At 46.1% G+C, this 144179-nt stretch overlaps 1 protein-coding gene across 1 annotated transcript; it reads right to left on the minus strand.

Moving 5' to 3' along the window:
• Positions 1–3281: 3281 nt before the first annotated feature.
• On the minus strand, positions 3282–62164 carry LOC144763924 (uncharacterized). The gene is made up of 5 exons (XM_078649964.1): positions 61893–62164; positions 48995–49055; positions 15463–15528; positions 13141–13347; positions 3282–6782 (listed from the first exon to the last, which is right to left on the minus strand). The coding sequence occupies exons 1-5, from the start codon at positions 61974–61976 to the stop codon at positions 6544–6546; spliced, it is 657 nt and encodes a 218-aa protein (XP_078506090.1). The 5' UTR covers positions 61977–62164; the 3' UTR covers positions 3282–6543.
• Positions 62165–144179: the final 82015 nt, after the last annotated feature.

The raw sequence follows: 144179 nt of genomic DNA on the forward strand, positions 1-144179 counted from the left end.
CTCCCCTCTCCAGGCACCCTTCAGAGAATTTATATGGCCCGAATGGTCTACAGTGCCCCCCCAACATAGAGATCGCACCAAAGAGCAGGTATCCTCTCAAGCGAAACAGGAAATTATCAAACACCTCCGCACTATGGACGAGTCTCAATCACCAGTTCGATCCACCACGGCCTCTGAGTAATGAACGCTCTGTACCACACTGGCCTGATCGAGCTTTACAGGGTCGCTCTGGCCTTACCCTGGACCACCTGCACAGGAGCCCTCCTGGCGCCACCCCACCTCCTCTAGAGTTAAAACTTGCTGGCATGCCTCCCTTCCTACTTTAATGGGCCTACGGCTGGCGCCTTCCGTCTCCTTGTTTGAGCCATGCTGGGTGATATGGAGACTGGCCCATTTATGTTATCTCATTCCACGTCCTCTAAGTTCAGTGAGTCCCTTAAAAGCGTGATTTCTTCAGAATGGTCCTGGTTTTACCTTCTGGGCTATTCCAGGATGATGCTAAAAACTACAGGCCCTGTTGGCCATCGTGTTTTAACCATATCGTGCCCCACCCTTCCTACCCATATCTTCAATTCTGGGAAGAGACAAGCCTAAAAATCGGGGCCTCCAGAACCCTCCTTGCTGCACACTTTACAGTAAGGGAACTTCCTGCTAACTGGGATGCATGCGGTCCTCTTGCTATGCTACAACTAGTGCTCTTTCTATGCTTCCCCCTCACCCTGCAGTGAAACCCCCTGATCGTCGCCTGACATAGCAATCGACCTCCTTGCCCACCAACATGACTACAACCCCTCCTGTTAAGTTCCTCTCCCTGAACGTTAAAGGCCTTAACTCCCCCAACAATAGGCGCCAGTTGTGGTGTTACTTGCTTATATAAGATCCTGACCTCTTTCTACAAGAAACCCACCTGTTACCTTATGACACACGACACATGGCCCACCCCAAATACCCATGCCAATTTTGGGCATTGTCCCCCTGCCCATGTTTTGGAAGGAGGTCTTGAGCCACATCAGAGATACTGTATACAATACCAAACTCCTCCACAATTGTCCTGCATGGAATCAGACCGCTCCAACTCGCAGCCATTACCCACTTCAACTGGCGTCTCATTGCACACATGCTAGAGGCAGCTAAGCAGACTCTTGCCCTCCAGTGGAAGAAATCCTCCGCTCCGCCCCACCCATCTCAGCATGGTTCCTGCATCTCTGGTATGTCATGGCAATGGAACAATTGATGGCCCAGATCCCCCATACTTATACTAAATTTACAACCACCTAGCAGCCCCTATTCAACCATTTTCCCATGCTAGAGCACTCTCTCTACACCCTCGCCCCGATTACAGGCTTGACAACTCTTTGAAGATGTAATTCTGCACTACGACAGAAAGATTCCCCAGTCTAGGTCTTCGTCTTGCAGGTCCAGTGAGGAACCCCCTCTCCCCACATTTGACTTAGCTGACACTACTCAGGGCTCGTCCCCCCCCACACACCGATCTGTTCTCCCCTTTCCTATTTTATCTTCCCAGTTGTGTTATTTCGTCACCATTGAGGGCTCACCCTCACTCACTGCTGAAAACAAGCTTCTGTAACTCTCTAGATGTTGAACTTTCTACCCATGTATGTCTTAAGATGCACTGCATTTGTTCCATGATCATGTTACTGTATGTGGCCCTACAGCCTCACAATAACGCTTCAATGTCTTATGATTTGCATGGTGACTACTGTTTTCTTTAATAAACATATTTGACATACAATCATGGCATTCAACCTGTCAACAGAACTTTCCACAGTGGTTTGGCTCAATGAACCTGTATCCAGTCCCATCTCTGGTATCGCGGAATTGCTAAGCACATCCATTTTGCAAAGTACAGTCCTCATACCTCTATGATAACCTGTATGAAACTCCTTTTGAAGAAATAGATCCTGAACACTAATGACCTCACCAACTACTGACCTCAAATTAGTTTGAACACCATCCTTAATAAAGAAATATCCATGCACTCCACAGCAGACTGTTCAGTGAAACAGAGATTCATGAGGACTGAACCCTCACTAACTTTCTGCAGCATTCAGGATGGTTTCCCACTACATACTGCTCCGAACAATGCAGGAACGAGCAGGCATGTTTGTAGGCGCCGAGGAAGATCTTAAGGAATGTCTAGCAGCAACTTTTAAATGGATGACTAACAATCATTTAAAATGTAACGCTGAAAAAACAGAAATTCTGCCATTTGGGAGTCATAATCTGTTTTCCCCAAAAATGTGCTGGCCGGTGGATGCAGAAGCCCCTCCCAATACAATTACATCTGCCCGCAATTTAGGCATCAAATTTGATGACCAACTATCTTTTAAACATCAGGCTGTGGCAGTAGCTGGGACGTGCTTCCAGATCATAAAAGCTCTGAGGAGGTTTTTTGACCTACTTCCGCTGTCGGCTAGGAAAACAGTCGCAGCGGCCTTAATAAGTTCTAGGCTGGATTATTTTAACGGTCTATATGCTGGAGCCAACAAAATCGTTCTCCACAGGTTACAAATGGTCCAAAATGCGGCGGCCCGCCTTGTACTGCGTTGGCCCCGTAGGTCTTCAGCCTCAGCAGCGCTTAATACCCTCCACTGGCTGCCAATAGGTAAAAGAATTTTGTTTAAAATTCTCATAATTACCTTTAGGGCATTTCATCAGCAAGGCCCAAAATACCTATGCAATGGTTTCAAGAGATATCACCCGACACGCTGTCTGAGGTCTGCCAGTCAGAATCTACTTACACCTCCCCGATTCAAGCTGGCCACAAAAGGTGGTAAATCCCTTTTTGTATTAGGCACCAAGGCTTGGAATAAGCTTCCGCCCCTTTTACGTTCACTATCCCAGGAAACTTCTTTCAGGAAGGCATTAAAAACCTGGATCTTCTCTTTGCCCGATGCGGCATGCAGGGCGTTGGTGTAATCTGTGGTGTAGAGTGTAAGTCATCCTTTTCCCTCCAACTCCTCCATCTAGGTTGGGTGAGCGCCAAGATACTCCTTGGAGTGAAAGTAAAGCTATAGAAATGTCTTTTACATTACATTACATAGGCACACTCCACAGGATCAAGTATTTGTTTTCACAGCACAGTCTAAATGTCAATGAAGGCACATTTCAACATAGGGTAGAAAGAGTTACATGCAACATTCCTATCTGTGTTATTATTGAAAGTGCCCATGGTTGCGTCAGGCATTTTATTCAGCCAAGTCAACTCTGTTTTCAGATTTAGGCATGACACCGACAAACATTTCTGATGCGATCCGATCTAATATTACTAAGTGTCTTTATTATTTTTTTTCTGAAGCTGAAAGACAGCTTACCGTCTTTGAAGGGAGCAAACAAGTATATCCGTGCAAATTACGAAACACCCTCTGAAGACAGCGCTGGTACTACATGTGTATTACAGAAGGGGGTCACAGAAGCATCTGTGGCCCCTTTTGTAGTGTGTGGATTTATGACATACATATTTCAGAGTCTGAAATATGTATGTCATAAATCCACAAACTACAAAAGGACAGAGAATCAGGTGGCCAGATTATGCTCACGACTGAATAAAAAGGAACATATAGCATCCGCTCAGATAAGCTGCTGCTAAACCTAAAAAGGCAAAATGTGCATTGTGCACATTGCCTTCCAACAAGAGATGATGCAAACACCAGTCAAATATCTGTGGATAAAGGGGCCCAGATCCTGGAACAAAAATCACTCCACTCAGTTTGTGGCCTACCATGCCAGAGTGGGAGCACCCTGATTACCTCCGCTGTCCTGGTAGACTGGTCAACATGCCACCAGTTTCATGCTCATCAAAAGAGGGTAACAAAAAATGATGTATAGAATCAAAACAGTAGTATAAAAAAAGAGAAATACATATTTTTCCTAACCCTCTACATATATACTATACTTTATACAGGTTTAGGAAATAAGTCGGCAACCTATGTCAATATCATAAATAGGTATTAACACAGTATGCCATCTTTTGTCTATGCATATGGAATATCCAAAGGTGTGTGACTGTCACAACTCCTTGTAAACGACTGACATGAGAAAGTGTAAACTAAGCCTGTGGCAGTTGACACGTTTTTGGTGAATGTTCCCCTAAAATGAATCTTCATTTGTCCAGGTATTCATTACTATTGGTAAACATGAGTCTGAGTAAAGTTCATATGTGAAAAGCAATGGGGAAAGATATTTCGCTTCCTCACTCATGTAAACATGTTTACTGCAATTCATGATATAAAGTGTTACAATTCAGGTTTCTCAGTCAAAGCTACTACATGTTAAAGCAAGCTAAAAACACTTCTAACAAATACACACACAGGAGGGAACAGTAAACAGTTAAAAGAATGGTCAAGAGAAAAATTTTACCAAATTTGTTGGAGAATAACTGAGTAGGGATGGGTGGAGTGGGGAGAACACAGACCCTAGGTCAACCAGCTGATGCAGAGTGTTGATCTAATATGGGAAGGAAGATCTGAAGACTGAAGAAAAGGGTGGAATTTTAGTAGCCGTGAGTCTGACTTAGGGCCAGATGTAGATCGCCCAATACCGGTCGGTAACGGCCGAAATTACCGAATTTCGGCTGTTACCGACCGGTATTGGGCTTTTTAGATGTAGGTGGCATTTTTGTAGGATTCGGTATTTTACCGAATCGGTAATTTAAGGATTCGGTAAAATACCGAATTCTTAACATACCGATTCGGTAAATTACCGAATCCAGGATGTAGGGAGCACTCAAGTTAGTGCATTCCTCAATTAAAGATTCGGTTTTTACCACCAACTAGAAGTTGATGGTAAATAATGAAAACCTTTGAAAAAGCATTTTTTTTTGCTTTTCCAACAGTGCCATGTTGCAGACATACATGCCCTTAGGGCATGTATGTCTGCAACATGTGCACCTATACACAATTGAGAGGTGCATTAGGGTGTCAAAGTGACACCCTGCCACCCTTCAATGTTTCCCCCTTTAAATACCGATTTTGAAAATACCGAATTTTACAGATTCGGTAAAATTTACCGAAAAATTACCTACATACTATTGACCTATTCTTAAATACCGAATCGGTATGAATCGGTATTTAAGAATAGGTAAATAGTATTTACCTACATCTGGCCCTAAATTCCTGTCATAAGGGGACTCATTCATGAGGAACTCAGTTTGCACTAAATTTCAGCCTTATGTACTTTCATCACAGACTTCCTGTCAGTGGAAGATCACCAGCCTTGGGCTTCACGCTCACCACTGCGCACTGCTAACTTCACTGAAGATAGCCTCCAGTCCATCACTGGTGGTGGATACTATGATGGACTCTTTAGTGTGGAATCCAGAGCATGTCAATGGTCTTACTTTAGTCTGAGACAGAATAAAATTAGCAAATGTCTATATTTTAAGCATAGTTCTTTAAAAACGTATTCTATCATTTACATTCACAGCTTATATATGTGTAACACTGTTAGACTTGATAAATAACTATATGTGCTTTATGTCTGTTATATATATGTTTGGGTCATTTTTTTCAAAATACCTCCCCAAGAGGCTGTAAGTTGTTTGATTCAGTAATGGGGTTTGTAAAATTGAAAGCTGGTTTCCAGTACTTATTTTCTAGCCTGGTAAGTTGTTCAACATAACCAAATCATTTGAATAATTCTGCTCCATATAGTTTGGGAATGTATGTGACATGATTGCTTTCCACATCAGTGGCATCACTCGTTAGGTAAAGTCAGATTTTATCAGTGTATACAATACTAAGACCAATTATATGTAGTTAATCAATTAAAAGTTCGCTGTACCTACTAACCTTCATGTTTTAAAGAGTACTCATTGAAGGCCCCTGTGTGGATCTGCAACTGTCCATGGACAACAGCATCTATACCTGTATTGCCACATGCATGACCCTAACAGCAATGTTGTTTGCAATGAACGTCCTTTTATTGGGTAACCAAAATATATTTGGTAGAAATGTATTAGTAAAAATTCCTGAGGTTCTACCTCACCGACTTGCCAACTACACCAGCAGACCTGCCTCCAACCTCACCCGAGACGAGTCTGACCATCTCAAATGCACTGAACGGTGCCATACCTCAAACAGGCAATATCGTGTAAAATAACTAAATTGGTGGATCCCACCTTCTTTACTGGATTAACCTCCATTTAGTGTGCTTCAATCCTGCTACTGGAAGAGCGCCTTTCCGTGATGCAGGTCGAGGGTGCACAGAGTCATCATCCGAGTAGCCTATGAAATGGTCAGGGGCATAGTTAGACCTTTTGCCATAGCTAGTCTTGTTGCCGCCCCACCACGGCTGTAGGTAAGTCCGGGGGTGCTGCCGATTTCTGCGTTTGCCGCCCTGCAATGGTACCAGGTAAGAGCCCCGAAAACTCGTACCACCCCCGCCCCTTGGTACGCCACTGGAAATGGTTACAGCAACATGGGAGCAGATTGATACCACAGCTGCTCTCATAAATGTGTGGCAGGAAGGTGCTAGCAGAGATGTTCCACAGACAGTTTAAAGAGTACTAAGTACTTCTTCAGCTCATGGTGTATGTCCTTCTTGGAATGGCAGTGAATGCTTATGCTTCTGTATCATGGCGGCAGCAGAGAAGGCAGCCTTGGAGTTCATCTCGGAGCTGTAGAGACCAGAGGCCTGTGAGAAGCGGCAATCCACCGAGCCCAGGACGCTGGAACTCTGGACTTGGCCCCTGGAGTCAGTGTGTAGGGGAAGGTTTTCATTTGGGATGTGATGCATCACAATCAAAATGATCCTTCTTGCAGCTAGGACACGGAAAAGCAAAACAAATGTATTAACATCAGTGAAATTCAACTACAAAACCAAATCAACTTAGACATGCATGTTGAATTAATGTACTTGCTCTCACTAAAGGATAAGAATAAAAATAAAAGAAACTCAAAGTTTATTCCTGTAAAGAGATATTTTACAATATTTATACAAAGGTATTAAGTAACCAAAGAGAAGCTCTGGTAAAGCTCTGTTACAAGCATAGCCCATGTGACAAATGTGTCAACTGCATGTAATTAAAATGTGGGTTTTAGCAGCTCTATTGTGCCTCATGGTGCAGAGTGTACACGCCGCCTACATATGCGACATGCATATGATATTAAAATATTACAAAACATTTTCAGATTGAGGGATATGGAGTCCCTTGGTATGGCCAGGTTAGGAAAGAAGCAACTACCAGTTTACAAAAACAAAACTAGAAAAACACAGAGAAAGAAACACTACCAAAGGAAAATGGTTTGATGTTTGTAGTGCATGCCACTGGCTTTGCCTATGGTTGTTAGTGTACTGGAGGGTGAGTGCAGACAAGCAAAACAGATATTATTGTCTTTGTCAATGATTTTTAGCCATGTTGTACAGCAGCACTATAATGAGTCGGGCGCCAACACAGGTGCATGTGCCTCCACATTGAGGCAAGCATTTTCTTTCTGATTACCTAGCGGAAATAGAATAGTAAAAAAAATAAGTGTGCCATTTTTTTAATGGATCTCTATTGACTTTTTAAGACCACTAGGTTTGGGTGGAAAGCGGGTGCTGGCAAGGCAATATGAAGAAACAGAGGGTGGGAGATAAGGATGTGGGTGGGGGAGGTGGACAAGCGATAGACAACAATGGAAAAGCACACAGAAAACAGAGGGTGGGTGATGTGGACGACTTGGTAAATAGAGGGTGGATGGGTGGGGTTGGGAATGGGGATGCAATTTGATAATAAAGCTCGGCAGGATTTGCAGTCTTAAGCAAGACCTAAAAAGGCTGTAAAACAGTCTCTCATAGATTCCAATAGAGGTGTAAGGACACAAGTAAAACAGCTAGCAGAAAAACGGTGATACCAACACACTCCTCTGGGCTCATAAAAGATGTGATTAGTAGTAATGTTGCAAGCCAATGGCTCATGGTTACAAAACAAAAGAAGTTGACTAAAGTAAGTCAACCCAAAGGCCATTAAAGTGAAGTATGAAACACACCTCGTTCACCGTGGTGCAAGGAATGCACAATTCAAATCTACAAAGTTAACAGTTTCTGAATGCATACTTTGTTACATGAGGAATGGAAGATATGCATTCATATGAAAATGTTTAAATGGAATACAGTCACAGATTTTCATGACTACTCCCAGCAAATATCTGTGAATAATTGTGAAATATGTATTGTGTAGTAAATGTCCTCTCCACTGTTCTTCACTAGATAGACTGTACTATGTCATCTGTGACATAGAATGTCTGGGTGACTCTCTGGCTCACAGTGTCTCTCTCTACCTGACTGTGGCAGTTGGTTAACTCAGGCTGAGCTGCTAACAGCTGGCTCCTGGTGGGGTTTAACTTCTGTACTTATTATCTTAGAAGGAACTTACAATAAAGGATCTTAACTTACACAGTGGACTGTGCATCTTCCTTTACTAAAATTTGGCGACGATTTTAACTGGATGAACATACGCGTAAATTAAGGACAAAGGCCAACTAAGGAATTAAGCAACTTTAAGAGAAGGACTTTTTGACATCAAGAACTAGTAAAACTTCAAACTGATACTTAAGGTAATGCCCAGCTGACCCCACCAGTGTCCTCTTCCACCTGGACCTCCTGCACCCTGGGCGTCTGTTTTTTACTTTGATGTCTGCTGTCAACCTGCGTGAGATTTGTTCTGCTACTTCAGCAAGTAGTCTGGATTGACGGTCTACAAATCTGATCATTTTTTATGTGCAGAAAACAGTTTGGCAGCGTTTTCCTCTGTGGAAAAAAACAACAGTGACATTGACATCTTGTCCTTCAGTTCTGCCAGTGTTTGCCAGTGAGCCCGTTGTTGTCCTGCTACTGTCTGCGAGTCTACAACGTTGGAACAAACTCAAGAGTGTCTGGAGAAGCGGCGATTTTGTTGAGCTAACGCGCTTATGTGTTCCGCATTACTCTGTGACTGGGAGTAATTTGCCAGCCGTCCCTGTGTTTTTCGAAACTTTAGACACATACAGCGCCTACGGTCTGCCGAGGCGTGTCTTTTGAGGAGGCTGGACAGGGTTACGTACAGCGCCTCCGGTCTGCCGAGGCGTGTCTTTGAGGAGGCTGTTCTGTGTTTTGCCGGTGAGTGTGAGGGCAATTTTATATACTATTTTCTGCACTCATGGTGCATTTGACTTCATGGCAGTTGAACCGCCACATTTTAAACGAGTCACGAGCTCTGCCGCGCACACATTCTCGAGACATACAGTCTTACCGGTCTTGTGATGCCATCATCATCTTCTCCTCTGTGACGCTTTCTGTGACGCTTTCTTCTTTGCCTGCTACGACGCAACGTTGGACAGCAAGTCTTGTCCGCTAACCATCCGGCGCGGACGTGACAGCGTGCCGCCATTTTGATTTTTGCCCCGGTTTGTTTTATTTCACTTCAGATTACCGGCCGTGTTTGGTGTGCTTTCCTCGCCCTAGCAATCGCAGTGAAGAAGTTGTTGCAAACGTGGTGCTGTCTGCTTCCTGGAAAGCATGGTTGGTGCTACATTTTCTTCACCTTTTGGGCAATATGAGTGTCTCGTTGAACACGACATCTATCGGTAAGGCTGAGAGCAACACAACGGAGCTTTTGACTATCCTAATTGACTCTCTGAGATATCGTTTCTATGGCAATATTCAGCGACAACTGTGGAGAGCTGAGTACGAAGACCCCGGGTGAGAGACCGCTCACCGGAGCTCAAGTCTTGTGTTTATTTATTCATTTACTTGTGAAGTGCTTAGCTTCTAAATGCATGTTTTGGGTGGGCGTGTGTTTCACTTGTACTGTGTGTTGTACTTACATTTTTAACCCTACGGTGTAACCTTTTTTGGGGAGGTTGTGTCCTTGTGGGTAGTCCATGCCCATTTCTGTTTCCTAGGGTGATGTTGAACCTTGCTGTACCCTGCGTTGGTGATGTTGTAGTGTTGGGTTTCAAGGGAGAGTAATGCATCCTGTTTGTACTCTTGTTTGGTGATTCTGTAGTGTTTGTGGGTAGTCAATGCCCTATTCAGGTTCTCAGGGTTGGTATCCTGCGGTGTACTCTACTAAGGGGAGGTTGTGTGTTTGTGGGTAGTCAATGCCAATTTATATTAGTTTTGGAGATTGTGTGTTTGCGGGTAGTCCATGGCCCATGTAGTGGTGTTTGCGGGTAGTCCATGCCCCATGTAGTGGTGATTGCGGGTAGTCCATGCCCCATTTTTGTTCCCAGGTTCATTATCCTGTGGTGTACCCTACTCAGGGGAGATTGTGTGTTTGCGGGTAGTCCATGCCCCATGTAGTGGTGTTTGTGGGTAGTCCATGCCCCATTGTTTTTGTTCCCAGGTTTATTATCCTGTGGTGTACCCTATTTAGGGGATGTTGTGTTTTTTTTTCCATCTCAGAGTTTTTACTCTGCGCTGTCCCCTGCTCTTGGTGGAGACTGTTTGTGCACTATGTTCTGGTCTAAGTCTATCTTCTTGTAACTCGTGGCCAGGGTTTCATGTTGGTAAGACTTTGAGCTGTGAATTTATCATATCTTTAGTGTCAGCACGTCTTTATCAGGGGAAGCTCTAGTTCTTTGAAAAGATTGTTTTTCTTTGGTGAATTTTTGTGAAAGGGGTTTGCTCTATTTTGTCTTGAGTGAATTTTTACCCCTATTGTGTCTCTCTCTAGCGTCTCCGTCTACACTCCCTTTTGTTCTAGGGTGTTTACTCTGTGGTGTACCCATGTGTGTGGGGAGGTTTTGAGTGTGACCACTTAGCTTAGCTGCTTTGGTTCGTTAAGGGAGGGGAATGAGGCATATAGTATTAAATTTACTTTTCTTTGTTCACATTTCTGCTAATGATACCTCATGCTAATGTTATCTTTGAACATCTCATTTGGTTCATTCTTGTACTTTTCTGCTGATGTTGCATTTGAGGTATTTTGCCTATTGTGTTCTCTGTTCTGTTCCTATTCCATAAGGGAAGAGGATGTGTAGTAAATGTCCTCTCCACTGTTCCTCACTAGATAGACTGTACTATGTCATCTGTGACATCATAGAATGCCTGGGTGACTCTCTGGCTCACAGTGTCTCTCTCTACCTGACTGTGGCAGTTGGTTAACTCAGGCTGAGCTGCTAACAGCTGGCTCCTGGTGGGGTTTAACTTCTGTACTTATTATCTTGGAAGGAACTTACAATAAAGGATCTTAACTTACACAGTGGACTGTGCATCTTCCTTTACTACATATTGTATATGTGTTCATGTAAAAATCTGCTCAGGAAGTGCAAATTAACTTTATAAAACATGTTTTTTCTTTCTTCCCCCAGGAAAAAATGGTTTACCTCACAAAGAAACGTGTTGGCCTACAAAAAATATTTTTCTCTTGCCTTTGTCAGGTGTACGTTATCAAACTTTTGCAGATTCGGAAGCGATTAGGGAGGAGTTGGCGAATACCCTTAAAAATGCAAGTTTGTGGGGGTGCACAAACTCACTGGACACTCTAGCCTAGAAACTACCACTTACCGCCTGCTTTTAGTGCGTGACTAAATTTGCTCACACGAAAAACCTTCATATGCGTAAATCTTTTTACAAGAGAAAAAACAGTTTTGCACAAGTAAGCCAAATGTTCACGTGTACATGTGTAAATAGCTTTAAGACTGAAACAAAACATATTGACTTCAACAAGAGCTTGCAGTTCAAATAGGTATAAAATGTAAATGTCCATCAATTGCCAAAAAGATTTGCAAAGAAGGGAACTGAGGCAAAGTGAGATGACGTTTTACACAATATGGTCAAGAGGAAAAGTCAGACAGTCAGCTGTCTTGTTGATTCGAACTTAACAACCGAAGTACTGGACAGCAAGGAGAATCTAGATATATTTAAACTTTTGAGAATCACTTGGATGCTTAAAAGTACATTTTACAAGAGGCTTCCTCAGGAAGTAAAATAAGAAACAAAGCAAAGAAACTTACTGATCTCTGGTGGAATGTGAACTCTGGCATAATGAATGTGCTGGCACATCGAGCCTTACCCTGATCAGAAGGCTGATGTTAACCGATCCCATTCATAAACAGAGCTTGTGCATACATAGAGACTGTGAATAGGTATAGATGTGACATAAACAGATCCATTGTATATTCAGAGTCTGGTAAAATCAGCAAGGTGGAATAGGAAGGAACTTACTAGGGCCCGTACCCTAGCAATGTAAACCCTGGCATAATTACAGATACTTTCATCAAAGAATTGATGGGATCAGAACGCTGCCATAAATGATCAAATCCGAGCATGCAATCGAAGGGTGACAAGTGGGTTTTTGGACAGGACAAGTACTTTTTTTAAGCATCTTGCCTGATGGACAAGTAGATATTTTATAAAAATTCAAAATCCCTGCATATAACATTTAACTTCTGCAGCAGCTGTCACATATCTGTGCTACCTTCCCTACAGAAGAACTGAATAAACCAATTGTGTAAAATTATTTTTAATGCACTTCTTTGGAGACAGAGCATACACACTGAAGCACTGAATATGAGTAACATAATGGCAGAATCAAATGCTACCAAAACAAGGCCCAAAAAATGTGAAAAATCTGCAGAGACCTTGCAGAAAAGGCAAACTTGCTACTCCCGGTGTTATTTAATGTAAAATAGCTGAGGTTGGTATACAGAGCATGGTTGATCTTCCACAGGTTATTAGCATGAGGGAAGAAATAGATATTGCCGAAACAAATGTTTTTATATCATTTCTGGATTACAGGAGCACGGTAAAGGTAGGGTCACTGTATGGTCTGATAGCATACAATGCATCATTTTAAAAGAGTCGGCTCGTAGGGCAGAACACACACCTTCTGCAGGTTTTCTAATTCAAACTTTGGGGCACTAGAGTGAAGTCTTATCATGTGCTGCACCTTTTTCACAAATCTATAACATAAAATATTGATTAATAGCCATAGCAGTTGTCTCTAGAACATCTTTAAATATTGCACACAAAATGACTGAATTGACAACCAGAGTTATTATTTACCAAATCAATGACCAGCAACTTAATAAAAGAAGGATGACATGATTGGAAATGTAAAATTATATTTTTCGCAGCAGTATCTTACACCACTATACCTCACCCCCTTGACATCAGTCAATTTGAAAAGAAAGATATTCTAAATTGCCTGCTTACCGGAAATGTTCTCTAATGCATTGCTGATGTCTGTTCCAACACGAGAGACAACTGGGCAGAAAAGCAGCAGCAGCCTGTCTGAATTTCTTTCATAATTCTCTCTCCTCAGATGCATTCCACTGTCCTTTAGGTGCCGATCAATTTGATGTATGAACTGCTGCTCAGATCCAAATGTCTGCCCAGTAACTAGGACCTGTACACAAATGCCTTACACAAAACACAATGCATAAAGAAAAGAATTAGACACATTAAAGTCAAACATGCATTTCGATTTCATTTGTACCACCTTGCCTCCATCGTCTTAAACTCTATTTAGATCGGAAATTAAATAACATGCATGTGTTTGCACATATATATCCAGATTTGGAATTATATCTTAGGTAGTTATACACACCCCCTTCACCAATAAATGCCAGAGTATGACGTTTGGCGCAGCGGGAGCAGGTGGTACGCCACCGCCATGCTCTTGCTGCACCAAACAGTTGGAGGGGCCACTCGCCAGATTTACAGTTTCTTCCTGCCTGGCAGGCTTTTTTGGGCATTCCCACGGTGGTGCCTCTAAAAATGGGCACCACAATGGGAAAGCCAAAAAGAGTTCCTGCACGGTATGGACCATTAAGTCAATGCCGGGCAGGAGCTAGTGTGCATGCACATAGCGGGCCACATGTTGTGTCCCCCTGTGTGCATCCACATGCCGTGAGGAACCAGGAGGCCCTGTAGGACCCCCATTGTTTCCTCTCCATCACGGTTTTCATGGCAGAGGAATCGCCATGAAAACCGTGGCGGAGAGAAAACTTGTATTATGCTTGGTGGGACTACAGTTGTCCGACCAAGCATCTTGCAACCTCAGGACTGCCACGCCACTGCCAGGGAATGCCGGGTCCCTGGTGGCAGTCCTATGGCAGTCCGACTGCCTAAGTCTTAATGGGTCAGTCGGCCTGCCGGTGTGGCAGTGGCCAGACCGCCGTCACAAGTCTGACGGTCCTCGGGCCACCAGGCTGGCCCTAAGTGTGTGCCGTCTACTTTTCCAATTCCCAACATGTGCCTCGACATATTGTTTTTATTATCAAAACATATGTTATTATCACTATTCATTTTTGGCATCAATGTTATTCCATTTCTCATTAACTGCACCATTCAAGTACATGAAGGCAACCACCAACTTTACAAACAGAACAAAAAAAAAAGTGCATAAGTGAGTCATATTTTGCATTTACACACTTTACCTATAATTCTACATGCAGTCTTTTCCACCCACATGCCTTAAAACTTCATTTTCATGTTCTTGCCCTTCAAATCCTACCCTGGGACAATGGATTTTTCCCAGTGATATATCACAGGCATATGCTTGTCAATAGTGAGTGTTACAACAGCATCAACACAGTAGTTAGGTTGCTTCCATTCAATCAGGTACCTTCCCCAGGACATTGTCTTGGTTCATAAAAAAAATGTTCTACATCTTCACATCCATACATAAAATATACAAATGTAAAACAGTTTGTTTCCTGGATCTATTTATATTCCCCTCGGACATGTGTAAATGCGAAATTTCAACCTTCTCAAATGTCATTTTGTAATGTGTTAATGCTACATATCACCATATCCTGTCTTTTAGTTTGCACAATTGTCATGGCATTGAGAAGCACGCCTACAAAGGCTCCAATTCACCATCCTTTTTCTCTGACCAGTTGTGACTTTCTCCTGACTTACAAGTGACAGGTCAGTACGGCAACCTCAATGACTGAAATACCCTTCGTGAATAATGCACAGCGGTACTTATTTGTTGGAATTGGATTTCCCAGGGTCAGGCGCTCACACACAAAAAGACAAGGATCTATCTTGACACATGCTTTGGCACAATGATTTTCTGTAACGTTACTATGTAAATAACTTTCATGTGCATCAGGTAAAATAAACTTTTCATGTGGGTCTATGTATATGTAAGAGTTTCACGAATGATCTGTTAGTATAAAAGTTCTACAAAAATTATGTTCCATGATGTATTAATGCTTAATACCAATACAAAAAATGTAAATACTCGCTATTCCCAATTTGTTGAAATACACTTAATTTCTTATTGGCTGCCCTTTAACTGTACAATGAAAATTGGGATCTTCCCTTTGTCCATGCATTGGGCCACACAGCATAATATTACACAAATTCCAAATCCTTTCTACCATTATTTGTGGGTTTTCTGAATTTGTCTGGATAATATGCCTCTTGTGTAAGAATAGGTCTTGGTGCTACTGGGCTATGACAGTGGCTCTACAAAGACAATTGTATTGCTAACATTACCAAGGAAAACATGGACTCTCCACCTACCTATGAGAGGTACTTTGGTTTCTAGCACCCTAGCCGAATCTCCAGCCTCATGTTGGTCACCTGTAACTGTAGAAGAAATAAATAAACATCACAAAAGGAGGATTCTAGTGGTAATACAATATGCAGCTGCAAAAACCTAGCACGTTAAATTATTAGGAAAATGGATCAGATATCTACTGGAGTAACAAGCATTGAAAATGCAACAGGTCTCGCCTTTGGTTAAGTTAAAGCCATTTGCTTTGCTAATGGTATTGTATAGCAAAGCAAATGGCTTTAACTTAATAAAAGGCAATGTACACGTGTCTACAGTATTAAGGTTAAAATAGCAGAAAATTGCTTAAGTGGGGCTCAGTGCCCAGTAAACATTTAATGGGGGATCCCTAGAACTTAGTTTAAGAAGCGCTGCTATAGATAAGATTTAGCTACCACGTGCATGAGACGAAAGCAAAGCAGTCGTGGGCCAATGCTCATTTCCTTAAATTGGAGATTGTAAAACGTACCAGAAAGGATGTTTAGTTTTGGTAACTGCCCACTAAAAGCACAACCACACTACAACGCACCTACTGCCCAACTCAGAGGCATTCTCGTTAACGACAAAGTGAAAGGAGGCTGAATAAAAACTAGACACCACTGGTGCACAATATACATACGTTGCTTAGGGGTCAGTAGACAAATACAACGAAGGCTAGAGCAAAGTTAACACAACAAAACGTAGTATCAAGTGCAAGTGTCGGGTAAACATACGTTTACGTGGAGGCAGACTTACATGCAGGCCGTCGTGGGTAACTCAAGATGTTGCACACCAGACAACAACAGGCGCCCAACTTATTGTAATGCCCAATCAAGAACAAAGATACCCCACGTTGTAAACATTAAAAGTGCTCCATAAACCACACAAATACCACTTAATGTCAAATGGGCAGACAATAAAATGCAGTGTCTGCTGAAGTACTGTTTACACTACAATTTGTACTAAATTAAACAAGCATTTGCAATGCAATAGGTCTCATATCTTCCGGAGTTTGAGCTATTGGCATTGTAAATGAAAATGCCTTTTATTTATGTCTTGTTTTTAAAACAGATCAATAAAAGGCATTGTCATTAACAATGCCAATAGCTTAAACTGCCGCAAATGCGAGACCTATTGCATTCCAATGCCAGAGCCCATGCTATAAAAAAAGTTGAGAGCATGTCGAAAATACTGTTTGGAGACTGTAATTAAAGCCTCCGGAGTAGTGTGCTACTTGCCCAAAAAAGGAAGCGCTTCAAAGCCCCATCAGGGGTAACAAGCGCTATATAAATGCAAACCTTTTCCCTCTTCTATTCTATCCTTCTGAATCCAAATAACTGACTAACCTATCCACCACTCAAATTACTTTCATATTTCACTATACTAACTCAACATTAATCATTTACGGGTTCTGGAGTAGCGTGCCACTTGCTAAAAAAAGCGATTTGACACCTTGTGGGTAGTAAGCGCTATATAAATGCAATTACAATACAATACAGGCTCTGCTGACTTAATTACCTGTGCGCTCTGGTCCATGTACCATGGATGTGAGGCCTTACTGAAACACCCTTCGCTCACTGCTCTCTAGTGACTCACGTTTCAGGATTAGCATATTCCTGTATTTTCATCCAGCCTGACAAAAGTATCTTAATTAAAGGTTCCAATTTGACTAGGATTGCATTATCAGACAGCGTGACAATACAGAGCGTCGTGCCTCACTGAGTTTTTCCAAGCGCTGTAAATTTAGAGTGGTAGCATTATCCAGGTTCATGATTCTTAATTTACAGACATCTGAAAGACATAAGGATAAGTGAGCCTCACAAGGATTCAGGCTCATGAGCTGAAGGTCACTGATGTACCACTGAGCACTTTATTTTATAAGTAGATTTAATAACACTTTGTTCTAAAAACTTGATTCTTTTGTATTTTTTTATCTTGACTATTCCTGGGTTGTTGTTTTTTCCCCGTGGCATACATGTTCATTCAGTCATTGTATACTCAAGTCAACTGTATGTTTTATTCGTAAAAAAGAAAAAAAAGTTTCTAAAATATATCTTACAAGCCTTAGGGATATAATAAACAATAGATTGTAATCTGCGTTGCTGAACTTTTAACATTTAGGCCTTGGTTTCGATTAAATTGTTATTTTGCATCCACCTCTGAAGAATGGACGGCTGGTTAGGCCCAGCAGGATGAAAAACAGAATTCAGTATTCAAGAGGGCTTGCATTAAAGTATTTTGCCGCCCAGAAGTCATGGCTATGGAACAGAAACCTGGTTCCCTGCCAGACAAAGAGGCCTAACCCTCCCGCAGTGATCACTCCTCCCAAGAGATAGCACTATCAGCAGGCAAAACTGCATCAATGCAGGTACTAGAATTGCACACCAGGCGTCGATAACACCTTGCGCTATGGATGGAAATCCGGGTGAGGCACCTTCCTATTCATACCGCACTGGGGGTTAGATAGCTATAATTTGCCACGACGCAGCCAATAGGTGTGGTATCGAATCTGTGACACGTCTTTCAGGCTAGTTAGTGCGGCTTTTGCATCACTTCCCACGGCTATCTCACTCTCCTATGTAGAGCGGCTTTGGCTATCCCTGTACCCACGCCGTAGTTGTGGGTGCGAAAGGAGGGTGCTGACGACAATCCTTTCGTGGAGCATTAATGAGGGACTCCCCTATACAGGCTTGGGTGAGGACATGTTCCATTAGGCCGCTACTGCATGTGCCCTCACAAAGAAAGTGCAGTACCAGGGACGGTTAGTGCAGGGGGTGGCTCAGTCAGGCAGTGAGCGTGGGTGCTCTGTCTTCCCCCAGGGAAGGACGAGCAGGGAACAGGATCTCGCCCACCACTGCACATTCTTCTTGATCTAGAACGAAATGTCTATAGCACTGGGCCCTTTGGGAGATGCAGAGCGCTCATCCTCAATTTGAGGGATGGCAGCTGGGGAGCAAAGGGTGCCAGCAGTCTGCAGCTTTATTAGTTCCAGGACCCGGCGATGGTGCAAGTCAGCTGCTTGGTGCTACTCTGGGACCTCGGTGTAGCGAGAATACATGCATAACTAAATCAGCAGTTGGGGTAAGAAAGCAACCCTTCTCACCACAAAGTGAATCTGAGCCATTCCCTCGTTTAGGAGGTCAGGCTCGCCTTTTTGAAATGATGCCCGCACAACCAGTCGAGTAGAAGCACACATGAACCCCAGACCCAATTTTCCCAAAAACGGCACCGCATGCCCAAGCTTACCTGAGATGCGGGAATTAATGCAGTTTCCCGTTGCCAGCAAATGTGCGCAAACCCCTGGAAAACAGAGACCGAGTACGCGCCATCATGCACCATTGCACCCTCACGGCATTCCGATGGAGCCGCAGTACAATGACGTCACTTCCGGCGCTACCGGATGTGCGTTGAGTTTCTGAGAGTCCACCTACGATTTATTCAGGTATACCTGCTTAAAAGTGAGTGGGAAGCAGAGAATGGAATTTGGAAAATAATACATTTAGGCTATTTCTAGTTGTGTAGTGACGGGGCTAATTAGCTGAGCGACAAGACCTGCTCTTTTAATTGCAAGGACCCGGGTTCGAGTCCCAGCGCCGCACTTGTGCTGTTTGTCGCTCAAAAAACAGATAGGACTGTTTAATTCTTTAAAAAAAAATACCTGTGACCTTTTATGCTTTCCTTCTCCCATAAGGCACAATGAAAGCTAGAGACTAGCGTTTCTAGCTTGTAAGTACCCCAATGGGCCTTGATAATTCTTTAACAGGTCGCATTGCGTTTCATTTAAGGGGTTAGATTGGGCAGCAGTATCCAGGTCGCCGGGGCGTTCACTTTCATGCAATAAAACCAGCATAGTCTTTCCACTTTTAGGTGTATGACATTTCATTTGCAACCATTGGCACGGAGTACATTTTTTGCTACTCATGCATCGCTACTGCCCTTTTTGTTGATTAAAAATCGCAAAGCAATATTTCACATTAGTAAAAATTCACAACCAAAATACATCACAATTTAAAAGATAAAATCAGCGCATTTAGGGCTGATGTAGTAATTATATTGTAAGTAAACAGGGCCTCATCAGGAGAAAATTAATGACGTCTGATCAGCACGATGTTTATCATGTCTCTTGCCAACAGTGTTTGTGTTCCGCATTCGGAGAACATTGGTTGTATATTTGGGGGGACGGTCTGTCTTACTTTGTTATCAGTATACTGATTCTTGCCCTATTTACATTTAGAGATAACGTGGGCAACACTATCATGGTTCCAGGTAGTGCCGCCCCGCCTCCTTTTGTAAATGTGTACAATGTTATTTTGAAAAAAAACTACGTTCTGATGAATGCAAATGTACGTTATCCCCCCTCACTCCCACAAATGAAATCCTTCATTCTGAAAAACGGAGTCAACATGTTTCTCATGTAACGTAACTGGTGCTATGTAAAGCGCCCTGATACCCGATTCGGGTCAAGTTCGCGCTGTATAAAACTGCAAAAAAAAACGCAGCACACAGGCCTCATTTCCTCCATTTTAGTTAGCGCGAGGACGGCGGCGTCTGCCAGGCTCCGGGAGGAGGGGGGGGGGTTCAAAGGTCACCCGCTGCCGACGGCGACGTCTGTTCCATTAACCAAACTCCGCGCCCCGGGGCTGCGAGCGCGTGCTCCCGCTCCGGCCTTTACGACGCCTCGGAGGCCTAGAATAAGGACGGACATTACAGGGGGAAAATAAACGTTGAATTAGAAGCAGTCAGTCAGAAAGACGGACGGACCGAGCGCCATGGAGCCGCCGCTGCTGCTCACCGCCTGCCTCCTGCTGCTCGGCGGGGCCCGCGCCGACCTCTCCGGTGAGTGTGAGGAAAGAGGGGGGGAAATCTCACCCCTGGGCGGGTGGGGGCGGCGGCAGGCGGGCGGTATGTGTGCTCGTGTGTGTGTGTGTGTCTGCGTGCATGTGCGCTCGTGTGTCTCTCTGTGTGTGTGCTCGTGTGTGTGTGTGCGTGCTAGTGCGAAAAGCTGTGGCTGTGTGTGTGTGTATGCGAGAAGTGCATGAGGCACAAACTGTAGAGGGTCGCGTGTAAAAACTGAAACTGACATGCTGTTTAGTTGACGCGCGCGACCTAATCCCAGTCAAGGAGCTGCGCGTTCACATTGCTTGTCCGCTGTCTGTTCCCCTTGAGCCCTTGAAAGATGAAATGATCACAATAAGTCTCGCAGCGACGGATCGCTTTCGCGATCCGGTTCGCAGTGCGAGACCTAAAAAGGGTCTAGGAGACACTATAATTCAGCAGATATCGGCAGCAGCGTTAGACAGTATAATTTCCAACATCCACTCTCTGACCATACTGAAATATTTCTTTCAGTGCACCCAGTGCTAACCCAGCAGGAGAAAACTTCCAGAACAGTTCTGATGTCCTGTAATCGGGCTCCTGATATATGCTTTTCATCCGGGACAATCTATCATGCATTCAACTACCTTACTAGACTTCTCTGGGCAATAGCAATGCAATTATAAAATAATCGTAAACATTCACCACACATAGTTTTAATTGTGTCCAACTCCCAATCTTGGGAGTGATCATACTGCATACCTTAAAGTGCCCTAAAACAACTATTCCTTTCCTTAATGGTATTCGTACAATATACAACTTGTAATAAAAGAGAAAGAAACCAATTAGGTTGATCTATATATAAAGTAACCAGGAGGACATAGTATTCGCTTTCCACATCAAAGACTGCAATCCATCAGTCGATAAAGGTTGTTGTGTAAAACAGAACAAAACCCCTCTTTCCACATCAATAAAGTGGAGTCACAATTTTGCATCCCCTATTAAGACTGCGCCCCCATATAAATATACATTTTCCAACATACTATCCTACGTAGTGACTTAATGAAGTAAAAACCTTACCCGCTATGTACATATTAGCAGAGTTACATGATTATCTCCACTTGTCAAAAGTACAGTTACAACATCTGCTTCTTTACTTCGTTCTCCCAAGCACAGCAAATGTACACATTGCATTAACAGGGGTTACTTATATTATTTCATCCATCAAAATGCTTGAACTAATCTCATATATCACCTCGCATAGGCAGATTTCGAATATGTCATGCACTCACTGTTCCTTCTGAAGGCCTTCTGCACGCTTCCCCATGCCCTCAAAGGCTTACCAAGACTTTGCAGCATTCTTTCCCATATCGCCCCGTGGACCACGAAGATTAGCTCCTAGGCCCACTTCTGGTCAACCACTCACTGGCCCACTTCTGTCACAGCAGTGGTGTAGCAGATAAGTTTTCCGAGCCCTGCCTATGCTTCTAGTTGCTTGATATGCAGGCACCCTTGTCTCTGGGATAGGTGTGGCTCTCAACATGTCTCTCTAGAAAGGATACTGGGCTCTAACTGTGACTTTGGCATGGATACTCATCTGGATATCTGCTTCTTGATGTTAAACATATTTATTTCGATTTTACTAAAATGATATGTATAATATATACATAAGGGGTTACATCCTCCTCTGTTCATCCATTTTTGAGCCTGGTCCTCCCTGAACCAGAACACAAGCAACCAAGGACCGGTTTCACCCTAGGTATGGACTCATCAGCTGGTATAGCTTGGATCCAGAGACATGGTGTGCACGGGACCCAGGTCTGGGCATACCCATCCCATGTAAGGCAACATACAGTAGTTCACAACATGGTGATGGATTGAATGCTTGAATTAATCTCAGCCACTGGTAATTACTCAGGCGGCATCCCAATCCATTGTTATTTTACACACCATGTCACCTCCATTTGGACCCAGCTATACACAAATTAGTCTTGACCCTGCTCCAATCAGACAACTGCATTGTTTCACCGCCTTGGGTCATGTATCTTTATGCTACAATGAGCAGCTTGTGTGTTCTTTGAAAGACACAATGTGTAGCATCTGCTCATCACGCTAGCTGTCACGTATTTGCACTAAATGGTAGTGGATATCCTTTGCCACACATAAACTTCAGAGAAATATGCCAGGTCCTACTGTTTGTTATAATTTCCTTTTCAGTGGGGGCGTTCCTGGATGTACCCAGAGGCTTGAGTGTGGATATCACTCACTCTTTGAGGAGGTACGGTATCCATCATAAAACATAGGATATGACTGCAAAGTTAACCACTGCTAATAAGTATTTGTGTGGTTGCTAAGCACTGTTACATTTTGAGCACATGTTTCTGACAACGGCCATCATTTCTACATACATAGTTAAGAAGAACCCTTATAACTTGGAAAAACGTTGTGGGATTGTGAAATGTTTACTTTCTGTTTTCTCTTTTACATTTCTAAAATGACTGTGGACCTGATACATATTTGGGCCAACATTGTGGCCGTCTTGATCCTTGACTGGCCAGTATAAATATTGTTTTGCATTATATAAGCACAGAGGAACTAATCAACTAAGGTCCTGATGAATGCCCTGGAACCCCTTCTGGGGTCCGCTAGTGGGCAGAAACATGTTGACCAGTGAGAGGGGTATATTTGGTTTACAACCCCAGTCCTCTTTTTAACTCTAACCCTTTGGACCTATAGAATAAAGTTAATTTGCCCTCTGAAGGTAGTTTTCACAAACATCACACATTATATTTTCACTAGCACTCTGTCCCTCACTGACTCTATTTCCATCGCTCATCAAAATACCTCTGCTCCTCCCACTTTGGTAGTTGTAGCCCACACCATGGACGTTGCAGTCCGCATGTGAGGAGGGGACCCAATGATGATGCATGTAACCCTCAGGTGAGTGAGGGTTCTAGTCCTAAAAAAGGATTCCTTCCATGTAAACAATTTCATTGCATCACACATACTTATTTTGATAGGGTATAGTATCAGGCAGTGTACTAGTCCTTTTTGTATCATAAGACCAGGTGTACTTGAGTGTGAATTGTATATAATTGATTGCAATTATCACCACCCACGGTTACCAATCACCTTGATTATGATACTCAGGATTATCAATCTTAGCTCGCTTTCAATCAGTTGACCCCCACCAAACCGGTCAGCAACATGAGATTAACTCCCTCCCAACCCTGGTTCTCTGAGAAACTCAGACAACTGAAGCAGCTATGCAGAAGACAGGAGAGTAGTTGGAGGCAACAATACGACCTCAAAGAAAAAATCTTATAGAAACGAAGAAAATCTCAGAATATAAAGCTTTGCTTTTCTCTGGAAAAGTGGCGCATTTTTCCCAAAAAAACGGTCAGCAAGAAATTCATGCAAAGAACTCTTCAGGCTAAATTCGATGAGATAGACTAGACTATTAGTAGTCAATTATTATGTGATAATATCGCGCCTGCCTTTCAGACAAAGGTTCTTGAAATGTATAATATCTTCACTAATAATCTGCTGCAAACCTCCTCAACATGCTCGGAGGTTGACGCTCAGGCATCTGATGTCTTGCCCCCCTCCCATCCAAGGTGGTGACACCTCCTGATCTCGCCCCACTGTTTCTTTCTTCTTTTACTATGCTGACAGTCCCTTCAGTACAGGACCTAATCTTAGACACTGGCTCCAGTTCACCCTAAAGATTCTGTAATCTGTTGCCAAGACAATAGCCAGTCACCTAACTAAATTTTTTTATGAAATGTTCAGTCAAGGCTATTTCCCTAAAGTCTAGAAATCAGCTTCCATTTTACCTCTACTAAACAAAAAACTGCATCCTAATGCTGTGGATCCAAGCAATTACAGGCCCATTCCATCCAAGATTGAGAGGAAGGCATTGAATAGAGAACTCACTTTCTAAAAAATTGTTGGATCACACACAATATGGTTTCAGGAGCCAGTACAGCACTGAATATGCTTCGATAACTTCATCAGAAGAGCTGAGAACCATCGTGGACGGGGGTAATCCTGTGGCACTGACTTTGTAAGACCTCTCGGCCACATTCAATAAGGCCGATCACAAGGTATTGATCGACTGTATCGATTCTCTGGGAATCAGAGGCTCAGCACTTGCGCTGCTTAAATTCTTTCTATCTGACAGAGAGCAATTTGTAGCCATTAACGGTTACTCTTCCAGTCGATTCTCTCTCCCATGTGGAGTACCCCAGGGCTCTTCATTCAGACCTACACTTTTTAGCCTATATGTTACACGCCTAGCCAAACGTATCAAATTATTTGGGTTTTCGGTGAATTTGCTATGCAGATAGCACCCAGATCGTTGTCTTCGTGGCCGGAAACCAGCAGTAATCAGATGCCAATTTTCGCAGCTATATGCAACAGATTAGTTACTGGATGACTAATATATGTTTAAAGTCATCTCCGGCAAAACAAAAGTATTGCTTCTAGGCAACAATACCTCCTTTTGGTATCTACCTTGGTGGCTGTCCGATATGGGAAGATGTCATGTTCCTGTCCCCAAAATAAAAAAACTTGTGGATAGTATTTGACGATCATTTGTGATTTGATAAGCAATACTGCAGTGAACTCCTCATCCTGCTTTAACTTAAAGATTCTGAGAACGGTTTTCCCTTTTATTCCTTTGAAACCTAGGAAATTAGTGGTCACTGCCCTCATTCTCTCAAAGTTGGACTACTTCAACGCCATGTACATTAATTTACAGAAACAGTTACTTAATAAGTTACAGATTCTACAGAATGCTGCAGCACGATTATTGGTAGGAGTTCCTAAGCACCACTCTGCCTCTCAGGCCCTAGTCAAACTCCTCTGGCTACTGATGCAAAAGCGCATAGATTTTAAGGCATTATGCATTGCTTTTAAAGCCCTGCATGGCATAGGACCCGAATATAAAAAAAAAAAAATGTCTGGTACGTTCCTCCCAGAACTCTGCGATCTTTATCAGCCCAGTTTGGATGTTCCTAAATTTTAGAGAGCCCACTGGGGCAGCAGAAGCTCTGAATGCCCTGCCTTTACAAATGAAGACATCTACTTTCCGGAAAAATCTCAAAACCTGGCTTTCTAATCTTTAGATTAACTTCTGGGTCATCTGTTCTTCCCTTCTGTTGAACAGGTCAGCCCCAAGACGCCCTCAGGCAGATGCTGCCCTTTATAAAACTTATATTCCTCTCATTTTTCAAGACTTGTTGCAGTTGTGGACGATTATATGGTACAAAATGATATTGACCTGGAGAGAAATGGTGAAGTTTGTATAGACTTTTTAAAAAAATATATTTTTATTGAGAGTTCAAATATAGCAATACAATACAATTGAAATCCAATTAATACAGTACGAGGAAGGAAAATACTGAAAAACATTCATACAAATTGTCGTTTTAACATTTAAGTTATAAAGTGCAAGGTTGTGTAAAAGCAGACAATTAGTAAGCTGGTTCGAATAACCAAAAGATTTTGTTTAGAATTGAAAGAATACATAGCATACATATATAATAAATGTTTTCTCATTTAATATTCCAAAGCTAAGTTCTAAAGTGCAGCGTGCGGAGGTAGAACCGTCGTAATAGACTAATAAATATTTTCAATAAAGCATAAATCAGGTTAAGTAATAACAAGAGAAATCTAAACATCGAACACACTCCAATATTTATCATATTTTTTGAGAGCCCCTGATCTAAGGGCATATTTTTTCTCCCTACCCTGGATTCGCTGTAATTTTGCCTTCCATGCCTGGAAGGATGGGACAGAATCTGTTCTCCAGGACTGTAATATAAGGGATTTAGCTATTAGAGAAGCTATAAAAAGGGGCTCATCATATTGGGTGTGGAAAGGAGAGCAGCCAATGAGGGGAATTAGGTCGTTGAATATAATATTTGTTTTAAGGACGATTGAAAGATATTTTTCTATTTCCTTCCATAAAACCTGGATTTTTGGACACTCACAGATAATGTGTTTCCAAGTGCCTTTTTCTTCACATCGAAAGCATTTGTCGGCTACGAGGGGGAAGATATCATGTAAAAAGGACGGAGTTCTATATATTAACCATTTATTGTAGAATTGCATAAGTTTAAAGTTTGCTCCTCGAAAGATGGTTTTATTGAATTTGTTTATTTTGTCCCATACCTGTTGGTTAATTATAATATCTTCCCTTTTTTTCCATCGTTCAATTATCTTGCTGTAAAAGTCCTGGTCCTTACTTTCTATTAATATTTTATTTCCTCCCAAGATTTCCACCTATTTCCCAGTAGGAAGTCTTCAATTTTTTCAAAACCATTTTGCTTCCAAAGAGTTATTATATTTTTGTCCATACAACCCGCTTCTCCCAGGCTAAAATTCATTAAATTCGTCTTATTACTTACATTGGGTAAATCATAAAATTTTAAAAACTGAGTTTTGACCTTAAAAATCCACTGCAAAGTTTTATATCGTACTTTTTTTGGGTCTTTCGTGGTTCTAACTGGATCATAGATTTTCAATTCCAACAACATCCTTTTCATTAAAAAAAAGTGTCTGTCTCATGGCAATCTAGAGAAAAAAAAACCTATGGCTGTAATGTGTAAAAGACACAAAATAATATTCTTTGATGTTTGGGAGGGACAGCCCTCCTTGTGTGGAAGATAAATATAAAGTGCTCAGTGCAAGTCTAGGGGATTTTTTTGCCCATAGGTAAGAGGAAATCAGAGCTTCTATTTTTTTAAAATATGAGGCCTGGATTGCGCAGGGAATCGCACTAAAAAGGAAATTAAAAAGGGGTAATACCGACATTCGAATTAGCGATGCCCGCCCTATAAGAGACAGGGGTAGTAGATTCCAACGATCTAAAAGTGAACCCACCTTTTTTAATAAAGGTAGAAAATTTAGTAAGTAAAGGTCGTCTAGGCTATCCGATATAAATATACCAAGATATCTCTTTGGATCCGTGTTGTATATCTGCCTGAATTCAGGAGCTAAAGTGTCTGTAGTGCAGTTAAGTAGGATAATTTCTGTTTTGTTTACATTAATTTTATAACCCCCTAGCTTTTGAAAGTCAGAGAAGATTTTTAAAATCTTCAATTGACTTGAGGGTTTAGAGTCTAAAAAAAGGGCAATATCATCCGCATATAGTTTTATATTTGTCATTCCTAAAATTGGGGCGGTGACAGCTTTGATATTCCTAATGGCGATCGCTAGAGGTTCAATAAAAAGTGCAAATAAAATTGGGGACAAGGGGCAACCTTGTCGTGTGCCTCTAGTGACCTCACAGGACCCAATATTGGTATTATTGATGATAATTTGTGCCCTAGAATTCGTGTACAAGTGTCGTAAAAGAGAGATAAAAGCATTCGGGAAATTAAAACTATGTAAAACTGCAAACAGACAATCCCAGGAGACTAGATCGAAGGCTTTCTCCGCATCTAAAAACCAAATTTGAGCCTTCACCTTGTTAGTTTTAAAATAGTCTAGCGCCTCCAGTAAAAATGTAGTATTGGAATGGAGATGCCTGCCTGCAATAAAACCGCACTGATCATAAGCTATTAGTGATCCTAATAGTTTATTTAATCGGTTTGCTAAAAGTTTAGTAAAAATTGTATAATCTGTGCTCAGAAGGCTAATCGGTCGGTAAGAATTTATATTTTCCTTGTCCTTTCCTTTTTTTAAAATACTGACCACCACCGCTGTGTGAAAAGAGTCTGGTGGGGGCCACCTTGAAGTAAATTATTAATTAATTCCAAGAATTCTTTACGCAATATTCCCCCAAATTTTTTAAAGAATTCAATGGGAAGGCCATCCTCACCATTGGCTTTGCCATTGGGGAAAGACTCTATCACTTCATCTAGTTCTAGTAATGTGAAATCCTGTGTGAGGTAGTTCTTGCCCTCAGCATCCATTTTAGGTATTTCCAATGGCTGAAGAAAATCTGAGATAGATTCAGGTGAGGTCCCCGCAGATGCTTGATATATCCCCTCGTAGTGTTTTAAAAACAGCTCGCCAATGGCAGTGGTGGTCTTAACTTGATTTTTAGTGATGGGGTCAGTTAACTGATCTATTCTGTTATGAGCCTGCTTTTCTTTAGATTGCCAGGCCAGAAGCTTTCGTGTGTACTCACTCTCCTCATAAATTTTTTGTGCCTGAAAATTACTATTTGTCTCACCTAGTTCATAATAAAATTCCTTCATCTTACGCTTCGCCTCGTGGAGATTATGGCTGGAAATCTGGGATCTAACCCTATAATGCTCTTGGGTAGCCTGGGACAGTTCAGTTTGAAGTTTGATTTTCTCCTCCTGTTTTGCCTTAAGCTCGGGGATCTCTTTAGATGTGATTATTCCACGTAAAGTAGCTTTAAATGCATCCCAGATTATGTTTAAAGGAGCTGTACCTCTATTCTGTGAAATAAATAGCTCGATCTTTTCATTAATATCAGTGCACCATTGTTGGTCAAGGAGGTTGAGTTTGTTAAAAAACCATCTATTTATAGATCTTACTTCATAATTCCCCAGTTTGACCTCCATGCAAAGAGCCGCATGATCCGAAAAGGCATTGGGTAGGTAAGCGTAATTATATAATTCTAGATCAAGGGAGGACAAGAAAAAATCCAGCCTTGACGCAGAATTATATTTTGCTGAATGGCATGTGTACTCACGCTTGGTGGGATTCAAATTACGCCAATGATCAATAACGTCAAGATCTATCTTGCAGCTTTGAACAGCTAAGGAGACTTGGGGTTTATTCTGTTGACGGTCTTTCTTGGAAGAGTCCAATCGAGGGTTTTGTAATAGGTTAAAATCACCCCCCAAATTATTGGTCCAGAAAGGCCGGTTAATGCCTGCTTAACCTGTAAAATAGGTTGTGGGTCGTCCAAAATAGGTGCGTAAATTGTGGCAAGGATAACGTTGACATTATTTAATTTACCGTGTGCGACTGCCCATCTGCCTCTAGGATCTATGCACGACCCTTCAAGGTTAAAACCTACATGTCTTCCTATTAGAATGGAAACTCCTCTCTGGGCCATCCCTGCAGGAGCAGATATGTTATAGCCCGTCCAGTTTTTAAAGAGTTTAGCTGACTCTGCCTGATCTTTGTGATGGGTTTCCTGCAAATAGATGACATCAGGTATTAGATTTTTTAACCAGCATTCAATAGCGTTCCTTTTACGAACGTTATTCAGCCCATTAACATTTAATGAAATACATTTCACCATGTCATTGATGTTCAAGATATTGAACGTAGCCCTCAATTAAAGTGCACGAGTGCAGAATGAGCAAATATGCAAACAGCAGCAACAACATGAAAAACTGATAAGTAATACTAATATATAACAATGAAGAACAAAAGTAGCAGATATTCATGGAAAAAATCATGACAAATCTAAAGTTCAATGTGCAAATATGCAAGCGAGCAGCAAAAATGTAAAGTGCTATCTGAGGAGACCCATCGTTCATTGCGCAAGACATGTAGATAGAAGAAATAGCAGCTCGGTTTTGAAAATTTAGATATTCAAGACATTGGACGTAGCCCCTAGCTAAAGTGCAAGTGGGCAGACGTATAAACAGCAGCAGCAGGATAGATAAATGATAACTAATAAAAACAATAAAGAGCAATAGCAGCAAAAGTTCATAGAGAATTTCATAAAAATCTGAGTTTCCATATGCAAATATGCAAGCTAGCGACAAAAGTGTAAAGTGATGTATGAGGAGATATGCCATTCATTGTACTGGACATGGAGATAGATAGACAATAGAGTACCCTTGTCTGTGCAAGACATGCAAATAAGCAGCCAAACAATTCACGCAAAACAAAAAACAAAAAATAAAATTTTTAGCAATAAATTTGAGACACCTCCCAGTGCAAAATGGGCAACTATATTTATAGGATCTTGTCAATTTATCGTTATCCAAAAATGAGCCAAAGTGACATGTGCTAGAGAACGATGAATAACCTTCATACCGTAGTCATAAAAATGTGGAAAAACATATTGCGTTTGAACTCTCTTTTTTTTTTCCCCCATGCGACACCCCCCTTCACCCCCCTTCCCTCCCCCCCTGAGTGGACGGAGACCCCAGAGTCCCACTTCCGTCCTGCTCTGTTGTCTCTTCCTTTTGGATGCCATCTCTTTGCATCCTTGTGTGCTTCCCGTTTCCAACAGGTATCCGCCGTGCATTAGTGATTAGTGATAGATTCAGCAGAGTACATCAACTTGATTTATTATCCCCCAAGGCCGTCAAGTAGTGTCTGGGCTTCATGTAGGGCCGTAAATATAAAGAATTTTCCTTTAGCCAAAACCTTAAGTTTTGATTGCTGCACTATCATGGCCTGGGCTCCCTAGCTCTTAAAAGGGTCTATGAGCTTCACAAAGTCTCTGCGTCTGTGAGCAGATGCAGCCGACATATCGCCAAAAATCCTGAAATTATTCACCCCCTCTGCATTAAAAGTTCTTTTAGAAAATGCGGTATTTAGGATTTTTTCTTTCACCCTAAAGTCTGCAAAGTTGAGGAGGATTGTACGGGGGAATTTTGAATGAATGGGTTTATGTGCAGGGACTCTGTGCGCCCTTGTTATAGTCAAGTCACCTTGTAGCTCAGGGATAACTTTTTTTAATAATGAATCTGACCAGCTAACTACATCCTTGTCTTCAAGGCCCTCTGGTATGCCTACTAATCGTAGATTCGATCTCCTATTGTAATTCTCAAGGTCCTGGAGCTTTTCTTCTAGGTGGATTTTCTCTCTGTTGGCCTCCGTAAGATTTTTCTGAATTGTAGACAATGAGTCCTCTAGAGATGATATTCGAACTTCGGCTTCAGAGACCCTCAGAGGAATGTTCCCAAGGCACTCTTCCATCTTCGTAAGCCTGCTGTGCAGAAGTGAGATTTCCTGAGCCTGAGATAATTTGAAATCTCTTAGTTCCTGGAGAATCGTAACTAAGATATCTTCCATCTTATTTGCTTTTGTAGAACTCGGGAGAACGAGCAAGACATCATCCTGGGAGGTCAAGGAATTCTCTAAACTTAGGGCTTGGTTCGGAGCTGTCGTAGTTTGCTTATTGCCTGGGGCTAGACTGGAGTTTGCACTTGTGGTCGGCGACAGGAGGGGGACCACATCCGAGGCGGAAACCGTTGGTATAGGTGACGCTGCTACTCCTTCCAGCCTTGCTGCCCCTGCGATGTTTAGCACCGGAGTCTTCTGTGGCGACTTTTGCGTTGTGGGGCTGCCTGCTCTCCCTGCCGTGTTGGAGGACACCCGTTCTGAAGTGACTCTTGTACCCCCTTGTTCTCTCTCCCCTCGTGAAGGAGTGCTTGAAAGTTGACCCTGCTGCAAAAGGGGTTTTGAGAAGAGAGGGTATTGTTTGGGGGTAGGTCGACTCTCAGGACGAAAAGAAGGGGACGTATTAGCGGCCTTAACCAGTTGGTCCACGTTGACAGCGTTTCCCCCCCCGGTCCGTTTTTGTACCCTTATCTCTCCCATCCTCGTCCCCCTTGTCCCCCCTGTCGCCGGCAGTGTGCAAGCTCAATTCTGCTGACAGTTCCGACAGAGTCAGGCTCTCTGCCTCTTCATCCTCTTCGCCCTCTTCTTGTTCATTGTCCTCGTTGATATCATTATCTTCCTCCATCTGTTTCCTTAATACATTATACTTATTTTTTCTATTTTGATCATTAAGTTCCATTACTTTCTGTTTTAAAGCTTCTTTTTGTTGCTTTTTCCTTCTGTTTTTTCTCTCCCCCCTTATAGTTGATGGAGATCGAGTCGGAGTAGGGAGTTTCACTTCCTTTCCTAGCTCTGGCTTGAGCTGTTTGCCCCTCGCTCTTGCCGCCATCAGGATACGTAGATCACAAACGTGTGTTTTTTTTTTTAAAGGCGCACCTGACTTTGCTCTGGGGAATTAGAAAATTTTGAACAAGAGATTTTTCTTAGCAGTGAGAAAGTGATTAGCTCCCCTCAAAGCAGATGTAAAGGTGTAACGAAATCACAATGGTACAGAAGCCAGCCTAGCTCCTTTACTCTCCTTTACGCCATCAAAAGTTCAAAAGACAGCAGTGTGCAGGTTGATGAAAGATTGCAGGGGGGGTGTGGTACAAACAAAGCGAGTGCGAGCTGGGAAGAGCCCTGCCCAGCGCGCCTTACCTCGCAGAATAGATCAGGCCAACGATCTCCCCCGACTCCCGGTACCTCACCGTTCACTTGCGGGACCCCAGCGTTCTTTTGCTGCTCTGGCTCACTTCGAATTGCTTCCAAATGCTGAGAAAGTTATGTTGGGTCAGGTCACTGGCCGGCGCTCTTTCCTGCCATATCGTTTGGAAGCTCTTGCTGCAACCACTGCAGCCCTCTCCTCAGGGGCTCAGGGGCCAGGGATGGTATCTCGACCTGCGTGCTCCACCCTCCGTGGATTGCAGCCTAGTTAGCAGCTAATTAGCAGCTCCCCCGCTGCTGCAGAGAAAGCAGGGGAAGCCCATGCACCTCTTTGTGCGATGGAAAAATCAGCGCTGTTGTTGTTGCAGCGCTGTAACAGCCCGGTGTACCTCGCGGGACCCCCGGCAGCTCCAACAACTGAAAGACAGCTAGCTAGCAAGGCAGCTAGCTAGCGAGGACATCAGGAGATCGGGAGCATCGGGAGCGGCAGCGGCAGCGTTGCGGCGGGCATGGGCGTATCTGGGGAAACAGGAAGCACAGCTGCGGCGCGGGTGGGTCCGCGTCAGCCGTTCATCCTCATGTGAAGTTTGTATAGACGGAGAGGGGGGGAGGGGTTGTTCAATGGAAGGATTCTACCAAGAACTTCAAGCTTGTATCCGGTCTAAAGCACCTAATACTGTTTGGACACACTGTATAATACACAGTGAAGCACTGGCAGCAGGAAACGTCAGTGAAGAACTGCATGATATTCTGAAAATAGTCAAAGTGGTAAGGTTTATTAAAAGAAGACCAGTGAAAGCGAGATTTTTTGCTAAGTTGTGTGAGAACATGGGTGCCGAGTACTCATGCCTCTTGTTCTACAGCAGTTCTCAATGGCTATGTCTCGATAACTCCATGTTTCAAGTGTATGAGCTGAGGAATGGCATATACTCGTATCCACACGATGATGAACATTGTTTCGCTGACAAATGTTTTGACACAGACTCCAATTAAAATGGTTTTTCTTTTTGATCTTTTTGAAAACCTATATGCACTGAACAAGTCCTTGCAAGGCAATAGTACTAACATCTTGCAACTCTCAGCCAAAGTTTCAGGCTCTAAGATTGTGAGCCTTTGGAAAAACAGCGTAAGCAAAGGTGACTATAAATGTTTTCCTTTATTTGAACCAGTTTCTGCAAGACAATGAGATGGCGTTACAAGTGGAACTGAGGACAGTTTTTGTTCTGTATTTGTTACACCTGCATCTTTACCTTGATAAATATTTCCCAGAGGATGAAGTAGGGCCAATAAAATGGGTGAGAGATCTCTTCAATGCTGAGATACCTCAGCATTTCAACAAAGAGGGATCAGAACAGCACACTGACATTTCAAGTGGCTTCGTTAAAAGTAAGGTGCCAGTCTCAGTCACTGCCAAACTGAAGATGAATACCCAGTGATAAGCAAGAGAGCCATGCATGTTTTGATCCTGTTTGCTACTTCAAACGTTTGTGGAGCTAGTTTCTCAGCAGTTGCTGTGATATCAAATTATAGGGCAGAAATTAACCTTGAAAAAGAAATGTGTGTTGTGATCTCAAAAATTAATGCAAATATTTGATGAGGTATATAAGGAAAAAGAAACACATCCATCTCACTAGGATGTTTAAAATAAATGTAGGTCTTTTTGTACTTTTTTTTAATTCAGGCTCCATTTTATTTCCTGCTAATCAAAAAACATTATGTTTAGTTGTGTGGTTAATCTTACATGTGTTAAAAAGGGTTGATACTAGATTGTGGTAGTGGTGTTCCCTAAAAGGGAGTAACCGCACCTTCACCTGTACAGTATACAGAAAATCGTCATGAAACTGAAGTCGAAAGAATATATAGGTGTAATATAATTGGAGTGCTAGTAAGACCACTGTCACTCACTACCTAAAGTGACTAATGCCAAGCCAAAAAATTGGCAACCATAAACATACAAAAAGAGGGGTCATATTGAGCACAATCCTACAAACAGTCTATGGCAAGTGACTTTGCTAATCACAGTAGTTGCATGTTATCAAGATAATAGAAAATACAAGTCATAGCATTAATAATTCTTCCCTCTTGAACACAATATAGAAGAAAAAGTTGGTAAAGATTTTTGAGTCCTTTTATTCAGGAAACATCAAAGGAATTAGCCAAATATCACAACAGAAACAGCCAATACGTGTTTCGTCGGTACAATGTCAGTACCCCGACTTTCTCAAGGCTAAATGGATCAGTGAGTCACAGTAACACAAGAGACTTATTGTAACAATTGGGAGCGAACGTACGATATCCCAACTCTGAACTTAATATACTGTAAGATGAGTTCTGCAAAATTGTAGGAAGGAAGTACGGTCAGAACCGTGGTAAAGTCTCTAGGGAATGGTCTGTTGTTACTCATCCAAGGAAAAGAGTTGAATTGTCACTGTGGTGTGGTGAATAACCACATATAATAAGTCCAATCAAGGCGTGTGCAACAATGTATCAAGTGACCGGCAAGAAGGTATCTGATTCTAAATGTTATATATGTGATGCCAGTCGAAAAGTGAGGAAATGACAGTCATGTATACGTCCTGGGGCCAATCTCAGAGTAAAGAGGCCACAGAGTGTCTATAAGCTGAAACGGCATGCGACGGTCCTCATGATAACGCAACCAGTTTTTTGGTTGCGTTATCTTGCAGTTCGTCGCGTGCTGTTTCTGCTTATAGCCACTCCGTGGCCTCTTTAGAACTCATCTTACAGTATATTATGTTCAGAGTTGGGATATCGTACGTTCGCTCCCAATTGTTACAATAACTCTTTTGTGTTACTGTGACTCACTCATCCATTTAGCTGATTTAACGGGAGAAATGTTGAGTTACGGGTACGATGCACCTACAAGAAGGTAATGGAGACCCTAAACAGTGTGTTTAGATGCGAAACGATCCCTGGAGGGATAATCATATATCTTGACAAATTATTTTCTTTTTAGATGAGGCTTCAGAAAAGGGTCATACAGCACTGATTCCCACCTTGTATAACCTAAGCATGAATGGGCCAGTACAAATAACAATCCGGATGATAAAAAAAAACCAGACAACTGGCTTTTTTTAGCAGACTATCCAGGAGAGATGTGTGTGAACTGGTACTTTGCTCCTTCACTCCAAGGCGGTGTGAGCCATAATAGGTGGTAATGAGTCAATCAAGAACCATGCTAAATGTTGAATGGATGGAACTGGATGGGGAAAGGTATATTGATTTGTATATGGCCTACACAAGTGCTCTATAAAGGCCAATTTCTAAAGTACAAACGCAGCAGTGAAATTATGGACGTAATTATCGAGACATTTGGTGAACCAATTCCCCTATTGAATCAATCAACAGGCAATACAGTAGCAAGTGGTACACTAACAGATCCACCTGACATTTTGTATACAAGCAAAGAAGGTACTTAAACAAGTTCCTAAAAAATGCTTGTAGAGCAGAACTAGGATATACATTACTGCTCGAGATAGAAAAACAGATCTCGAAATGCTGTACACATCCCATTAAAAGCAACTAGGTTTTCCACTTCGAAGATCCCAAGGATCAAGAAAACGAAAAAAATATTAGTGCTGCAAGAGAAACTCTTCCTATAACAGACAAGTTCACTACCTTAAAAACATAGTGAATGCCAGAAACATCCTAACTAAACCATTGAAACAAGTTTTTCTATCCACTGGGACACAGAGACAGACAAAACACATTAGCAGAAACTATAGGGCAGGAATTATGCCATGGCAAAATATGTGTTCTCGTGAAAGGAGCTTCATACTACAGACAACTAATTTCCTCATACAGAATCAGCCGTTCAGGCAAGCCCAGAACAATTATGCCAAACAATGTGGCCTGGGTCAAGCAGAAAATGAGATACACTTCTTGAAGCACTGCTCCAAGTACGATCGGTCCTGTCCTAATGATGTAACTTTGTTGTACCTCTGTGTGCATTTCCCCATTAATTGGATTTTTATTAATTTTCATAATCTTTCCCTATAGGACATGCCCACCCCTTCCCCCGTGTCCTGAAGAAGACCCGCCATGTAAGGGACATCATTCCTACGACTAGGGTCGAAACGTTGACTTTTATACTGGAACACATGACTAGAGTGTGATTATGAACACCGGTTGTAATGTGATGTTACGATAATTATGCCAACAGAACTCTGGATGTACTCCTGTATAGCTCCTTTGAGAAGCCATTGTCTATTGTTAAAAGAAATTTACAATTGACTTGTCACTTACCCTCATCTGCACCTATCCCGATCACTGGACAACCCCCCCCCCTTTTCCCTGTATAGTGGGCACTGAAAAATGTTATGTGTACAATAATGTAAAAAGTAAAAAAGAAAGAATGCAATGAAACACTCACAAACACTATGTGAATAAACAATAGTGTTCTGTTAAATAATGTTGTCAATAATTGTTTTTCTATTGAAACTGTTTTTTAATAATTCCAATCTGGTCAGGGACCACTCTATCTATATTGCTTAACTACCCAGGTCTCTCTGACCCTCTGGGTTGACCCCTCATTTTGCAACATATTCAGCGCAGGAGCTTACCTGTGAGGTCCTCTTTCCTTCCTTCGAGATTTCACTCAGATCCACTATGGTGGACACGGAAACTTTATCATACACAGAGGATTACATTAAGCAACTCATACAGGACCGGGCCAGCAATTTTCTGTCAGATTGTACACCTGGGATTGACTTTACTTTGAATGACAAAATTGCACGCTTAGAGCGTTTGGAAAAGAAATTGATAAGGACCAGATTACATGGACATCTACTAAGCCAATATCTTCAGGCAAATATTATTCCCACTGGGTTGCAAATAAAAATAGAACCTGCAATTTTTGTGAATGTACCCAAATTCCATGAAGGGTTTAGTTTCGTCACCAACAACTGCTCCCGGCACTGGATGGTGCTGGGGGTAGAAACGGCGGCGGAACAAATCAAAATCCTTCAGGAAGAGATTGCCATTCTGAAGGCTGAAATTGAAGGTGATCCATCACTTACCAACGCAAAGGAAGCACTGAAAAAACTGGATGCCACACTCAAGGATTTCGACATTACTACACAAACTAGAAAACTAAATAAACTGGCCAGGGATATTCGACTGTACGACAAGAAGAAGACGTATCCTTATCTACAAGAGGATTTTTACAGGCAGGATAATCAAGGTCGCTTTACCAATAGAGGACGTGGTGGATATAGAGGCAGACGCAACTACACTACCTTTTCCGATTCATCTTATAGTTCGGAAGGGGATACCAAACAGGCAGGTTCCAGTGGCAATTATACATACCAAGACTACAACTACCAACAACCACAGCCTTTTTTAGACCAGGAAACATGGAGACCCCCACGAGCCGTGGGCGCCCCTTCCCCAGAGGAACCAACAGAGGGCAACAGAACAACAGCGGCGACTGGGATGGCAATCGGGGACGAGGCCAGAAACAAGTCAGGTTTAACCCGGAAGAACATGGAGAGAGGTCGACCCGCCGCAAGAACTACAGGTGGTAAAGGAAAGCCCTGTGGTCAATCTATCGAGCCACATCCTGACTGACAGTGAAGTCAAGGTGCTCAGTAGAGGTCTATCCTATGTACCGACGGCAATACCTAATGCATTCAACATCAAGACAGAACTATACAAATTCTTTCGCAAAGTGAGACTAAGGTATCATTTCAGGAATTCACCATCAACAAGTATAAAATCACACACTGGACTGAGAGTCCCTTCTACATATGTACCACCGGCCCATATGATGACAAAAAAGATTCTAGCATATGAATCAGTTGTACTGAGGGATGTAGAAGCCATTCTACAAAAGATGAAATACACCCAATACAACATAAGCAGGAATGAAAAACTTGCCCTTCAGAGCCTAAAGGAAAATAAGGAGGTCGTCATTAAATCGGCCGATAAAGGAGGGGCCATTGTTATACAGGATACCTGCAAATACAAAGCAGAAGTGATGAAGCAACTGAATGATGGTGTGAGTTATAAAAAACTCCCAGGTGACCCCTCAAAAGATCTGGCAGTAGAAATAATGCGTGTGACCAAAGAAGGACTGGATCAAGGTTTCTTATCAGAGCAAGAATTCCAATATCTTAATCAGAAAAATCCCCGGACACCAACTATATATACATTACCCAAAATACACAAAAACATGACCAGCCCACCAGGGCGTCCGATAGTCTCTGGGTGTGGCTCTCTATTGGAACCTTTGCGTTGATACACTGATTTCTTTTTAAAACCCATTGCGGAAGCCACTGAAACTTACCTACGAGACACCACCCACACGATTACCATTGTGGACGGTTTACCGTTTGACCCAACAAGTCAACTTCTGGTGACTAGTGACATTGTTTCCCTCTACACAAACATTCCCCAAGAGGAAGCCATTGAAGTGATTACTATAGCTCTTGACCAAAGAACAGCTCCAGTTTTTGTACCTACAAAATTCATTGTCTTATTGCTAAAAATCGCCATGATGTGAAATTATTTTGTGTTCCAGAATGAATACTATATACAGACAAAAGGAGTAGCTATGGGGGCGGCTTTTGCCCCTGATTTAGCTATTATCTTCATGGCAACTTATGAGCGACATTTTGTACTCAGCATCTTGAACCCATACAGATCTAAGATAAAAACATGGATGCGTTATATAGACGATATCATCATGATTTGGGAAGGAGGACAGACAGAGCTAACAGAATTTCATACATGGCTGAATGAAAGGTCCCCAGACATACAGTTTACTGTTGAATCCAGTCCCACTACCATTAACTTTTTGTATCTATCTATTTATGTGGAAGAAAAGAAGTTATGTACCACACTATACAGAAAACCAGCGGAAAGGAACTCTTTATTACAATATTAGCCACCACCCCAGAGCATTACGAGATAACTTGCCCTTTGGGCAATTTCTACGCATAAGAAGGAATTGCTCCATGAAAGAGAACTAAATGGCAGAGTCCGAAGACTTAATTCAACGTCTGGTGGACCGAGGATACCCAAAAAGGATGGTCAAACGAGCGAGAAAAAGAGCTTGGTTCAGTCCCTCCGAATCCCTCCTACATGGAAGCAGAAGAGAGGAACCTGAGGCGGACCGTCTAATATGTGTTACGACTTTCTCTACTAAAAGTAATGAGAATAAGAAAATAGTTAACAAACACTGGAACTTGATCAGCGATGATGTTGGGATCAATCCACCGATGCATTCGTTCAGAAAAGAAAAAGATATTCGTGAACTCGTGGTCTGCTCATACCTAGAGACACCAGCACCGCCGTCACGAACGTCAATGTGGAATCTACAACCCATTGTTGGACACCACAGGTGTGGTAATTGTAAAGCTTGTGACAATACGATTCAAACGAAAGAGTTTGTCTTTAAACACCACAGAATTATCCTTAAGGACTACACAAACTGTAACACCATGGATGTTATTTACTGCATTCAATGTCCTTGCGAGATGATATATGTAGGGCAAACACAACAGAAAGTGAGATTTAGGATTCTTCAACATAACAGTCGAATCAGATGTGAAACTGTAGGTGCCCTATTGGTGGAACATTGCACAATACAGGGACACGGACCGGACTTTCTCAAGTGGATCGTCTTGGAGAAAGTGAACCGTGGCCCTAGGGGAGGCAACATCAGCTCATTGTTGAACCTGCGGGAGATGAAGTGGATCACCCGTTTCAACTCTATCAATGAGGGACTGAACAAATTGGACAGGAGCTTCATACAAATGGCAACAATGTAGTGTCACTCTATCTGTAGCGTACCCTCATACACACAAAATAGGGTCTTCCTATATCCTATACTTTACCCTATTTAACTAACTATTTGTTCCATACCTCACTGTGAGGTATAATGAAATGATATACATGCAATAATAACATCGTACACCATACTTTATATAGACTGCTATAACGCCCTGCGAGGTAGTTAGGCGGTCATTAAACAATTTAAGAGCACATCTGGGTGTCATCCTTCTGGACTACCATAATACCCTGCTAGGCAGTTACATGGTCTAGCTTTCGATAACAATGTGGGAATGTCGACTGAATGTTTCCTCATGATCAGGAGAACTTAAATATCAAGTAGATATGCGGTCTACTAATACATTGAGAGCACAACAGGTTGTCATTCATCCAAACTACCATAATACCCTGTGAAGCAGTTATGTGGTCCAACCCTCAGATTATACAGTGGCAACGTAGACATGCCTATTGATCTTTACATGTGTTTACCGAATGTTTTCTGAGGAAGATGGGCAGATTTGGCACACATTTTTCCAAATACATGATTAATTTCACCCAATGGCTGTCAGACTACGTCGCACTACATTTATCGGGATTAACTCCACTCAATGGCAAACTCTGGAATCCCAATTGCATTTATGAGATGCATAGAAATACCTTGTCTCTCCCTTCCGAGGCTTATGCAGGTTACTATAGAGACAGGGTTTGAGTCTGTCTACCCTGTTTACCGCAATCACGTGACGTGGAAGTCTGCCCGCTTTCACATATGCGGGCAGAACGCCAGACGAGCTCCCAATCACCAGGAGACTGCCGGGGACGCGGTTCAACGACCCAATTTTTCAGGTACCGGTGGCCATCCTACCGTATCCTACCGTTTTGACTCCGTTTGGCAGTAGATATTCCTGGTAGGAAGTCGTGAGACCTAATTTTTGCTCCGATTTCGTTTCCCAGGGGCAGAGTCATGAAATAATACGGACCCTGGCTCACGCACTCATACTATGAAATAGGTAATTCTGAGCGCACATTTTCCCTGTGTTACTAGCCGAATCACTGCCCAGTGACTTGTGGTAATATGATAATAATACTCATGGTCCCCTTTACTTCCCTTTAGTTGCACCACATAAATTGAGATCCTACTGGATCACCAGTAAGGTAAATACGATTTAGATCCTTAAGTTATTTTACCTGATAAGGAACCCATGTTAATGACTCTACAATTAGTGTCCATATATTGTTTTATAGGAAACGAAATTTGGAGGCAGCTCCATGTTCTTAGATAAGGTAAATCTTGATAATCCACCACGAGACCAGCGATGATTTGTCATTCTTGAAAAAAATGTCAATTAAGAGTTATTTTTTTTAAGTACCATATCCAAAAGCAAAATAGAATTCAATTTAAGAAGGATAATGGTAACTCTGGCGTTGAGTGTAGATCATCTTCATTTACTTCTCTTGTATCGTCACCAGGTTTAAATAGTTCTCAACTGGGGGAAGACCCGGAGCCTAAATCTGCCTCATCTCTTCCAAGGCCCCGCGATGAGCCAATCTCTCTGGTTCCAAACCTAATTGTTGGCCATTCATCCCCATTGAAAGATCCTAAAACTATTTTGGGTCAAATTAAGGCGTCGGAAGTGAGTAGTCCTAAGGAAAAACTTCCAAAGCAGGTTAAGGACATACAAGACCCAGCGCTTAACCTGTCGGAAAACTTACCAGTGTACATCGGAACGTTGCAGACGCAGGCACAAATTCACCGTCCTAATACGGTGGATCAGCAAACTGACCAGTCTACTGATTTAATTGTGATGGAGAATCAACAAAATTTAGGAATGGAAGAGGCGAACAAAAGATCTAAAGAGAGTAGATCTGGTGTCTGCTCGGTAATAGAAATTTCTTCGGATTCGAATCATAATGTCAGTGATGGGGCCGTAGAGGCTGATTATAATGTTTTTAAGCCACTTATTAAGAGTGGCAGAGACGATTTAGTATTAAGCCCGATTGATCATCTTTCCCCAACTGGGGAGGCTTGTCCTATTAATCTGGATAAATCTAGTATAATTTTGGAAAATAGCTTTTGTATCAATAAGTCTGTATTGATTCCAGGTGCGGCTAGTAGGAGCAATAATGTTAAGTTGGATATTAATGAGCATTGTAATTCCTTTAACTCCGCAGATCTATCTTTTCTAACAAAGTTTCATGGAAATTTTCAGGTAAAACCAGACACCTTGGAAAATATTGTTAGTAATTCTGAGCATGGAGTATGGGATTGTTTGCTTAATACAATGGATTCTATAACAAAAGCTCTTAATTTCCATTCTGATAAGTGAGACATTCAGGTATACATTCTAAATACTTTATCAACTCACGTTGCAGGAATTGACGCTAAGCTTCTCCAACTGACTAATTTGATTTCCAAAGTTCAAGCTGATAAAGAAAATCAGTTAATATCCTGCACGTGTGCTCAATTGATTGATAAAATCTCTGATCTGCCATCAATTGTTGGTTCTATGGTCCACGAAGTAAAATGATTATCCGTTAGGGAAGTTGGGAGGAGTGAAGAATTAAGAAATACTGGAACTATAGAAAAAAATCCTCTGGTCTTTGTACCTTTAGAGACATCTCACACCCCTAAATTAAAGATAAATCGGGAGTCAAATACGAGCAGCTCAACAGTATCACTGGCCACTGAAGAAATAGGAGTACCTGAAGTCTTAACAAAAAGGGCGAGAAAAAGATTGAGAAAAGCTCATAATAAGGCAGCCCGGGATAAAAAAATAGTTACCGGGGTAGTAAACAATAGCGGCCCATTAAACTTGAATCTGGTCCAGTAGCTCTTTTCCCAATTTTTAGACCTTCGATTGCACCTCAAGTTAATAAAAAGGTTATGCCATGCGGTAAAGCCGGAAGTGAAGGGCCAAAGGAAGAGCCTATTCTTAATGTGGGGCCAATAAACCAGATTCTGCCAATCCGAGAAAACAGGGTAGAGCAAGAAAAGCCAATGCAAGATCTAAACTCTTATCAGTTTATCGAAAACTTTTCCCAGAATGAGATTATCACAGTTCAAGAATTAATAGGGTCCAATAATAATAAACACACCGATTTAAAAGAAATAGGGTCCGTCTGGTCTAGAAATGATGGAGTGGTCTCAAAAGGAGAGCAATATATGTCCAATGATACAATTGTAAACCCTTCCCTTACATATAAGGATCAAATTAGTCAGGGAGTACAGCTCTGTGTACAAGACCAGAAGCTGTCTTATGGAAAATTAGTAAATCCCTCCCCTTTCCATCCTAACAAGAATGAACAGGTTAAGGATTCCAGTATTCTGGCTCAACCTAAATCAGAGCAACCTGATCGTTTTAATCGCCCGGATAACCCCACGCTGGTGACTGCTGGGAATATGGATCGATCTGATTCAGGGCCTAGGAGTAATACTGGTCGATCTGTTCCAGGGCGTAGGAGTAATATTGAATCCCCCAAACTGCAAGATAACTCCCTGTCGGTGTCTGCCGGGAATATGGATCGATCGTATTCAGTGCTTAGGAATAATACTGATCGATCCGGAGAAGGGCCTAGGAGTAATATTGAATCCCCCAAACTGCAGGTTGAAAATCGACAAGTGGTTTTCTGTCCCCATTACTCGTCCCGCGGTTCACATGATATTTTGAACAGAGGGAACATTTTGAAATTACTAAAAGCAACCCCTGATCTTAAAGATGTTGCAACTGAGGACCTGGACTCTGTAGAGTTTAAATTAGAGGGTGATAATAGGGAGATAACCATCACGACGTGGTTAAAGGATGATATTGTAAAGAAAATATTAGCAAACTCTAACAAATTTGAAAATTGGGGAATTAAAGTATGGAGACTTCACGGTCTGCAATATCCGACCCCACTAATACCCATAGTGAAGAAGGAGACTCCAAAACAAACTGATGCTAATCAATTTAGAGTATTGAATGGCGCTTCAGGTCCATCTTTAGCTGTAAATAGGCTAGGTGGCATTAAAATCAAAAGCTGTCAGCCAGGGTCTCGAGTGTGTGAGGAGCTAAAAGAGATTCATGCGGCAGCGGATGATTGGAGTTGGCTCCCGGCTACGCTATCTGGAAAAAAGACAGCAAATATGGACTGATGCTGGGGTACTTCGTCCAATGCACCGACAGCAGTTAGAATTTGCTCTTGGAATACTAATGGTTTTAACACACTTGTAGAAGATGTAAATGTTGTAGGTTTTTTAAAATTGTTTGATTTGTTACTTTTGCAAGAAACGTGGAATTTGATCAGCACCCCGCTGATCGGCTATTACGAATATTTGAATGCAGCATGCAGGGACGCTGCATATGGTCGACCTAGTGGGGGACTATCAATTTATGTTTCTTTAAGTCTTAATGTTGAACATTATGAAATAGACCTCCAAGTTAAATGGATTCAATGTGTTAAATTAATTGCCAGTCAATCGTTGATCATTTTAAATGTCTATTTAAGCTCGAAAAAAAAGGTGCGATCACTCCAACTTACCCAGTTATGGGAAATGGTGAAAGTGCTATATTATGATAATAGGGATGCTCAGATAATTATTTCGGGAGATTTTAACACCCATCTTTTATCGTATAAAAAGCAGGCAACCCATTCAGGTCTTTTATCCCAATGGTCTAATTGTGAATTTATTAAATACAATCTAACGATGTTATATGATAGAGAGCACCTTCCAACATTTAATAAAGCTGACTGTCTTTCTATAATCGACTATACGATATTGTCAGATAAACTCTCAGAACAAGTTCAAAGTTATGAGATTGTACCAAGGATGGAGAGCGACCACAATCCGCAAGTTATTGCGATCAATTTATTCTTCGAGTATTTACCAGAGACTAAAATATTGGGAACGGGCCTGGTCGCTTTTAATTTAAAAAGGTTAATTTGGAATGAGAAAACAGAGAAAGATATTATTGACTTTCTCTCTCTTCTAATCTTTGATGCGCAGGTCAAATACTCTGACGGAACTCCAATGCTTGACCTATGGCCCACCTTATGTGGCTCCCTATTGAATAAATTTCCCAATAGGGAACCATCTGGGGCTGTAATTTTGAATCCTAGGAACCCAGGTTGATTCTCCCACCACTTACTGTATTTGAAACGGTCTCTTAACAAATCAATAAGATTAGTATACAAAAAAGCAAAGGGATCTTCCTACTTTTTAACGTCGCTTAAAATTAGAAATCTAAAGAGGAGTTATAAGAATGAAATCTGGAGGGCTAAACAATTGTATTATGAAGCGACCTGGGCCAAACTCCATTTCGCATGTAAGTCTAAGAATTTAAGAATGTTTTGGAGTATAATTAATAACTTAGAAAATGGTAATTTTAGAAATACAAGCGCTAATATAGATGAATTAAGTTGGATACACTTTTTTAATAATAAATTAACTTCCCAAAGCCACATGATAAAGGAGCTTGAATGTTCTGACACCAAGTGTGAATTGGAGCCAGGTGAATAATGCGACCCTCCCGGCACAAGGAATACATCAGGCTCAAGGGATACATCAGGCTCTAGGACTACTAAGTTATGGTCGGTAGACAAAGTTAAAAAAGCTTTATTTAAAATTAGATCAAATGGAGCACCTGGTCCTAATGGAATGCCGAACGCTATTTTTAAAGCTAAAATTGAGCATTGGCCAGAGATATTAACGGCCCTTTTTAATGAAATTCTTAAAACTGGTTGTATCCCGGATTCATGGAGACGAAGTATTATACAGCCGATCTACAAAAGTGGGCCCCAGGAGAACCCTGCAAATTATCGATTAATTACCCTAACAGACGTAGATGCTAAAATATTTGCAAGTTGTCTGTTAGAGGAGTTAGAGTCTTGGGCGGAAAGAGAAGAATTGATCCCAATCTTTCAAACAGGATTTAGGAAGGGAGAATCGACTCTTACCAATCTGATTTTATTGTCTTTATTAGGACAAAGAGCCATATGTAGGAAACAAAAATTGTACATCTGTTTTATTGATTTAAAAGCCGCATTTGATTCTGTACCCAGAAATATTCTTTGGAAAAAGTTAATGAATTGGGGTATATCAGAAACCGTAATAAAAATGATTAAATTATTGTATTCAAATACTTGGGTTCAGGTCAAAATAGGCGATGGTAGACATACTACCCGCCGCCTTAAAACAAATCTAGGCTTAAAACAAGGATGTGTGCTTGCTCCTTGTCTTTTTAATTTATTTATGTCTGATCTCCCAAGCCATTTTAATGATGTAAATTCACATTCCCCTTCTGTAATGGGTAAAGAAATCAAATACTTACAGAATGCGGATGATACTATTTTACTTAGCCAAACTATGATAGGACTAAAAAGATTAATACATTATTTTAATATATATGTAACCCAAAATGGTTTAACAATTAATATTAAAAAAACAAAAATAATGGTAATAGGGAAAGGCAAACTTGGAGTAAAGGAATTGAATATCAATGTTTTGTCTGTGGATTGTGTAAAAACCTATAAATATTTGGGAATAACATTTGATGATCGACTATCATTTAGACAGCATTTTAATAACTTAGAGGCTAAAGGTACCTCACTTGCTTTCGCATTTCATAAATTAAGAGATAAATGAGTATGCCCCAATTATGACCACCTACTTAAAGTCATGAAAGAAAAACGTATCCCCTCCCTGGACTATGGATCCATTATTTTTAAGGGTAGAGACGTGAAAGTATTGGAGGACATAGTTGCAAGGACATATAATTCAGTATTTAGGGTTCCCAGGCAGATTTCACGTGCCAATTTAAGATTGGAATTTGGCTTACGGCAACAGCTCCTGGTACGTAAAGCTGCATTTGTTAAAACTCTATTGGCATTATCTCGAGCCGAGGAGGGCACGTTGGCCAATATGTGTTGGATCGAGATCTCAACAAGCGAATATTTTAGAAGCTGGCAGGATTACTTAGCCGAGTATCTCCTAAAATTCAAATGTCCCAAATTGGAAGACGAAACAAGGAGTAAAATGGTTTATAAAAAATGTATTAACCCCTTCGACGCTCATGACGAGCCCAGCTCGTCATGGAGTTTCCATTGGTTTCAATGGAAATTACATGGGAATCAACAAATAGGCTTAGCATCCAAGTGGTTAATTCAACCGTTGCCTTGCTGTCAGAAGTGTTGGATAAATATGAGTTGGGGAAAAAAAAACACTTTAGGACCATTGCCAATGGCTTCGACAAAATGATGGTCCAACCCTATTTACTTTTTCATCAAAAACCCTTAATTAAGAACAAATTCATGTTATTAAGGTTTGGAATTTATCCAACCAAAGATGGAACCCCCAAATGGAAGTCCAAATGGGAATCAAATATGTGTCGGCTTTGTGGGCAATATGATGAAACCTTGCTGCATATGGTAACACTATGCCCAAAAATGATGAAGGAACGGAAAACAATTTTAAAACCTATTTTTATAGAAATGGGAATTAGGACATGTAGATCGGCATTATTATTTTGCTTAAGTGGTGTCAACGTCCATATAATACACCAATTTGTAAAATTTATGCTTATAGTGGAAATGAAATTATGTAAGGTTGACACCCAAAGTATATGTTAAATTTATTACGGCAGTGAAATGAGGATGCTGTTGTTTTTTAGGTTATGATGAATTATTTCTATGGCTCTTTTTAATGTATTAATAGTTTGCTTTTAGAGTACTATTTTTTAGACAATGTTCTATTTATTATGATAATTATTTTTATTGAACGATACACGTGCACTTTATCCCTGAAAAAAGCCAAGCCCTATAGTCTATTTTAAAAATGAAATAATAATTTTAAATTATCTCGATCTGGAAAAAGTTAATTGATTGTGGTCAATATTATGCATTGTATCCTGGAATATTTAATTTGGTATGTGTTGTTTTTTTTTTAATTTATTTTTGTTCTTTGTTGTAATGGTTTTAATTAATCAACAAATAAATAAATCATTCATTCATTAATTTTTTTTTTTTTTTTAAAAAGGCTCCTTTGAGAAGCCATTGTCTATTGTTAAAAGAAATTTACAATTGACTTGCCACTTTCCCTCATCTGCACCTATCCCGATCACTGCACAAACCCCCCCCCCCTTTTCCCTGTATAGTGGGCACTGAAATTTTTTATTTATGTGTACAATAATGTAAAAGTAAAAAGGAAAGAATGCAATGAAATACTCACAAACACTATGTGAATAAACAATAGTGTTCTGTTAAATAATTTTGTCATGAATTGTTTTTCTATTGAAACTGTTTTTTAATAATTCCAATCTGGTCAGGGACCACTCTATCTATATTGTCCAAGTACGTTTAAGCGTAAAATTCAACTATTCAGAAATCCCAGATAGGATCACAGTTTTACCAATATTTAAGGAACAACGGACACGAGATGTGTATTCTACAGGGTGAAAACCCACAGCTTGCAGTAAAGACAGCAAGATATTGGTCAGCAATTAGCACAAGAAGATGCTTAAAACCCAAGTTCAAAACTCTTGCAGTACCTAACAAACTCAAATGTTATGCACCGCTTATACAGTAATGTACATCATTTTTAAAGGAATAAAGATTTTGGTAGAAAACTCTGTTGCTTCTCAAAACCACACTAATCTACCCTATATAAATATCTCAAATAACTATAAAAAACATAACTAACAAATACAGGAAATAACTTTCCTGACTAAATTCTGAGACAATACCTACTTAGAATTAATTGTCAAAATGGTTGTGATAGTGGTCTCTTACCTAAAATTGATTCCTCCTGGAGGGGTTGAAGTGGTTGTTCCTCTGGCGTCATGGACATCCCCTTCAAATGTAGCAGACAAACATTTAGTAAACAATATAGTGCTTACAAGAGTAGACTATTTTTATGCATAGAATAAAAAATATTCACCTAATCATAATGATTTGGTTACATCTACACCATACAGCAAAAATGATTCACTGTGCTGTTTTACATACAACCTGCAACCAATATGTGAAGAAGCTTTTCATATCTAGCACTAAACAATTTTTCTGAAGAGACAAAGTGAATTTTATGGCAAGACCGGAGGCGTGTATTATGCTTTCTAATCTTGCATTTAATTGCACAGCAGCCAAGATAAGCAAAAAACTACAGTTCCCAGAGGGCCAGAGAACAACTGGGCCATGGGAATGAGAAAAAACGAGAGTGAAGTAACCAATCACGGAGGACCTAACAGATAAAGACCCTAACTGACTGCGCAGCTTCCTCCTTACTGGCTGCTCGCAGTCAGATAAGTGTCTTTATCTTTGCTCTCAGACTTATTATTGTTGACGTTATTGAATTGTGCCAGTTTTGTGATGTCTATCTTCTATTTGTAATGCGCGACCTCGCGCTGCTGCCTTGACGCTCTCAGCGTGTTTTTCTAAGGCTCCGGTGCACATTTCCTCGTCCTTTGGTAGCTCGCTGCTTCGCGCGTCTTCTCTGGCTCCCTCTCACCTCACCTCTCACCTCCCTGAAGCTTCTCCGACCCGGCTCCTCAGCGTGTCGGCGTTTCTCGTTCCTTTGGCTCTCTGCTTCCTGGTTCTGCCTCGTGTGAGGCTCGGCTGACGCTCTCTGCTCGGCCCGCCTTCTGACACGCCCCTGCAAGACATTTTAACCCTCGCCTGCCTCTCCTGCTTTTCTGGTGTTTTCTGCCATAACCTGAATACGGAACACGATAGTTCCTCAGAGTAAGTCCCTGCCGAGGACCCCCAAACTTTAAAAAAAGACTTAAATAAATTTATAAATAACTCTGTTGAGTCAGCTGTGGAAGTCTCCATGAAACGAATGTCCAAAAATATGGAGAACTCCATGTTAAGCATCATGTCCAAACTATTGGCCCAATCTGCGGGGGAAAGCAGAAAACGAAAGGTGGACCACTCTGCTCAGGCTCGTGCCTCTAAAAAATCGTCGTTGACTGGCGAGTTTTCCTCGCTCTTGACTGAGGACTTAGTGCCTCCCAGGCCTCCTACTAAGGAGGGGTTTGTTGGTTCCGAGGGCAAACGAAAACAAAAAGATAAACATGCAGAGTCTCCTAGGAGAAAATTGGTCATTTCCACCATAATGGACACTGATGATGATGATGACGATAATATGGATGACGCTGATAAGTTATTTGACATGTTTGACATTGCTGACACTTCTACCCCCCCTTCCAAATCTGCTAAACTAGATTCTTTTTCTTTTGAGCCAGTCTTTGTTCTGAAGGCTTTCCCATGTTTGACCCCTCTTCTATTCGTCACCCAAATTCCACGGAATGGCTTCCTTCCCATCATGTCGGAGAATATATTTCGGCCAGATTGCGTCTCCCTCTGGAGTCCGCAGTGCGATCCAGACTCAAATCTGAGTGCCCTAAACCAGCTCTTCCCGACAAAATCACATTAGTTCCTTCCATTGATCAACCACTTCTCACCTTCTTTTCCAAGTTTGGCAAGGACCCCCGCTGAGGGGTAGACAAGGCTTGGTCCACGTGTCAGGACAAGTTGCTGGACGTTGTGTGTCCTCTAGCCCGTATCTTTGATTTGGCGGAAGCCGCCCGTTTAGAGGGTACGGAACTCTCTGCTGAAGAGGTCTCCATGTGGGCACAACGCGCCTTTTGTCTCCTAGGGAATGCGAATTCTGCTATTACTCATGAGCGCCGCAAAGGTCTCCTTATCAAATTGGATCCAAAACTCTCGAATCTCGCCCCTATGGATCCTGGCCCCAAGGCTAATGGTCTCCTGTTCGGAGAAAATTTGGTTTGGGACCTCAGCAAATTTGTCTCCACTTTTGCTTCATTGGATAAAGCCCAACAAACCGTAAAAAAAGGTTTTCGCCCCTCGGGTTTTTGGACGAGCCGGCAGAGGCAGGGGCCGCTCTTCCGGCCGTCCCTACAATCAAGGCTCCAGAGGGTCGTCCAATAACAACCAGGACTACAAGCCACAATTTTATCCCCAACGTGGCCGTGGCTACAGAGGCAGAGGTCAAAGAAACTATCGTCACAACAACTCCAACCAACAAGGTAAGCCTCTCTTTTTCCCCTCCTGTGGGGGGTCGTTTAAAGCTGTTCCTTCCAAAATGGCGTGCTCTCAGCTCGGACCCTTGGGCCTTAAACACAGTCCAAGGCTACCTGATCGAATTTCTCTCCCCTCCCGTTCAAACTTTCTTTCCTCCTCCCCTAGTTTTCTCCTCTCTCATGACCTCTCAGATTTCAAACGAACTCGATGCTCTACTTCTAAAACAAGCAATTCAAATTTTTCCCTTCGACTCCTCAGGCTTTCTAAGCTCCATTTTTCTGGTTCAAAAGAAAAACAAAAAGCTCCGCACTGTCATCAACCTGAAGTGGTTCAACCAGTTTGTCGTTTACCGCCATTTCAAAATGGAAACAATTTTGCATCTAAGAGATACCCTTCGCCCAAACGACTGGATGGTCCGTTTGGACCTTCAGGATGCTTACCTCACAGTACCCATTCATCACTCCCAATGGACGTTTCTTCAATTCCAATGGGCAGGTGTCAACTACTGTTTCACCTCTCTTCCTTTTGGCTTATCTTCCGCGCCCTGGTGCTTCACAAAACTCTTAAAACCAGTGGTCGCTTATCTTCGATCCCTTGGCATAAGGCTGATAATTTACTTGGACGACATCCTTCTCATGAACTCCGACAAACAGAGTCTTCTCTCCGACCTGCTCTTGACACAATCTCTTCTTTCAGACCTAGGTTTCCTCATCAACACAGACAAATCCTCTCTCATCCCGTCTCAGAACATGGAATTCTTGGGTTTTCTGGTGGACTCTGCAGCAGCGTCCCTTCGCCTACCTCTCTCCAAAGTTTCCAAGATCAAAGCAGAGATTGTTTCCGTTCTTCAGTCCTCTCTTTTATCTTTCCGGTCCCTGGCGAGGATCGTCGGTCTCCTCTCCTCCTCCATTCAAGCCATCTTCCCTGGCCCTCTTCATTATCGCGCTGTTCAGCGCCTAAAAATAAAGCACCTAAGACAAGGTCTCGCTTATTCGGATCTCGTTGCCCTAGATCCCGAATCCCGCACCGAGATTCAATGGTGGATAGACCATTTAGATGCGTGGAACGGCCGGACAATCTTCGCCACTGCCCCAGATCTTGTCTTAGAATCCGATGCAAGCCTGTCGGGTTGGGGCGCCCGATGTGGACCAATCTCGACTGGAGGTTCATGGTCCGCCGAGGAGTCCAAGTTGCACATCAACTGTTTAGAGATGCTTGCAGGTTCCTTTGCAATCAAAAGCCTTTCAAAGAACAGAATTCGCTGTTCAATCCTCCTCCGCATGGACAATGTTTCTGCGGTCCGCTATATCAACCATCTTGGCGGAACCAGATCCAAACCACTGGCAGATTTAGCGAAAAGTCTGTGGGAATACTGCCTCGCCCATCACCTATCCTTGTCAGCGGAGTATCTCCCTGGAGATCTCAACACTGTGGCGGATTGGCACTCGAGGTTTCTTTGACATTCCAGCGACTGGAAGCTCTGTCCATCCGTCTTCCTTTCTCTCTCCCATCTTTGGGGCCCTTTCTCTATCGATCTTTTTGCATCCCGGCTCAACTCCCAATTGCCCCAGTTCTACAGCTGGCGACCGGACCCTATGGCTTTGGCGACAGACGCTTTCCTGCAGGATTGGTCTTGTCATTTGCATTATGCTTTTCCCCCCTTTCTGATGATCAACAGGGTTCTCTCTCAAATTCGCCGCCAGTCTTCGTCTCTAGTTCTTGTAGCTCCTTTTTGGCAGGCACAGGTTTGGTTTCCGTCTCTTCTCGAGATGGCAGTGGACTTCCCAGTCCTTCTTCCCTCCTTCAGGGATCTTCTACTCAATCCTCAAGGCAAACAACACAGTCTCATTCTCGACAACTCCCTAACGTTGTCGGCCTGGAAAGTTTCCGGCCTTCCTCTTCTAACGCCCTCATTTCACAATAGGCTTCGATCTTTATTAGCCAGGCCTGGGCCGCTGGAACTTCCAAGGCATACAAATCCGCCTGGTCTCTTTGGGCAAGCTGGTGTTTGGAAAGGGACCTCAATCCCATTTCAGCCCCTCTGAATTTTATCATTAATTTCCTCGCTTCAGAGGCCAGCGCAGGTAAGGCCTATCGCACTGTGAATCTCTATCGTTCAGCCATTTCTCTCAACCACTCCCAGATTGATGGTAAACCGGTTGGTGCTCACCCTCTAATTTTTCGTCTCTTGAAAGGAGTTCGATGTGCGAAACCGCCGTTGGCTAAGTATACTTCTTTATGGGATGTTACAGTAGTTCTTAAATTATTTACAAATTGGCCTGACAATTCTGTTCTTTCACTCAAAATGTTATCTGCAAAACTTACCATGTTACTGTGTTTAATTTCCATTAAGAGAGTTTCTGATGTTAAGGCTCTAGATGTTTCTGCTCGCCAATTCTCTCCTACAGGTGTATTATTTCAAATACGCAGACGAACTAAGACTAACTTGGATTCAGTGTTTTATCCTTATTTTCCAGCTCATCCCAAATTGTGTGTTGGACAGTGTTTAAAAGTGTACGAAGAAAGGACCGCTAATCTCAGAACGCCCTCTCATTCTCAACTCCTTATTTCATTTCGTAAACCCCATCTCCCTGTCTCCTCTCCTTCCCTTGCCCGTTGGGTCATGTCTCTTGCCGGAATTGATGTCTCCGTCTTCGGGGCTCATTCAGCCAGGGGAGCCATGGCTTCTAAAGCCTTTTGTTCTGGCTCTTGTTTGAAAGACATTCTGAGATCAGCAGATTGGTCCAATGACAGTATTTTTCGCATGTTCTATTGTAAACCTGTTCATACTGTGGCTTCTGATGTTGTTAATATGCTTTAAACAAGCATAATAGGAGCCTCCGGTCTTGCCATAAAATGTAGATTTTCCTAGGGTTCATGACGGAAAGTCTTAATTTTATTAAAGACACGGAGGCGTGTATTATCCCGCCGCAACATTACTAACATTCGTTTCTCTTTCCCTACAGCGAATCCAGCCCTGCCACCGGCTTCGTCTTAGGAGAACTACCCTTCGGCTTTTAAGATCCTCACCTCCACGTTCTCCAGCTCCAGTGCTCCTGGCTCCTTCTTCTGGTGTCCTGTTTGGTCTTCTTCCTTGGATTCCTCTGATGCAAGACTTAAGTTCCTGGACTTTGGCTCTCTCCTTAATTTTGTTCATTTTTCCTTTATTTGATGACATTATATGACTTGCTCGTCAGCGAAAAGAGGAAGCTGCGCAGTCAGTTAGGGTCTTTATCTGTTAGGTCCTCCGTGATTGGTTACTTCACTCTCGTTTTTTCTCATTCCCATGGCCCAGTTGTTCTCTGGCCCTCTGGGAACTGTAGTTTTTTGCTTATCTTGGCTGCTGTGCAATTAAATGCAAGATCAGAAAGCATAATACACGCCCCTGTGTATTTAATAAAATTAAGACTTTCCGTCATGAACACTAGGAAAATCTACATTTGCTTCTAAACACTACAAGTAACATGAGTTTGTATTACCCAATGTATTTGTATTAAATTTACTTTCTTGATGGAAGGCCATGTTGTCATTTCAAATCGGTTGCAAGCGTTTAATTCACGAAGCCCTCCTGCCTCTTATTAAGCCAGGTACAGACACAAAGATGGTGCCAAAGATGAACCCAGTCCTTTGGTGATCGTAGGCACCAGGTCTAGCTTCTAGGGAGGTACGCTATCAGGGAGACAGACAATGCCAAACACACAGACAGGCACCCACATAAATTGGCACACAAATATACCTGCACAGTGAGGCTTAGAAATTAATCTCAGCTCTGGATCCAGCCTCTGTTCTCCTCAGATCCTGGTCTCATCAATTAACTAACTCACACACTTCTCTCGGACTCCTGCTGGCCCACACTTAGGTGACTCCGCCCTGACTCTAGCTCTGGCTACTGCATGTCCTTTTCTTTCCAAACCCATTATTCACACATAAAATACAGTACAATCCTGGGTCCATGACATGAACCTTGATGGCTTCAAACCCCAACTTTCAGTGGATGCCGATTCACCATGAACACCAATCTGGCTCTTAAGGAACATATGGCCAAAAAAACAAAGATGGCCTGGTACCAGCTCACTTTTCTAAAGTCTTAGAGTAAGCGCCTTCAGACCTGCTGTTTAAACACTCGTACTCTTGCACATGGATGGTGGTAATGCCCTACGCCATCGCCTTCCTTAAGCCACACTGTCACCACTTAGGGGCATCCTTAGTGCCACAGCACGTCTCATCCAGAGCCTGAAGAAATGTGATTAAACCACGCCCATCCTGATGGAACTACATCTGCTTTCACTGCTGGCCTGCAGTATCTTCAAAACCATCTGCTTCATTAACAAAAATATTACCATGAGCATCCCTGCTTATCTTGCAGACAAGCTCACTAACTGGCGGATCACCCGAGTCCCACTTGACCCCGCTCTCCTGCATGACCACAGGGGAGCTGCCTACTCCCGGTGCCACCCACCTCCACAGGCTACTTAATGCCAGCAGGTTCGTCTGCGCCCAGCACCGGAACCCCTGGTCCTCCAACCTTCCACTTCTACATCAGCTCTGCCCTCAGAGGATTGAACCCAGGGCACCGCAACACCCTCTGCAGCACCTGCTCACCCACAGACACTGAAGGAGCTTTTGACTGCCGCCACTGCCGCAACACCAGCGCCCCACTAAGTCCATTGAATGTCAGCTTCGATGCATGCTACTCAATGTCCGCTCACGCCATCGAACTCTGGAACACCCTCATCACCACGAGCCTGACAGAGACCTAGCTCAATGATTCCTCAGCCCCTGACATAGCCACCACCACTCCTACCGGCTAAACAATTACTCACTGAGACTAGCCAACCAGACGCGGAGGAAGAATTGCCATAGTTCACAAGAACTTCATCAGGCTCATCACCTCCCACGACCCCTACTCACCCGACATGGAGTACCTCAACTTCTACCTCCAAGCCAACACCCACTCAGACCATCCTTCTGCACCTCCATACCCAAAGTCAGTGCACCCCTCGCCTTGAAATCCAGGCATTACCTCTTCCTCGGACACCTGAACTTCCACCTCTAAGACCCTCAGACACCAACTCGGCAACCCTGTTAGACTCCATGGACTACCTGGGCCTCAACCAGTGTGTCACCAACCTCACGCACACCTCCCTGCCACACCCTCGATTTCATCTTCACATTTAACAACAAAATCCACTTTTGCCACACGGCCGCACTCTCCTGGATGGACCACAGCATCGTTCACTTCACCATCGCTGTCACCGGAAGACCACTACCCCTGCTCCTCGCCGTCCACCCATCACGAATCCCAATAGATGACCGCCCTCAACACCACCACCCTCCACCCATCCGACAACGTCAATGAAGCCGCTACCCTCCTTTCCGAATGGATCACCATCAGCGCCGACTCCATTGCACCCATCAAAAACCCTCCGCAACAGAAGAATCACACCAACTGGTTCACCCTTGAATTCAAAGCAGAAAAACGGAAATGCAAACCACTGGAGAGACGCTGGCGCACCAGCAAAGATCCAGGCGCATGCACAGCCTCCAAGACAGCCCTCAAATCCTACCACACCATCAAAGAAGCAAAGAAAGCTGCACTTGCCACCAGCCTCCAGTCCACCAGCTGCACCAAAGAACTATTCCACATGGTCAAAGAATTCTCCTCCCCCAGATGCCATTGAAAACACCATTCAGCTCTCCCATATCCTCTGCAACGCACTCGCTGACTTCTTCCACACTATGATTGCCAACATCTACAAGGACCTCAACTACTGCTACCGGACCTCCTGGCTCCTCCCACCATCCTCCCACTCCACTGCCTGACAGACTGGACACCCCTCAACACCAAAACCACAACGTCCATCATGTCCTTCATCCACTCCGGAGATCTGACTGACCCCTCTTTACCACGCCTTCAACCTCGGACGCAAAACAAATCAGACCCCCACTCACAAGCATCATCAACTCAGCGCTCAGATCCGCCAGATTCCCAGAATCATGGAAGGACGTCGAAGTAAAACCACTTCTGAAAAAACCACAGCAGACCCATCCGACCTCAAGCACTACTGTCTCATCTCGCCCCTCCCCTTCCCAACCAAGGTGCTGGAGAAAGCTGTCAACCGCCAACTCATGGACTACTTGGAATCCAACCACCTGCTCGACTCCTTCTAATACGGATTCCGCTCCAACCACAGCACAGAAACCGCCTGTGATGGGACCGCGATCCCTACCTCGCCGATGCCACGCCTCCCCTCCCGGTCCTGGCGGCAGTCCTCCGGTGCACGGGCGTCCATAACAACCAGGACTCCACCCCTTTCTTCTTCCTTACAGGAACCAGTCCCGACGAGGGAGAAACCGGAAGTGCTTTCCCGTAACCCCGGAAGTCCCTCCCCCTGTCCAGAGGCGGACCGCAGAAAAGCCGGAACAGCGGACAACAGGGCGTTCAAGCAGGAAGACTCGTGGCAGGAGACGGCGTGCGACGAACCCAGGGAGCAGAGCGAGGAACCAGAAGCAGGAGACGACGTCTGGACGGAGGACTGGTGGAGGCCAGAGGAGGAAGCTGGAGAGCGGCCGCAACTCGCGGACAGAGTTGCGGCGGGTCAAGTGAGTACCTGTTCCCCCTTAGTGTAAATAGTACCGCCTGTAAATATAGTACCTGTATAGTAGCTCCTCCCTCACCATACACCTCGCACTGTGAAATAGTGTATATATCCGTGTGTGTGTCACTATCACGATTGCGTATATTACCCCTCACATACCGGCACAGAGTTACCCTCCTCCTTACCCTGCTGCCTCTTTCCCTCTCGTACCTCTCCCCACCCTGCCTCATGTTCACTTTCTTTCCCACACGCCCGGTGAAGGTAAAGGACAGAATAGTAGTTTTGAACAGAAGAACTAACTGCCACTTTTTCTCTCTCCTTTCACATACCTCCGAGGAGCCACCGTCCCGCGACTGAACCGACCATTGCCTCAGCAGACCAGCCAACCCAGCTTACGACCCGTGACCGTCCCCAAGCGAAGAACCATCACCACAGAGCCGGAACCCGCCGCAATCCAGATCCCTCTTCTCCCTTGTACCTCATCCCCTGAACACTGTACTCTAATAAAACCGGCTACGAGATAGCCCACTACATACGGCCTCCACGCCTGTTATTCCGGTCCGCCCCCACTCCACGCTTACACCGCCCTTATAGCCGCCATAAATGACGTAAGAGCCATCATCGACCGGGGCGAATCAGCAGTCCTGATCCTCCTCGACCTGTCAGCAGCCTTCGATAGAGTCCACCACCACCTCCTCGTCCAAGGACTTCAGCACATCGGCATTTGCGGCAACGCCCTCAGACAACTATTCTTTTTTCTCACTAGCCACACCCAGAGAGTACGCCTCCCACCTTACAGCACCAACCCCAAAAGCATCATATGCAGCATACCCCAGGGATCCTCACTCAGCCTCATACTGTTCAATGTCTACATGATGCCACTAGCATTCATTGTCCCACAGTCACAATCTCAACATCATCTCATACGCCGAAGACACCCAGCTCATACTCTCCCTCACCAAACACACAGACACCACTAGAGCGAACTTCCAGAACCCCATGACTGATGCGGCCGACTGGATGAGAACCAACTGCCTCAAACTCAACAAGACTTCGGAAGACCCCCCTTCAACGTGGGACGACTGCTGGTGGCCCTCTGCTCTCGGACCAGCACCCACCACCCACTCCCGCAACCTCGGCATCATCCTCAACAGTGAGCTCTCCATGGGAAAACAGGTCAACTCAGTTGCCGCCACCTGTTTCAGCACCCTCAGAATGCTCTGCAAGATCTTCAGATTGATCCCAACAGACACCAGAAGAACCGTCTCTCAAGCCCTCATCACTAGTCTATTTGACTACGGGAATGCACTCTACACCGGAACCACCACCCTCCTCCTCCTCAAACGCCTCCAAACCATCCAGAACACTGCAGCAAAAATCCTCAAAACTGCCAAGGGGAGCCCACATCATCCCCCACCTCGGCAAGCTGCACTGGCTACCCATCAAGAAGAGTCGCCACTTCCAACTGCTCATGTATGCCTACAAAGTCCTCCACAACACACGACCTGAATACTTGAAAGACCGCCTGACCTTCCACTACCCCACTAGACACCTGCAGTCTGCCTCCCTGGTCGTCACCACCGTCCTCAGAATCCATTGTACTCGAGCCAGAGGACGCACCTTCTCCCACCTCGCGGCAAAGGCCTGGAAAGACCTCCCCATCCACCTCCAAACCTCCTCCTCCCTCACCGAATTCAGTAGCAGTTTGAAGACCTGGATGTTCGAATAGATCCCCCTACCCCACGCAGCGCCTGCATACACCCGTGGTGATTAGTGCGCTTACAAATACCGATTGATTGATCTCGGCACACCAGCAACCAGGACACCATCAGACTGCAAACTAAAAAGTTTAAAAACAAAAAACAACAAAACAGCAGGCCTTTTCGATCTATGCACTCAAGCTATGAAAGCAAAACCCCATATCCAACAGGACTGCTCCAAAGCTGCTCCAATTTTGGAAAGAGTTGAAGACTCACCTCTTCAAAGAACACTACAGGACAATGCATTCACCGCCCACAACCCAATTTCCACTTTTCTTACTCAATTAATTTATGCTTGTTTTTGACCATGTACATCTCTCTGCTGCCTTTTACCATATACATACATGCATAGAGACATACATAGTGTCGCTGATAGAGTGGTGCCTACATGTCCAACCTCCTGTTGACTTTACTAGGTTCACAGTGGGTACATGTGGTCATTCTTCAGGACAAGCAGGCCCACACAGTGCTTGTTTGTGTCTTACCATGAGTCCCTTCCATTGGTTTGGCTGGCTGGCCCTCTAAGGTTCATGACATGAGCAGTGCTGTCTTCTTCAATGTGCATAAACACTCTGAATGATGTACTGGGATAATCTTTCATTTCTAGAGCTACTTCAATGGTGCTGGCGAGCCACCAGTAGCCCCAGAACTATTCGTTGGACACCCATACACGAATACATCATATATAAAAGCATTGACAGGACAAAACACTTCCTGACTAGGTAAAGCACGTGGTACATGTTTCATTGAGACTTAGATGTGCTCCCAAAATCTTACCAAATAAAACAATAAAAAACACTCCACATTTTTGTTTGATACTTGAACAGCCTGCGCTTAATGAGTTGCACAGATGTTCTCACCATATGTTGTTACAAGCCCCATGTGAAGCATATGTTGCAAAAAGTACTTGATCTTTCCCATAGACACGTTTGGGTTCTTGGCCTGACGAAGAACCAAAATCAGGAACAATCAGTCTGATGTCTGAACAATCAGACATTTTGTTCTGTCTGGGCGAGGCAGAATACTGTGACGGTCCTCCCAAGAAGACTGCACATGCCGCCTGCCCCCTCTGCACTGATTTCAGTAGCCACTTTATACTGATTACGGTCACCCTACACTAAATAGTATGGCCGCATTGCACTCATTATGAAGGCAACTCTGCAGGAACAAGGATTTCACTTTTCACTAATTGTCCTGGTTATTCTGTCCATTGTTGAGATTTCCACTTTGGGACTGAGATTGATTTACCATTAAAATGAAACTCTCAACCAGTCCCGATTTTTAAGCAAGCAGTGGCGTTACGGCCGGGACATACTTTTATATATCCTTTACTTTACATGCTAAAATCTAAACTACGAGTCCCAGCATGCAAAACTGTCTTGACTAAAATGCCAGGAAAGGGTGATATGTCAGGAATGAAATGGAGGCTACTTGGAAGCTATTAAAAATAAAAATCATCTTCTCTGCTCAAGTGGGCACTTGAAACTGCTTTGAAAATCGGTAGTAGGAAGCCAAGCCCAACATCATTGGCAGCCCCCTCGCCATCCCGTTGCAACCGCGTGCAATAAGGATGAATGACTGAAACAAGTACAACCAAGCACAGAAAGATGCCAGAGGGGGGTGAGTGAGCGCCAGGTTGCAGGACCTGTATTTTATTTATTGTATGCGTTTTTATATAGCGCGGACTTTACCCGAAGGTGTCAGAGCGCTTCATAGTAGGAACAGAAATGGTACATGAGGAGAAACATTACAAATGAACAAATTACAAAAGCAAACGTTAAGTTACATGAGGCAAAAATGACAATTGTGAGCAAACAAAATGCAAGAGGTAGAAAACGGTGCATTACAGGAGGAAAAAGTGACGTGTGTGCAGGTTACAAAAGCGTACAAAGTACAAATGGAGGTATAATACTGCAATGCATCACTCAAGCACAAGAACAAACGTTACGTAAGCAATGGTGGCACTTGTGCAAGTATCGAAAGCAGACGAAATGTAAGAGGTAGCAAACAGTGCATTACAGGAGGAAAAAAAGTGACATGTGTGCAGGTTACAAAAGCGTACAAAGTACAAATGGAGTTATAATACTGCAATGCATCACTCAAGCACAAGAACAAACGTTACGTAAGCAATGGTGGCACTTGTGCAAGTATCTAAAGCAGACGAAATGTAAGAGGTAGCAAACAGTGTGTTTACAAGAGAAAAGTGACGTGTGCAGGCAAACCTGTTGCATCCAGGACTTAAGCGCCAGCCCCCGCCCACCTCCACTGCCCTGCGGAGCCACTCACATTTCCGGGCGAACCAGTCCCCGGCCCGTTTTGCCATGGCAACCTCCTCCATAAACTCCCAAATTTATCTAATAAGTAGTCCATTCTTCCGGCACATCGGACCCGCTCCCGCTCCGGGCCCTCGGTCCAGTGCTTCCGCCCGCGTCACGCTCGGGATTGTCTGGAAAGGGAAAGTGAAACTTCTTACGGCAGCAGGAAGCGCCACGAATGAAGGGCGCGTCGGCCAGAAAGCGCGTCGAAAACCTCACGGCATTATTTTTCCTATGCGTGTCACATGCCACATGACATACAGCTGGTCTATTGTTCTCGGCAAATGTGCCATTACGTCACTTTTGAGCTCTGCAAGTCCCTATCCCCACTCTGAACATATTTCAAATGTCAGTCAGCGCATGTGGGGAGCCGGCGAGCCCCGGCGAAAGCCGCTCATGGCAGAGTTATCCCTGAGGGAACTTTGAATTGTCCTCGCCGCCCTCCATGCTACTTTCATTCCTTCTTTCCTCTTCTCTTTCCTTCTTTCTGTCCCTTTTCCTTCTTTCCTTCCTTTTTATCCAGCTTTCTTTCAGTTCTTCTTACTATCCATCCACCCACCTTTCACATAGCTGCCAAGGTTTCAGATTGGGTTTATGTGTGACATTTTCATAATCTCGGTGTAATTATGAGTGACATTCAGCGACTATGAGTGACACTTTCTCACAAGCAATACATACTAGAGGAACATATAAATATCAGAAAATACACCTATTTGAGCAACCAGAAACTCTAAGATATTTAAACTGCTGCAAAGCACCAGAGCCATGTGTAGTGTTGACCGCCATACTTTACAGGCTGCATTGGCCACAGAAGCAGTCAGAGCAACCCCCCATTCATATTTCACCATATTAATTCACCAGTAATCCTTTGTAGGCTTCCTGAATAGTGTGCGTCAACAAGCGCTATATAAATACAAGCCTTTGTCCTCTATCCTTCTGCTATCATTCCAAATCCAAATAACTGACTAACCTAGCCACCACTTAAAATGTACTTGCATGTTTCACTATACTAATTCAACACTAATCCTCTGTGGGTCCTGGAGTAGCGTGCTACTCGCCGAAAAAGTGCCTTGATGGCTCGTCAGGGGTAGTAAGCGCTATATAAATGCAATTACAATACAATACAATACTCAGATGATTACAACAGGCACCCCAACCACCATGCTATCTTTCTCGGTTCAAACTCTTGTCCTGCGGGATGAATACACAGATCTTCAAGGATAGCTCATAAAGCCACTCCATTAACATCCAGTAATCAAACCTGTAAACTGTAGTTTACACATAGTCTTTTTCCAGCAAAGCTCACTAAGTGTCTGTGCTCTGTCACCGTGGTCACACCCCTCCGGTCTCTGCAAGAAGTATACACATTAAAGCAGGGGCACACAAATACCTCGAGCTGCAGTGCTTAAAACAATAATTTGCAGTTTACACATACATCACACCTCCTACAACATACACAGACCTTTACAGCAGGCACTCTGCAGCTGCCCGAGGCCACCCGGTGGCCATCAAGAGGGCGGCACCTTAGTCGCCGGGGGGCTCCCCCCCGCCCCCTTGCATGCAGGTACTCCCTCCTCCCTCGGGCAGGAGGGGTCCAGCAGGGAACGGGGCTGGCCCAGTGACGTGCTTCGGGGGGGCGGCAGGCCGGGCGAGGGGTACTTAAGTCCCCCTCGCCAGGTTCAGGCCTCTTTGCCGCCCCTCGCCACGGACAGACTATCCACTTGGACGCACTTCGCGTTGTAGTGTCCTCGTGGGGACACACTGGACTCGCACGGCCGCTGCCTCGCGGGTCACGCTGTCTGGTGGTTGATCCTGTGCTCGGCCGTTGCGGTGTCAGTCTTGGCGTGCTGATTCAAAGGAGGTGGGGGTCTGCTGCCTTTCGAGGACGACGGGCCTCTGGGAGCGGCCAGCTCTGGAGCATCTGTGGCACGGTAAGTGCATTTGTGCCGGACTGGCATCACCCCCGCCCCCACCCCCTTGCCCAGCCTTCCCGGTGGTTTTGCACCTAGGGCAGGGCGGTGAGCCGCCTGAAAAGGGGTCGAGTTTGGTCAGTCCTCGCCTGGTCCACGGGGTCCCCTTCGCCACCCCACCTGGCCCCCGAGCTGATCTATTTGGTGCGGGGGTTTGGGGAGCGATTGCGGTAACTAGTGATGGAGCGAGATAGAAAACAGAAATCTGTTTGAACTCGTGAAGTCACATTTCCATAACATGAATAATAATATTAATGATTTGTGATGTGTTTTGCTAACATAACCTAGATTAAACTTTACACATGGGGTTGGTAACACGTGTGCTCATAAACGTGCATAAATGTTGCATCTTTTGTTCGTGCAAAATAATAAATTAATTTGTCGTTTTCGTTTGTCACTACTAACTGCAGCAAATTTAAAAGTGGCATGTGCTTATTTTGCTTTCCTTGTCTATGTGATGTCATTTCTACTATTCTAGGTGCACATAAGGTTTTCATGAAGACTGGTAGATATAAAATGCTGCTTATATGTTGCTTGGTGCTAGGTAACATTAGACTAATTGGGTGGGTTAATCAATTAGTAAACGAAGGGTGGATACAGAATAAATGATATTTCTTACATTAATACTTTTCTTGTGTTTGTTTTATACTAGAAAAATAAGTTGCCTGCTTTTGGGCCTAGTTTGCTCGAGTTTGCTAAAAGATGAATTTTACTTCTGCAAGGAGCACGAGATGTCCATTTTGAAAAAGTGTTCGTCAAAGTCGCATTCACTGAACAAAAGCTGATGTGTTGTCATCATTCTGTCGGACGTGGCCAAGGTCAGAAACCGGTAGAAAAGAACAATTTTGTTAACTTGGCATCCGCGGAAGTGGAATGGAGTCAGTGAGAACAGTTGCCTAAAATTGTTGCAAACTAAGGAAGCTTTGGAACACGTACAAGAAAGACAATGGTCCTAAAGAATATGACCTAATGGAAGTTTTGAAATGTGGGTGACATGTCACTTGTCACTCTTGGACCAATAGGACGTCGACGTTTGCAGAAAATTTTCCTTTACTTAGATTAGCTAGCATAGAAAGGTATAAAAAGTCCATGCCCCTAGGGATGGGCTGGCTGCTGCTTTCTGACTTTTCGATGAGGGTGTCGTGCTGCTGGACTTTGCGTGGAGCACGTAAGAATCCTCAATGAACTTTACTTTATTTCCATTTATTTTAGCTCAGTTAGGGACTTAGGATTTAGAAATGCTAAACTTATATTTTCTTGCTTAAACTATATTTTCTCATGATACTTTTCGTACATGCTTGCTTTAATGCTAATAAAATTACATTTATGAAACTATATTTTGAAATATCTACAATTAGTTAATAAAATCTTACTTTTGAACTCAAGCTGGTCTTGGTTATTCAGAAGCGCAGGTTACTATTAGCTAGATGTCATCACCATGGTGGTCATTTAAATAGTTAGGATTTGTTCATATGTTGTCATCATCTACCGCGGATGTATATAGATGTATATAATTTGTAAATAAGGTGTATATAGGTTTAATTTGACCACCTGATTCAGTAGGCCAAAATATGTCATATTTGGTTAATGGGTCCATGAGTTAGAGTGGTGTATTATGAAGTAGGTTATGGAGTTAGGTAGCGTTGTTATGATATATTTCCTATAGGCCGCTGGATCACTAGCAACCCCGGCTTTCTCGCTCACTAGGGGGGAAGCTTGGCCGTTACCCCCTCCGCTCTGGGGGGGAGGACGACAGGGGCCTATGGGGCATCGCCACGTGGCGGGCCTCGACGTTGAGACTTTCCACACGCTCGGTGCCTATACGGGGTGGCGTGTCTGGTAGCCAGTACACTAACCAGTGGGCTCCTACATCCTGTCTGCGCGCGTCATGGCCTCAGGTTCGGAGTGCGGCAGCGCCACTGACCCCGGTGACCCATCGAAGCATCATTGAGCTGGGTTCGAATAGCGTCTGACCTAAGGGTGTACACGCTTTAGAGATTTATATTACTCGCTCTCTGTGTTATTAGGGCGGCAGCTCGGGGATTTAGAGGGGTTGGCGTGCCCTGCGCCGCAGCATGGGGGACGGAGCCTGGGGCCGCCTTCGTCTCTGCGCATCCCAGCCGGGATACTAGTAACTGTGCTGTGGTAATTTTAAGGGCGGTGGTGAGGCGAGCAGCGGTACTGCCAGCAGCGGCAGCTTCTGTTAGCCTCTGTGCCCCATCCACGGGTAGCCCGGAGAGAGAACCATCGCCCATGCACGAGGCACTTCCAAGGGATACATCGCTCCGCCCCCAACACTGCGGGCGCCATCCGGCTACCATAGATCACCGTCTCCCGCCCCCCGGGGCGCGTTGAAGCGGTTGGGCATATGCTCCCCCCCCCCCCCCTTTGCTGTGTGAGTTACGGCCGGTCCTTGCTCCTGCTCAGAGGATCGCGCTGCAGTCCCTGCTTTAGTGGCTTTAAGTGGGAGCTTTGCTAGAATACATGTAGACCACAGTCTTCCCAAAGCCAACAACCTTGACATGCGCAGGTTTGTTGGTCTGGCTGGATCATATATCTGGATGCAAGGACAGAACACAGCTAATACTAGTTGGGCGGTCACTAGGCTTAGCACGGATTGTGTTGGCACGACCTAAGCCATAATCCTTAATTACGTCAGCCATGCCCATTTAGGAGACTACACCGGTTTAAATCCCAACTGAAATCCTGGACTGGATGTAATAGGGGTGTGCGCCCACGTCAGGCAGGGACGCTAGGCCCAAGCTCACCGCACCGCACACGAGCATGTTACAGCGACCCAGCCGGGGCCCACCGCGAGGTGACAAGGCTCGCATCAGACGCTTGTAGCAGATGGCTGAGAGCTACAACGGTGTGTACATGGGTGCTGTGAGGGGTGCGCTGGGCCACATCATCGCGCAATTTCACACCGCCAGTGACTTATGTAACCCGGGTGTTCAGTTTCCTCCGCCTCGATTTGGGTAATTTGCAGGGAATATTTCACCTGCTTCACGATCACAGATCATGGGGTCAGATCCGAGCAGCTTTCCAGCCCTGTTTTAATTCTCCCAGTCTACATCCGAAGTATGTAAACCTACTAGGACATGCTAGAGAGGCCAGGTAGGCCACGAAAACTGGAATATGATTGTGTCATTCAGTTATTGTGCAACACCTGACCAAACACGGCTCGGGTATCGCTGAGCTGCGATTCCCGAGCCGTGGTCCAACAAGCTGACTAACTTACAAACCAGGGGTAGTTAGCAGTTGTTTCAAGAAAGCAATTTAATTAACAGCCAAGCTTTAAAATTCTGGTGACCCTACTTCCACTGCTAGTGGACGAATAGGTAATCCCTTTTCGGGGCCTCGGCCCGCTGGGTGCGACAAGCGTCGGAATGCAGACGAAGGGTTTGAAGCCCATTCCCTACCACCTGCCACATACCCCGGGACCGTTTTGGCTTAGGAGACGGGGGCGGTTGGCGAAGCCCATTCCACCTTGGCTCGTCTGTCCTGATAAGTTACCTGTTTTAATAAAAAAAAAAAAAAAACTGGGACGCTGATCCACTGCGGGCTTGAGTTTTTCCTCCACATGGGGTCCCTGGTGTCTGTGCACAGCCTCCAATGACGTCCTTGTTACCCAGCACCAGCGTGCCATGCGGTTTACGTCTCGGGCCCACACTCCAGGCGCCAGTGTGCCACAGTGCTGTCCCCGCCGCCAGGAACTCGGGGGCGCTGAAAGCACTTTGCTGACAGCGTGATGAGTCAGCCAGCTGCAAACATTTGGTCCACGGGAACCACTGCTTTCGATTTGCAGGCGGGCAAGTTACAAAGCTGGGCGCCTTTGCTTGCCTCGGCTTCCTGCCTCGGGGTGTGTGGCTTGCGTACGAGCCCCACCGGGCCATCATGAGGAGGCTTGACGTAAATGTACTTATGCGTTTTTGTATAGCGCGGACTTTACCCGAAGGCGTCAGGCGCTTCACAATAGGAACAGAGCTGTACACGAGGAGAACATTACACGTGAACAGATTACTAGAGCAGACGTTAAGTTACAGGAGGTAAAAGACAAGTGTGAGCAAACCAAGCATATGAGGTAGCAAAAAGTGCACAGGAGAAATACAAAAAAAAACCAACAAAAAACAAAAAACAAATGACAAATGGGCAGGTTACAAGAGAAAACAAAGTACAAGGTATAATAGTGCAATATATGCTAGACACTCAGGCACAAGATGAAACGCTACGTAGGCAATGGTGGCACTGGTGCAAGCATCAAAGGCAAACAAAATGTGAGAGGTAGCAAACTGTGTGACAAAGGAAAAGTGACTTGTGCATGTTACAAAGGAGTACCAAACACAAGTACAACGTCGATATTGCAAGCTATTGCAAAACATGTATAGTTAAGAATGTATTAAGCCTAGCGGATGGGAGGGTATGCGGCCCTGCCTATTTTGCAAGATTCACAGTGGAGAGCAGCGGCGGGAGCCCCACCGTGACCTCAGCATACTTTCCGTCTAATGGTGTGCCGGTGATCAGCATAGCCACATGGGCAGGCAGTCACTTTGCTGGCTCCATTTCCGCATCCCCTTTTTAATGCCTCTCGTCTAGAATTCGTGAGAGATGCAGACACCCAAGGTTACAAGGATATGCACTATATTGGAATTTTGAGGTATGTTCAGAAGGGATAAGCCGCCTCATATCGCAACAGCACTAGGCGCTCGAGTGTGGCTAGTGTTTCGACTTGAAGTGCAGTGATTAGTGTTTTGGGAGTTTTCTGTGAAACCGTTTGAACACTTTGCTAGCATGTCATAGGAGAAAAGGACAATTTGAATAATGCATAGTGTAACGAAAGAGTGAATGCAGGTCATACCGCGACCAAACAGGTAGATTCACTGGATGATGTAATTTTATTATGGTGTGATCAGGAATCATTTTCATGGGTCTCTCCTGACAGCTGCTGGCCAAGGTACAATTCTACATTTAGGTCAGCTTGCTTAAGGATATCGGGGCAGATAATGTGTGCAGTTGCATGGCTAACATTGTGTTGGCTTCCTAAACTGTGCGGGCAATGCACTCCTGGTAGGGCTGGGAAATCACTTATTCTCTGCGGGGTTCTATGCGTCATCACCATAGGGCTTGGCCCAGGGCACATTAGACTTCTCTCTATTGACAGGATAATGAGCAATTGCTATTGAGACTGGAGACGCAGAAGCTGTCAAACGAGTGTCCAGCACCATTAGCAGCCAAGAAGTTAGGGGGTAAGCCGGTGCTCCCCCCCCCCAAAAAAAAAAAAAAACCCCAAAGGTAAACTCAGCAGGGCAGCTTACAATGGATACAGGTATAACAGAATTCTCACGGCAGGTAGGATGTTTTTTGCTGCATCGCGAGCGACATTGTCTGCACCGCGCTCAAGTGGGAAGTTGAAATATTAGTTACATCCCCTGTGCTGCTTAATTCCTTATGCAACTAGCAACTTTGACTAAGCCATCAACCCGGTAATGTCCTGTACGATTTTCTGGTAGGAGCATACATCCGCATTGATAGTAACTGCAAAAGACCAGTCAGGAGGCCCACTACCTAGAGACAGTTGAGTCCCGTCAAGCACAAGGGGCCTTGGTGCAGGTACCCCAGGGTGGTGTCGAGGTTAGGTTACACAAGGTTTTATTGTTGCAAGCACACAAATGGGGACCCGGGGTGAGTTACTCTGGGGTGGCCACGAGGTGTCTGGATCTGAAAAGGAAAGCACGTTCCCTGGTTAGAACCAGCAGGAAGGGGGGCATCTAAGTCACAAAATAAACATACAAATAATCCAATCCAGGGCATTCATTTTATTTGATAGAAGTACCTGGGCACTCGCAATGGGCCACTGACAGTACCTGTGGGTAAAGGCAGCAATTAAGGCTTTCTGACCCCCCCCCCCCCCACATCATCCAAACGAGGCCATCATGGGCAACGGCCACGTGACTCATTTTCCACAAGTATTTGCAATAAGGGGCTGGGGCAGTGATGTGGGTTGGCCATCCAGGGCGGGGCCTGCACAGACTTAAACTGGGGGGCAGTTCAGACTCCCTACTGACACAACAGTGTGACCACTAACGCATGCATTTAATGTTGGTTCCGTGTACTCATCACTCAGGGACGCAACTACACTGGTGGTAGTACCATCAATTACCCTGGGTAGGACCCAATTGGGGCCTCCTGCTGGGTTCTGCTTGGCTGTATGTACACGGGACTGAGTACCGGCATATGAAGGGTGTGTGTTATATCATGCCATCTACCAGTGTATTCGGCTTGATACCGCTTATGTGTACATTTGCCGGGTGCCCCTGTGCAAGTGAGGTGTGATGCATCAGGCAAGCAGCAAGCTAGAACTGTATGATGTGGCTAATGTGTACATGTACCTGTGTGCCGTGACCAAGAGATTTGTGTTATTCAGTCTAGTGGTATGCTAACACTGCATGGGGTGATCAGTATGTACATGCGACCTTGCATTCAGTCCTAGGACATGTGCGTTACACCAGCCAAGCAAATGCTACTGCATAGTGTGGACAATATGTACACACAACTGTTTGCTGGTGTACAGGGGAGGCGCAGTACCCAGGCCACCAGCGTACACTCAAGGTATGATGTGGCCAAACTACATGTGGGATTGAGTGCCCATCTTGTTCCTTTTATTACGAGCCCTCGAGTTAAGGAGTGCACTAGCACGGCTCACTCTCATACCAGTGCAATAGTCTTCCAATTGTGTACCACATATAGGTTTGTCGATGGCATCAATTCTTTCGGCAAGCTTTTCGCATCTGTAGCTTAGTGTCAATTTAGAAAGGGGTAACATAATCCTGGTTGGTATTCTCATCTTTTTACTGCACACCAGTAATTCCTCTTTTCAAAGTGTGTTTGAGGTCGCTGATAGGTATGATAGGCCCAGCGCTCCTTTATGTAAAGATGCTTATGGTGACCATCAGTAAACGTGGCTGACGCCCAGCCCCTCCAAGAGAATTATTTCTGAGTTCTCTTTCCAGCCGTTGATCATTCCCTTGAGCAATTTTATATTGGGAGTCTTCTAGGGACCACTTCTTTAGGTAATTTTTGGCTGTACAGGCTCAGGCTGTGGTTTCAAAATCCTCCACTTGTAAGTGAACTAAGTTTAACACTGCAGGCTGTAGACTCTGCATTCCACTGAGTGGCAGCAGCTGTTCTTGCTTGCCGTGACTCTGCTTGGCTTCATACTGCCTGCATCTATACAGGAAAAGGAGATAAGCTGCATTTATCTTGATTGTATTTGAGGCTGTTAGACAGGGGCCGGGACTGCGAGACCCAGGCTTCAGCGCGTGAAGACCGGAGCGCACCTGGAGTCTCTTCCCGCCCCTGCTCCGCCCTGTTTGCTGGCTGCCTGCTCTACCCTGATTCGCTGCCTCTACTATTTACAGCTCGCGGCCCCCGCACCGCGGGCGCCGCTCGCAGCTGTTCTTGCTTGCCGTGACTCTGCTTGGCTTCATACTGCCTGCATCTATACAGGAAAAGGAGATAAGCTGCATTTATCTTGATTGTATTTGAGGCTGTTAGACAGGGGCCGGGACTGCGAGACCCAGGCTTCAGCGCGTGAAGACCGGAGCGCACCTGGAGTCTCTTCCCGCCCCTGCTCCGCCCTGTTTGCTGGCTGCCTGCTCTACCCTGATTCGCTGCCTCTACTATTTACAGCTCGCGGCCCCCGCTCCGCGGGAGCCGCTCGCAGCTGTTCTTGCTTGCCGTGACTCTGCTTGGCTTCATACTGCCTGCATCTATACAGGAAAAGGAGATAAGCTGCATTTATCTTGATTGTATTTGAGGCTGTTAGACAGGGGCCGGGACTGCGAGACCCAGGCTTCAGCGCGTGAAGACCGGAGCGCACCTGGAGTCTCTTCCCGCCCCTGCTCCGCCCTGTTTGCTGGCTGCCTGCTCTACCCTGATTCGCTGCCTCTACTATTTACAGCTCGCGGCCCCCGCACCGCGGGTGCCGATCGCAGCTGTTCTTGCTTGCCGTGACTCTGCTTGGCTTCATACTGCCTGCATCTATACAGGAAAAGGAGATAAGCTGCATTTATCTTGATTGTATTTGAGGCTGTTAGACAGGGGCCGGGACTGCGAGACCCAGGCTTCAGCGCGTGAAGACCGGAGCGCACCTGGAGTCTCTTCCCGCCCCTTGCTCCTCCTATTTAGGACACACCCTCCACGCTAAGCGGGACGCTTGCGGGACGCCGGGCTAAGCCCGGGCAAAGGGCGGGCCCTCTGTGGCCCTTAGTGGCCGAGGTAGGCTGGGCTGGGCCCGGTTATTTCCATCGACTGTATTTTTTTGAAGTGTCTTATCCTTTCTCCTATTGGAAATACGCCTGACTGTTTGTGGAAGAAATCATCCATTTAAATTGACTGGTAGCTTCCTCGGACTCTATTCTCGGGCAGCCTTTGTTGCATCTCCAGGACTGTTTTTATTATTGTGGTATATTGTATTAACTTTGTGTTCACTCATCCGGAGGAGAATCACTGTTATAATATAATTTTGGGGACACATTTTCTAAAAGATGTTTAAGAAATTGCGTTCTGGAAGGGAAGTGGGAGGTTTGCCTGGTGCAAATAATGAAACTACTCGCATGAGAAATAAATCGGTAAACAATCCCCCCCTTAAGGGTCAATGCCATCTGTATGAGCTTTGGGATTTGCCCTCCCCTAAGAACGCTAATTTACCTACTAAAAAAGCCCCCTGCGCCTCGGCCCAGGAGGTCCATATGCAAACTATTGCATGCCTGCCGCCTTCTTTTGCGCAGCCCGCACCACAACAAGCTGTGCTAGTGGTGTCTTCTTCCCTTGTTCTCTCCGAAGGGAATGGAGAGAGTAAACTCACTTCTTCAGTACTTGATAGGGAACCTACGAATCTTCCACCTATGCCTCAAACCCCGCTGAAGGATAGGTTGGGTGGTGATTTGTCCGCACTATCTATTGACCATGAACTTTGCGGCCGGTATGTAGATATAGCGAAAATGGAGTCCCTGGCCCCTATTAAATCTTCGGGGGGTGCTACTCCATCTGGTCTAATGTTATATAGTAGTACCCCCTCATTGAACGATCAGGACATGTCTGATTTGTTAGTTGCTTCCGGGACCCCGGGTCTTAATCTATCTGGTATTTGCCGTCCACTGGAAGCATGTGAAAAACCAATTTCTGAATCCATGATTGCCTTGGAACAATTACTAGCCTCTATTTTATCTCTTTTGGGGAAATTTGTTGGCAATTCGGATTGTATTTTGGAATCCGTTACCCAAATACTGAAGTCATTGTTACAAAAGTCACCGGATATGAGGAGTGTCCCCCCCATGACCGAACATAGTCTGCCGATAGGGGAAATAAATGTGGCTTCAGTGGATTCTGACACGAAAGCTGGGACATCAGTTTTGATACCACATACTGCAGCTATCCCCTTAACTGCAGTGCCGAACTGTATAAATAACTCAGTTCTTGAGATAATGGAGGAAAATAAATCCATATCTGACCCTAAAGTGGTTCAAGACCTATTTCCCATCTTCGTGTCTGAAAATAAAAAAGAACTTACTGATGATAAAGTTGAGGTAAAGGTAAAAAATGGTAAATCTAGAAACAATAAGGGGAATAAAAGGAAACCAACTCGTAAATATAGGAAGAAAAGGCAGCGTCGGATAATTTTTCAAAATTCTTTGTCTGCACTGGAGAATGAAGTGATCGATTTGGAGCCATCTTCTATACCTGTAAAGGCAGATACTGATATTGAACTGAACTTACCCATTAGTACCTTTTTTAAGGTAGAAAGTGAAATGTGTCCCCCAACGATCTTGGAATCTATTCCACAAACGGGGGGCCCTCTTACCAGTCTCTCCCTACCATCAGCGACTGGAGTTTCAATTCAAAATCCATCTGGGTCCCTCAACCCTTTGGCCTCTCCTTTCCTTGTAGTTTCAGAGAATGGAGATCGCCATCGCCCGGATTTCCCTTTAACAACTTTAAAAGCTCCAGTAGAAACTCTCGTGTTAGACTTTTTACCTTTATTTGACGTTGACTTGCCCTTAAACAGAGCTTGGCTTCTTAAGCGTTTTAGTGAGATTGACAGTCTCCATCATATCCAAACTAGGGATATTGAGTTAGTCTCCCTGTTTGGTGAAGTCAAGGTAACGAGTATAAGGGTGAAATTTTATTCTCCTATCATTGTAAATTTGATATTACAGCAAGCTGAGAATTTCCAGCGTACAGGCATTGACATTCTCCCGATCTTTAACCTTGGTAATATAAACCCGTCTTTCGGGGAGGTATTTAGAAGGGAGGAACAAAATGGGGTAGCCTCTCCTCTAAGAGACCTGAAGATTTGGGTATCTAAGGGAAAACGCTCGGTTTCACAAGTGAAGCCACTTCCGCTGACTCAGAACTCCTCTCTGGTAGAGGACAATAATCGGTGGAACTGGCTGCACAGTGCCTTATCCATAAAATCAAAAGATGATCCAAGATTGTTTCAGCATCTTTAACACCCCACTAAATATTATTTCCTGGAACGCTGCAGGGATTCACAGTAGCCCAGAGAAATTTGAGTTTCTATTCTCTCTGGGAGCAAATGTGATCTGCCTACAGGAAACGTGGTGTATTGATATGCTGAAGGTCTCTATGGATTATTATGTCCTGGAAGTCCCTGCCGTCCCTTCTAAGAAAGGTCACGCCAGGGGAGGAATCGCTTGTTTATTATCAAATAAATTGCACTGGAAATTCACCCATTATATTGACTCTAGCAAACTTTTTCATGCTATAACCATTGACAATTTGTTTAATAACGGCATAAAGTCCCCTATTGTAATTGTGAATGTTTATATTCCTCCGGAAGAGTGTTTTAATGTGACTTTAAAGCAGGTATTTCGATACATTGATCTAATTAAAAATGTCCCATCCCCTCCGGACATTTTGCTGGTAGGAGACTTGAATTGCAAAATCTCCAATGTTAGTTTGGATCCTTTTAGGAATAAACCTAAAGAAGAGGCGTATTTTGTCCCGCAATCACTCTTCCCTGATAAATCAGTGACAAACAAAAGAGGGAAGATTTTGCTAAAAGAATTAGTGGCCGTCGATGGACTTATATTAAATGGGAGATTTCCGTCTGACGTGCCTGCAAAATTTACTCACAAGTCTCCGTTTGGGTTCTCTATCTTGGATTATGCAATCGCAGACTATGGTTTGTTCCCTTTTATTCAGGACTTTAAGATTATATTTACTCCTCTGAGCGACCATAGTATACTGCTGGTTACTATTTCTCTAAAGCCTTTGACAATTGCACCTTGGTCTTTTAATGGCAGTGATGCCGCCTTTCACGCCTCTTCGGGAAGGTGCTATTGGAATCCCTCAGCCATTAATGGGGTACAGGATTTCCTAGCCGATACCCTATTAGTTTTAAATGAGTGGCGTGGGAATGAAATAGCATATTTTGAAGAATTTGTGCGCAACATTATTTTTTATGCTATAAAAACTTTCCGACCTAGAAATAGGGTAGCGGTCCCTAGCATACTGCGTACCCTGAACAAGGAAATAAACAAACTAGTCCGTGAACAATATCTTGATAGAGTCATGGAACGTGGAAAAGAAATATCAAGGCTAAAAAGAAAGAGAAGTAGATTCCAGTTAAAATTAAAAAAAGTAAGGGAGGACAATGTATGGATTAATCTGAGGGAATCTGTTGTCCATGGCAGGATCAGAGAATTTTGGACTATAATCGGTAAGGGGTGCGGTTCTAGACTAAGCCCCTCCCCTATACCTATAGCGGAAGAGGTATGGATTTCCTATATTCGGGATCTCTATGCAGGGAGCGGGATTTTAAGTGATGATATTGCCAGCGGTGCTAATTCAGGTAATGATACCGCCATCAGTGTTACTCCCGTGGGTCTTACTAATTACCCCGCTGAGAAAGAAATTGAGATAGCTATAAAAAGCATGCGTGTCTCTGGGGCAATGGGACCCGATGAACTCCCCATGACGGTCCTGAAGTCGGATCCTGCAAGGTGGAGTAAAATCCTGTATCCCCTGTTTAAAGCATGTTTTTTGACGAAAACGGTACCTGCCTCTTGGAGGGGAAGTATCCTGGTCCCTATCTTTAAGAAGGGAAGTAGGGACAGCCCCAGTAATTATCGTTTGATTGCTCTCCTCGACTCCATCGGAAAGGTGTTTGCGAAATGTCTTCTAAAATCCCTCTCCGGTTGGGTAGAGGAGAATAATATTTTGCCATTAGAACAGACTGGCTTCCGTAGGGACCACGGTACGCTAGATAACCTTACTGCTCTTCATGTGGTTACAGATAAGTATGTCCAGGTGAGAGGAGGGGTGGTGTATGCTGCCTTTATTGATTTCTCCACAGCGTTCGACAAAGTTGACCGTCGAACGCTGTGGAGAAAATTGGCAGTGCTTGGTCTTCCAACTTATTTGTTGGAGCTGGTGCGGGCTCTACATACAGAGACCTGGTGTAGGGTCCTGTTGGGGGGCGAAAGGGGGTTATCGGATATAATTCCTTCTTTGAATGGCCTTAAACAAGGCTGTTTGTTGGCCCCCCTCTTGTTTTCCCTATACACGGTTGACCTACCCGCCGCCTTGTCTTCCAGAGAGGGCATCGCCCCGGTGGTCAGGGGGACCCCTATATCTTGCCTGATGTATGCCGATGATGTCCTTATTCTTGATCTAACCCCCAAAGGATTCGCAAATCGGCTTCATGCTCTTCATACTTTTGCTGTGGCTCATTACATGAAGATTAATATTACTAAAAGTAAAGTTATGTGTATAGCTGGTACGAAGAGGTGCCGCTCTGTTGATTTCGGTTGGTTTATCGGGGGCCAAAAACTAGAGGTTGTAAAGTCCTATACTTTTTTGGGGAAAATTATTACGGCTAACCTGAGTGAGAAGCTCCATATAGAGCATTGTACAGGCAAAGCTATTGCCCATGGCAAAGGTTTAAATTCTCTATACCATGCAACGGGGAAACGGCACTTTCCGATTTTATTGGAAGTGTACAGATCAAAAATCCCCGCTACAATTTTGTATGGTATTGAACTTATAGATGTGAAAAATTGGGACTTTTGCCATAAGATTGAGGGGAAACTCCTAAGATCTCTCTCCTCCCTAAACACTGCGTGCTCTTTGGCCGCCTGTAGGCTCGACTTTGGTCTCAGGAGTAGTTGGGTACAGGGTTTATCGGCCCTTGTAAGATGGGTGGCCTGCCTTGCAAGAGCAGAGGTAGGGACAATGAGAGCTCTCCTCAAAAGTGAATTATTGGGTAATTTTATTGAGTTTTCTCAACTTGTTCGTAACTTCAGAAAAGCTGTAACCCTTCTAAAATTAGATGAAACTGCCTTGTTTTTGTATTCTTCTTTACAGTTAAAACTTGTTTTAAAAGCAGCTTCATGGGACTTATGTTTCCAGTCGGATAAAAAAGTAATTTGTGAAAAAAGGAAGGTAGATCCCCTCCTTGATTCCTATCTGATGAAACTCCCACAACCCTATGTAATATGGACCCTACCGCATGGTATTCGTAGATTTTGGTTTCTTCTACGCTACGATTTATTACCTTTAAACCGACTGTTATCTAAATGGTATGGCTCCTCTCCTTTGTGTAATTTTTGTAAAGTAAATATTCAGGACTGTATGCATGTGTTGTTGATTTGCCCTGCACTCCGTAAATTGCGCTTTAGATGGTTAAAAGTTATCTGTTTGCACCTAGGCATTGTCACTTTGAATGATTTTTTGTCTGCACTTTATTGCCCTCCTAATGAAATGTTCTGCTTCCATATTTTTAACTTTTTTAAAGGGTTCTTAGCTATTTATTAATATGTCTCTGGAGATGTTTCTTGACTGTCCGACTTTTGTAGTTTGGTTTCATATGTCAGTCTTGTATTTAACTTAGGATGTTTAAAGGGTATATTCTTTTTTTTGCTCTTTTTTGTAATGTAATTGTTGTGTGTCAAATTCTGTACATTTTTATGTGGCCCTCTTCTGAGAGCCAAAACATAATAAATAAAATTGAATTGAGTGGCAGCAGGTGCTCCCAAACTGATGGCACAGCAGTTGGGCTGCCTTTCAGATTCCAGAGCCTTGGATAAACAGACAGACAACATCAGTATTCTGTCATGTGACCTTTTCTTCTCATAGGTTAAGTTAACACAGTGCAGGTCCCGGGCTTGTTCATACAACAAGTGTTTAACTGCACCCCTTGGTTAAGGCCCCAGGAGATTGACATATGCATGGGGTTAATTTGGATCCTATTAGCGAAGGGTAAGATCTGGAATTTGCTTAATTATCCTAATTTTAGCACAGCCTAGACTGACTTCCATACAGTCAATCCTTCACCATGACAGCACAGTCAAGCTGTTACCCTATGGAACTGAGTCATACCTAGCTTCCTGGGCCAGGCTGCACTAGGGAGTATCGCAGTGATGGTAGGATAGCTTAGCACACTGTGTGATGGGGCATGCTTTTCTACTTTTCTAAGAGTAGTCTTTTGCATCAAGTTGCTATTTTTCCCAAGCACATGTCCTGGCAGGCCCCACTTGTGCATCCGCGGCGTTCGGCCCCCTTCTCTCCTCACTTCTCCAGCCTTTAAGCAGCGCTTTGGCTTTTTCCGGATTGGTTGAGGGGGGGCGTGGCTTCTAATGGATGTTTTTCTCTACAATACAGGACCAAAGTTGGAGAACTGCCCTACCCTTGGGGGGGCCAACGGAACCACCTTCCGGTGTAAGGTTAGCTCATTGGGGGCAGCCTGCCAGGGTTTGGGTCTGTCGTTGGTTCCCCACAGGTGTCATTAGGTCCATGGGGTGAGGTAAACAGGTTACACCCCTGGGAGTATTACTGTGTAGTTCACGGCCCGGAGCTCAGAGGTAGCTCCTGTACTATATTCCTATGTGTGCTCTTATAGTACATTCTAGGTGTCTGGTCTTGTGCTGCTTGACTGTGCATTATTGGGTCTGTTGTCGGTAAGCAGCGCTGTCTGGGGCCAAGCATGCTGACTCAGGTAGCCTCACTATGAGTAACGGAGTGTGAGGCGTCCTTGCCCGAGCAGACGGGAGGCCAGCCTGGACCTGTATATCCCCTGGGACACCACGCGGTCTTCTCCTAGGTGTACACGGAGGTTCATTTAATGCTGGTTACTCCTGTCTTTTTAGCTATTGGTATTGCTCTTATCAGCTTTTTGTAGCCCTTTCTGCTGTGCGATAAATTCCTGGCCACCTTAAATTATACATTTTCCATACTCGCCGTCAGGGCGTATTGCCGGTGGCGCTCATTTGGGAAGTGGCCCTCACACTTTCCCAGCCTTTGCGGGGGTTCTGATTGTTCAGTCTGGTAACTTTTCACCCCCTTTGCTTGTTTCACTCAGAGGGGGGGGGTGGCCTTGCTCAGTGTGTTTCTTTTAGGAATTGGACGCTCGGCGTCACGAACACGTTCACGGGTGGCTTGGCCCCCCCCTGGCCTGTGTCGGAACAGCCTCTTGTGTATACGGGAGTATCCTTAGATTCTCAGGGAGCCCCTCCCAATGTGAGCTGTTGGCCTGATGTGTGTTGTCTCCACTTCCTGGAGGCATCTTGTACCAGTCTAAGCAATCTCTTAAGTGGGTGGTTTTAAGTCAACTTCAGGCAAGCTGTCTGTGAGGTAGCATGGACTAAGCAGTCTACATGGGAGAGGTGTGGTGCCGTGGCCAGGGTGACTGACTCCGGAATCTGGGGATCATGGTTCGATCCCCGGGACCGGGGGCAGTTTAACCCAGCACCATGTGACTCTGGGCAATAGCTTGCTTAATCTCCCCGAAGGCGCCTAGAGACCCTAACAGGTGATGGTTGGTGTCCAGGCGAAAATCAAGTGAGCATGTGGAGCCTGCTGTTTTTTCCTTTAGATCCTGTTATATCTAATGGAGGTACACCTCACTAGTTAATTGTCATCATACTTTCGTATTTTCCTTACAATAATCACCTGTATTCGTTGAGTATGGAAGCACAAGCGTTTAAACTAAAGCACAGTGTACGCCAGCCTCACCCTGAAGCAGTGGTGTCTGGGCCTCGGCCTGCGATAATGTCTGTTTACAGGAATCAGTCAAGCTTTGTGGGATGTTTATGTGTACGAGGCTCGAGCCAGCAGGAGTACATGACGCCCCCGGCTCCCGTGGCTGACAGATATCTTGGGCTTTCTATGCCGTTTTCCTTGGAATAAGTGAGATGCCTGTGCAGGCATTAACGTTTAAAATGTAGGTTATGCTGCATATCTCTGTCATGTTAGAGATGTGTACGATGCTTTGCAGGAGAGAGGCTGCAGGTAGGAAGGAGCATAGGGGATGGGGGGCCCGGGCGGCGGCGGTAGCCACCGGTCGGGCTGTGGCGGAGTTACAGGGTGATCCGGAAGCAGAGAGGTGCAGCGGTGTACCTCAGCAGGCACATAGGGGTGCCAAAGCCTAACACCTGGACTTCATGGGAGGTCCGGGTACACGTGTCGGCACCTCAGTAGTCCTTCGGGCGGTTGTGGGCCTGTACAACCGGGGGTTGCCTAGTTGCGCTCCGCCCCTCGGGGCATGAGTCTAGTTAATTAACATATGGGGCAGCACACAGGTGGTTCCACATTGTGCTGCCCGGCTCATCAGGCGGGCAGGTGGCGAGAATGCGGCCTGCCCTTGGATTACCCGTAAGATAACCCATCTTGATTACATATGTTGTATGTAATAAATCCTGCAGCATTTTCTTTCCAACCAAACACTGTGTCCTGTGTATTATTCATGTTTGTAGGGTATCCATGTGTGGGGCGGGGGGTCCTGTTGCCATGAGGGGACTATGCAGCTGCCCGAGGCCACCCGGTGGCCATCAAGAGGGCAGCACCTTAGTCGCCGGGGGGCTCCCCCCCGCCCCCTTGCATGCAGGTACTCCCTCCTCCCTCGGGCAGGAGGGGTCCAGCAGGGAACGGGGCTGGCCCAGTGACGTGCTTCGGGGGGGTGGCAGGCCGGGCGAGGGGTACTTAAGTCCCCCTCGCCAGGTTCAGGCCTCTTTGCCGCTCCTCGCCACGGACAGACTATCCACTTGGACGCACTTCCCCTCCCTACCTCTTACCCGTGCGCCAACTGGGGGTGGGGTGGTTTGAACTTTATAATATTGTCATTTTTCGTTGCAGGCAGAGTTACAGGGTGATCCGGAAGCAGAGAGGTGCAGCGGTGTACCTCAGCAGGCACATAGGGGTGCCAGAGCCTAACACCTGGACTTCATGGGAGGTCCGGGTACACGTGTCGGCACCTCAGTAGTCCTTCGGGCGGTTGTGGGCCTGTACAACCGGGGGTTGCCTAGTTGCGCTCCGCCCCTCGGGCGTGAGTCTAGTTAATTAACATATGGGGCAGCACACAGGTGGTTCCACATTGTGCTGCCCGGCTCATCAGGCGGGCAGGTGGCGAGAATGCGGCCTGCCCTTGGATTACCCGTAAGATAACCCATCTTGATTACATATGTTGTATGTAATAAATCCTGCAGCATTTTCTTTCCAACCAAACACTGTGTCCAGTGTATTATTCATGTTTGTAGGGTATCCATGTGTGGGGCGGGGGGTCCTGTTGCTATAAGGGGACTATGGTCACTACAAACACATAACGTGCACACACATCTGCAGCCAGCGCATGAACCACTTGGGCTGTTTTATCACGCAGATACCTTTCCCAGTGTTTGCCTCTCCTGTTGAGTTTGCTGCTGTCCACTAGGGGCAATGGTTGGCTTCTCAATGCATTCCCACTGGGAGCTCCACAGAGAGTCCCCGTGTACAGATACTTTTATGGCAGGCCTCTGTAACTCAAAACTCAAGATTGGACAGATTTTGTTTTGATAGAGTATTTCTATAGCAACTATTTACAGGTTCAAAATCAGGGCAGGAGATGGAAATGAAGGAAATTCAAAGGCGCACCTGGTATGGGCTTTGTTTCTGACCACCCACCTCCCAAAACGATTCCCTTCCATCTTCCACCCTCCTCAAGTCCCTCCTCACCCAGTAACATGATACAGGCCTCTGTACAAATATTGGTATTGTATATATTTGTACAGTTACAAGCCAGAGCATCAAGTTATTGCACAGCAGAGTTATTAAAGTGGGCCTTCAGCACTTATAACAGATTCTATGTGTGCATCAAATGTTGCGGTTTGATCGACCTAATGAAGATGAAAGGCTGCGCTTCGCTGCTAGAGGAATCTATGAGGAAAGGATAAACTTGTGCGCACCTTAGTCCACTGAGCCACCTGGCTGACTTGAACACAAAGGTAGGTGAAAAGTGCTGTGCGCAGAAGGAACCACACAAACCCTTCCCAAAATACACATTATAGTATGGCATGAATAATGTGTGTAGATAAGATCAAACTCACCTGTTTTACGCGCGTGTTAAAAACATGTTTTCAAACTGCAAGTGCAGCCATACGTCTCCCTAAAATCGATTTGTCTGTGCACTTAGAAAGATAGCACAATACACTAGAGCCTCTGAAATGCTTGCAGAGATGAGGCAGAGTTAGTTTAATAGTTAGGTCTCCGCTTCTAATGCCTGAAAGGTAGTAGTGCAGTGGGTTAAAATGGCTTCTATAGGCATCTGCGTATGGTAAGAGGCAGATGTGTTGCTTGCGGCTTTCATTCTTCCCAGTTCAGAACACAGTTGGCCCTATACTAATAAGGGCCCGTATCAGAAAAATATTACAAAAACATCTATCACGAGAACACTTCATCGCACCTACAAAAAGCCCTAAAATAATCAAAGCCCTGAAATAATCTCATGTAGGCGTGTCACTATATTGAATTCCGTACACACATATTGCACGGCGTGAAATAAACACTTAAACTTGTGTGGCTATACAACAGCTCAGTGGATTAATGCTCTCTTTAACCCCCATTGCTCTGAACTCTGTATAACCGGCAGGTCACAAGTTTAAATACGTATCTGTGTAGTTACAGGAGTTATGTGTGCATAACCTGCGGATGCTAGGTTACTACTCTGCTGCAGACATATGCGCAGTCTGCAATCTCTGAAATTTAAGAACAGAGAGAGTACCCTTTGGACCCAGAGGAACTGGGTAAAATACAATCAAAGAAACAGTGTTCCCTGGGTAGCGCCTTTTCTATTCAAATTCTTACAACCAATCACATCATTCGGTTCTGGTTTATTTCTATACCACAGTCAGTATTACTTCCCCTGTATCGCCCTTATATACGTTAGTGGAACCACAAATACAATCTCAAGTTAAAGAATAGTTATCCACAATGTTCATTAAAAAGATATTTAAAAAAAGAATTTCCGATTCAAAACACATCAGTTTATTGGCATAGGTAAGTTCTTCTTAATACAGTGCCTAATGCTCATCAACAATTCATTACACAAATGTTATCACAAAATATTATATTAAAACAATTTAATTAAAAGATTATATTTATTTATGACAACACTAGCAGAATCGTGGGGGGAAGATGGCGGCCGGTCGGGAGCTCCGTGCCTGGGCTCTGTAGAATGTTGTTGCAAGCAGAGAGGTGCTGCTGATTTCGACAGATCGGATATTTTTGGGATTGTGGAGCACACTCGGGGGTAATATATCCGAAGAATTGCAAGGAATTACAAAATGAAACTTTACTCCTCTGTCTCCTCTCTATCGACACCTACGCCCACACGTGCTGCATGCGCTGATGAACGACAGAGAGGGGAGCGCGTCGCATCGCATTTAGCAATCTTGTGGGGGCATCCTAATCTCGCCGAAGGACTCACCAAAGGCAGGGGGCCACGGACCAACGGTATGATATTTTCTTCCGGCGTCCTGATTGAGGCTGCCGGCGCTACCTCGGGAGTGCTGGGGGAAGGTCCTCGCTCACCTCAGCAGGGCTCATTCATCCGAGAATCGGCAATCAGAGTATACGCAGGCTGGTAGTAGGCGGGCATCACAGGCTCGACAAAACTGCAGGAGAGCAGTGAGCCGGATTTCGGTGTTTCTTAGAGGTAAGGCGGGGGAGCTGAGGCACGGGACAGACAGGTTCTGCATTCTAGGGACTCTAAAAGCTTAAGGGTTTGCCCAGGAGATCGGTCTGGCTTGGACTTGTTACAGCCTCAGAGCAGGGTGCAATCAGCAGACTCTTTTAATAATTTAAAATTTTTGAGCAGGTTAAACAATCTGGGAGAGCTTAATTTGGCTGACTATCCGATAGAGGCATTAATAGATGCATCAGAGAGGAAACTCTGCCCTCCTTTCTGTCCCTAGCCCTACCAGTACATAAACACCGCAGGTATGCTTCTTGCAGCAAAAGTGGAGGGGGAAAAGGGAAGTACAGATAACACAACCCATCCAACATCCAACTCATTAGACCTACCTTCTGATAAAATTCGCGTTCTAGAAACAGGAAAAAGTGCGCTTGAAACGGATAAAAGATTTACAGCAGACCCTGAACTGAGGGCAAGGTCTTCGTACTGTCTAAGGAGCAGTCAGTTCCTTAAGGCAAATTTACCCCCTGCGGCTAAACAGCCCGTTATCCCACTAATTACAAAAAGAGTCTCACAGAAAGCCCCGAAATTGCATGTTGGCAATCCTCTAAACAAAAAGGGGTTGGTAGGAAATAACCAGGAGGTAGGTGAAGGGGGTAAACCGTTAAAATTAAAATCACTCCCTCGCTAAGGTCCTATTTTGAGGTGCAAGAACGGGCTCAGAATTTAAATCGTGGAGAATTAGAGAAAGAGAGCGGCCATAAATTCAACATGGAAAGCTCTGTCCTCCCGGCTCTAACAGAAGCTCTGGACGTTCCAACTAATGCCCCCACAGATGTTCTCACAAGGGAGCTAGCAGAACAGCTACAGGAAGGGTTGCAGACCCAGACCCCATTTCAGACCATAACCCAGAGCTTGCCTTCTACTCAGAACCCAAGTCATGCTCAAAGTCCACCTCAGGGCCCCGCTAGAGTTGTGCCAAACAGCCCCTCTAAAAGTCCTCCCACTAATTCGCAGGGTGACTCACGAAGCAGTACGGATGCTATATTGGAAAAAATGCTAGACGAGATGAGGTCTAGGTTTAAAATATCTGAAGACAACCAGAACAAATTTCATGAAAGATTCGAATCTTTGGACTCCAAATAATAGCTTTAAATGATAGAGTCTCCTCAGTGGAAGCAGAAGTGGAAGGTGTAACTAGGAAAGTAGAGCTAACTCAGAAGGATATTAGAACCTTAAAGGCAAAGGACAAAAGTATCGACGAAAAGTTAGAAGCTTTAGAAAATCAGTCCAGAAGGTGCAATCTCAGATTTCTCAATGTTCCAGAAGGGCGAGAAGGGTCAGATATAAAGAAATTCATAATAGCACTTATAGAGGAGAGCTTTCCATGGAGTAAAACCTCTGGCCTGGAAGATGACATTCAGCGAGTGCATCGGGACCCTTTTGGGAAATCTAAGGAGAGGAAAAATCCAAGAAAGATTATAATAAATTTTAAAACCTATACTCTTAAAGAGAAAATTCTGAGTGAGGCCCTAAAAAGCGGGGCGTATAGCAACGATGACTGGTCCTTTAAGATTCGATCCGACATTGCGAAAGTGACACAAGACAGGCAATGGGAGCTGGGTCAAAAAATGCCTGTACTGAAAGCACTTGGGGCAACTGTCCAAATGAAGTTCCCGGCCTCCCTTAGGATCATGTAGAGGAATAAGATGTATAACATTAGAGATCCTCAAGAAGTCGAAACACTCCTGGATCAGATGCGTGTCCAGACCCAGATACATTCACATTCCTAGATACACGAATACAATTTAATCATTAGTGATGAAACAGCAGCAGCAGCACTCTCACAGAACTTATATTCTCAGGCACGGGGGTCGAAGAGGGCTAAAATGAAGGCCCAAAGGAAAGGGAGGCTCCCCTAGGGTGGGAAGGTGCCCCCCCGTGTCTTCTTTTTTCTTCTCTTCTTTTCATTTCGCACATTCTCATTTGATTTAATGTACACACTGGAGGGAAAAGGGGGGGCACACGGGAGATGGGAGCAAAGTAGGGAAAAATAAAAAAAAATGTCCTCAGCAAAATGTTGATCTCATAGGAAAGGAGATAAGCAGGGCCCGGCTTAATAATGACGAAAGCCCACTTAAGCCAGGAAGAGATGGGAAAAAATCTTAAATATATAAAAATAACTTCCTGGAATGTCAATGGGCTAAGAACTAAGAGCAGGCGACGGAAAATCCTTTAATACTTGAAATCTATCGATAGTGAGATTTTAATTCTACAGGAAACACACCTGTTAAAAAAAGAGTGGGAAGAGATAATGAAAACCCTTCACTGGGTTGACTCCTACATATGCACCTACCAAGAGTGTGTCATAAAAGGCGTGGCCATCCTCTTTAAAAAAATCCCTAAAGGCAAGAATAACATCGTCTGATTCAGACCCAAAGGGGAGATGGGCGATAGCCAATGTCAGCATACTCAGCGTTGCATTTACTGTGGTTGGTTACTACGGAACAAATATAGATGATCCTACTCCACTTCAGTCTTTATACTCCCAATTGATCTCGGCAACATCTCCAGTGATTATGGGCGGAGACTTTAATATCACTCTAGACCCAAAAGTTGACCGGTACCCTAGAGGCAAACCGGCAAGTCTGCCAAAAATGAGAGAGTGGTTGGGAGTGTATAAAAGGGACCTAAGCCTAATCGACATATGGAAAGGGAAGGGTGTTAAGCAAGACAAATTTACCTTTAAAAATAAGAAACTTGGATTAGAATCTAGGATTGACTATTTTCTAATAGATCAAGGGTTACTAGAGAATACTCAAACTGTAATCCATCTTCCCGCCCATCTCTCTGACCACTCTGCCGTTCAAATCACGTTAAAAATAAAAGATGACATAACAATACCGAGATGGACGTTGGACCATTCAGCTCTTTTAGACCCCCTAATTATTGACCAACTCAAACAAGAAACAGAGATATATTTTGATAATAACAACGAAAGCGCCCCACCTCAAATGGTATGGGAGGCGTATAAAGCAGTAATAAGGGGCAAGATCTGTGGTCTGACTATACATAAATCAAGGGAGTTTAAAAGAGATCCAGAAAATAGAAGATAATATAAAAACTCTGGATCAGCAGATATCCTCAGATGTTTCATCCCCGAGAGGTCAAGAACTGGAAAAGGAAAGGTTAAAACTAAAAGAAAGCTTATTGGCTATACTAGAGAGTAAAATCAGAGAGAGACGGGAGTGTAGTAATCTCGCCCACTACGAATATGGAGAGGGATGCGGGAAAATGCTTGCCTGGAAGACCAAAACAGATCAAGCTAGAAACAAAATCGGCAGTATAGATCCAATCGACATTTCCCAGAATGGAACTGAGGAGGTGGTAATAAAACAGGAATTCTCTGCCTTCTTTTCAAACCTTTATACAGAAGATTGTAACCCGAAAGTCGAAGAAATAACACACTTTCTAGACGCACAAAATATCCCCACCCTATCCCCTGAAGAGAAAGATATTCTAAATAGCGAAATAACAACTCATGAAGTAGATGGAGTTATAAAAAACTTAAAAAGAGGAAAGGCGGCCTCCCAAATGATTTCTATATGAAATTAAAAGACACACTGGTTCCCCACTTAACAGCCCTTTTCAATAAAATCTTTTTGGATAATGGTAAAATCCCAGAGACATGGAATGATGCAACCATCTCCATTCTTTTAAAACCGGGTAAAAATCCAAAAAAATGCGAGTCCTACCACCCAATATCCATTTTAAACTGTGATTATAAGATCTTCACCCAAGTCATGGCTAAAAGATTGGGGAAAATTGCGGGGGCACTGATAAACTCTAACCAAAAGGGCTTCGTGGCAGGAAGACACCTTCAAGAGCTTACCCATGCGTTGATTGGAGCAATAGACATTGCCACTACTGAGAAACGTCCTCTATCGATAATCACAATTGACGCTGCTAAAGCGTTCGATAGAGTTAACTGGAGCTATCTAAGCGAGGTTCTAAAAAAATTTAATCTAGGGGAAAACATTTTAAAAATGGTAGAAAACATCTATAACTCTCCCAAAGCAAAATTATTAATTAACGGCAACCTAACTGAAAACATTCAGATAGGCAGAGGAACTCGCCAGGGATGCCCCCTTTCTCCCCTGCTCTTTAATTTTTACATTGAGCCTGTGACAGAATGCCTTAGGAATCTCCCCTCAATCTCCCCCTTTCATTATCAAGGGTGGCACAAGAAGGTAGCTCTTTATGCTGACGACCTCATGATTTTTACTTCGGATTTAAAGGAGGCCCTTAAAGCAACAGAGGAGACTCTGATTAGTTTTGGGAAACTATCTGGTTATCAGATAAATCCAATTAAACTGAAACTATGAGCTGGAATTAGGAGTTTACATCCCCCTTTTGTAAGGAAAAAATAAGATATTTTGGTATTGACCTCGTAAAGGACCTTGACAAAGTAACCCAAACTAATATTCATAGAATAGAAGTTGAGGTAAAAAGGCTGTTGAAAGTGTGGAGTGGGTTACCATTAACATTCTTGGGCAAATCGAATATTATAAAAATGTCAATCTTGCCGAAATTCACTTTTATCTTTAGCTCTATCCCTTTGGAGTTTAAAAGAGAATCCATAAAAAAGATTCAGGGGGATCTATCTAGTTTTATTTGGTCCTCTAAAAGACCAAGAATCGCCTGGCATAAAATAGGGAGAAAAAAGGAGCAGGGAGGTTTGGCTAGTCCTGATCTTTTAGAATACTGCAGGGCCTTCCAATTTAAATCTAGTAGGACGTTGCTGGGCCCTTACGAGAATTACCCAATATTTCTACAGAAACAAACAAATAACACTAGCCATTTTTTGTATAAATTCGGCCACCCGAAAAAAAAAAAAAAATTAAACTAAAGACCTTGAAGTCAGCCGCTAGGTTGTGGTATTGTGTTAGATCCACACTGGATATCCCCTTCTATAGCGATAAGGCACCGATCTGGGACTCTCAGACAACATCGGATTGCCTTAAGGACAGCTTAGCGACGCCCTTAAAATCAGCAGGATTACTGGAGTGGGGGCAACTCTTGTTTCAGAATGAGCTTCTTGATTGGGAAATATTATCAGAACGTACGAATTCCACACTATCGAAATTCAAATATTACCAACTTCTGAGCTGGTCTAAGTCACTCAAAGAAACCAGAAAAGGTAACATCTCCCTAGAAGTAAAGATGCTGGACAAGAAGCCGTTCTTGAAAGAAGTTTCCTTCTGGTACTGGGCCCTAATTTCAGCAGGACAGGAGGACTTCCGAATTCCAGAGAGTCTCTGGGGGAAAGACCTGCCGACGCTGGATACGAATAATATATGGCAAGTATCTATGACCAAATGCTGGTCGATTGTAACTTCTGCTGCTCTTAAAAGAAATCATTTACTCACCATTCATAGAGTCTACTGGACTCCGAAAAGATTATCCAAACTGAACGGGTCCACAGTGAGGAGCTGCCCAAAATGTGGATTATAGAAGGCCGACGACCTGCATATGTTCTGGCAGTGTCCCAGTCTCGATGATTTCTGGAGGGATGTGGGTAACACCTTAGATGGGGTAATGGGAAGACAACTAACTGTAAGTATAGACCTAGTTATTTTTGGGGTGATGGGCATAAATGTTTCAAGAATATTAACTAAAGCCCAGGAAAACCTAATCTTCATGTTGATCCTCCCGGCAAGGAGGGAGGTCTGTATAAAATGGATAAGCCCTATCCCTCCGACATACAGTGAATGGCTAGCTACAGTTTTAAAGATACATAATTTGGATAGAAAAAATAAGCTATTCTCTAAGAAATTTACATTCTGGGAGATATGGGAAGAGTTTCATAAGGTTTGATTTAGTTGGGTCCTTAAATATTTTAGTATACACTTGTTTAACTCACCAAACCCAATGATTACATGAATGCAACAACATCAGATGAAGGCTTGTAAGAGTAGCCATAATGGCTAGCTCACCCCCCATTGAAAAATGAATCCTTCTTCTTAAAAGTATATGGAAGTAAGGGGCTCCTCTCTCTGAAACGCCGGAAGGATGTGGCCTTAGATCCACAATCAAAGAAAGGTCGGCTCAAGAGAAGGGACCCTGATAATCTTCTAACTTTAATCTGTTGCGTAATGAGAAAAAAAAAAGATTATATTTATCCCAACAAGGTTGTCAACGCGTTTCGGTGGATTCGGCAGTGAGTCCCACCTTCTTCAGGATAATATTTAAAAAAAACATTCATCTTCCTTTAGTGTGTTCAGTATCCTTTTATTAATTCATGTACATCTGTTATTATTTTTCAATGCTGGTTATGTTCAATCCCAGTCTTTCTTTTTCTTTACGAGAGTGCTTCTTGGTGTGGTCTGCTTATAAAGCCTGAAGAAGCTGTGGTCGTTTTTTGATTTAAAAGATCAGCGGCCTTTTGCTTTCAGTAGCTCTGCCTTCAGTCTGATGGACTTTATGAATTGTCCATATCTTTCAAGTAGGCCTGGAGTACTTCCGTGTCACACGTAACAGCGGTTACGTGTGACACGGAAGTAGTCAACTAGATTCCTTGGAACTCCCTGATAATTCCACACTATTACAATATGTAGATGACCTCCTCATTGCTGCAAATTCTGACCCAGCATGTAAAGAAGCTACTCTCTGTTTGTTACGCCACCTTGCCCTCCATAATCACAAAGTCTCTTTGAAAAAGCTTCAATTTTGTCAAGAGAAGGTGACCTATTTAGGTCATCTCCTCTCGAAGGAGGGAAGGCAGCACACCGCTGATTGTGTAGCCATTATCAATGCTATGACGGCCCCATGAACACAAAAGCAGGTGCGAGCCTTCATAGGCCAAACCTCATACTGTAGACAGTGGATTTCCAATATTTCGGCCATGGTCAAACCTCTTCTTGCCCTCACCACTAAGGACATATCAGACAGTTCTTTTCCATGGACTACAGAGCATGCGCAGGCCTTCCAACATTTGAAGAGGGCCCTGTGTACTGCTCCAGTCCTCGGTACTCCTGACTATAGCAAAAAAATAAAATAAATTTGTACATGAGACAGACGGCTGTGCATGCGCTGTCTTGACCCAGATGTTTGGAGGTCACCAACAGCCATGTGCCTATTTTTTTAGCCACCTTAATCCTGTTGCAAGGGCTCTCCCAGGATGCCTACGGGCGACCGCTGCGGCTGCCCTCATGGAACGTCAGAGTGCGGGAATCATCATGAACTCCCCCCTGACTCTGATGGTCCCCCATTCTGTAGATACCCTCCTTAATAACACCAAGACACAGTACCTCACTAGCGCACGACTCACAGGTGATGAACTGACACACTTTGCCAGCCACATCAACATCAAAAGATGCACTGTACTAAACCCCACCACATTACTCCCACTGGATACTCAGGATGCCAGCTTAGACCCACATCACTGCATATTAAGGACAGAGGAGGAGACAAAGGGACGAGTTGACTTACAGGATACCCCGAAAGCAGAACGAGAAAGTACACTGTATGTGGACTGATCATGTCTCAGAGGGCCAGATGGTAACCCCTCAGCCGCCTACGCCCTCATGACATTGCGGCAAGTTTTAGAAACAGCTCAGAATCCGCAGTACTCTGCTCAGGCTGCAGAATTAGTGACCCTCACTAGAGCCTGTGAGATAAGCAAGGGAATAACAGTAAATATCTATACTGACAGTCAGTATGCCTTTGGGGTGGCCCACAACTTCGGAAGTTTGTAGAAAGAAAGGAATGTCCTTACTTCCAAGATCCAACATCGCCCCCTAATTCACAGACTGTTAGACTCCCTGACACTCCCCAGAAAAGTGGCCATTATAAAATGTAAGGCCCATAAGAAAGTGACAGATGATGTTGGGAAAGGCAATGCCCTGGCTGACCAGACGGCCAGACAAACCGCTCTTAGGAAAAGAGAAGGAATGTATGTAGGAGGTCCCGCTAGGTGGGTAAAAGATGAGGGCATGGTTGAAAACACAGTACAAAGCATGATTGATATTCAGTCCCATGCTACTCCTGAGGAACTAAGGGTGTGGAAGGAGCAATTAGCAAAGGAGGGAACTGATGGTTGCTGGGTCCGTTCGACTATGGAAAGACAATGGATGTTACCTGACAGTCACGTGCCACCAGTAGTTACGATGGCCCATGGTCCTGCTCACATTAGTGCAAAAGGGATATGCAAGCAGTTGGAACCTAAGTGGTACAACTCTAAGATACCAGCATATGCTGAAAAGCTGGTTAAAACATGCATGATTTGCCTAATGTATAACCCAGGAAAAAGCACAGTTACTCCTAAAGGAGGATTCTCTCCTCCTACCTTCCCTTTTGAAGTCCTCCAAATGGATTACATCCAGATGGACAGATGTAACAATCTGAAATATGTCCTGGTGGTGGTCTGTACCTTCAGCCGATGGGTGGAGGCCTACCCGTCAAAGACTGCACCGCTATCACTACCGCCAAAGTGCTATTAAAAGAATACCTCCCACGATTCGGTTTGACCTGCTTGGTCTGGAGTGACAACAGGACCCACTTTGCAGCCCAAATTATGGAATATGTCTGTTCAGCATTGGGTATAAAACAAAAATGTAATGCAGCTAACCACCCCCAGTCAGCAAGTTTAGTAGAGGTGTACAATGGCATCCTAAAAACGAAAATGGCCAAAATAGTAGCCGAGACAGGTGTCACTTGGGTTGATGCTCTGCCCCTAGCCCTACTGTCTACAAGAACAACGGCACACACCCGGATAGGGCTATCCCCCCACGAGATCGTGTTTGGGAGGCCTGGGGTGTCCCATGGCCTAAGAAACTGTCTGATGTTGAATACCCTGTATTAACTGATTATCTGTACAGTCTAACTAATACCTTTCATACTCTTTATCACCAGGTGCACGAGGCCATACCTGGCAAAAGCGAGGGCTCAGGACACGTTATCCAACCTGGAGAATATGTCCTGATCCGGAACTTTCAACGGACTAAGAGCCTCGAGCCCCACCGGACACAGCCCCGTCAGGTGTTACTGACCACCTGCACCGCTGTGAAAGTAGAAGGTCGGAAGAATTGGGTTCATTCGTCTCACTGCCAGCGTGTGCCTCTGCCCCTTCCCTATGATCAGTGGGTGAGGGAAAGACAAGGAGACTCAGAAACAGAAACAGTTCCGATGTTTGTCCCATTCAGCTATGACAGACTGCATTCTACATCTACGGAAGCAGAGAGTGACAACATACTAAAAGGAAGCGTGGAACCTTCCCCTAACTCTGCTCAACACCAAGAACAATTGTTTCCCGACCATACTGTCCCTACTTCCGACCGATACAACTTGCGCCCCGAGGGAAGGCTTTCCCTTGACTTCGCCAGGTGCCTATAGGCTGTACGGCTGTGATCTTTCCAGATAAGAGTAGTGCTGGTGTGTCAGACTAAGATATGCCATAGGGCTCCTTGGCACCTGCGCCCAGTGAAGCAACCACCAATCACAGACAGCCGCTAGACGTCCCTGGCTTAGCACAGTGGCAGCCGTCCAAAACGCCCGAATCCAGAAACAAGATGTCAGTCTCCGACATAGTAAATGCTTCATAGCCACCGTGGTGAAGCTGTTTGTCTCCCTCATCCTGTCTATCCTTGGTTGGCTGTTACTAATCTACCATCCTGTTACCTCACCAACTCCTAACCCGACTCCTGCCGAACACCAGTATTACACGCTACTAGCCCACGAATTACCCCGCCGTGCAGAATTCTTCAACAACACCTTCATCCAAATGTTGCATCATTATCAGCTGATCATGAACACTTCCAACTGCTGGGTTTGTGGACTGATGCCACATTCCATGATACACCCTATTCCATTCTTTCCTTGCCCCTTCTCCATCACTTGGTCTTGTCTTGCATGGTGGATGCTGATGCAGGAGGCCTACACTGTCATTGGTACTGCCAATTCTATCCTTAGGACATTTCGGGATGACTTCTGGCGGAACAGATCTGGCAATGCCAATGCTCCTTTTTGCCCGACCAGCTCGTCCACATTGCTACTACCACCAGATGAACTCAGTGAAATGGTAGTATTCAACTCGACGAACATTTTCCGGATTCCGCACAAGAAGGATACTGCCTGATGAACGAGACACTGTGAATGTCATAAATATACAAGGCTGTGTCTGCATCCATGGCCTAGGGACTAAGAAAGTTGGTACCAGTACGTGTGATATCACAAAAGCTTTGAACTCTACATCTCCTCCGAAGCTGGTGGCATCCCCCAACACCTATTTCATCTGTGGCACTGCCGCCTACACTTGGCTCCCCCGTAACTGGTCTGGTACCTGCTATCTGGCCTTCCTCCTTCCACCAACATACTCTACCCATGGAGGTTACCATCAGTCAATGAAGGGCGTCCTGCGCCGCTCACGTAGGGGCGTCATATCAGCCGAGGATACAGCGGGCCAGGAAGCCGGGGACTTCTTTAAAGGTTTCCTTCCATTCTGGGGCCCCATGGCAAACAGTCGGGCTGTACGAGGACTGACCAGGGTCCTTGAGGCCACCATCACAGTAACAGCTGGTGCCCTCTCCAATATCACTGCAGAGCTACAGGCGAACCGCCTTATAATGCTCCAAAACCGCATGGTCCTCGACGTCATCCTTGCTGATCGTGGTGGTGTATGTAAATTGATCGGCTCCAACTGCTGCGTGTACATCCCAGACAACGCACCTACAGTGTACGATGCCATCTGACGTCTGCATCGCCTTTCTTCCGAAATTCATTTGGATGAAGGCATCTGGTCCCTCACCGGCTGGATCTGGGGCCTCCTTTCCCAGTGGGGTTGGAGGGTCCTCATCTTCCTTGCCTTGGGAGTAGCTGTCCTGGTCTCCTGCGGTTTGTGCTTTCAGTGCCTGCCAGTGCTCTGTACAATGTGTGTCCAGACCATCAAGCCTCCACCCTCCAACATTCACAATACCAATATGATGATGATGATGCTCCAACAAGAAACAGATGGTCTTATGAACATTGGCATTTCTTAAAAGTATTTGCCACTCAATGGCAAAAGGAGGGTCTGAGGGAAAGTGTTTTTCTCATTAGCATCATCTGTACCGGGACTCCATTGTTTTTTCATTGCCATCTCGTGTCAAAACTTCCACATGACCCACCTAGTCATTTCTGCTGATGCCTGAGGAAAATCTAAACTGACACGACAAAAACCATCTTGAAGCTTGCATTTCTGCCCAGGAACTGTCGCACACCCAACCCCCTGTTCTTTGCAGTTCAACAGAAAGCCATGAGACACCCACGCCCTGTGTAAACAAGCTTGTTTTCCATCTCCTGCTCCCAGCCTGGTAAACATCCTTGACACAGTGATCAGGTTATCTAGACAATGGTCTGACTGTTGGGCCCTGAGCAGGGTGATTAAACAATGACTTGAAGGACAAGGCTTTGATCAAGGCAATCGAACAAAGACCTGTAAAACTGAGCCTTGATCAAAGCCGAGTGAACAATGATCTGTGTACCAAGCCTTGACCAGGTCACTAACTACAAACATCGTCTGGATCTGGTTATCAACTAAACACTGCCCTGATTAAACAATGGTCTGACAGCCAAAAGACTGGGATGAAAAATGTATAAAAGGCTTGTAAGCTACAGAGTGAAGTAGCAGCCTCCTGGGTTTTGTCTCTGACTAGCTTGGGACTCTGTTCCATAGCCCGGGCTATTGAAATAAATCTGTGTACCTCCTGCAGACGAAGGCTCCTGTGTCTCCTTTTACTAAGTATGGGAGATTTGGGCGGTTCCCCCGCCGCCGAGAACCAGTGGGTTATCCCGGTTCTTCACAGTCACCACACGGATGGCACAGTGGGGGTCCGGGCAAAGAGGAAAAAGCTCCCGGAGAAGTCAGTGAACAGGTATGAGTTAAAGACTACCTCTCCGATGCGGTGGCCGATGTGAAGGCTGGAGAACAGAGGCCCGGGAAGCAAGGGGTGGCAGATCAGGCCCACACAATGGTATGCTAGTCACTCACTGCTGTTGCCGGTAACTCACCGGAGTGCCGCCACCTGCCGTTGTCATCTCAGGGTTGTCTGATTAAAAAAGCCAAAGCAACGTTTAACTTGTTGCTTCAACATGCCTGCACATTTCAGTTAGCAGCAGGGGCGGAGCACCACGATTACCAGGGCCGCCCGTAAACCACAGCGAAGCTGACCTGCCCTTTACCAGACAGTCGTCTGTCCTTGCTCATAAAATGAAAGTCCCTTCGTTCTGGCTGTGCGCAGGACGTGACATCACACATTTTGGGCAACGGATGTGAGGTCACGAAGGCTGACTCAGCCGCGCGCACCGCGGCCACGGGTGATACATTGTAGCACTGAGAGAGCCTTGGACTGGCAGGCCATAGAGCTGGGATCACTGCCTCAAGACAAAGGAAGCAGCGCATCGGCGCAGGCAGAGACCACAGGCAGTGCCTGCAGCCAGCTTCCACACTCACGTTTGCAGCCAACAGTAAATGTACACCTGAGACTGCCACTCTGCATTATGCATGACAATGCATTTCAGTGCGGTGATGCGGAGCACCACACTGAAATGCGTTAGATTTATGCCTGATGCGGGGTGCTTGGCAGGACTGCTTTCATTCTAGTCATCTTTCTTTTATCCATCCCTCCTTCCGTTCTTCATTTATCCATCCTTCTTTTTTGTCTTCCTTTATCCATCCCTACATTCATGCTTGTGCCCTTCCTGCTCCCCATCTATCCTTTCTTTTTTAGAGTCTTTTCACCTATAAAGCGCTTTGTTCATGCTTCTTTCTTCCGTTCATTCTTAGTATCCATCCACCCGTCTCATATTCATTTCCTCCCCCTATCATCCATTCTTCTTTCTCTCCATCCGGACCATCCCTCATCGCCTCCATCTATCTCTGCAACAATCCATTTCCCCATCCATCCTTGTCTCCTCCCGACCTCTCTTCCTTCCTTCCATGCTCTCCATTTGTCTGGCATTACAGCTCCATCTGACTGTTGTCTTATCGCAGTATTTATGGGCTTCTTTTCAGAGACAGCAGCCTCTGATAATCCTTCTAAGGAGATATGAGCAAAAAGGTAAATGTTTTTTGTGAATCAGAACTGCCCAGTGGCTCCCACCCATTGTGCTAGCTGCTAAAGTGGGGGTTGATGACGCCCCTTGCAGTGGACACGCGGTACAGATGCTGAGTTAACTCAAGTTTTACTGTTTTCATTTTGGCCTGAAAGTAAAACAAACAGAGCCAAAGCTCCTGGCTCTTTGTGACTCAAAAGCGCCAAAACACAACAGGGATTTGGGGGGGCGGCCGACCAGCGGGAGGCCTGCCCCCCCCCCCGGGGGTTTTGGGCAGGGGGCTGGGGGGGAGGAGGGCTGCCGGATCCAGGAGCTTGTTTGGGCTGCTTTTGGGCTGGGCTGGTTTTTGGGCTATAAGGGTTTATAACCGTCCATTTCGTGTCACGAGCAATGTTGCCAGAATGAGCTATTTCCCGCACAATTGGGCGACATTTTTCCCAGTTGTGCGGGAAAAACCCAACCCTGGCGGGGGGCTACATTTTGGGCTAGTTTTATGTGTGTGTGCGCAATTTACTCGCTTGGGGTGGCGCCGGCCTCGATGAGTCCGTGGCGTCCGCCTATCACAGTGGCGCAGAGGTCCGTTGGCAAATGATCACGCAGCGCGCGCTAACATCAGTGCAATCAGGGTTTGCCTGTGCTGTGCGCACGACCCTACCCACCCTCTACGCGGCCTCCATCAAGCTTACTTAACTTAACTTTTATCTGCACTCCTGCGCTGCCAGCATCCTCGCAGTTTACCCGGAGCTCATCTGTGCAGAACGAAGAGACCAACCAGCTGTCCTGTTCTCCAGCCACTGTGAGTACACGTCAAGTTGAGGTTAGGTGGGGAGAGGGACTTTCAGGGAATATTGGAACAGTTTAGGTGTGGTCAGGGACTTCCAGGGTTTGTTACACCGCGGGGAGGACACCCCCCCCACCCATCTCTTCCCCAGACCGTGCTCCCCTCTCGGAGGGCGTCGGGTTTGAAGCGATCAGTAGCTTGTGGTGGCAACACTTAGTTTTTTAATATCAAACCTTTTGAAAGTTGATAGTTGTGTGTATAAGTAAGGCACATCACTTTCTACTCAAATTGGAGTGTGAAGCATTTTACAAAAGTAAAAAAAAAAATACACAGAAGGTGACATATTGTAATTTAGCAGCCTATGCTGGGCAGTATGGAAATCAAGTTAAGGTCATGGTCCCAGACAACTGACCGTGAGCCTGTACAGAATCAGGGACAGGGTTTCTTATGCCACCGCACAAATAGGCTCTGGGGAGTAGGCTGATGAGAAGCTTTGGAGTGGGCAGGCGACATGTTTCCTATCACGGTGAGGCTGTTTTTAAAAGACACAGATAGGGCACTGTGTAAACGTAAGTTCTACTGCTGCTAGCATTTGTCCTTTGTGACCCAGCCATGGTCTGGCAATTTTACACTGTCAGTGCAATTTCTCGGTGGTTCTGAAAGGAGCAGTGGTGATCACAAGTGAAAAATAATGTAGGATTAGATTGTGGGTATACAATTGTTTGTCAGTAGGGTCAGGTGATGTGCATCAGTTTCATTTACTTTTCATAGCTTATCCTTGCTTAAATGAGTGTCATTTCTTATGTTTATCTGTTTACATGAACTTAATTTCTTGATTTTGCTCCCAAAAAAGTGTCACTCTTAGTGTCATACATTTAACAGTTGAATGTCATTCATAAGTACTCTGAAACCTTGAAAATGTCACACATAAGCACTCTTAAAACGTGGCAACTATGCAGTCTGTTTTCATGTTGAATAGTGCCCTTCCATTTCTGGTGCTTTGCAATAGTTTTAAGATCTTCGTAGAGTTTCTCGTTGCAGAAATGGCTGTAATTTGTTATATATGTTTGCCTCCTCTTCGTTGCTTGTTTTTTGCTCGCGAGAAAGTGTCACTCATAGTCGTTGAATGTCACTCATAATTACACTGAAATTATGAAAATGTCACACATAAGCAATCTGAAACCTTGGCAGCTATGCACTGTGTCACTTTTCTCTCGGGTGTCAGACTGTCAGACCCTTCCTGGTGGTGCAGCCCTGTGCTGCTGTGGCCGTCGACTCGTGGGGCCTGGCCGCAGCATGTAGAAGCAAGCACAAATTGAAGTAAGTTCATTTATAGTAAGAGTAGGAATGAGTGCTATATGATAAGTAAAGCACTCTGAATCTGATGTTCTGTATAGACGTGTTATCTTTCATGTGAACATTTGTTGTTGTAAAGTGTTCTGATAACTTTGGATATAGCTATTTCTATATAATAATCTCAAATAAATAAGTGAAGGTTGCTGGGCTATTGTCTGTGTGTTACCTGTTCTGTATGAGGGAAGTGCACACTGCTGCTGCCGCCACATCCTCTCCCATAGGTGGTACTAATATTCAATTTAGGCAGAAGACTGACATTTTGGAAGCTAAAAGGTGTATTATTTTACGTAATTACCTCTTAAAGTACCCCCCCAAACAAAAAAGAAGCTAAAGAAGTAATTATTTTAACATGGGTTTGTCTCTGAATCTCCCTCTTATTTGTTTCCAAATGGTGACAAATATGTTGTGGCTGAAATAGAAGTGGAGGTTGTCAGACTCCATTCGGGAAGGAGGGAGGGGGCTTGAGGGCTATGGGGTAAACGGGCACTACTATCATTACCTTTGGGAGTTGCTTAAAATATAAATTAGAGGGAGCAGTAATTAGCACCTAATACTATTTCTGGTTTTCTTAATGTCTGTGTTTTCTACTACCGTAGCTTTAGCAGTGCCTGTTACAAGTTGCAATGTCACAGTGGTGACGGGTCATGAAAATGAGTAGCCTTAACACAGGTGCCCAGTTAACCCCTTTCCACTATCTGTATATCGAATATAATTTAGATTTACCCTTTAAGTGGTTTCTGATTACTATTTCTGCATAATTTGAGAGTTGCGAGTTTGGGCTGGTTTTTGGGCTGCAACTGGTCTGGTTGGTTTCATTTTGGGCTTATATTTGAGCGGCTTTGGTCTTCGGACAGGTCTAAAAATCTGGCAACACCATTTTGGTGGTCGTGACATGACAGCCGGTGTGGGAGGTTCTCTCTGGGGCTTCTTTCTTGGCTATCTTTCGTGGGGCGTTCTTCCTGCTGGCGGTTTTGTGTTTGGCAGAGGTTCCTTGGTTGTGACATCGTGGTGGTGACGTCAGGAATGTGTGGGCAGCGGCGAGATTCTGGCCTACCTAAACGGACCTTGCGGGCCGCAATGGCACATCTCGATGACCCTCGCGTGATGGAGGCCATCGGCTTACTTGAGGATGCGTGCCGCATTGACATATTGCAAAAAACAACAAGTGATGGACTGAATGTGGATCAATGTCACACACTCCCCCAGTCAAAAGATCTGGGCCCAAATCCATCGTTTTTTTGCACTCCACACCACCCTGGGTCAGATAATGGCTTTATGCAAATCAGCTCTGACCCTGTTGCCCCATGGGAACAGTCCAGTCCGAACTACAACAGCCATATCTTTCCCAGACCGGAATCAAGCATCCGAGGACCGGACCGGTTTCGAGGTAACACCTCTCTTCAGCCCGGCTAGCTTGACTCCAAGTGGTGTGGAGTGCCTGGGACCCACGTCTGGGCATCCCCAGCGCACTTAGGGCGGCAATTGCAAAAAACAACAAGTGATGGACTGAATGTGGATCAATGTCACACACTCTCCCAGTCAAAAGATCTGGGCCCAAATCCATCGTTTTTTTGCACTCCACACCACCCTGGGTCAGATAATGGCTTTATGCAAATCAGCTCTGACCCTGTTGCCCCATGGGAACAGTCCAGTCCGAACTACAACAACCATATCTTTCCCAGACCGGAATCAAGCATCCGAGGACCGGACCGGTTTCGAGGTAACACCTCTCTTCAGCCCGGCTAGCTTGACTCCAAGTGGTGTGGAGTGCCTGGGACCCACGTCTGGGCATCCCCAGCGCACTTAGGGCGGCAATTGCAAAAAACAACAAGTGATGGACTGAATGTGGATCAATGTCACACGTTCGGACTGGACTGTTCCCATGGGGCAACAGGGTCAGAGCTGATTTGCATATCGCCATTGTCTAACCCAGGGTGGTGTGGAGTGCAAAAAAACTATGGATTTGGGCCCAGATCTTTTGACTGGGGGAGTGTGTGACATTGATCCACATTCAGTCCATCACTTGTTGTTTTTGCAATTGCCGCCCTAAGTGCGCTGGGGATGCCCAGACGTGGGTCCCAGGCACTCCACACCACTTGGAGTCAAGCTAGCCGGGCTGAAGAGAGGTGTTACCTCGAAACCGGTCCGGTCCTCGGATGCTTGATTCCGTTCTGGGAAGGACATGGCTTTTGTAGTTCGGACTGGACTGTTACCATGGGGCAACAGGGTCAGAGCTGATTTGCATATCGCCATTGTCTAACCCAGGGTGGTGTGGAGTGCAAAAAAACGATGGATTTGGGCCCAGATCTTTTGACTGGGGGAGTGTGTGACATTGATCCACATTCAGTCCATCACTTGTTGTTTTTGCAATTGCCGCCCTAAGTGCGCTGGGGATGCCCAGACGTGGGTCCCAGGCACTCCACACCACTTGGAGTCAAGCTAGCCGGGCTGAAGAGAGGTGTTACCTCGAAACCGGTCCGGTCCTCGGATGCTTGATTCCGTTCTGGGAAGGACATGGCTTTTGTAGTTCGGACTGGACTGTTCCCATGGGGCAACAGGGTCAGAGCTGATTTGCATATCGCCATTGTCTAACCCAGGGTGGTGTGGAGTGCAAAAAAACGATGGATTTGGGCCCAGATCTTTTGACTGGGGGAGTGTGTGACATTGATCCACATTCAGTCCATCACTTGTTGTTTTTGCAATTGCCGCCCTAAGTGCGCTGGGGATGCCCAGACGTGGGTCCCAGGCACTCCACACCACTTGGAGTCAAGCTAGCCGGGCTGAAGAGAGGTGTTACCTCGAAACCGGTCCGGTCCTCGGATGCTTGATTCCGTTCTGGGAAGGACATGGCTTTTGTAGTTCGGACTGGACTGTTCCCATGGGGCAACAGGGTCAGAGCTGATTTGCATATCGCCATTGTCTAACCCAGGGTGGTGTGGAGTGCAAAAAAACGATGGATTTGGGCCCAGATCTTTTGACTGGGGGAGTGTGTGACATTGATCCACATTCAGTCCATCACTTGTTGTTTTTGCAATTGCCGCCCTAAGTGCGCTGGGGATGCCCAGACGTGGGTCCCAGGCACTCCACACCACTTGGAGTCAAGCTAGCCGGGCTGAAGAGAGGTGTTACCTCGAAACCGGTCCGGTCCTCGGATGCTTGATTCCGTTCTGGGAAGGACATGGCTTTTGTAGTTCGGACTGGACTGTTCCCATGGGGCAACAGGGTCAGAGCTGATTTGCATATCGCCATTGTCTAACCCAGGGTGGTGTGGAGTGCAAAAAAACGATGAATTTGGGCCCAGATCTTTTGACTGGGGGAGTGTGTGACATTGATCCACATTCAGTCCATCACTTGTTGTTTTTGCAATTGCCGCCCTAAGTGCGCTGGGGATGCCCAGACGTGGGTCCCAGGCACTCCACACCACTTGGAGTCAAGCTAGCCGGGCTGAAGAGAGGTGTTACCTCGAAACCGGTCCGGTCCTCGGATGCTTGATTCCGTTCTGGGAAGGACATGGCTTCTGTAGTTCGGACTGGACTGTTCCCATGGGGCAACAGGGTCAGAGCTGATTTGCATATCGCCATTGTCTAACCCAGGGTGGTGTGGAGTGCAAAAAAACGATGGATTTGGGCCCAGATCTTTTGACTGGGGGAGTGTGTGACATTGATCCACATTCAGTCCATCACTTGTTGTTTTTGCAATTGCCGCCCTAAGTGCGCTGGGGATGCCCAGACGTGGGTCCCAGGCACTCCACACCACTTGGAGTCAAGCTAGCCGGGCTGAAGAGAGGTGTTACCTCGAAACCGGTCCGGTCCTCGGATGCTTGATTCCGTTCTGGGAAGGACATGGCTTTTGTAGTTCGGACTGGACTGTTCCCATGGGGCAACAGGGTCAGAGCTGATTTGCATATCGCCATTGTCTAACCCAGGGTGGTGTGGAGTGCAAAAAAACGATGGATTTGGGCCCAGATCTTTTGACTGGGGGAGTGTGTGACATTGATCCACATTCAGTCCATCACTTGTTGTTTTTGCATTGACATATTGCAGCCCGACATAAAGGTGAGGCCCCCGCGGCGCGCAACGAGTGGTGTTGCTGCTGCGGTGCTCTGCTGTGATCCGCCGCGAGCCCTGAAGCGCGTGCCAGTGGAGGCAGCGGGCGCGGACGCATAGCACACGTGGCCGCACCGATAAAACGCCTGTGTACGGGAAAGCGGAGCGTGGCCAAGAGGCCGAGTCTCGAATTTAAGGCGGGGGCGGCGCAGCCAAAGGCAATGCAGGGGACGAGGCCGAGTAATGAGGTGGGGGAGGCGGAGCAGCCCTGGAAAGCGCAGAAGACGCAGGCAAGTGGGGGGGGGCAGAAAAAAGAAGGGGCAAGGCCGGAAAGGAGCAGTTGTACACTCAGGGCAGGGGCTGGGCAGCGGAGACGCGCCCGCCCCGGGGACCGAGCGGGGCTTCTCACCTGTGCTCATTGATAGTGCGGGGGAGGGGGAGGTGCCAGAGGGGGGACGGTGGAGGTTTCGGGGGGATGGCAGGGGTTCTGGGGTGCAGTCTAGGTCACCAAGCCCGGGGGGAGGAGCCACAGGGCAGTAGTCGGAGGGGTTGCCCAAGGCCGGTGGGGGGAGGGGTAGGTTGGGCGTCGGGTGGGTGATGCCCCGGGAGAAGGGGGCTGGGACTTTACGCGATGGGGGTCCATGCCAAGTCTGGACGCTGGAGGTAGCAAGGGAGAGCATGCGGGCGGACGTGCTCCCACGAGGGACATGGTGGTCGCGTCCTACGGGAGGCGGAGCAGTAAGTCCTCGCCAGCCCCACCCCGACGGGTCGATGCGGCTACCGGGGGATGGGGGGCAGAGGTCCGTCAGTCCGGATCGGGACCCAAAGGAGTGGCGCACAGGGCAAAGGAGAGAGAGTGTGGGTCTGGGGGAGCTGCTTCGCACATGTAGGGAACGGGCGAGGCTGAGCAGGCTGGAGCCCGCACAGGGCAGCCGATGGCACAAACGCATGGGGCCAACAGGGCTGGAGCACAAGGAGGGCGGCCTGTCCCAGTTACACTACGATGAGGAGAGCGTGGAGGACGGGGAGATACTGGAGCAAAGGCGGGGGAGGGTCTGGATTAGGGGGGGGCGGAGTAATGTTTTTCATAGTCTCTTACAGGTGCAGCAAAGACCCAAGGCGGACAGAGTGACAGCCCCTCCTGCTCAACTGGTTAGGCGGCGGGATTCGGTGCTGAAGCTGACCTTGACGCCAGGTAAGGCACGGAGCGGTCGGAGCCCCACAGGTCAGGGTATCGGTAGGCACGGATGCTAGGGGGGGAGGACGGAGGGGTGCGTTTGAATAAAGGAACATATGTAAAGGACTCAGGGTTGGGGCCGGAAGAAGCAGGTTCAGACGGGAGCGAGGACCCAGGCACAAAGGCGGATGGGCATTTGAATAAAGGAACGTATGTAAAGGACGCAGGGGTGAGGCCGGGAGAAGCGGGTCCAGACGGGAGCGGGGACCCGGGCACACGGGCGGATGGGCGGACACACAAGGAGGGTCAGGAAGGTAAGGAGAGTCACAATGTTCTGATACGCAAGCTGCCATACGTGGGCATTGTAAAGCCCTTGGGGGCTCAGTTGTCATTGGCTACCAAGGAGAAGATATGGAAGGGGGAGTACATGGGTATTTTAAAGCTCTTGCATCGTGAGCTGACAGCAAAAGAAGGGTCTAAAGAGGAAGAACTGGAGTTGGCCAGTCGACCTCGGGTCCCCTTGAACATCGAGAATTGGTCGGTGGGTTTCTTGATCTTTGCCAGTGTGTACTGCGACAAGTACCCGGAAAGGTCGGTCGTGCCTTCCAAGTAAATGGACGTGATAGGGCAGGCGCTGATCACATACGGGGGTTATGCTTGGTTGCATTACGACGAGGAGTTCAGAGCATGTTTGGCCTGGGACCCGGAGGCAAATTGGGAGAAATTGATTCGGATCTATATCAGTAGACAATGGGGGGGGGGGGCAAAGTTTGGCAAAACAATATACACGGCCAGCGGTTTACCACTTGCGCCCCGCCCCTTTGTAACCCGCCCCACCCGTGGTGGGGTGGGACAGGAAGAGAATACTGTCGGGCCGCGGTGGGGGCGTGTTGGGACTACAACAAGGGCGCTTGTACTAGGCAATATTGCAAGTTACTGCACGAATGATCCAAATGCGCAAAATGTCACCCGGTGGTGCAAGCTGGGGGACAGTGGGCGGGGGTCAAGGTCAGCAGTCCATGCAGGCAGGGCAGCAGTCAGCGGGTAGGGGAGGCAGGGGAGGAAACGGGCCTTTGGGAAAACGCTCATACGCCAGCTAAGCAGGCGCGGATCGAAACCTTCTTAGCGTCTTAACCACGGACGAAGACGCGGGGCTGCTACGGCAAGGGTTTAGGGAGGATTTCCCGCTGGGGTATGAAGGTCCGAGAATTGCCAGGCAGGCCGAAAATCTGAAATCTGCCACAATGCATAAGACGGTGGTGCGGGCAAGGAGGTACGGGAGGGGCGAATGGCTGGCCCCTTTCAAGTGACCCCTATTTGGAACCTGATCATCTCCCCAATAGGGGTGGTGCCGAAGAAAGATCTTGGTCAGTATCGACTGATGCAGCATCTGCCGTGGCCGGAGGGGACATCAGTCAATGATTACATAGAGGCTGAGTTGTCGTCGGTGTCTTACTCCTCAGTGGATGTGGCGAGACGTTTGGTTGCGACGTTGGGGACAGGGGCCCTCATGGCTATGTGTGACATTGTCAGCTTTTCGGCTGTTACGGATACACCCAGAGGATTACCAACTGCTGGTGATTCAGTTCGACGAGTTTAGCAGTGCCTGTTACAAGTTGCAATGTCACAGTGGTGACGGGTCATGAAAATGAGTAGCATTAACACAGGTGCCCAGTTAACCCCCTTCCACTATCTGTATATTGAATAGAATTTAGATTTATCCTTTAAGTGGTTTCTGATGACTATTTCTGCATAATTTGAGAGTTGCGAGTTTGGGCTGGTTTTTGGGCTGCAACTGGTCTGGTTGGTTTTATTTTGGGCTGTGTGTTCGAATCCCTCCTGAGGCGGAAGCCGGGAGGTCGCTGTGCTACTTAAATATAAATGTTTATGTTCCTTGCATTTTAAAACTGCTTTGCCTACTTAGCTTGACCAGCTTGATCTACTAAGCGTTATTTTAAAAATTATTGTAGCGATCAGCTTGACACAAATATACTTGTATGTTAATGCTGTGTGTAACGATCAGCTTGACTCACTAAGCCTTTTAAATTTGCACTTCACACTTTGTTATCCCCCCGCTCTGCTTGGACCTCTCAGCGCGGTCTCAGCACCTCCCCAACCCTCGTATTCTCACACTTACCGGGTCCGTCCCAGCCGACTCAGGCGCTGAGGACATTTCTCCATCCCCGAGGGAGATCTAAACCGTGGCGGCCATCTTAGGTTGGGGAAAGCGTCAGACGCTTCCCAGTGGACAGCATAAAAGGGGAAGGGCATGCCTCCGCGAAGCGGACGAGAGCAGCGGTCGCGCCGGGTCCGCGCCGGAGTCGCGCCAGAGTCCTGCCCGTCTGCGCCCGTCAGCGCCAGGGAGGCACCAGGGGCCAGGCATACCACCCCCCAAAATATAGATCCAGGTATTTCCAGGGAATTCATACTTTCTCTCAATAACCACTCTATACATTGTTACAATGTTCTGAACCCTGACACATGGGTAGGCCCAGTCGGCTGTCAGTACTGTAAAGCTACATTTGCCCCAGAGCTAACACCCAATGAAAAATCGTGGGCTACTGTCCTGCAAGGGGGGCTCATAAACGCTAGGTCTCTGTGCAAGAATACTCTACACATCCATGACCTGATCATGGAGGGGGATTTAGATTGGCTCCTTATCACAGAAACCTGGCTAAAGGCCTGGTGCAACCCGGTTATAGCAGTAGCCCTCCCGCAAGGCTTCTTAATTCAACATCTGGATAGGCAGAAGAAACGGGGAGGAGGGCTGGCCATCATCTACCGTGACACCATGAAATGTACCACGTAGGAGCTACCAGATATCAAGGGTGCAGAGGCCATGGCCTTCTGTTTAAATATCCACGATTCCTTTACGTTCTCCGGTGCCCTGGTGTACCGACCCCCGGGCCAACCCAAAGATTTCCTGGAAAGCATTGGTGATGTTTGAGTGAGCTCACGCTCAGATTTGCTCACTTTATGCTGCTTGGAGATCTCAATCTCCATCTAGACTCCCCGGAAGGACCAGGGGTAGCCTGTTTCATGGACATAATCAGCGTCCTCTGCCTTAAACTGATGACGCAGGAACCGACTCATACTGCAGGCCACATACTAGACTGTATTTGCTCCAACTCAGACGCTCTAACGATCAAACCCCCTAGCATCCAAACCTGGTCAGATCATAAATTTGTCCCATTTGACCTGTCACTGGGAAACAATGCTCCAAGGAAAACCACTAGGAAAATAACCAGGAGTTTCAAACCTGACTGGAAAAAATCACTTACCCAGCCAGATCTCTTAGGGAAAGCAATAGAGAGCAAACCCACACTAACTGGCCACACCTCGACAGACAACCAGCTGTTCTGTGAATGGATCATGTCACTTAGCAAGCCCTCAGATCCAACGAGCTCAAAAAACAATTCACGCGGTATGAAAAATAAAAAGAGTGCCCCATGGTTCTCACAAGCGTTAAAAGTGGAATTAGGCGAAGTTAGAACGCTGGAACGAAGGTGGCGTAGAAACTATGAGGCCAACGATTGTAACATCAATAAAGCAGCCCTGAGACAGTACCATGCTTCAATTAAGCGGGCAAAAAAAGCCTATTACATAGAGGAGATTTCCTCTTCTGATAATGGACAGAAAGAAATCTTTAAGATCGTAAATAGTTTCACCAACCCCAGAGCCCTCTCACAGGAAATTCCACCATCCTTGCCCCTCTGTAACTCCATTGCCAACTACTTTGAAAAGAAAATCATAGACATCGTCAAGGATTTTCCAAAACCGATACTGACCGCCTCAGAAACTGAAAGGAGGGAGTCAATCAAGGAAAACACCAATATGGCCTGCTTTAACGCATTTGACCCCATCTCCTTAGAGGAGTCTCATCACGCCATTCTATCGAGTAAATCCGGATCTCCTTTCGACCCCTGCCCCCCTTCGTTCCTACAAGCCTTGGTTAACGAGGTGAACCCCATCATCAACAGCATTATCAATTCCTCACTCTCCTCGGCTGAAATCCCTAGTGAATGGAAACTAGCAGCCGTCAAGCCCCTCCAAAAGAAACCCCTGCCTGATCCGACTATCCTCTCCAACCTACGTCCCATCTCGCTGCTCCCTCTGTTGTTTAAACTGACTGAAGCATTTGTCAACAAACAACTCACAAAATTTCTGGAAGAAAATAACATCCTGCATGCCAACCAATCTGGCTTCAGGGCCAAACACTCAACCGAATCCGCCCTTCTATTCACGGCAGAGACCCTGCGAACAGCCATGGACCAAGGGAAGAAGGCCGTCCTGATCTTACTTGATCTGTCGGCGGCCTTCGACACGGTCTCGCACACTATCCTGATTGACCGTCTATTTAACTCCGGGATAAGAGAGGTAGTGCTGACATGGTTCAAAAATGTTCTTGGCCAAAGACGTCAAGTCACTGTACTAGGGCAATTCAGCTCTGAGGAAAAATATATCAGCGCAGGGGTCCCTCAGGGCTCCAGTCTGAGCCCTGTACTTTTCAATCTATACATGGTCCCCCTGATTGAGCTTATTTCCTCCTATCAGATCAGCACAATATCATACGCTGATGATACACAGCTCATCCTGGTGCTGGACAGAGAGCTGCCTGGAGCTGAAGAAAACCTCAAAAACTGCCTCACTGCTACTTTCGAGTGGATGAAGTGCAACCACCTCAAATGTAATTCGGGGAAAACCGAAATCTTGCCTTTCGGTCCTCAAAATCTGTTCTCGCCCAAACAGTGGTGGCCTGAAGATGCCGAAGCTCCCCCAAACACCATCTCCACTGCCCCTAACTTAGGCATTAAGTTCGATGACGCTCTGTCATTTAAGCAACAAGCAGTGGTCGTGGCCGGCACCTGTTTTCACATCATCAGAACCCTCAGAAAGTTTTTTGACCTCCTCCCCCTCCCAGCAAGAAAAACTATAGCGGTTGCACTCATAACATCTAGACTGGACTACTGCAATAGCCTGTACGCAGGAGCAAATAAATCCGTGCTCCACAGACTGCAGATGGTCCAGCACGCAACCGCCCGCCTGGTCCTTGGCTGGCCTAGGAAGTCATCTGCTTCGGCTGCACTCAATGCCCTCCATTGGTTACCAATACATAAGCGTATTTTATTCAAAATCCTGGTTATCACTTTTAGAGCCTTTCACTTACAGGGGCCCAGGTATTTGTCGAATGGCTTCAGACACTATCTGCCCGCTCGTAGCTCAAGGTCCTCCAATCAAAACCTACTAGTGACCCCTAAATTCAGGCTCACCAATAAAGGTGGGAAATCCCTGGCTGTCATTGGTTCCAGGGCGTGGAACAAACTGCCACCACAGCTTCGGCAAATTTCAACAGAAAGGCCCTTCAGGAAAGCCCTGAAGACCTGATTTTTCTCCCTTACAGACACCGCCTGTAAAGCCCTAGTATAAAGTGTACAGGACCCTCCGAACGACATCAGTTAGCCAACATGTCCCACCGAGGTTGGCACCAAGCTCCAAGATGATCCTTGGAGTGATAGCTGCGCTATACAAATGTATTTTCCATTCCATTATATTTGAGCGGCTTTGGGCTTGGGACGGGTCTAAAAATCTGGCGACACCATTTTGGTGGTCGTGACATGACAGCCGGTGTGGGAGGTTCTCTCTGGGGCTTCTTTCGTGGCTATCTTTCGTGGGGCTTCCTGCTTGCGGTTTTGTGTTTGGCGGAGGTTCCTTGGTTGTGATATCGTGGTGGTGATGTCAGGAATGTGTGGGCAGCGGCGAGATTCTGGCCCACCTAAACGGACCTTGCGGGCCGCAATGGCACATCTCGATGACCCTCGCGTGATGGAGGCCATCGGCTTACTTGAGGATGCGTGCCGCATTGACATATTGCAGCCCGACATAAAGGTGAGGCCCCCGCGGCGCGCAGCGAGTGGTGTCGCTGCTGCGGTGCTCGGCTGCGATCCGCCGCAGGCGCTGAAGCGCGTGCCAGTGGAGGCAGGGGGGCGCGGACGCATAGCACACGTGGCCGCACCGATAAAACGCCTGTGTATGGGAAAGCGGAGCGTGGCCAAGAGGCCGAGTCTCGAATTAAAGGCGGGGGCGGCGCAGCCAAAGGCAATGCAGGGGACGAGGCCGAGTAATGAGGCGGGGGAGGCGGAGCAGCCCTGGAAAGCGCAGAAGACGCAGGCAAGTGGTGGGGGGGGCAGAAAAAAGAAGGGGCAAGGCCGGAAAGGAGCAGTTGTACACTCAGGGCAGGGGCTGTGCAGCGGAGACGCGCCCGCCCCGGGGACCGAGCGGGGCTTCTCACCTGTGCTCATTGATAGTGCGGGGGAGGGGGAGGTGCCAGAGGGGGGACAGTGGAGGTTTCGGGGGGATGGCAGGGGTTCTGGGGTGCAGTCTAGGTCACCAAGCCCGGGGGGAGGAGCCACAGGGCAGTAGTCGGAGGGGTTGCCCAAGGCCGGTGGGGGGAGGGGTAGGTTGGGCATCGGGTGGGTGATGCCCCAGGAGAAGGGGGCCGGGACTTCACGCGATGGGGGTCCATGCCAAGTCTCGACGCTGGAGGTAGCAAGGGAGGGCATGCGGGCGCACGTGCTCCCACGAGGGACATGGTGGTCGCGTCCTACGGGAGGCGGAGCGGTAAGTCCTCGCCAGCCCCACCCCGACGGGTCGATGCGGCCACCGGGGGATGGGGGGCAGAGGTCCGTCAGTCCGGATCGGGACTTAAAGGAGTGGCGCACAGGGCAAAGGAGAGAGAGTGTGGATCTGGGGGAGCTGCTTCGCACATGTAGGGAACGGGCGGGGCTGAGCAGGCTGGAGCCCGCACAGGGCAGCCGATGGCACAAACGCATGGGGCCAACAGGGCTGGAGCCCAAGGAGGGCGGCCTGTCCCAGTTACACTACGATGAGGAGAGCGTGGAGGACCGGGAGATACTGGAGCCAAGGCGGGTAAGGGTCTGGATTAAGGGGGGGCGGAGTAATGTTTTTCATAGTCTCTTACAGGTGCACCTAAGACCCAAGGCGGACAGAGTGACAGCCCCTCCTGCTCAACTGGTTAGGCGGCGGGATTCGGTGCTGAAGCTGACCTTGACGCCAGGTAAGGCAGGGTGCGGGGCGGTCGGAGCCCCACAGGTCAGGGTATCGGTAGGCACGGATGCAAGGGGGGGGGGGGACGGAGGGGTGCGTTTGAATAAAGGAACGTATGTAAAGGACACAGGGTTGGGGCCGGAAGAAGCAGGTTCAGACGGGAGCTAGGACCCAGGCACAAAGGCGGATGGGCATTTGAATAAAGGAACGTATGTAAAGAACGTAGGGGTGAGGCCGGGAGAAGCGGGTCCAGACGGGAGCGGGGATCCGGGCACACGGGTGGATGGGCGGACACACAAGGAGGGTCAGGAAGGTAAGGAGAGTCACAATGTTCTGATACGCAAGCTGCCATACGTGGGCATTGCAAAGCTCTTGGGGGCTCAGTTGTCATTGGCTACCAAGGAGAAGATATGGAAGGGGGAGTACATGGGTATTTTAAAGCTCTTGCATCGTGAGCTGACGGCAAAAGAAGGGTCTAAAGAGGAAGAACTGGAGTTGGCCAGTCGACCTCGGGTCCCCTTGAACATCGAGAATTGGTCGGTGGGTTTCTTGATCTTTGCCAGTGTGTACTGCGACAAGTACCCGGAAAGGTCGGTCGCGCCTTTCAAGTAAATGGACGTGATAGGGCAGGCGCTGGTCACATACGGGGGTTATGCTTGGTTGCATTACGACGAGGAGTTCAGAGCATGTTTGGCCTGGGACCCGGAGGCAAAATGGGGCGAAATTGATTCGGATCTATATCAGTAGACAATGGGGGGGGGGGGGGCAAAGTTTGGCAAAACAATATACACGGCCAGCGGTTTACCACTTGCGCCCGCCCCTTTGTAACCCGCCCCACCCGTGGAGGGGTGGGACAGGGAGAGAATACTGTCGGGCCGCGGTGGGGGCGTGTTGGGACTACAACAAGGGCGCTTGTACTAGGCAATATTGCAAGTTACGGCACAAATGATCCAAATGCGCAAAATGTCACCCGGTGGTGCAAGCTGGGGGACAGGGGGCGGGGGTCAAGGTCAGCAGTCCATGCAGGCAGGGCAGCAGTCAGGGGGTAGGGGAGGCAGGGGAGGACACGGGCCTTTGGGAAAAGGCTCATACGCCAGCTAAGCAGGCGCGGATCGAAACCTTCTTAGCGTCTTAACCACGGACGAAGACGCGGGGCTGCTACGGCAAGGGTTTAGGGAGGATTTCCCGCTGGGATATAAAGGTCCGAGAATTGCCAGGTAGGCCGAAAATCTGAAATCTGCCACAATGCATAAGACGGTGGTGCTGGCAAGGAGGTACGGGAGGGGCGAATGGCAGGCCCCTTTCAAGTGACCCCTATTTGGAACCTGATCCTCTCCCCAATAGGGGTGGTGCCGAAGAAAGATCTTGGTCAGTATCGACTGATGCAGCATCTGTCGTGGCTGGAGGGGACATCAGTCAATGATTACATAGAGGCTGAGTTGTCGTCGGTGTCTTACTCCTCAGTGGATGTAGCGAGACGTTTGGTTGTGACGTTGGGGACAGGGGCCCTCATGGCTATGCGTGACATCGTCAGCTTTTCAGCTGTTACGGATACACCCAGAGGATTACCAACTGCCAGGGATTCAGTTCGACGAGTTTAGCAGTGCTTGTTACAAGTTGCAATGCCACAGTGGTGACGGGTCATGAAAAGGAGTAGCATTAACACAGGTGCCCAGTTAACCCCCTTCCACTATCTGTATATTGAATAGAATTTAGATTTATCCTTTAAGTGGTTTCTGATGACTATTTCTGCATAATTTGAGAGTTGCGAGTTTGGGCTGGTTTTTGGGCTGCAACTGGTCTGGTTGGTTTTATTTTGGGCTGTGTGTTCGAATCCCTCCTGAGGCGGAAGCCGGGAGGTCGCTGTGCTACTTAAATATAAATGTTTATGTTCCTTGCATTTTAAAACTGCTTTGCCTACTTAGCTTGACCAGCTTGATCTACTAAGCGTTATTTTAAAAATTGTTGTAGCTTGACACAAATATACTTGTATGTTAATGCTGTGTGTAACGATCGGCTTGACTCACTAAGCCTTTTAAATTCGCACTTCACACTTTGTTATCCCCCCGCTCTGCTTGGACCTCTCTGCGCGCCCTCAGCACCTCCCCACCCTCGTATTCTCACACTTACCGGGTTCGTCCCAGCCGACTCAGGCGCTGAGGACATTTCTCCATCCCCGAGGGAGATCTAAACCGCGGCGGCCATCTTAGGTTGGGGAAAGCGTCAGACGATTCCCAGTGGACAGCATAAAAGGGGAAGGGCATGCCTCCGCGAAGCAGACGAGAGCAGCGGTCGCTCCGGGTCCGCGCCGGAGTCGCGCCAGAGTCCTGCCTGTCTGCGCCCGTCAGCGCCAGGGAGGCACCAGGGGCCAGGCATACCACCCCCCAAAATATAGATCCAGGTATTTCCAGGGAATTCATACTTTCTCTCAATAACCACTCTATACATTGTTACAATGTTCTGAACCCTGACACATGGGTAGGCCCAGTCGGCTGTCAGCACTGTAAAGCTACATTTGCCCCAGAGCTAACACCCAATGAAAAATCGTGGCCTACTGTCCTGCAAGGGGGGCTCATAAACGCTAGGTCTCTGTGCAAGAATACTCTACACATCCATGACCTGATCATGGAGGGGGATTTAGATTGGCTCCTTATCACAGAAACCTGGCTAAAGGCCTGGTGCAACCCGGATATAGCAGTAGCCCTCCCGCAAGGCTTCTTAATTCAACATCTGGATAGGCAGAAGAAACAGGGAGGAGGGCTGGCCATCATCTACCGTGACACCATGAAATGTACCACGTATGAGCTACCAGATATCAAGGGTGCAGAGGCCATGGCCTTCTGTTTAAATATCCACGATTCCTTTACGTTCTCCGGTGCCCTGGTGTACCGTCCCCCGGGCCAACCCAAAGATTTCCTGGAAAGCATTGGTGATGTTCTGAGCGAGCTCACCCTCAGATTTGCTCACTTTACGCTGCTTGGAGATCTCAATCTCCATCTAGACTCCCCGGAAGGACCAGGGGTAGCCTGTTTCATGGACATAATCAGCGTCCTCGACCTTAAACTGATGACGCAGGAACCGACTCATACTGCAGGCCACATACTAGACTGTATTTGCGCCAACTCAGACGCTCTAACGATCAAACCCCCTAGCATCCAAACCTGGTCAGATCATAAATTTGTCCCATTTGACCTGTCACTGGGAAACAATGCTCCAAGGAAAACCACTAGGAAAATAACCAGGAGTTTCAAACCTGACTGGAAAAAATCACTTACCCAGCCAGATCTCTTAGGGAAAGCAATAGAGAGCAAACCCACACTAACTGGCCACACCTCGACAGACAACCAGCTGTTCTGTGAATGGATCATGTCACTTAGCAAGCCCTCAGATCCAACGAGCTCAAAAAACAATTCACGCGGTATGAAAAATAAAAAGAGTGCCCCATGGTTCTCACAAGCGTTAAAAGTGGAATTAGGCGAAGTTAGAACGCTGGAACGAAGGTGGCGTAGAAACTATGAGGCCAACGATTGTAACATCAATAAAGCAGCCCTGAGACAGTACCATGCTTCAATTAAGCGGGCAAAAAAAGCCTATTACATAGAGGAGATTTCCTCTTCTGATAATGGACAGAAAGAAATCTTTAAGATCGTAAATAGTTTCACCAACCCCAGAGCCCTCTCACAGGAAATTCCACCATCCTTGCCCCTCTGTAACTCCATTGCCAACTACTTTGAAAAGAAAATCATAGACATCGTCAAGGATTTTCCAAAACCGATACTGACCGCCTCAGAAACTGAAAGGAGGGAGTCAATCAAGGAAAACACCAATATGGCCTGCTTTAACGCATTTGACCCCATCTCCTTAGAGGAGTCTCATCACGCCATTCTATCGAGTAAATCCGGATCTCCTTTCGACCCCTGCCCCCCTTCGTTCCTACAAGCCTTGGTTAACGAGGTGAACCCCATCATCAACAGCATTATCAATTCCTCACTCTCCTCGGCTGAAATCCCTAGTGAATGGAAACTAGCAGCCGTCAAGCCCCTCCAAAAGAAACCCCTGCCTGATCCGACTATCCTCTCCAACCTACGTCCCATCTCGCTGCTCCCTCTGTTGTTTAAACTGACTGAAGCATTTGTCAACAAACAACTCACAAAATTTCTGGAAGAAAATAACATCCTGCATGCCAACCAATCTGGCTTCAGGGCCAAACACTCAACCGAATCCGCCCTTCTATTCACGGCAGAGACCCTGCGAACAGCCATGGACCAAGGGAAGAAGGCCGTCCTGATCTTACTTGATCTGTCGGCGGCCTTCGACACGGTCTCGCACACTATCCTGATTGACCGTCTATTTAACTCCGGGATAAGAGAGGTAGTGCTGACATGGTTCAAAAATGTTCTTGGCCAAAGACGTCAAGTCACTGTACTAGGGCAATTCAGCTCTGAGGAAAAATATATCAGCGCAGGGGTCCCTCAGGGCTCCAGTCTGAGCCCTGTACTTTTCAATCTATACATGGTCCCCCTGATTGAGCTTATTTCCTCCTATCAGATCAGCACAATATCATACGCTGATGATACACAGCTCATCCTGGTGCTGGACAGAGAGCTGCCTGGAGCTGAAGAAAACCTCAAAAACTGCCTCACTGCTACTTTCGAGTGGATGAAGTGCAACCACCTCAAATGTAATTCGGGGAAAACCGAAATCTTGCCTTTCGGTCCTCAAAATCTGTTCTCGCCCAAACAGTGGTGGCCTGAAGATGCCGAAGCTCCCCCAAACACCATCTCCTCTGCCCCTAACTTAGGCATTAAGTTCGATGACGCTCTGTCATTTAAGCAACAAGCAGTGGTCGTGGCCGGCACCTGTTTTCACATCATCAGAACCCTCAGAAAGTTTTTTGACCTCCTCCCCCTCCCAGCAAGAAAAACTATAGCGGTTGCACTCATAACATCTAGACTGGACTACTGCAATAGCCTGTACGCAGGAGCAAATAAATCCGTGCTCCACAGACTGCAGATGGTCCAGCACGCAACCGCCCGCCTGGTCCTTGGCTGGCCTAGGAAGTCATCTGCTTCGGCTGCACTCAATGCCCTCCATTGGTTACCAATACATAAGCGTATTTTATTCAAAATCCTGGTTATCACTTTTAGAGCCTTTCACTTACAGGGGCCCAGGTATTTGTCGAATGGCTTCAGACACTATCTGCCCGCGCGTAGTTCAAGGTCCTCCAATCAAAACCTACTAGTGACCCCTAAATTCAGGCTCACCAATAAAGGTGGGAAATCCCTGGCTGTCATTGGTTCCAGGGCGTGGAACAAACTGCCACCACAGCTTCGGCAAATTTCAACAGAAAGGCCCTTCAGGAAAGCCCTGAAGACCTGATTTTTCTCCCTTACAGACACCGCCTGTAAAGCCCTAGTATAAAGTGTACAGGACCCTCCGAACGACATCAGTTAGCCAACATGTCCCACCGAGGTTGGCACCAAGCTCCAAGATGATCCTTGGAGTGATAGCTGCGCTATACAAATGTATTTTCCATTCCATTATATTTGAGCGGCTTTGGGCTTGGGACGGGTCTAAAAATCTGGCGACACCATTTTGGTGGTCGTGACATGACAGCCGGTGTGGGAGGTTCTCTCTGGGGCTTCTTTCGTGGCTATCTTTCGTGGGGCTTCCTGCTTGCGGTTTTGTGTTTGGCGGAGGTTCCTTGGTTGTGATATCGTGGTGGTGATGTCAGGAATGTGTGGGCAGCGGCGAGATTCTGGCCTACCTAAACGGACCTTGCGGGCCGCAATGGCACATCTCGATGACCCTCGCGTGATGGAGGCCATCGGCTTACTTGAGGATGCGTGCCGCATTGACATATTGCAGCCCGACATAAAGGTGAGGCCCCCGCGGCGCGCAGCGAGTGGTGTCGCTGCTGCGGTGCTCGGCTGCGATCCGCCGCAGGCGCTGAAGCGCGTGCCAGTGGAGGCAGGGGGGCGCGGACGCATAGCACACGTGGCCGCACCGATAAAACGCCTGTGTATGGGAAAGCGGAGCGTGGCCAAGAGGCCGAGTCTCGAATTAAAGGCGGGGGCGGCGCAGCCAAAGGCAATGCAGGGGACGAGGCCGAGTAATGAGGCGGGGGAGGCGGAGCAGCCCTGGAAAGCGCAGAAGACGCAGGCAAGTGGTGGGGGGGGCAGAAAAAAGAAGGGGCAAGGCCGGAAAGGAGCAGTTGTACACTCAGGGCAGGGGCTGTGCAGCGGAGACGCGCCCGCCCCGGGGACCGAGCGGGGCTTCTCACCTGTGCTCATTGATAGTGCGGGGGAGGGGGAGGTGCCAGAGGGGGGACAGTGGAGGTTTCGGGGGGATGGCAGGGGTTCTGGGGTGCAGTCTAGGTCACCAAGCCCGGGGGGAGGAGCCACAGGGCAGTAGTCGGAGGGGTTGCCCAAGGCCGGTGGGGGGAGGGGTAGGTTGGGCATCGGGTGGGTGATGCCCCAGGAGAAGGGGGCCGGGACTTCACGCGATGGGGGTCCATGCCAAGTCTCGACGCTGGAGGTAGCAAGGGAGGGCATGCGGGCGCACGTGCTCCCACGAGGGACATGGTGGTCGCGTCCTACGGGAGGCGGAGCGGTAAGTCCTCGCCAGCCCCACCCCGACGGGTCGATGCGGCCACCGGGGGATGGGGGGCAGAGGTCCGTCAGTCCGGATCGGGACTTAAAGGAGTGGCGCACAGGGCAAAGGAGAGAGAGTGTGGATCTGGGGGAGCTGCTTCGCACATGTAGGGAACGGGCGGGGCTGAGCAGGCTGGAGCCCGCACAGGGCAGCCGATGGCACAAACGCATGGGGCCAACAGGGCTGGAGCCCAAGGAGGGCGGCCTGTCCCAGTTACACTACGATGAGGAGAGCGTGGAGGACCGGGAGATACTGGAGCAAAGGCGGGTAAGGGTCTGGATTAAGGGGGGGCGGAGTAATGTTTTTCATAGTCTCTTACAGGTGCACCTAAGACCCAAGGCGGACAGAGTGACAGCCCCTCCTGCTCAACTGGTTAGGCGGCGGGATTCGGTGCTGAAGCTGACCTTGACGCCAGGTAAGGCAGGGTGCGGGGCGGTCGGAGCCCCACAGGTCAGGGTATCGGTAGGCACGGATGCAAGGGGGGGGGAGGACGGAGGGGTGCGTTTGAATAAAGGAACGTATGTAAAGGACACAGGGTTGGGGCCGGAAGAAGCAGGTTCAGACGGGAGCTAGGACCCAGGCACAAAGGCGGATGGGCATTTGAATAAAGGAACGTATGTAAAGAACGTAGGGGTCAGGCCGGGAGAAGCGGGTCCAGCCGGGAGCGGGGATCCGGGCACACGGGTGGATGGGCGGACACACAAGGAGGGTCAGGAAGGTAAGGAGAGTCACAATGTTCTGATACGCAAGCTGCCATACGTGGTCATTGCAAAGCTCTTGGGGGCTCAGTTGTCATTGGCTACCAAGGAGAAGATATGGAAGGGGGAGTACATGGGTATTTTAAAGCTCTTGCATCGTGAGTTGACGGCAAAAGAAGGGTCTAAAGAGGAAGAACTGGAGTTGGCCAGTCGACCTCGGGTCCCCTTGAACATCGAGAATTGGTCGGTGGGTTTCTTGATCTTTGCCAGTGTGTACTGCGACAAGTACCCGGAAAGGTCGGTCGCGCCTTTCAAGTAAATGGACGTGATAGGGCAGGCGCTGGTCACATACGGGGGTTATGCTTGGTTGCATTACGACGAGGAGTTCAGAGCATGTTTGGCCTGGGACCCGGAGGCAAAATGGGGCGAAATTGATTCGGATCTATATCAGTAGACAATGGGGGGGGGGGGCAAAGTTTGGCAAAACAATATACACGGCCAGCGGTTTACCACTTGCGCCCGCCCCTTTGTAACCCGCCCCACCCGTGGAGGGGTGGGACAGGGAGAGAATACTGTTGGGCCGCGGTGGGGGCGTGTTGGGACTACAACAAGGGCGCTTGTACTAGGCAATATTGCAAGTTACGGCACAAATGATCCAAATGCGCAAAATGTCACCCGGTGGTGCAAGCTGGGGGACAGGGGGCGGGGGTCAAGGTCAGCAGTCCATGCAGGCAGGGCAGCAGTCAGGGGGTAGGGGAGGCAGGGGAGGACACGGCCCTTTGGGAAAAGGCTCATACGCCAGCTAAGCAGGCGCGGATCGAAACCTTCTTAGCGTCTTAACCACGGACGAAGACGCGGGGCTGCTACGGCAAGGGTTTAGGGAGGATTTCCCGCTGGGATATAAAGGTCCGAGAATTGCCAGGTAGGCCGAAAATCTGAAATCTGCCACAATGCATAAGACGGTGGTGCTGGCAAGGAGGTACGGGAGGGGCGAATGGCAGGCCCCTTTCAAGTGACCCCTATTTGGAACCTGATCCTCTCCCCAATAGGGGTGGTGCCGAAGAAAGATCTTGGTCAGTATCGACTGATGCAGCATCTGTCGTGGCTGGAGGGGACATCAGTCAATGATTACATAGAGGCTGAGTTGTCGTCGGTGTCTTACTCCTCAGTGGATGTAGCGAGACGTTTGGTTGTGACGTTGGGGACAGGGGCCCTCATGGCTATGCGTGACATCGTCAGCTTTTCAGCTGTTACGGATACACCCAGAGGATTACCAACTGCCAGGGATTCAGTTCGACGAGTTTAGCAGTGCTTGTTACAAGTTGCAATGTCACAGTGGTGACGGGTCATGAAAAGGAGTAGCATTAACACAGGTGCCCAGTTAACCCCCTTCCACTATCTGTATATTGAATAGAATTTAGATTTATCCTTTAAGTGGTTTCTGATGACTATTTCTGCATAATTTGAGAGTTGCGAGTTTGGGCTGGTTTTTGGGCTGCAACTGGTCTGGTTGGTTTTATTTTGGGCTGTGTGTTCGAATCCCTCCTGAGGCGGAAGCCGGGAGGTCGCTGTGCTACTTAAATATAAATGTTTATGTTCCTTGCATTTTAAAACTGCTTTGCCTACTTAGCTTGACCAGCTTGATCTACTAAGCGTTATTTTAAAAATTGTTGTAGCTTGACACAAATATACTTGTATGTTAATGCTGTGTGTAACGATCGGCTTGACTCACTAAGCCTTTTAAATTCGCACTTCACACTTTGTTATCCCCCCGCTCTGCTTGGACCTCTCTGCGCGCCCTCAGCACCTCCCCACCCTCGTATTTTCACACTTACCGGGTTCGTCCCAGCCGACTCAGGCGCTGAGGACATTTCTCCATCCCCGAGGGAGATCTAAACCGCGGCGGCCATCTTAGGTTGGGGAAAGCGTCAGACGATTCCCAGTGGACAGCATAAAAGGGGAAGGGCATGCCTCCGCGAAGCGGACGAGAGCAGCGGTCGCTCCGGGTCCGCGCCGGAGTCGCGCCAGAGTCCTGCCTGTCTGCGCCCGTCAGCGCCAGGGAGGCACCAGGGGCCAGGCATACCACCCCCCAAAATATAGATCCAGGTATTTCCAGGGAATTCATACTTTCTCTCAATAACCACTCTATACATTGTTACAATGTTCTGAACCCTGACACATGGGTAGGCCCAGTCGGCTGTCAGCACTGTAAAGCTACATTTGCCCCAGAGCTAACACCCAATGAAAAATCGTGGCCTACTGTCCTGCAAGGGGGGCTCATAAACGCTAGGTCTCTGTGCAAGAATACTCTACACATCCATGACCTGATCATGCAGGGGGATTTAGATTGGCTCCTTATCACAGAAACCTGGCTAAAGGCCTGGTGCAACCCGGATATAGCAGTAGCCCTCCCGCAAGGCTTCTTAATTCAACATCTGGATAGGCAGAAGAAACAGGGAGGAGGGCTGGCCATCATCTACCGTGACACCATGAAATGTACCACGTATGAGCTACCAGATATCAAGGGTGCAGAGGCCATGGCCTTCTGTTTAAATATCCACGATTCCTTTACGTTCTCCGGTGCCCTGGTGTACCGTCCCCCGGGCCAACCCAAAGATTTCCTGGAAAGCATTGGTGATGTTCTGAGCGAGCTCACCCTCAGATTTGCTCACTTTACGCTGCTTGGAGATCTCAATCTCCATCTAGACTCCCCGGAAGGACCAGGGGTAGCCTGTTTCATGGACATAATCAGCGTCCTCGACCTTAAACTGATGACGCAGGAACCGACTCATACTGCAGGCCACATACTAGACTGTATTTGCGCCAACTCAGACGCTCTAACGATCAAACCCCCTAGCATCCAAACCTGGTCAGATCATAAATTTGTCCCATTTGACCTGTCACTGGGAAACAATGCTCCAAGGAAAACCACTAGGAAAATAACCAGGAGTTTCAAACCTGACTGGAAAAAATCACTTACCCAGCCAGATCTCTTAGGGAAAGCAATAGAGAGCAAACCCACACTAACTGGCCACACCTCGACAGACAACCAGCTGTTCTGTGAATGGATCATGTCACTTAGCAAGGTCACTTAGCAAGCCCTCAGATCCAACGAGCTCAAAAAACAATTCACGCGGTATGAAAAATAAAAAGAGTGCCCCATGGTTCTCACAAGCGTTAAAAGTGGAATTAAGCGAAATTAGAATGCTGGAACGAAGGTGGCGTAGAAACTATGAGGCCAACGATTGTAACATCTATAAAGCAGCCCGGAGACAGTACCATGCTTCAATTAAGCGGGCAAAAAAAGCCTATTACCTAGAGGAGATTTCCTCTTCTGATAATGGACAGAAAGAAATCTTTAAGATCGTAAATAGTTTCACCAACCCCAGAGCCCTCTCACAGGAAATTCCACCATCCTTGCCCCTCTGTAACTCCATTGCCAACTACTTTGAAAAGAAAATCATAGACATCATCAAGGATTTTCCAAAACAGATACTGACCGCCTCAGAAACTGAAAGGAGGGAGTCAATCAAGGAAAACACCAATATGGCCTGCTTTAACGCGTTTGACCCCATCTCTTTAGAGGAGTCTCATCAGGCCATTCTATCGAGTAAATCCGGATCTCCTTTCGACCCCTGCTCCCCTTCGTTCCTACAAGCCTTGGTTAACGAGGTGAACCCCATCATCAACAGCATTATCAATTCCTCACTCTCCTCGGCTGAAATCCCTAGTGAATGGAAACTAGCAGCCGTCAAGCCCCTCCAAAAGAAACCCCTGCCTGATCCGACTATCCTCTCCAACCTACATCCCATCTCGCTGCTCCCTCTGTTGTTTAAACTGACTGAAGCATTTGTCAACAAACAACTCACAAAATTTCTGGAAGAAAATAACATCCTGCATGCCAACCAATCTGGCTTCAGGGCCAAACACTCAACCGAATCCGCCCTTCTATTCATGGCAGAGACCCTGCGAACGGCCATGGACCAAGGGAAGAAGGCCGTCCTGATCTTACTTGATCTGTCGGCGGCCTTCGACACGGTCTCGCACACTATCCTGATTGACCGTCTATTTAACTCCGGGATAAGAGAGGTAGTGCTGATATGGTTCAAAAATTTTCTTGGCCAAAGACGTCAAGTCACTGTACTAGGGCAATTCAGCTCTGAGGAAAAATATATCAGCGCAGGGGTCCCTCAGGGCTCCAGTCTGAGCCCTGTACTTTTCAATCTATACATGGTCCCCCTGATTGAGCTTATTTCCTCCTATCAGATCAGCACAATATCATACGCTGATGATACACAGCTCATCCTGGTGCTGGACAGAGAGGTGCCTGGAGCTGAAGAAAACCTCAAAAACTGCCTCACTGCTACTTTCGAGTGGATGAAGTGCAACCACCTCAAATGTAATTCGGGGAAAACCGAAATCTTGCCTTTCGGTCCTCAAAATCTGTTCTCGCCCAAACAGTGGTGGCCTGAAGATGCCGAAGCTCCCCCAAACACCATCTCCTCTGCCCGTAACTTAGGCATTAAGTTCAATGACGCTCTGTCATTTAAGCAACAAGCAGTGGTCGTGGCCGGCACCTGTTTTCACATCATCAGAACCCTCAGAAAGTTTTTTGACCTCCTCCCCCTCCCAGCAAGAAAAACGGTAGCGGTTGCACTCATAACATCTAGACTGGACTACTGCAATAGCCTGTACGCAGGAGCAAATAAATCCGTGCTCCACAGACTGCAGATGGTCCAGCACGCAACCGCCCGCCTGGTCCTTGGCTGGCCTAGGAAGTCATCTGCTTCGGCTGCACTCAATGCCCTCCATTGGTTACCAATACATACGCGTATTTTATTCAAAATCCTGGTTATCACTTTTAGAGCCTTTCACTTACAGGGGCCCAGGTATTTGTCGAATGGCTTCAGACACTATCTGCCCGCGCGTAGCTCAAGGTCCTCCAATCAAAACCTACTAGTGACCCCTAAATTCAGGCTCACCAATAAAGGTGGGAAATCCCTGGCTGTCATTGGTTCCAGGGAATGGAACAAACTGCCACCACAGCTTCGGCAAATTTCAATAGAAAGGCCCTTCAGGAAAGCCCTGAAGACCTGGGTTTTCTCCCTTACAGACACCGCCTGTAAAGCCCTAGTATAAAGTGTACAGGACCCTCCGAACGACATCAGTTAGCCAACATGTCCCACCTAGGTTGGCACCAAGCGCCAAGATGCTCCTTGGAGTGATAGCTGCGCTATACAAATGTATTTTCCATTCCATTATATTTGAGCGGCTTTGGGCTTGGGACGGGTCTAAAAATCTGGCGACACCATTTTGGTGGTCGTGACATGACAGCCGGTGTGGGAGGTTCTCTCTGGGGCTTCTTTCTTGGCTATCTTTCGTGGGGCTTCCTGCTTGCGGTTTTGTGTTTGGCGGAGGTTCCTTGGTTGTGATATCGTGGTGGTGATGTCAGGAATGTGTGGGCCGCGGCGAGATTCGGGCCTACCTAAACGGACCTTGCGGGCCGCAATGGCACATCTCGATGACCCTCGCGTGATGGAGGCCATCGGCTTACTTGAGGATGCGTGCGGCATTGACATATTGCAACCCGACATAAAGGTGAGGCTCCCGCGGCGCGCAGCGAGTGGTGTCGCTGCTGCGGTGCTCGGCTGCGATCCGCCGCGGGCGCTGAAGCGCGTGCCAGTGAAGGCAGGGGGGCGTGGACGCATAGCACACGTGGCCGCACCGATAAAACGCCTGTGTACGGGAGAGCGGAGAGTGGCCAAGAGGCCGAGTCTCGAATTTAAGGCGGGGGCGGCGCAGCCAAAGGCAATGCAGGGGACGAGGCAGAATAATGAGGCGGGGAGGTGGAGCAGCCCTGGAAAGCGCAGAAGACGCAGGCAAGTGGGGGGGCAGAAAAAAGAAGGGGCAAGGCCGGAAAGGAGCAGTTGTACACTCAGGGCAGGGGCTGTGCAGCGGAGACGCGCCCGCCCCGGGAACCGAGCGGGGCTTCTCACCTGTGCTCATTGATAGTGCGGGGGAGGGGGAGGTACCAGAGGGGGGACGGTGGAGGTTACGGGGGTATGGCAGGGGTTCTGGGGTGCAGTCTAGGTTACCAAGCCCGGGGGAGGAGCCACAGGGCAGGAGTCGGAGGGGTTGCCCAAGGCCGGTGGGGGAGGGGGAGGTTGGGCGTCGGGTGGGTGATGCCCCGGGAGAAGGGGGCCGGGACTTTACGCGATGGGGGTCCATGCCAAGTCTGGACGCTGGAGGTAGCAAGGGAGGGCATGCGGGCGGTCGTGCTCCCACGAGGGACATGGTGGTTGCGTCCTACGGGAGGCGGAGCGGTAAGTCCTCGCCAGCCCCACCCCGACGGGTCGATGCGGCCAGCTAGCACACAATAAGGTGGTATTCAAGGTGGTAAACATGTCTGTTGTTTTTTTGCGCGAATTTCAAATATCCTGTCGGCTGTGTAACGTGAGAACAGACATTTCTGGCACATCAGCCATTTATAGATTTTTCTTTCCGAGTCGGACTTGGGCCGGATGTTGTTTTCTCAATCGGCATAACTAGACTTAATCAGCCTGTTTGCCTGCAGTTATTTGTAAAGAAAAGCGGTAGGCCACAGTGAATGACCAGTAGAGTGCACTAGATGACCACGTATGCATACCTTGGTAAAAATTTGGAAACATCTAATCGACTTGCCCTTATGAAGTTTTTGGCATAGAACGAAACGCGTTGGCTGTTTGCTGTATAATTGTCAACTTTATAAAGAAACTTCGATTTTTCTCAACACTGGACAGACATTCGTATATTTACTTTTTTATGGACTCTTTTGTAAGGTGGTGCTACCTACAGTTGATTTAAGTGTATTTTTGGTTATTCTAACCGCCCCTACAGGAACGGCAGGGGCAGTAGAGATGCACACATTGGGAGCATAAGCTCTGTGTTTGGTTTACATTTTTGAGGAGATCATACAAGAAGAGAGGTGCATCACAAAACCAGGGGAGTTTTTGTATAGGTAGACTGTTCCCTTGTTGCTTTGGAGATGTCTGTGGTACATGTCTTCAGTAGGCAGTCTGCCAGGGATCTACAGGTGCTTAAGTTGTTGAGGGTTTTTGTACTGCAATGATTGGAACATGACATTTTGTTTCAAGTGCCAGCGGGGCTGTGGTCAGTAGGAGAGAAAGGGTCATACAGCTGGTAAGAGGGTCTGTGGGCGCTTCCACATGGAAGGCGTATGAACAGACATGGCAAGAGTTTCTGGACAGCGGCGCGGGGCGGCATGACAGCCAGTGGGTGCAGGGCGAACAGGTGGTACCAGTTTCTTTTGGCAATGATGGACAAGGGTGTCGTGTATTTCTATAGGTTCTGATTCGATCCCCCTATTCCTGACCCTATTCTGGTTAAACTTACTAGCTAGTTAACTAACAGTCAGCCCATGAGGCAAGAAATCCCCCATGATGCAGATACCGTTATCTGACGCAGTCACACTACGGCACAGGAACGTGTTATCTGATTAGGTCATAACGCTTGAGATCTAATTAGACAAGCGATATTCCTCCAGCCCCTGATAAGGCATACGACGTTCTCATAACAAATCAAACCTATGACAACCTGGATAATCCGTGCGGCCATTGTTTTGATTTCACAGAGAACTTTAGTAAAGAATGTGCTAACGAGCAAGTCGTATGACATCTTTATTGACGTACCTATGTCCATCCTTACGTCAATCTCGGCACCTTTAAGGTATAAATATTGCCGACCTTGCCCTATGCAAACACACGCGTGGTGACAAGACGGAGCAGCCATACTTGCCGAAGCCGAGAGCAGAAGCAGACCCCGCAGGCAGCAGCCCCGCCTTCCTGACGCGCTGAGAGACGCGCTGCTATCTCAAGCCGAGAGACCCAGCACCGGCGCTTCTGGGCAGCCCTCGCAGGCAGCCTGGAATATCGAGAGCAGAGAAAGAGATACCATTCCTCATTCATCCTAAATTCCAGGTACAGAACTGAATAACCCCTCCTAGAGAATTCTTTAGTTATTCACTTGGCAAAAACAAACTTAAACTAAACTGTAACTTTCTATTCCCGCCCACGCATTAGACTTAGGTCAGGTACACGGGGTAGGCGTATTTAGAAACACCAGTTGAGTACGTTTAGTCAAATGTATATGTGTATGTAAATATATTTTAATCATTTTAAACATCATATGGCTCAGAAACCATATCAATGTTTTTACAGTATTATTTTATACTATTGCTTCTAATGTATGCACTTTACTTAACTATAAGTATTGCAATAATATCGATCCATTTCTCTTGTACGAGAAAAGAGACTGATCAATAAATAACATCTTTTATTGAACACGCCCGTCTCTTCCTTTTCTCTACATTCTGATGAGACTAAGAATGCACGTACTGACTGAGTAAAATAATTGCCTTGTGCTCACACGACTCTCGAGATTGACTCTTGATTAGGGGAGAGCAAAGTTGTCATGTTCTATGGTTGTCAGAAACTAAATCCCTTCTTGTCTAATCAGGGGAGTTCATCCTTCCTTGAACATTCGAGAAAGTTTCTAGCGAACTCTGAGCTTAGCTGGCAAACCCAAAAATTAAGTCTAGTTTCGACAGTAGTAGACCTAGTTAACGTCTGGCCTAGGCCTTTACTGCTGTAGGTACTATTCCAATGCGCAGAGCCTATTGGGAAAATAGGAGCTACACTACATGGCGCCCAACGCGTTTGGAAAGGGCGATAAAACTAACGTAAGACATTTAGAGTAACTCAGTCGTGCTTTCTCACTCAGACCCCTTTTTCCAAATACTCCAAAGACGTCTGGAGTGGGTGAAAGGTTATATCCTCCAAAACCTCGCAGGAGGGAACTCCTATGTATGGTTCTTGGTATAGTCAACGTTGAAGGATAAAACAGTTCCAAAATATTGTGCATCTAATCTTTGTTCCATAAAGAAACCTGATCTGCAAACAAACATAATACCATCCTGTCTGTAAAATGGCAGAGAGTGATGATGAAAGAGAGGCAGTTAGATTAGCAACTGAACTCGCAGATGCTGATGCTACCATGCAAGCAGCAGACGCGGATATAATACTCATTCCGGTCATCAAAAGGAGATCTATAACCTTAAAACTTATAGAAAATGGACTGACACCTAGAGGTGGCACAGTCATATTCGTAATCGAGGCACACGAATATCGGCAGACAGAGGTATACTATTCATGGATACATTTTCCAGCAGCAAATGCTGTAACAAAGTACTTCCACTATTACAAAATAGAGGAACCTCCTAATGAGTATACTCCTTTCGAGGAGGTGGAAGTACCACTCAAATTCCAAGAGCATTTGCTCTTATTTGATGGCGCCCTAAAACATAATAATCACATTACAAGGCTCGGTCCTTTAGGAAGACCAGGAGCAACGTGGCCGGTCTTAGCCGGATACACACCACATCCAGACATCGACGAGATGACTGCACCAGAGCTATTAATACAGCTAAAACAACTACTAAAAATTCACAGACAATTAGTTCAGTATGTAATGCGGACTTCAACAATTCAGCCAGCGATTAAAATCCACAGCTGACCCCTCACCAGGGGAACACAAATAAAATCACACCACAGAACATCCAATCCTGCCTAGGTAAAGTTCCAGCTAAACGGGAACAGATACCATTCTGGTTGGCACAGAAAATCACCCAAATAGAGGCGGTGTTTCCTGACACCACCCCATTAGAAAAGCACAGGATTCTGACTATATGTCTCCCAATGGGAATCGCACCACACATTGAGGACTGTGACACTTGGGGTACGGTCTTTGCTTCAATCTACACAAAAACGCACGGTGTTCCATCCATTTCGGTAATACCAGATGTGCTAAAACAAATTCAAGATGAATACGGTCCAGAACCTGCTTTAACTCTTGGTATGAAATTACTGAAAGACTTCAAGCAGGTCTCGGCTATATTACTAGCCAACATAAAGGGTGAAGCAGCAAACGTGGCGATCCGCCAGAGGTTAAAAGAGACAGATATAGCAGACCAACCAGCTGAAATTGCCAGAATCATAGAAAAATCCTATGAAGAACTAGGCAGAGATAGTCTAGGTGGAATACCAGTAAAACCGCAACTGACTACAAGTCCAGAAAAAATATTTTTTAATAATAATTCACCAAAAAAGAACTGGGATGGAAATAAACAATCCAATCCTAAAGAAAAGAAATTCCAGTCCAGAGGAAGGTCTCCTAGGCGAAGAGAGAAATCTCCAAACCCGAGACAAAGGTCACCTCAGAGTGAACCCTCTGGGAATAGATATAACCTTAGAAATAGGGATAATATTAAAAAACCTGATAGATATCAAGACATTGATACACGTCCGTCTCAATCTTTTCAGAATTCCTCGCAGAAATCGGAAAGAAGAGGACGATCAGAAGAGCACGCCAAGTCCAAAGACAAGGAACCTGCTCAACTGAAAAAGAAATCACAATTTCCAAAAAAGAAGGTAGCCAGTATCAAGGTAGTTAACAATGCCGAGAATACTGAGGACACAACTGAAAAACGGAGAATGGGCTCAGACAATGCTAGACAGCGCAGCAGAGGTGAGCATAGCTCGCAAAGTCCTTATGAATCATCTGGAGACAGTGGACACGAATGAATACCTTCAAGTGGAAACTGCAGATACCAGAGTTAGCAAGCCCCACAAAATATACGAGATAACATTACGTATAGAGGGAGATAAGACTAGGAAAATAAGGGGACTATTTTGGGATAACCTATCCAAGGGCTATGACATCCTTCTAGCTGAAAAAGACTGGCCACCGGAGTTTGTCAGGGAGTGCCCTCATGGCGAAGAAGTAATTATGCCTGCCTTCTCGAATCAAATACCGATTCATAAAAAATACACACTTGCTAGAAAGTGGGCAGTGGCCTTAGCACCTGCTTTATATAAAAATCACGTAGGATGGGATGAGGATTCTCCTCCTCACAAAGTCCAGTTAAAATCACAACCTACTGCACAAAGGCAGTACCCAATTAAGCAAGAAGCTAAAAAACAAGTAAATGAAATACTAGATCAGCTAGAATACCAGGGGGTGATTGAAACTTGCACCTCACAAATGAACAATCCTTTGTTTCCGGTCTCCAAACCAGACAATTCGTACCGTCTAGTTTTGGATTACCGACACCTTAACACATGTTGCAAAACTTTTGCAGTGCAAAACTCACACAGTGCTGCACTAATGAATAACATAGTGCGCAAAAAATACAAAACAACCTTGGACATCTCCAACGGATTCTTTTGTCAAAACATAGCACCAGAGAGCAGATATTTAACAGCTTTCTCAGTAAATGGCACTCAAAAACAATTCTGTCGGTTAGCCCAGGGGTACAAGAACAGCCCGGGGGTATTCTCAGCGAGAGTAACAGAATTACTACAACTATATGATGATGAAGCATTATCTTATGTCGATGACATTTACTTAACAGATGATGACTTGGAAACTCACTTGAAAAGAGTGAACACCATAATACTTGGTTTCGCTGCAGAGGGTTACAAATTCAACTTCAAAAAGTCCAGAATTGCCCATCTGAAAATCCAGTACGGAGGATATGAATTATCAAGTATTGCCTGGTTAACAGTTTTTTAAGAACTAGAAGAATTAAAAAATCTAAAATATGAAAAAACGTATCCTCTGCCAATCGACATTCTGCCTCTACGACATTACGCCTGTGTAATCTATACAGACGGACATGCTCAACCCTCCGTTTGGGGAGAACAAGCATACAATCCCACATGTGAGATTACAAAAGAAGTGTGGCGCGGAGGTAAACTAAGACCTCTATTAACAAAATCACACTCAGTAGAAACTAATTCAGAACTACAAACTGAAATAATAGCTTTGAAAATGGCGCTAGATAATGCGGATCGCGAATTCCCGACACTTATAGTGTCAGATTCATATTTCTGCGTCAAAGCATATAACAAGGATTTGCAGAAATGGATTCAGAACGGTTACAAAGATGACACAGATGCACCAATAAAGCAGAGACTGCTCTGGGAACAAGTAGCTCTTTTGAAAAAAGAACTACCAAAGACTCACGTGACACACTCACTGAGTCACCAGCGTGATGGCGTTCACGTTGTAGGGAATTCATTGGCTGAAACAGCCGCAGCGGCAGCCAGTAAACCGGCTCCCGTAGATCGAAAAAAGCGTACATTAAAATACATTGACGGCGAAACATTGCTGGCGGTGAAAACGTCATCAAAAGGCGACTGCTCAGCGTTACCGATCAATTATCCACTCAATTATACATACATAATCGATGCAAACTCCGTCCCTTTTGCTCGAATCCCTGGAGTGGGGGATAGAGTGATTCCAAACATGGACAGGAGAAACTTGTTAATCGCAGACGCACACATGGGCGAGGGTCTCAGACACCTTAAATTAAAAGATTCTCTGGAAGAATTACAATCACGGTACTGGTGGCCAGGCATGAGCCTGCACTACACCATGTTTGTAAAAAACTGCCCAAACTGCAACAGAGATCGCAGTGGGGAGAGAAGCAGTTTAATACCTCGTCGTATCAAGGCAGATAATATTACCAACAAAAAGAATGGCTTGCGATTAACATACACAGGCTAGTTCCACTTATAATGTAGATCCACAGCACTCGGCTGACGTCCGGACTGTTATACAAGATTTGCGAGTCTAAATGGCATATACGCTAAGAGCATGCTACGTTCGACCATTTTTTTTTTCACTCAGGCAAACCAGCCTGGGGGGGGAAAGAATGGCCAAATGAGCACAGCCCAGCGGGAATCTTCTCACTTCCTTCCTGAGGGTATGGGATGGTGTAAAGAAAAAACCAAGGCAGAAAGCAATCTATAATGGAAAGGACATTAGGTTCGGGAGCTGGGTGGGTCAAACATCTAATAAGTGTCCAACGTAGTCTAAATAACTTGCCAAGAAATTCTCTGAAGGGATTCAGTCCGTACGAATTATTATTCGGAACTAGGATGTTGATCTCTGACCTTGATAGTCAGACTTCAGTGGTAACAGAAAAAAGCTTTGATGTCAAAGACCGTTTGGCTATTTTGCAGGACTTAAACAAAACAAGAAAAGACCTGAGCAACATACAGTTGAAAGAACAGCCAACGACCACTGAAGAATCACCACCTGTCCCAGCAAGACCTGTCTGGATTCCAAAAGTCGGGGATCTAGTCAGGGAGAAGATCGCGGTAAAGAAGGAATTTGGGCCTTCTTACAGAAAAGCAGTTCCTGTATTGTCTGTCAACGGGACAAGATCAGTTGTACTACCGCCACTTGCTGGAAAAAAGGAGAACCGAGTTGTATCCATCGACCTGGTAAAACCACAACATGTGGCCGATAACCAACAGTAGGCCAAGTGGACTCCCAATAAGTAGCAGAACACCAAGGTTTGCTACCAGTACAGAGGTCCTATCAAAGAGGCTCATCACATTCGAAACGCCTACAGAAGAACAACAAGGACTATGCAACAATGCAATAGAACTTAGACCTCTGAAAACCCAAATAAAGACATTTAGCAGAGACACACCAATCTATACAGAAGTACCAAGTGAAAATGCGAGAAACAAAAATCCTGAACCAATTGGAACAATTGACAGAACTGCATCCGGTTACTTCATCAACTTCGATGATTCCTCTGAAGGCTTCAGCGAACAAAAGACACAGCCATCATCAAAATCCTTTAAAGACAAAGCGAAGGAACTTTTGAAACAACTGAAAGAAACATATCTGGTTTCTCCATGGATTGAATTTTGGGTGGGTTTTGGTGCATTTATCCTCACACTTTGGCTCATCATGGTATTTACCTTGGGACGCTTCATTGAGGGAAAATATGCTAAAATGGACACAGCAAGTCAGAACATCAACTTGGTCCTCAAACCACACACATCTTCACACGTCGAGAAAAGAGAACTTTCTTCAGAACTTTCTTCAGCCAACTTCACAGCAATTCCAATATCTGGTGGGGTAGCCTGGGACAACACTGACTATGAAATTTATGGTCCGGTCGAGATCCTGAAATATCCACACCAAATCAAGATCTCCTTGAGTGACTTTGCAAAACCAAACTCATTTGCTGATGATTGGGACTTTGAAAGTATAAACAATATGATGTCTGACTTAGTAATGTCTGCTAAATTTACAAAACATGATTATTTGCAGGGTTCTACAAATTATGACAGCATGTACTGCTATAACCATTATGGTAACCATTTCTTGCATAAATCTGCACAACCTAGAAATGTTTTAAATTTTAATCAATGGGAACATTGTGCTACACCTCCAAAAGGGAGCTCTAGAACCGTGTATGGCAAATATTCATATTTTTCAGGTTTTAACATAACTAATGCTGAAACATTTTATTACAAATTGTCAAACAAGACAGGGATGAAAACCATGATAACCAACACAAAATTGATATATTCAGATTCTTTCTTTGAAAAAATGAATACTTTTGGATTTGATTATTGGGACAAACATGTTGATTTGAAAAGTGTTTGGGGTACAAAAGAATGGCAAGTACAGGGTATAGAAGCTTTGTTTAGAGCCTGCATGATCCCAGAACAAATGATATTTTTAAATGACACCGTTCAACAAACCACCTGTCTTGGCTTAGCCAAAATCAAAGATTTAAATAACCTGTCTATTCCAAAGCCAACAATGTTTAGCAATAACTCTGAAACAGATGAAGAAATAGACATAAACCATATACTTAACCAAAACAGAACACATCCTGATTGGAAACAATGGTTGATCTGGCCCACAGATACAAATAACTGTCAAGATAGATTCCTGAATAAAACACAGGGTTTCAAAATGAACAGGCCAGACCCTAGATATCCCCAAAGACATCACCCAGGGATAATAACAACCTACAGTGTGGGCAAATTATGCCTTCAATGGCTACAAACTTCCACACTGCCTGAAATTAAGCAACACCTAACTTTACTTACTGATGGTGCTGACTTGCGTGATTTCATAATGGGACCACGCAAACAGCGTCAAAAGCGTTTCATAGCAGCCTCTGTATATGCAGCATACAATGAGGCCTGGAAGGTTACTCAAATTGAGACAGCAGAAAGAATACGGGAAATTGACCGTATTAATTTTTAAAAATCACTTTCTGTAGTGGACAATGGGTTAATGACTCTGTCCTCCAGAATTTTTTCATTGGACAGCATTGTGTCTTCAGCAATCGATATATTATCGCAAGACTTACTGTTATTACAACATGGTCAGTCACAATTGCGTTCTATTGTACAGCTTGGCTGGACGTTACAAAATCTGCGTTCAGGCTATGTGCCTTGGCGTTTAATCAACACAACGTCACTATTTCAAATCTTTAACCTTACTGATAGACAAATCGGTATGGCGCAGAAGGGTGCTGATTATACAATCTTGAGCATTGAAAAACTAGAAAGATTACCGTTGACAATGTCAGAACGACCTGTCAGTGAATGGATAATCCACGGAATCATAAATATTCCAATCTCAACCTTCAGGTTTCAATACTGCCAAAAATATATACAGGCTGGCATGTACGAGAAATTGGGAAAGGGGTACCTTAAAACAACATGGAACCTGCCCTATTCACATGCATGTGTCAGTAACAAAGGACAGAAAGTGTTTCTTAGTGGCAACAATTGTGCTATGTCACTAAGCGGCACGCTTCTGTGTAACGGTATTAGTTTGCACGGAGCCTGTGAAGGGAATTCATACAACCTTTCATGTCACCAGCAAGGCGCACCTGCAACTGAAATAGAACCATTCTTTCAAAGACTCTATAATGGGAGTTACATTCTTATTGTAGACCGCAGATGCTGTAGTCTTATGCCCGGGACTCCTTATCTCGTCACTACGACGGCGAAGGTCAAGTGCTGTGGACGTTCTTTGTTCCCCAGCTCCTTTCCAGACAGGGAGGCGAGGGCATGGCCCAGTTTGAAAATTACTTCTATTCGAATAGACACTTTAAGCAGAATGAAAACAGTGCTTCTTCAGACGCCTACAAGGCTCACGTCATCTAAAGAAACGTATGATCTACAAGTCGCAAGGACGACTGCAGAGATACATACATTATTATCAACTAATTCCCCCGTACATTTCGCGGAAATCCTGAGCGAAATCTTAAATATTTCTGATACCACAGGGGTCTCAAAGGTATTTAAGACAGTATTTTCGATGGCATTAACACCATTCAAAGCCATACTGGGTATTTTTCCAGACTTCGTCCATTCGATTTTTGGCGGACTTCCCCTGATCCTAGGACTAATTGCAGGAATCCTATTCCTAGTCCTTATTTTTCGTTATGGCAACCCATGTCACAGATCAAACTCTCGCGACAATGGAAGATACGATCCTAGCCATTGGATACCGGGACCGGATATCAAAAATCCTGGGACTATCCCGGCTTAGAGACCTAAACATGACTTGGTTTCTATCATTTCGACCAATGTGGCAAAGGTGTGTTTTACCTGTACTAAGGTGTCTGCTATGCGGAGAAGAATGCGTGTTAGACACCTGTCTGACGCTACAATCGGATGCGCCGGTGGATGCAGATACACTGTTGGTTCCTACCAAGGTTCACGCACTGTGCTGCCCTCAAAGGCTGCCAATTCTGATGACGGCATTCCTGGAATCTTCACCACTGCGATTGAAGAGTAGTGAAGTTCAAGATGAAAGCAGCATCGAACAGGTACGACCTTCTGTCAGCAATGCAAATCAGAATGTCAATGGAGACAATCATGCGCATGAATGCATGGTTACCCCTATTTCCGACTTAGTGGAACTTTCCCATGAAGCTGTTGACAGTTTTTTCGAAAGCCTGAATGATATGATGTTCTCTCCGGAACAGAAATAGAGACTTTTGAGTAAACTCGCACACGGCGTTCCCTGAATTCGGCCTTCAACTTTAAAAATAAAGTCACATGAACAATTACAATCCAGTTCACGGACAGCAAATTTTTTCAGCAAGCCCCTAAAATATTTTTCTTTATATTTTTTCCCGGGACACTGATTTTCTGCTTAAAGTAAGAGACTATTCCTAGAGAACTAAGATTTCTATTTTAGATACTTTATAGACTTTATAGACTTTAGCTGCCCGCTGGTATGTTCGCAATAGATTTTATGTGATGAAATGGTTTCGACTTTTTTTCTGTATAGCCATATTAAGAGCCATTTCATGTGTATTTCTCATATACCAACAATCAATAATGCATAACAATGCGTGTTCACTTTTGCATCTAATTCATAGCTTAAGTGCATACAATATATATGACTGCAATTTTTCAGTATATTTGAAAATTTCGAAATGCATTTATGTATTTTGGGGTGGTAAGGTATACACTATACTCTATAGTATGTTGTACTATGTTATACTATGCATAGATTAGTAGATATGACCATAGTTAGCGTGGAGTGGGTGTCGTGTATTTCTATAGGTTCTGATTCGATCCCCCTATTCCTGACCCTATTCTGGTTAAACTTACTAGCTAGTTAACTAACAGTCAGCCCATGAGGCAAGAAATCCCCCATGATGCAGATACCGTTATCTGACGCAGTCACACTACGGCACAGGAACGTGTTATCTGATTAGGTCATAACGCTTGAGATCTAATTAGACAAGCGATATTCCTCCAGCCCCTGATAAGGCATACGACGTTCTCATAACAAATCAAACCTATGACAACCTGGATAATCCGTGCGGCCATTGTTTTGATTTCACAGAGAACTTTAGTAAAGAATGTGCTAACGAGCAAGTCGTATGACATCTTTATTGACGTACCTATGTCCATCCTTACGTCAATCTCGGCACCTTTAAGGTATAAATATTGCCGACCTTGCCCTATGCAAACACACGCGTGGTGACAAGACGGAGCAGCCATACTTGCCGAAGCCGAGAGCAGAAGCAGACCCCGCAGGCAGCAGCCCCGCCTTCCTGACGCGCTGAGAGACGCGCTGCTATCTCAAGCCGAGAGACCCAGCACCGGCGCTTCTGGGCAGCCCTCGCAGGCAGCCTGGAATATCGAGAGCAGAGAAAGAGATACCATTCCTCATTCATCCTAAATTCCAGGTACAGAACTGAATAACCCCTCCTAGAGAATTCTTTAGTTATTCACTTGGCAAAAACAAACTTAAACTAAACTGTAACTTTCTATTCCCGCCCACGCATTAGACTTAGGTCAGGTACACGGGGTAGGCGTATTTAGAAACACCAGTTGAGTACGTTTAGTCAAATGTATATGTGTATGTAAATATATTTTAATCATTTTAAACATCATATGGCTCAGAAACCATATCAATGTTTTGACAGTATTATTTTATACTATTGCTTCTAATGTATGCACTTTACTTAACTATAAGTATTGCAATAATATCGATCCATTTCTCTTGTACGAGAAAAGAGACTGATCAATAAATAACATCTTTTATTGAACACGCCCGTCTCTTCCTTTTCTCTACATTCTGATGAGACTAAGAATGCACGTACTGACTGAGTAAAATAATTGCCTTGTGCTCACACGACTCTCGAGATTGACTCTTGATTAGGGGAGAGCAAAGTTGTCATGTTCTATGGTTGTCAGAAACTAAATCCCTTCTTGTCTAATCAGGGGAGTTCATCCTTCCTTGAACATTCGAGAAAGTTTCTAGCGAACTCTGAGCTTAGCTGGCAAACCCAAAAATTAAGTCTAGTTTCGACAGTAGTAGACCTAGTTAACGTCTGGCCTAGGCCTTTACTGCTGTAGGTACTATTCCAATGCGCAGAGCCTATTGGGAAAATAGGAGCTACACTACAAGGGGTTGTCAAAAGTGACGATTGCAGGTAAACTGTCGGCTATAGCATTCATGGGGAAGATGTGGTGGGGCTATGCACCGTCAGCAGGTGAATTGGGCGCTCGTCTATTGGAAGGATGGGTGCGGGAAAGTGGCACCAAGGCCCTACAGTGCCGTCCCATTACGGCGGGTATTCTGGGCGGCGTGATACGGCTCATGCCGCATATCTGCCGCAACAGGGAGGAGGTCACTTTGTTTTCCACAGTCATGTCGTGGATGTATTCCGGTGCATTTCGGGTGTCGGAGCTAGTGGGGCCAAGGGGTAAACAGGGTTTGCGATGGCGGGAGGTGGAATTGCGGTCCAGGGGGGTGGCGGTCCTGTTACGGCGCTCGGAGACCGACCAAAGGGGTGTGGGGAAGTGGGTTGTCATGGGTCCGGTAATGGAGCGAGCGGTGTGCCCAGCAGTATGGGTGGATGTTGGCGTCCGGGGCGAGAATGGTGGCAGGGGAGGTTTTTCGCCGGGTCGACGGTAGACGGGTGCTGCTGTGGGTTCTTCATCACGCCCTGCACGCTATGGGTGAGGACCCCAGACTTTTAGGTACGCACTCTTTTCGCATAGGAGCCGTGACGGATGCAGAGCGAAAGGGGGTGGGGGAGGGAGGAACTTATGCGCTTGGGGCGGTGGAAATCGGACTGTTACAAGACATACATCAGGTTGAGGGGTTGTGGGATAGAGGAAGAGGCCTAATTTGCTGTTCCCTGGTCTTACATGTGTGTCTTTTCAGGTGCGGTGGCGGGGCCGGAAGCAGCAGGACTGTCCATCCTCATCTTAGGACATTATTTTGTGAAGCGAGCGGAGCAATTCGAATGGGATAAGAACAGGAATCTTAATTTAGAATTGGATCCTATCCTTTTCAGTTGTCATTGGCAGGGAAAGGGGGGCAAGAGGTGGCACAAGCTATTTCCGGCATTAAATAAGGTGGTCAGGGGAGGTGTTTGTCCCGATGTCCTAGTCATTCATTTAGGAGAGCACGATCTGGTGCAATGCAATGGCTTGGCATTGATGAAACAAATGAAGCGGAATTTGCTGGAGATTCGGCGGCAGTGGGCAGGTTGCCATGTATTAGGGTCTGAATTTATACCTCGGAGACTTTGGAGAGGGGCCGGGCGGCCGGCGGCTATAGACAGGGCGCGTAGGAAAATCAATAGGGAAATTATACTTTTTTGCGACAAGGAGGGGCTCGGGAAGATGGAGCACCGGGAGCTGCGTTATGCTGCAGCATATTTCTTTAGGGAGTATGGGGTGCATCTGTCCCGCTATGGCATGGAGCTTTACATAATGCAGCTGAAGGAGGCTTTGGACAGGACGATAGGTGTGCGCAGGTTTCCGAAATGTCAGGATGCCTAAAGGGGGGGGTTCAAAAGCCGGTAGGGACGACTTTCGAGTGCCGTTTTTCCTAGGTCATCCGGGATATAATGATGTTGGTTTCAGTTATGAAGGAACATAAGAAGTTTACATAGGTAGGTGTAGAGAAGTTAGGAATGGCAAATTGTGTTTATAATTGTTGCAGGGGGGGAACATGTTTAGGGAAGGGGGTGGAGGGTAAGGTAGGAAGACAATATATATATATATATTTTTTGCAGAGTTTTATATAGCGCAAATTTGACCCGCAAATGAATCGGGTATCGGAGCGCTTTACATAGCACCAGTTACGTTACATGAGGACACAAGCTTTACATAGCACCAGTTACGTTACATGAGGACACAGTTTCATTGTTGTTAGGCACAGGGAGATTAAGTGATTTGCCTAAAATCACAGGATGTTCAGCGTCGTTACCGAGACACGAACCCAGTTCCCCAGGCACAGGCCAAGGGATTTTGTTTGTAAGGTGCACCTGTTTCCAATAAAGCGGCCTTTTTCACAGCAACAAGCTAGTCTGTGGTCTGTGCTGCCCCCCCTTTGCGCCCCAACAAGGCTTTGGGGGGCGGCCGACCAGCGGGAGGCCTGCCCCCCTGGGGGTTTTGGGCCGGGGGGTCCGGACCCAGGGGCTTGTTTGGGCTATTTTGGTCTGTTTTTGGGGTGGTTGGGCTGGGCTGGGCTTTGGACTATAAGGGTTTATAACCGGGCATTACGTGTCACAAGCCACCATTTTGGTGATCGTGACACGACAGCCGGTGTGGGAGGTTCTCTGGGGCCTCTTTCTTCCCTCCCTCCCACCCTGAAATTTTTCTTTTTTCACCTTTTTAAATAATTTTTTCAGGGGTTTTTCTGGGTTGTTGGTTTTGCCACATCCGTTTTTGCAGGTTGTTTTGCTTGGGAGCAGGTGCCTCGGGGGGACACTTTGTATGGGGTTGTCACTGGAACAGGTGCTGATGTGGTGCGTTATGTTGCCGGGGGCGTTTTTCCTAGGTCATCCTGGATATCATGATGTTGGTTACAGTTATGAAGGAACATAAGAAGTTTACATAGGTAGGTGTAGAGAAGTTAGGAATGGCAAGTTGTGTTCATAATTGTTGCAGGGGGGGGAACATGTTTAGGGGAGGGGATGGGGGGTAAGGTAGAAAGACCATATTTAGTGAGGATTAGTTTTGTACGGCACGGGCCAAGGGATTTTGTTTGAAAGGTGCACCTGTTTCAAATAAAGCGGCCTTTTTCACACCAACAAGCTAGTCTGTGGTCTGTGCTGCCCCCCCCCCTTTGCGGCCCAAATGTTACTTTCGACATGGCCTGTGTGTGTTAACTGTTTCAAAAACAACAATTGATGGACAGAATGCAGAACAATGTCATACATTCACCCCAGTTTGTGGGTCCCGTGCTCACTACACCACTGGATTCAAGCTAAACTGGCTGATGCCCTGAAACCGGTCCCAGGATGCTTGTTACCAGTCAAGGGAGGACCTGGCTTAGGAGTTCGGGCTGGACTTCCCACAAGGAACAGGGTCAAGACTGATTTGCATATGGCTGGGTCCAAACTGGGGTGGTGTGGTGAGCAAAAGAATGATGGATTAAACCCAGGTCCTTGTGACTGGGGGTGAATGTTTGCATTGTCCAGCATTCCGGCCATCAATTGTTTCTTTTGCATATGTCACCCTAAGTGGGAAGGGTATGCCCAGACGTGGGTCCTCTGCTCACTACACCACTGGATTCAAGCTAGCCTGGCTGATTATGGGTGATGCCCTGAAACTGGTCACTAGATGCTTGTTACCGGTCCAGGGAAGACCTGGCATGGCAGCTCGGGCTGGACTGTTCCTACAAGGAACAGGGTCAAGACTGATTTGCATATGGCTGGGTCCAAACTGGGGAGGTGTGGTGAGCAAAAGAATGATGGATTATACCCATATCCAGGTGAATGTTTGCATTGTCCAGCATTCCGTCCATCAATTGTTTCTTTTGCATATGTTAACTGTTTCAGCTTTAGAGTAGTTCATAAAGCATTGATTGCGTAATAGGCAGTCGATTCATACAGTGTTTTGTATGGGCATGTGTGACATTTCTGTGTATGCACTATGAGTGGTATTTGCATGCATAATGTGTGACTCTTTCAGTGGCACTTTATTCAATGCGGAAATAAGCACAGGGGCACTGCTGAGACTCCCAGTTCTACGTTTCCTCTGCAAGCATGAACATGTAGTGATTGTTTTGTAATAAAATGGCACCAGAAGAATCAAGATGCAATAGGAAAAATAAAAGACTTGGTAATGTAAAAGTAAACAAAAACAAGCATTTGCAATGCAATTGGTCCTGCATTACTGAAAGTTTGAGCTATTGGCATTGCAAATAATAATGCAACGCCAATAGCTCAAACTTTCAGTAATGCGAGACCTATTGCATTGCAAAAGCTTGTTAGATGTGGCGTAACTGCGCAACTATCTGCAAAAATATATATTTTTTGTAATATATTTTTATTGATTTTCTTCCAACCCATCCTGCAACACCTGGTAGGACAATAGCATGCCATCCTCATACAGATCTCCCAATACTTGTACTCCCAACTCCTCCCATGCAGCCAGCAAAGTCCAGTCCCCTCCATGAGGGAGAGCAGTGCACATACCCAAAGGGATCTCCGGGTCGTATGGCCGAGCTATCTCACCTCTACTCTGGCTCCGATTCCAGCATAGCCTCAACGTCCGCTCTTCATTAGTTAACGATCCAAGATGTAATCTTTGATGAAGCACAATAAAGGACAGTACATGACGTGGAATCCATCGGGCCATCCGGTCCTCTGAATTCCCTCGCCACTGCCTGGGTAAACCATTGCAGCTGAGCCGCCAAATAATATAGTTCAAAGTCTGGTACCACCCAACCACCCTCAGTGCGGGGTCGCATCATTGTGGTCAGAGCCACCCACCGTCTACCGCTTTCCCACAAGAAACAACTACCAGAGCGCAGAGCATTTTAAAGAAGGAGCCCGGTATCCAGATCGGCAGCATCCGAAAGTAGTATAACAACTGTGGCAATGTCACCATCTTTAGGAGTGCTACCGACCCGCCACTGATAACGGCAGCGTGCTCCTAAACATCAAGCTACCCTTAATCCCTCGTAGAGCTCTGCCTATATTACCCTCCAGCAGGTCCTCCTGTGTATGATAAATGTTAGTGCCAAGGTAGGGTAAGCAGCGTGGCTCCCATCTTATACCCTCCACCTGGTGGGGCCCGGCATCGATACATCCACAGGGAATAGAAAAGTCTTCGCCCAGTTCACCCGCAGCCCTGAGGTCGCTTCAAATGTACGCAGTAATGATGTCGCCCCCTCAGAGCCCCTCCCGTATCGGAACATGAGTAAGTCATCGGCGTAGAGGGAGATATACTGCAAGTCCGTGCGTAATTCTAGACCAGTATAATACTTCCCTGACCTGGCTTGTGCTGCCAGCGGCTCGATCGCTTAGGCAAACAGCAGGGCAGAGAGTGGGCAACCCTGTCGTGTATCCCGCCCAACCGAACAGGAAGAGGAGATAGTCGCCCCCGTCCAAACCCGAGCTGTTGCAGATCTATACAGAATCTTAGTCCAACCCACAAAAGCCTCCCACAGCCCCATTACTCACATAACCTGGAACAGGTATGGCCAGTCCAAACTATCGAAAGCCTTTCCGATATCAACCGAAAAGACCGTCGCAAATGGTACAGAGCCGCAGTCCCCCCAAAAAGCTAAGTAGGCGTCGCACGTTGGTAGACGTATTCCGTTTAAGGATAAATCCCGCTTGATCTTGATGGACCAGCCGCGTCATGTGCGGGAGGAGCCGGGTCGCGAGAATCTTACTCAGGATTTTAGTCAGTGGTTAACATTGAAAGTGGGCGATATGCCGTCTTATCGTTGGGTCCCTTCCAGGTTTCAGCAGTGGGATAATAATAGCCTTCCGAGTGCTTATCGGTAACGTCCCCACCCTCTGTGCCTCCTGTAACACGGCCAGTAAACGTGGAGCTAAACAATCAATGTACACTGAATACAATTCTGTGGGTAGCCCATCCGCCCCAGGTGTTTTGTTCCGCGCCATATGCTTAATTGCCCTCCTAATTTTGCCTAACTTGATCTCCTGCCCGAGGAGATCTGCTTGTTCTTTCTCCAACTGGGGTAATGCCAAATCCAACAAGAACTCCCCTATGGTCGTCTCGACATGTCGCAATTTGCTGCGATAGAAATCAGTATAGTAATCTAGCAACAACCCATGAATCCCCTGCTGTGTATATACCAACTCTGCTGTTGGAGCTGTCAGACCCAAAATAGGTGATCCCCGGGGGTTTGGGTTAGCCAGCCGCGCTAACAACGTGCTCGCCTTATCCCCCTCTGCGTGCACCCTCGCCAGATATGTTCGGTGATCAAAGCAGCGCAATCTCTCCACCTGCGTCGCTACCGCCTCTCTAGCGTCCGAAACCTCCCCTTGTGCTCCCGGGTTTTCTGGCCTAGCCCTCTCAGCTGTTCGCAACCGCTGCTTGGCAGACTCTATATCGTTCAATAGTGTCTTTCTCACCCCTACCGCGTTGGCGATACATAGGCCTCGTACTACCACCTTAAAAGCATCACACTCCAACGCCATTGTTGACACTGTACCCTCGTTTTCGTCAAAGTAGTGAGTGATACCTGTCCCAATGGCTTCTCGGAAGACAGGGTCCTCCAGCATCTCTGGCCTTAGCCACCAGGTTGGTAGTACAGATCTCTCCCGGACCCACCGTATCTTCACTAATAAGGGATTATGATCCGACAGCGTTCTGGTGAGATATTCACTATGTTCTACCTTAGCGTGAATGTCAGGGGTGCATAGTATCGCATCAAGCCTTACATGCAATTCATGCAGGCCGGAGTAGTAAGAATAATCCCGCTCCTCTAAGTGGTGTGGGCGCCATGTGTCCACCAACCCCCAGCTGTCTTGCCATGTACGCCTAGCCTTAGAGACCCTATGTATGGGGGCATCGGGCAGCGGTGGATGGGACCTATCCATCTCGGTATCTACAATAGAATTGAAGTCCCCTCCCATCAATGTGGAACCAGTTAGGTACGGTGCTAACCTTCCTGATAAATGATTAATGAAAGAAATCTGATCCACATTAGGGGCATATTTACTAAGGAGCGTCACATCAACGCCATTAAGGAGACCCGCCACCACCACAAACCTCCCTTCTGGATCCACTAACTGTTGTGTCAGCTGGAATGGGACAGCCTC

Source organism: Lissotriton helveticus, chromosome 6, assembly GCF_964261635.1.
Source record: "Lissotriton helveticus chromosome 6, aLisHel1.1, whole genome shotgun sequence".
Classification (NCBI taxonomy): Eukaryota; Metazoa; Chordata; class Amphibia; order Caudata; family Salamandridae; genus Lissotriton; species Lissotriton helveticus.

Bases quoted from the DNA above. Each gene is read 5' to 3' on its own strand.
- LOC144763924 (XM_078649964.1), bottom strand. From the start codon at position 61,976: ATGGACTACTTATTAGATAAATTTGGGAGTTTATGGAGGAGGTTGCCA. The intron at 49,056-61,892 runs GTGAGTGGCTCC...CTACATTTGAAG, and splicing joins GGACTGGTTCGCCCGGAAAT to GGGATGTCCATGACGCCAGA. The intron at 15,529-48,994 runs GTAAGAGACCAC...TTTCTTCTACAG, and splicing joins CCAGGAGGAATCAATTTTAG to TTACAGGTGACCAACATGAG.